At 47.3% G+C, this 117,604-nt stretch overlaps 3 protein-coding genes and 1 long non-coding RNA gene across 6 annotated transcripts in view; 2 read left to right on the forward strand and 2 right to left on the reverse strand.

The window, feature by feature from the left end:
- The window catches only part of Tmt1a (thiol methyltransferase 1A), a 29,632-nt gene extending 23,498 nt beyond the window's left edge, over positions 1-6,134 (forward strand). The window contains exon 2 of the mRNA XM_076912088.1: positions 4,824-6,134. Within this exon, the coding sequence (XP_076768203.1) occupies positions 4,824-5,060 (237 nt within the window). The 3' untranslated portion in view covers positions 5,061-6,134. The remainder of the gene's footprint in view (positions 1-4,823) is intronic.
- A 16,074-nt stretch (positions 6,135-22,208) lies between these two features.
- Higd1c (HIG1 hypoxia inducible domain family member 1C) lies at positions 22,209-50,740 on the forward strand. Its single transcript, XM_034517549.2, has 3 exons — positions 22,209-22,352; positions 28,976-29,110; positions 49,066-50,740. Exons 1-3 carry the CDS (start codon positions 22,217-22,219, stop codon positions 49,128-49,130), a joined length of 336 nt encoding a protein of 111 aa, XP_034373440.2. The 5' UTR covers positions 22,209-22,216; the 3' UTR covers positions 49,131-50,740.
- A 2,330-nt stretch (positions 50,741-53,070) lies between these two features.
- On the reverse strand, positions 53,071-90,366 carry Slc11a2 (solute carrier family 11 member 2). Of its 3 annotated transcripts, none has more exons than XM_034516520.2 (17): positions 90,279-90,366; positions 78,729-78,800; positions 76,712-76,860; positions 75,981-76,106; positions 74,359-74,478; positions 71,798-71,904; positions 71,163-71,233; positions 70,995-71,062; positions 69,199-69,354; positions 68,610-68,768; positions 67,441-67,527; positions 66,682-66,801; positions 66,395-66,544; positions 64,398-64,471; positions 62,333-62,486; positions 60,033-60,086; positions 53,071-53,588 (listed from the first exon to the last, which is right to left on the reverse strand). In XM_034516520.2, the coding sequence occupies exons 1-17, from the start codon at positions 90,328-90,330 to the stop codon at positions 53,511-53,513; spliced, it is 1,797 nt and encodes a 598-aa protein (XP_034372411.2). In that variant the 5' UTR covers positions 90,331-90,366; the 3' UTR covers positions 53,071-53,510. The 3 variants fall into 3 exon arrangements, with proteins under 3 accessions (XP_034372411.2, XP_034372412.1, XP_076768202.1); XM_034516521.2 differs by lacking the exon at positions 90,279-90,366 and adding an exon at positions 89,108-89,237; XM_076912087.1 differs by lacking the exon at positions 90,279-90,366 and adding an exon at positions 89,098-89,122.
- A 1,914-nt stretch (positions 90,367-92,280) lies between these two features.
- On the reverse strand, positions 92,281-116,793 carry LOC143434166 (uncharacterized). Its single transcript, XR_013103492.1, has 3 exons — positions 112,578-116,793; positions 108,604-108,723; positions 92,281-93,511 (listed from the first exon to the last, which is right to left on the reverse strand). It is a non-coding gene; the product is annotated as an uncharacterized LOC143434166 (long non-coding RNA).
- Between the last annotated feature and the right edge of the window lie 811 nt (positions 116,794-117,604).

A 117,604-nucleotide genomic window follows, 5' to 3' on the forward strand; every position in this document is an offset into this window, starting at 1 on the left:
ATTCAGAAGTGGCTGGAGACTCACCGCCTGCACGATGTTATTTGCATATTAATGAAATAATACAATCTTTAAAACAACTCAGTTCAGTGTAGAAAGTGGCTTACGTAGATTCCTCCTCTCCCACAACGCAGCTCTGGTATCTACAGAGGCTTGCGGCCCAGTGCCTGGGAACAATTTGTTAGTGAATTAAAAGATTGGTTTTCTTTTTCTTTTTCTTTTTTTAAAAAAGGTGCAATGCCAGGAGCCATCAAGGAGAAGCTAAAACCTAGTAGGTGATCTTCCTGAGACGGTTCCACCATGGACTGTCAAAGTTAATGATGGGTTTGCTTCTGCACGCAAAGCCCAGGAGAATTTCATTTTAGGAAAGATTCCTGCTATTAATATGCTTTTCCTGTTATTATTAAATATATATGACAGTCACTAGGTATTAGCTCACCCTTTTGAGCAGATCTCTGCAGAACAATGAAGATGTCTTGTAGTGATGTTATATAGACAAACTAATGACTTCTTAAGTCTTAATGATGACTCTATAAGAATTTCTAGCCAGGCAGTGGTGGCGCACACCTTTAGTCCCAGCACTTAGGAGGCAGAGGCAGGCAGATTTCTGAGTTTGAGGCCAGTCTGGTCTACAGAGTGAGTTCCAGGACAGCCAGGGCTACACAGAGAAACCCTGTATCAAAAAATCAAAAAAAAAAAAATTTCTAAAGTTATATTAGTAATTACTAAGCTCTTTTAGATAGGACTGCTATTAAACCCTTTCTGATGTCAAAACTGCAATGGGAATTCTGCCAGTCTCCAAGAGTCTCGAGCTAATTGCTTCTGAGATAGAAAGAGGCATCTAGGGGCAAGGGGATAAGGGATAAAATCCGAAATGTAAATATAATATCTAATAAAAATAAATAAAAAAAAAAAGAAAGAAAGAGGCATCTACAACTTAGAGAACACACTGAGGTGGTAAAACACTTAACCAAAGGTCACAAAAAGGGAACTGAGGATTTTCTATAGGTGCAAAAACAGAAGATAAAATATTGACTGGGTTTATTTATACAGAACTTCACTAATAACTTAGTCACAAAAGTTACAGTTTTGAACTACCCATAAACCTGTAGAACAGGTTTTGATAGATAATGAATGGTTAGCCAGATAATTACTCTTAATGGATATGCATGAAATCATTCTCTGTTGTAAACTTCTTATTCAATTTATGTTTGAACTTCTAGTGAAGTTTGTGAAATTGGGATGCTTAGAAAAACCATGTGAGCTGTTATCCTAGAAAAGGTACAAAAGACTAGGAAAGATCACATTGGGAGGCCTAACATTGGAGAGAGAGCACTGGGAGGAAGGCTTTGGGAGCAGAGCACTGTGACATCAGAGCAGGAGGAGAGAGCACGGTTAGGAGGCTGCAGGGTGGAGGATCTTAGAAACTATGAGGTAACATAAAAAACTAAGAGAGCAGTGTGCAGGATGCAGAGGGAAAGAGGAAAAAGAAGAAGCTGCAGAGAGCAGAAGGTGCAGGCAGGCTTCTCCTGACCATGGGACAGAACAGGTCTTTTCTTAATAACAAGGCAGCCTTAGTCTTACTATAGAGAACAAAGCTGTCTTCTTACAGACTTGGCTTTAATTCATTTAGCAATAACAGGGTAGCAGCTGTTTCTTTCTCTATGCAATAAAGATTGGAGCTCATTCTTCATCCAGAATGAGTGAGTTCTTCCTGCCCTGGCACTTGGTCTTTTGCTCCATATGCATTTGTAAGTATGGATACATGTGTCTGCAAGTATGTAATTATGAGATAAGTATGTAAGCTGGGCCCAACTGGTTCGAATGAAGATTTAGGAATGTGTGTGCATGAATCTGTATATGAATTTATGTGAGTTTAATCCATATTTGCTCCCATAAAAGCTTTTCCTTCTGCGAGTGTGATTCTCTTCTCCTGGTTCAGTAGAAGTTTATTGTTCTACATGTCCCATAGCCTAACAAGCAAGTTACAGCTTGCAGTCAGTTACAGTAGCAAAGTGACTTAAGATAGGTAATATTTTATTATTAAACAGCAACCCTAAATATCTTGTAAGACCAAGTCTTAACCCCGGCAATGCTCTTCCCCCTCCGCTGCCTCAAGAACCAACAAGAAAGAAGAGCAGGGGCTGGCCCCTGGCAGTTCAAAGTAGAGGCCAAGTGTGGTGTGTAAAGCCAGCAGTAGGGATGTGGAGGCAGGAGGATGGAGAGTTCAAGAGCAGCTGGCTACATAGTTGAGTTGGCCAAGTGGTGAGTTCCAGAACAACCTGGGTGACACCAAACTGTTTCAAAAGACAAGAAGCAACAATAACAAAGATAAAAGAGGCAGGAGGTAGACTTGTTAGATAGCTCAGACAGGCACCTGCTGTCAGTGGTGAGGGTCCTCTCTCTCTCTCTCTCTCTCTCTCTCTCTCTCTCTCTCTCTCTCTCTCTCTCTTTCCTCTCTCTCTCCCCATCTGAGAAAAGGTCTTATGTAGCCCAAGCTGGATGTCCACTCCCACTTTGCATGCCTTCTACCTCCCCAGCCCTGGTGCTAGACATGGGAAGAGGCCTCCTGTAGCTCCACAGGCCTAGAAGAGAGTGTGATGGTTGGTTGACCTTGATCCTCCTGCTGACAGCCCTAGAACTAGGATTCCAGGTGAGACTCCCCACGCCGAGCTAATTGGAGTAAGGAAAAAGGCAGTTATTCCCATGGGCAAAATAGTAACAGCTATCAGCAGACCTACAGGAAGCCAAAACATAAACTTTCTAGTAGAAGATTTTATATTTATTAAGGATATTGAAGATGTATGTATTTTTATGTGAGTGTTCATGTATGTGAGTGAACATGTGTGGGAGTTTGTGTGGAGGTCAAAGGACAACTGCAGGCATGTCACTTCTCAGGGGTGGCTCCCACCCTTGAAACAGAATCGCTTACTGGCTGGAACTCACCATGTTGGCCAGGCTGACTAGCCAAAGGGTCTCAGAGATCGACCTGTCTCTGCCTCTCCTGTACTGCAATTAGTGTGTACGTGCACACGTATGTGTTTAAAGCAGTTGATGCCAACCAGGGCTACAATAGCAGGGCCTTTTGTCAAAAACATTGTCGGAGGAGGAGCTAGGAAGGGGCATTTGCCAGCCCTTTATTGGAGATGGGCACTTTCAGAGCCATTGCTAGTGAGAGTGTAAATGTGATCCAGTTTTTCCAAAGGACAATTTGAAGACTTCTACCAAGGTGTTTTAAAAGGGACCACCCACTAGCGATGCAGGCTCGCTTTGTAACAATGCATCTATTTGGTAATAATTACAGGTACTCTCAAGACTGGTGGATGTTAATGCTTGTTACAGTGGAACACTGGGAGGAGCCTAGCTGATGTGAAGTAAAGATGGTTACAATGTGTGTTATAGACTTTTGATTTTAGAAAAAAAAAAATTACAAGTTTACATATAATAGGATAGTGGCTGGTTTTCTTTCTGTTCATTTTTTTTTTTAAAGGGATTTATGTGCCTTGCATACCTGCGTGAGCTATATGCACCATATGTGCCAGTCCCACGGAGGTCAGAGAACACTGGCTCCCTGGAACTGGAATTACGGGTGGTTGTCAACTCTCTCTCCAATACTTTTTTGTTTCTGTTTTTCTGTATAGCCCTAACCAGCCTCAAACTCACTGTGCTGATGAAAATGACTTTAATTTTATCCTCCTGCCTCTACCTCCCAAGTACTAGACTTGCAGACACACGGACATAATGATTTGGTGTGAAAAACATCTCTGTGTTTTCCAAACTTTCTTCTTTTTTAAAGGATTTATTTTATTTACATGAGTACATTGTAGCTGTCTTCAGACACACAAGAATAGGGTGCCAGATCCCATTACAGATGGTTGTGAGCCACCATGTGGTTGCTGGGAATTGAACTCAGGACCTCTGGAAGAGTAGTCTGTGCTCTTAACCCAAGCTACCTCTCCAGCCCCCAAACTTTCTAAAATAAACATGTTGCTGAAACAGTTCTGGAGCCACACACAGAGGCTTAGACTCTTTTTCCAAACATTTACACACTGTTGTGTGGGGCTCAGTTCCCTAACACGTACATTGAGGTGTCAGGCATGATGGCATAGTTCCTCTAACCCCCCACACTGAGGAGGCAGAAGCACGGGGATTTCTGTGAGGGTTTAAGGCCAGTCAGGCCAAAGCAAGTACAATTGCACAGTGACACTGGTCTCAAAAATAAAGCAAAAGTAGCAGTGGTAATAAAACTTAAAAAGCAACATTGTTTGTCTGAGACAAGGTCTATGGAACCCAGACTGGCCCTGAACTAACTACAGTAACCCAGGCTGGCCATGAGCTTCCAGCAATCCCCTGCCTCTGTTTCCTGATTGCTGGGATTACAGGTTTGTTCTGCTACAAATAACACTGCAGAAGGAATGAAGGGATGTGTTGAAAGCAGAGACACACTAAGCGCTTTCAGTTTCTGCCATCAGGAATTCTTTATGACCACAAAAATATCTATTGCTTACATTGGCAGCTCCTTTTAGAAAGTTTACGACCGGGTCCCACTGTGGCTGGGCCGGCCTGGAACTTAAGGCCATCTTCCCCAAGCCTCCCTGGTTGGAGAGTCCAGGTGTGTGCTATCATACCCAGCTAGCTCTGGATAAAATGTGTCAGGAATTGAACCGATGTTACCCAGATAATACCTTACTCCATTTTAATCTACCTGTGTCTTCTCAAAGTCAGCCTCAGGCCACTGAATTTGAAGCTTGAGGCATTTTGTAAAGTGGAATTCCCAAAGCCAGTATCTTTAAAATGTGTGTGTATGTGTGTGTGTTTCTTCTCAGGGAGGGGCCTTTTACTTCATGGAGCACGTGGCAGATGAACGGTCCACTTGGAATTACTTCTGGCAACAGGTCCTGAATCCTGTCTGGTTCCTTGTTTTTGATGGATGCAATCTAACGAGAGAGAGCTGGAAGACATTAGAGCAGGCCAGCTTCTCAAAGCTGAAGCTGCAGCACATCCAGGCACCACTGTCCTGGACTTTGGTGCAGCCCCACATCTACGGCTATGCTGTGAAATAGTGTGAGGTGGTGGGAGAGCTCTGCTCTGTTCCGCTGGTTCGAGGCTTCCGTTTTAGATGTAAAATTCTAACTGGGAGAGGGAAAAATCAAGTTGATCCACACAGGTTTCTGCTTAGCCGTTTTCTATATTGTCTCCCACCGAATCAAAACCAAATCAGAGCAGCTTTGAACTCTCCCTCCAAAGGGACCAAAGGTCTCTCATAGGCCTTTGATAAGGAAGCAGTGAAGAAACTTTACAGTTTGCAAACCAAATAAATGAATCCCAGTGGAGAGAAAACCCACAGCTGACTAACACAGGAACCCCCCCCCCCGCCTCCCCCATCCCTGTAAAAAAGAATCAGAATCCACTTGCTATGCTGGTGTCACTAGTCTGTCTGCTTTCGCTACCACCAGTGCTCAGGCCAGCGGCTCTCCATCCCTGGGCTCAGGGTTTTGCCAATGCCTGCTGCACTGTCCTGTACTCCACAGCTTTTATAAGTGCACCTGACACACCAGCGTCATCACAGAACTGCACAGAACGGTTGGGAAGTCTCTGTTTAATTTCCCTTTCTTATCTAGCACATACCTTGCTGAATATAATTACCATAGGCAGTGAAAGGCCACTACAGTTAGGGAAATGGGTACAGTATGTGGGGGACCCTAAAAGTAATTCATGAGAGTAGTTAGCAAGGACTGGGAGGGATTCTTCTGATCAAATTTCACTGGTCCTGAGTGGGTGTGGTGGCACAGCCTTAATCCCACCACTCAGGAGGTGGAGGCAGAGGCAGAGGCAGAGGCAGGTGGATCTCTTTGAGTACAGCCTGATCTACAGATGGAGTTCCAGGGACAGCCAGAGCTACACAAAGAAACCCTATATCAAAGGAAAAAAACCATCCCACTGGTCCTGAGATGAAACCATGGACATCACTGTGTTCATATAGAGAGCGAGCCTGGGTGGGCCCAGGGGTTTCAGCTGCATTTGTATGTATCGAAACAAATGTGTATTTTCTGAGATGACTCTGCAGAAGTTCTATTTTAAATATTAATCAATAAATTTATATTCATTTAATAATGAAAATAAATGGTTTCTGTGTCTTCCTGCTTGACTTCATTTGTGTCTTATGATCTCTGAGAAGGAAAGTCCCACTTAGAAAATTATGGTATTTGAGTGTAGAGGTGTGTTTTTCTACAGCCAAGTTTTATGTACAGTGTATGAGGGGTATTTCTTGATGTTGTGATCAAATCTCTGACAATCCAGGACTGAAAGGGGAAGGGTTTATTTTGGCTTACAGTTTGATAGGATACAGTCCATCTGGTCTGGGAGGGGAACTACCTTGGCAGAGTGGGAAACAGCTGGTTACATTGTATCAATCAGGAGTCTGAGTCCAGACTGAGAGTTTTATGTACAGTGTATGAGGGGTATTTCTTGATGTTGTGATCAAATCTCTGACAATCCAGGACTGAAAGGGGAAGGGTTTATTTTGGCTTACAGTTTGATAGGATACAGTCCATCTGGTCTGGGAGGGGAACTACCTTGGCAGAGTGGGAAACAGCTGGTTACATTGTATCAATCAGGAGTCTGAGTCCAGACTGAGACCGGGACAGAACTGGGACCAGACTATAAAATGTCAAGTGACTTGTTTTCTTCACCAAGGCCACTAAAGTTCCACAGCCTTGGAGAGCAGCTAGCTGTGAGCCAAGTGCTCCTCCCCCCACCCCCACTAGCCTGCAGGGAGACGTTTAGCACCCAAATGACCCACACAGTTAGTAGATCTTATCTATTTTGGAAGGATCAGGGTGGGGTGCAATTGTGTGGTTATGATCTTTCTTCTTTCTCTGCTGTTTCCCCTCACCCCCTCTTAGAAGTGCCATGCTAGGGACTGAACCCAGGGCTGCGAGCATGCTAGGCAAGATTACACCATTGAACCAGGCCCCAATCCTAGATTAAGAATTTTGTACTAGGGGTTTTGTTTTGGTACAGTGTATCTCTATGGAGCCTTGGCTGATTCCAAATTCAGAGATCCACCTGCCTCAGCCTCCTGTGTGCTGATCAGAGTCGGTGCACTACAGCCATCCAGAGTTTTGAAGTGTGAAGTTCAAGGTTCCTACTTGTGAGTGCACAGAGCAGGTTAAGGCAGCTCATTGCTCGCTCTGCCTCCTGAACACAGAGTCAGTATTGTTGAGGCTCGGATGCCTCTCTTCAGCCCTGAAAGATGAACCTCATATCCCAAAAGTCAGACCTTCCTTTTTCTGTACATTTTGCCACTAAATTATGTTGGTCAGATGACTTCGAGTCTCACAAAGGCACAGGTGTAGTTCGTGAGATGCACTCATTACATTGGAAAGTAATGGCCCAGTGCAGAGGCCTAGCCAATTCCTTCTCTGAGTGGAGGGCAAACAGCTCGCTTATGCTACAGAACACTGGGGCTAGAGAAATAAGTGCAGGTGTGCCCACGGCTGTGCCTGGTGCTTTACGTGGATCCTGAAAAAAACATTTAAAAAAAAAGATTTATGTATATGAGTACACTGTAGCTGTATTCAGGCAGCACCGGAAGAGGACATCAGATCCCATTACAGATGGTTGTGAGCCACCATGTGGGTGTTGGACCTCTGGAATTGAACTTGGGTCCTCTGGAAGAGCAGTCAGTGCTCTTAACCGCCGAGCCATCTCTCCAGCCCATGGATCCTGGAAATCAAAACTCGGCTCCTCGCTCTCTTACACTGAGCCATCTCCAACCCTGGTCTGCATCTTCTTATGTAGGCTCCTCCCATTTCACGGAAAGCCTGAATTATGCTTTTATTAATCTATGTTGTATCGTTTTAATCCTGAGCCTCACCTGGGACCTTAGGGGGATGGAGGTGGAATTTTCCAGTCCCTACAATGTTTTTGTTGGCGTTGATCTTGGGGAAGTCTTTAGTTTCCTCATCAGCAAAGGGCTCTGATAAGAACCAGTGGAATGTCAGAAGTGGTAGTGTGCACCTTTAATCCCAGCATTTGGAAGGCAGGCAGATCTCTGTGAATTTGAGACCAGCCTAATCTACACAGTGAGGTTTTCTTTCTCAAAAGAAAAACAATAAAACAAAAACAAAAAAAATGAAGTAATATGTTTAAAAATTGCTGAGGGATCTTAGCATGTAGCCCTAGGCTGTCCTGGGACTCCTGACCCTCTTGCTGCGGTCATCTGAGTGTTAGGATCATAGGACTGCCTCACCACGCACAGCGAGTGTGCACATGCACGTACACTCATGAGTGTGCTCTCTCTCTCTCTCTCTCTCTCTCTCTCTCTCTCACACACACACACACACACAAACACACACACACACCCCTACTTTTTCTTGTGGTGGTACTAGGTTGGAACCTGGCCCTAGTACATGAGGCAAGTACTCTTTTTTTTTTTTTTTTTTTTTTTTTTTGGTTTTTCGAGACAGGGTTTCTCTGTGTAGCCCTGGCTGTCCTGGAACTCACTCTGTAGACCAGGCTGGCCTTGAACTCAGAAATCCGCATGCCTCTGCCTCCCAAGTGCTGGGATTAAAGGTGTGCGCCACCACCGCCTGGCTGAGGCGAGTACTCTTGACTGAGTTATACCCTGGTTTATTTGTTTAACTGATGCCTAATATTGAGTACCTACTATGTGTTCTGCTCTTGAATAAGCTATGGAGAAGTTGTCTCTTCAGCTGTCACTGAAGAAAATGCCTAGATGGCAGAACATGTTCTCCTACCTACCCTGGGGAAGAGCAGGGGCTTCTCTGAGCTGAATTCAAAGAATGGATGCAGAGGATTTCAGCTGCATGGAGCAGTCTGGCTGCAGCTGAACGAAAGGAAGAAATCCATGTTCAAGAACTGAAGGCCAGCCAGACAAGATGGCTCAATGGGTAAAGAGGTGCTCGCTGCCAAGCCTGACAACCAGGAATCCACACAGTGGAAGGTGAGAGCCAGCTCTCGAAGCTGCCCTCTGAACGCTCTCTATGCATGCGTCATAACAGGTGCATGCCCAAACACAAATAAATAACCAAGTGAAGGCACAGGGTGTCTGGCACCACCTGTAATCCCAGCACTCAGAGGCAGTACGGCCAGCAAGGGCTACAAAGTGAAATCCTGCCTCAAAACAAAGGCAGGGGAGCAGGGCGAGGTGCCAGAGCCCGAATGAAGGGTGGGTTCTGTGTTCACAGGCACTTTCATGGGCCTCTTAAAGACTCTTAATACAGGGACTGAGAGCCCCACAAGTATTTCCATGGATTACCTCCCGCTGCCACCCCTGTAAACATTCAAACGTCTTATATTTATTCCCAGGTTCTCTGATGTTCTGTGTCCTCGGAGCTGAAAGAGAAACAAACATTGCATAATCGTTCTGTTTGTGCTCTTGGCCCCAGAACAAGCCCTCCCTCTTGATGCTGCTTTGAAAAACACAGTACTTAGCTGAAATTAAATTCCTGTTTGTCAGTTAATGCCACTGACAGTGCAGTGAGTCTTCACACTCGGATACCAACAAAAGCAAGAGAGGGCTAGTCACTTAATCCCAGCGTTTAAAACCAACCCAGGCTGCAGTAAAGAATCACAGGAATTCCCTAATGAACTGTTGAGGTGATGGTTCCACCCTAAGGCAGAGAACAGGCAGAGGTCGAGGTGACCAAGAGCAAAGGACCAAGTCTGGTTGGTCACTGAGCCTGACCAGTTTAAAAATAATAACAGTGACTAAGCAACATAGTGTTTTTCTTCTTCTAAAGGAAAGTGTTTGCGAAACTAGAGGCTTATCTTGGAATTTGTGTATAAACTACAAATATAAGTGGTCAAAAATATATCTATCACCCCTAAAAGTAAAACAAACAACAACGCCCAGCTCATTATGTGGCATGGTCCTGAAATGTTAGGACGCAGGACGCAGAGGGAGAAAGAGCTCGTTTGAGGCCAGTTCAGGTTACAGGAGACAGTTTAAAGCTAGGCTGGGACATAGGGCAAGACAACCCAAAAGCAACCCAAACTCTGAGCAGAGTCTTCTGTCAGGCTGCACCTTCCCAGTCCTTCCCGAGCCGTTCATGGCCCTCATGTCCACATTCTCCACGGACAGACCTTTCACCCACACCTCTATCAGCTAATAATACAGGTTTCCATATTAAAGTGCCTTTAGGCTATGCATGGTGGCACAGGAAGTTTTCAGGAACCAGAAGCAGGAAAATGGCAACTTAGAGGCTAGCTTAGGGTACAGATACCCTCTCTGCCTGAAAACTTAAAGTCCCTTTCTTTATGCCACACAGCGACTTTGACAATTTCAGGATTTCTCTAATTCTAACCCAAAAGGCAGACTCATCTCGGTCTAATATAAGAAAAGCTTGTTTACAAGGATTTCCAAAGCTATCCCAGCTTCCAACTTTCCAAGGCTATCCCAGCTTTCCCATGTAACCTCTCAGGAGCCCCATGCAACTGATTATCCCTTCACCCCCATTTCACTGTGAAGGGTCCCCTGGGACTCATCTCTGCTGCTCTATCTCTTTATCCTTTATTCTGCTGTCAAATTGGAAACAACCATGTACATCAGGAAGATTTCTCACACACCATCCCTGGTCCAGACACCACTGCGGCAGCTTCAGGTTTCTGTGAACTGCAGTTGCCTTGGATGACAGGAGCAGAGCCTTCTGGGCCAGTGCAGGACAACTGTCTCTGAGGTCAGGCTGTATTTTGGAGCATGGTAAGCTCCCAGAAAACCAGCTTGTCCCTGACCCCAGGCAGGAAGAGCTCCTCTCTCTCTGTGCAGAAGCAAACTGACACAGGCTCTACCAGACCAGGCCGTGACCAGGACTGCTTAATCATACACACTTTTCCCCCTGCCCCCAACTCTTCATTTATTTAATTTTTAAGTTTTATCTGATTAATTTATGTTTATGGGTGTTTTGTATGTCGCATGCATGTATGGTACCCAAGGAGGCCAGAAGATGGCGCCAGCCCCCTGGAACTGAAGTTACAGAAGGTTGTGGGACACCACAGGGGTTCAGGAATCAAACCTGGATCCTCTGCAAGAACAGGTAATGTTCATAACCACTGAGCCATCTCTCCACCCCCATTATTTTCTATTTAAATCATGTCAGCCTGCTGGGTGGTGGTGGCACACACCTTTAATCCCAGTGCTGGGGAGGTAGAGGCAGGCAGATCTCTGTGAGTTCAAGACCAGCCTGGTCTACAGAGTGAGTTCCAGGACAGCCAGGACTACACAGAGAGAAACCCTGTCTGAAAAAAAAAAAAAAAAAAAAAAAAAAACCCACCCAAAAAAAAAAAACAACCCAAAATAATGTTAATCTATTGGAAGGTGGACCTGAGATGATTGAACCCCTTTTTCTGTATGTCCAACACACCTACGTAGTAAAATCATTCTCCACCTTTACCACTATTGTCTTTAACTGGTTCAGCTTAGGGCTTGTGAACTCCTGGACCCAGGGCTTTTGCCCTAAGTCCTCCAGTAACAACTCAACTGACACAGCGTGACAAAAGTTCAGCCAACAGATAACTTGCCGAAGCAGGGGTGGGGCCCAAAGGCAGGTGCAGGATTCTAGCTACACGTGGTGCAGGACAAGAGACCAACCAGCTGCAAACCTCCACAAAAACCTACTTGTGTTATCTGCTGGAGGAAACAGGAAAGCAGCCGGGAGCCCAGCAAACTGTCAATGAAATATGATGTGGTACTGTTTGCTCTTTGTGGCTGGAGAGAGGAAATGGCAGACATAGAAAACCAGATGACCCACAACTGTGTGCATCTGCCCCTGGCCTGAGACCTATGAATCCCCACTAGGAGCCAAGGCAGGAAGGTGAAGGGCAGTGGCTGCAGCCTACTCCCTGCATCTATCTGCAGGGACCCTCAGAGAGCATGGGAGAGCATGGGAGAGCATGGGAGAGCATGGGAGAGCGTGGGAGAGCGTGGGAGAGCGTGAGAGAGCGTGGGAGAGTGTGGGAGAGCGTGGGAGAACATGGCTGCAGAGGTGGCTGCTTCTAAAAAGGATTTATGAAAAGAAGCAAGAAAAACAAAACTATCAGGTGACATGGGACAGGGGTTAGAGAAGCCAAGTGATTATGTAAAGCTTTTCTTGGGAGTTTAAAAAAGATGACCCCATTTTCACAATTGCTGTTCAGTGTTATATTGAACCTCAAGTTCAACAAACACTTGGGGGTTTGTTGTTTGTTTTGAGACAGGGTTTCTCCGTGTAGCCCTGGCTCTCCTGGAACTTATTGTGTAGATCAGGCTGGCCTCGAACTCAGAGAGCTGTCTGTCTCTGACTCCCAAGTGCTGAGATTAAAGGCGCCACCACCCGGCAGCTGCCATTCAGTTTTTATAAAGACCTGGAATCTGAGGCTGGCAAGGAAGAGTCAACTCAGCAGGCAAGTGACTTCCCAGACACCAGGCTCTGACCCAGCCAGTCCCTGATGCCTGAAAATGCTCTGAGGACTCTCTAAGGAGGTAACTCTCTTGGTAACTGGGCAACTCTCAAGGTAACAAGGCAACTCTCTAGGTAAGGAGGAAACCTTCCTCTAGGTTACTAGGAGTCACTTTACGGACCCTGTTGGTTGATGGCATGCCACCAGCACGTGCCCATTGCCAGGGTCTACCTATACCTCAGTCCCAGGAGCAGATTCATTTAATTATTTACCTCTTGTTATTTTTCAAGACAGGCTCTCACTGGCCTGAAACGCACTGTTTTTATTTTATTGTGCACGTGCAGGCCTGCACACACTGGTACATGTGGCAGCCAGAGGACAGCTCTCCAGGCTGGTTCTCTCCTGCCACCTTGTGGGGCCTGGTGTTGGAACTCAGCTCACTCAGGTTTACACACAAGCACCTCCATCAGCTGAGCCATCGCCAAGGCTCTTAACAGTTACTCTTGGCTGATCCTGCACGCACAATTACAAAGACACTCGCTCATCCATCATGAGAACGACCTTCAGCTGCTCCTCTCAGCATTTAGAGCTGTCTGTCGACTGATTCTTCAGTGCTTTCCCGGCTTTAGGAAGTAGGGGGAGGGAGGGGAACAAAATCTGAACCCAAATCCAACTGCTATCTCTTACTATTATTTTGTATCTATCTATCTATCTATCTATCTATCTATCTGTCTGTCTGTCTGTCTGTCTGTCTGTCTGTCTGTCTGTCTATCTATCTTCCTTCCTTTCCCTCTTTCTTTTCTCTTTCTTTCTTTTCTTCCTTCCTTCCTTCCTTCCTTCCTTCCTTCCTTCCTTCCTTCCTTCCTTCCTCCCTCTTTCCTTAGGACAGGGTTTATCTGTGTGGTTGTCCTGGAACTCACTCTGAAGACCAGGCTGGCCTTGAACTCAGATATCTACCTGCCTCTCTCTCTCTGCCTCCTGAGTGCTGAGATTAAAAGTGTGTGTAACCACAAGCAGCTTCACCATTTTTTTTTTTTTTGAGCCAGTGTCTCTCACTGAACTTGAAGCTCACTGGTTCAACTAAAAAGAAACAATTGCCATCTGTTCACCCACGGATGACAAGCATGCGGGGAAATGCTCATTTTAGAAGTGCTCTAAAATGGTAAAAACTGGGTCCAATCCTTAACTTTTGTGGAGAGAACACAGATAACCTTGAGAATCTAAGAAAAAAAATGTAGGTCTTCTCTTTTAAAGTAACAGGGATAACCAAGTGGCCAGAGAGAAGGCTCAGTGGTTAAGATCACTGCTCTTCCCGAGGGCCAGCGTCAGTCCCCAACTCCCACATGGCAGCTCACAACCATCTGTAACTCCTGTTCCAGGGCTATGACACCCTCTTTTGGTGTCCCGAGGCACTGGATGAGCACTGAACATGCATGCAAAACATCTATATACATCCACATCCACATCCACATCCACATCCTCATCCTAATCCACATCCTCATCCTCATCCTAATCCTCAACCACATCCTCATCCACATCCACATCCACATCCACATCCACATCCACATCCACATCCTCATCCTCATCCTCATCCTCATCCACATCCACATCCTCATCCTCATCCACATCCACATCCACATCCACATCCTCATCCACATCCACATCCACATCCACATCCACATCCACATCCTCATCCTCATCCACATCCACATCCACATCCACATCCACATCCACATCCACATCCACATCCTCATCCTCATCCACATCCACATCCACACCCACACCCTCATCCACATCCACATCCTCGTCCACATCCACATCCCCATCCCCATCCACATCCACATCCTCATCCACATCCACATCCACATCCACATCCACATCCTCATCCACATCCACATCCACATCCTCATCCACATCCACATCCACATCCACATTCCCATCCTCATCCACATCCTCATCCACATCCACATCTTCATCCACATCCACATCCTCATCCACATCCACATCCACATCCACATCCACACCACACCCACATCCTCATCCCCATCCCCATCCCCATCCCCATCCCCATCCCCATCCCCATCCCCATCCCCATCCCCATCCCCATCCCCATCCCCATCCCCATCCACATCCTCATCCACATCCACATCCACATCCACATCCTCATCCACATCCACATCCACATCCTCATCCACATCCACATCCTCATCCACATCCACATCCACATCCACATTCTCATCCACATCCACATTCCCATCTTCATCCACATCCTCATCCTCATCCTCATCCTCATCCTCATCCTCATCCACATCCTCATCCACATCCACATCCTCATCCCCATCCCCATCCCCATCCCCATCCACATCCCCATCCACATCCACACCCACACCCACACCCTCATCCACATCCTCATCCACATCCTCATCCACATCCACATCCACATCCACATCCTCATCCACATCCTCATCCACATCCACATCCTCCTCCTCCTCCACTTCCACCTCCACCTCCACCTCCACCTCCACCTCCACCTCCACCTCCACCTCCACCTCCACCTCCTCATCCACATCCTCATCCACATCCACATCCACATCCACATCCACATCCACATCCACATCCACATCCTCATCCTCATCCACATCCACATCCACATCCACATCCTCATCCACATCCTCATCCACATCCTCATCCACATCCACATCCACATTCCTATCCTCATCCTCATCCTCCTCATCGTTCCTGCAGGTAGAAAAGCTTCTTCATGGCACAGTGCTTGTCTGGTGTGTGAGAAGCCTGAGAAGCCTACAATCAACACACATTTCAGGAGAAAACACACGCCAAGCGTTTGTGTAAGCATTGTGTCAACACCTCCCAATGCCATATGTAAAACATTAAACTCCTGGGCCCATGAAGACCTCTTAGTCTTTGTCCTTTTCCACTAAACCTGTTCTCAACTTAGAAGTGACTGTCTCCACCCACCAGGCTGTCTCCACCCACCAGCCTGCTATTTCTGTCTCCACCCACCAGTCTGTCTTGGAGAACTCACCCACCCTAGCTCCTCTCTTTCCAGGCACAGCGACATGTGACTCCACTCACTGCCATGCTCACTGTCCTACCATCCTGGCCTGTTGCCATTCACTCCTGACGATTTTAACAGGGCCTTTCTTTATCCCAATCTGCTCATTTTGCAGTTTTTATCTGGCAACAGCTTCTGTCACTGTTGCTCAAGCTGAAAAATGTCATCTTAGATTTCTCCCCCTCGCTTCCCTTCCGCACCAACGTCCCTCCACTGCTTCTGGACCCATTGCTCTGCCGGAACTGACCGGCCTCCAGCTTGACCCTTTCACACCTAGCCTCTGCTACATCCTGCCTAAAATCCCTCAGTGACAACTCATGCAAAGCTTCCTTTGCATGGTGGCACATGCCTTTAATCCTAGCACTCAGGAGGCAGAGGCAGGTTGATCTCTGAGTTCAAGGCCAGCTGGTCTACAGAGCGAGTTCTAGGACAGCCAGGGCTATAGAGAGAAACCCTGTCTTGGAAAACCAAATAAATGAGAGCAGAGCTGATGCCCATGAGATGACTTGCTGCCAAGCCTGGCAACCTGATCAATGTCTGACAAAACCAGTCCCCACATGTTTTCTGACCTACACGGGAGTGCACAGTGGACCGGAAAGATGGCTCAGCAGTTCAGAGCGCTGTTGCTCCATCTTGCAGAGGGTTGATATTTGATTCCCAAAACCCACATGATCTCTAGTGCCAGGAGATCTGACACCCTCTCCTGGCCTCTGTGGGCTGCGGGCACACACATGGTACACAGACATATATGCAGCCAGACACCCATCCCTATAAAGTAAAAGAAAATTTAAACAATTAATGCAAACCTAGATGCCTCTGCCTTGAGAAGAAAGACAATCTTAGACAATCTCGCCCAGTGTCCTTCCACTCAGTCCTCTGTCTGTTGAAATATAATGTCCTGTAGTAAACTCTAACAGTCTCATAGCAAGCAAGGACCAGAACTGACTGAGTGGAGATCCCTGAAAGACTAAGAAATGCCTCAGGCTCTACCCAGAGCTCAGATAGACACCACTTCCTGGGAGTGTGACCTGTCAGGGTTGGGCAGCAGCCATGCTCAACTGTCACCTCATCCAAACCCCTGCTGTGGAGATGGTGCTCAGAGCCTCATGTCTACCAGGAGCACATGGGCCACCTGCAGAGAATGCTGACATCTTCCACAGGGGAAACTGTCAGGAGAGCAACAGAGAGGCCAAGGAGATGGCTCAGTGGCTGAAAACCCTGGCTCCCTTGCAGAAGACCTGGGTTTAGCTTCCAGCACCCACACATGGCCACACACAAGTGTCTGTAAGGCAGCTCCAGAGGATCTGATGCTCTCTTCTGACCTCTGCAGGCACCAGGCATATATATATGTGTGTGTGTGTTTTTGTGTGTGTGTATGTATGTATATATACATACATGTGTATGTGTATATATATATATATATATATATATATATGTATATGTGTATATATATATTGAGAGAGAGATAAAATACTCAAACACATAAAGAAAAATAAATCTTACAAAAAATAAAAACAACCATGCCATAAGGTAAACTTGTGTCGTATATCTGATAAATAAATTTAAATGTTTTATCTTTACAAGAATGAGAGATTTAAGAGTGGAGAAGATGAAAGTTGGGGTGCTGGGGCTGGAGAAATGGCAGTTAAGGTCCTGAGTTCAATTCTCATCAACCACATGGTGGCTCATAACTATTTGTAGTGTAATAGGATCTGATGCTTTCTTCTGGTGTGTCTGAAGACAACTAGCTACATTGTACTTGTATGTATAACATAAATAAATCTTAAAGAAAGAAAGAAAGGAAGGAAGGAAGAAAGAAAGAAAGAAAAGGAAAGAAAGTTAGTTAGTTAGTTAGTTAGTTAGTTAGTTAGTTAATTGGGGTGCTAACCCTGTGTGACTCCTTCATGCTAGGCTTCTTGCTGACAGGGCACTTAACAAATATCTTTGAATTGCATCTCTGTGGCAGTCACTCACCTTTGCCCTCTGAATAAATGATCCCAGCCCTCGTTTCCTCAGTTAAAAACTTTCCGAGTCTCCGGGCAGCGCTCAGAAACCTACACTACATCACGTGCCACAAAGACCAGACTCAAGCCTTCCTTTCTCAGAGGTACAAGAGTCACTGAGAAGGTTTGTCCTGAGGATGAGGTCTCAGGGTCCTCGTGGCTAGCCCCAGAGCCTAGCCTTTCCTAGGTCTGCCTCCCCCCACCTCCGGGGATGCCTCCTGCTATATTCAGACCCCTCAACGCACTCCTCCCTCCCGCGAAAGCAAAGATTCTGGCCCAAACCTTCACTTTTCACTCCCCCCCCAGCCCCATTTCCTCTGTTTACACTAACATTTTTGGTGCTACTGTATTTTGTTTTGCTCTGTGTGTGACCATGTGCACTCGCACACATAGGCACACATGCATATGCTTACATGCATGTGCACACACCCACAAAGTCACACATGCACATGCATAGACACATACATACACAGACATGTGTGCTCATACATGTACACAGAGTCAGGAGTGCACACATGCACACATGCACACAGACATACATACACACGCACACAGACATGCACACTCATGCACAGTACTAGGGACTAAACCAAGCACTGTCAGATCTTTAAAGATGTGAAGTTCTTATTTTTTTTTTAAATCTCGTATGTTCTGGTATTGGATCAGGATTCTCAACCAGCAGACAGTAGAGCGTTTACTAAACACACTCTCTATCCATCTAGACAGATCTGGGCAATATTTTTGTCATTGATGGAGTCGCTTCATTTATAAAGTTTTGCACACTACAAAGCTGTGAGTTTGACCAGACTGTCCGTTAACTCTGAAAGGTTGTGTCTAATTTTAGCTTTGTTTTCCAGCATTAAAACCTTGTTTATTAGGTTGTTTACCAAAAGTCTCTGCACAATGTCATTGCCCACAATTCAAGATCCTGTGAATAACTCGGCAGCTCCCAGGCCTGAGGTACACCTCAGGGGAAATAAAATCAATTAGTAGTTCAAACAAAGGAATGGTGGCTTCAGGAGGGATAATCACCATTCCAGAAACACAGAATTAACCAATCCAGGCAGTGGTTATTAGCATGTACTGAATTTAATGGGCTAAGGTATAATAAATGTCAGGACATTTATATAATGATAGACTATTTATTAAAATATGTTTAGATTTATTGATTTCATGTATGTGAGTACACTGTCACTGTCTTCAGACACACCAGAAGAGGGCATCAGGTCACATGACCGATGGTTGTGAGTACCATGTGGTTGCTGGGAATTGAACTCAGGACCTCGGGAAGAGCAGTCAGTGCTCTTAACCTCTGAGCCATCTCTCCAGGCCCCTATTAAAATATTTTTAAATTACAAATGGAAAACCATAATGATCCAGTGGAGAAGATGGCAGATTCATTTCATTGGCTTGGTCAGAGTATTAGTGTGGTGGAAGTTTCGGCCCCCACTGCCTGCCACCAGCCGTCTGAGGAGCCCCTCATGCTTTGAGACCTCCACTAAAGCAAAGCCAGGCCAATAAACTCACTCCAGAAAAGGATTTTACAATGAGCCAGTATCGAGCAGATCCCTGACAGAGACTTAAGGGAGAGGCACAGAAGGGAAGAAGGAACTACACCTGAGTGCGTGGGTGCAGGCTCCTCAAAGGAGTCCCACTTACGGATCTTACAGTAGCCACAAAATCATCTTGGTGGGCTCGAGTGTTCCTGAAGAATAGAAATGCGATTATAAAGTGCTTCCAACAGCAAAGGTGTGAGAGATCAAGGTAGTTTTAGTGTAAACAAAACTTTGAGAGCTTTGCTTATGATTCCAAGAATATATCTGGCTTCACAGCTGGGGAAGGAGCCATGTTTGAAGGTCTCACGTGCTCAGGTGTCACCCCTGCATCGCTGACATTTAACGCTCCTGACTGGAAATGCCTCTGTATAAGGAACATAGCCTCTGTGTGGACGGTCTTCATAGCAAACCATGGGGACTCTAGCTTCTTCTCAGCTGGAAGGAGACTTTGGTCCAGTGGAGGAGACCCTCCCTCTTTTCCTGTCTTTCTACCCTGCCTCAATACCAGCTGAGGACAGAAACACTTCTCTACTTCAAGGGATGACAGACACGAGCTTGAAAATGGCTAGCTGGGCGGTGGTGGCGCACGCCTTTAATCCCAGCACTTGGGAGGCAGAGGCAGGCGGATTTCTGAGTTCGAGGCCAGCCTGGTCTACAGAGTGAGTTCCAGGACAGCCAGGGCTACACAGAGAAACCCTGTCTCGAAAAACAAAAAACAGAAAGAAAGAAAGAAAGAAAGAAAGAAAGAAAGAAAGAAAGAAAGAAAGAAAGAAAGAAAGAGAGAAAGAGAGAAAGGAAGGAAGGAAGGAAGGAAGGAAGGAAGGAAGGAAGGAAAAGAAAGGAAGGAAGGAAGGAAGGAAAGGAAGAAGAAAAGAAAGGAAGGAAAGAAAATGGCCTGTTTCTGTTTCCACCCTGGAGCTTAGCAATCGTTACAGGTCAGTCCCCACCCGACCTGCAGCCAATCAGTGAACAGTGAGAACACAGTGTGAGAACACAGGTCCCCTTGGTAGTACACAACACAACACAGGTGGTCTGCCCAGAGTGCATGCTCTCAGCCTGGTGAGAAAGCACCAGGGAAAAACTACACCCCAAATCCTACAGCAGCCAGCCTAGAACCTGGGGATGATTTCATGGAACAATGTTTGCCTTGCATGCCCCTGGCCAAGGATTCAATTCCCAGCACTGTAAAAGGGAAAGCCTCCATTGGTAAAATACCAGGGTTATGAGAATCAAGAGCAATTAAGGCATTCTTTCAGAGCAAGAGGACTGAAACCATGTGACAATGGATATGGGATCCTGGCCGTACGCTAGATAAAATAAAACCCCACACCTATTCCAAAAAAAAAAAAAAAAAAAAAAGTCGGATGGGCTGGCACAAAATGCTTGAGTTCCATCCCTGGGGTCCACATATTAGAAGGGGACTTGACCACCAACTGCCCTCCAGCTTCTGTAGGGTTATATACCCCGTCCCCTAGTAAAGTGAATAAATGCAATTTTTAAAAGGGTAACATTTTTTTGTTAGACATAATCAGAAGAGCTGACAAAATATTAATTTCTACTATTACATACTAGTATCATCAATGCTATTTTTTTTATTAGCACATTATCGTTATGCAAGAGAATGGCCAAATGCACCAGAAAAGCACAGCGAGGGGAATCAGTCTGCAGTTTACCAGAGGGAGGAAGAAGAGAGGAGACGCATGCCACAGTTCTAGTTAAAAGGCACAAAACAAAAAACAAAACAAAAAACCCCCACAAACTCTACCTGGTCCTCGGCCTTCACGCTGAGATGGGTGTAGCTGGAGATGGAGGAAGGTGCGGGCAATAAAGGGACATCTCTGAAGTCTCCAGAGCGCCAGGGCCACCCGTCACAACTGGACAGATGGACAGACCTGCACAAGTTCTCTGTTTGGCTCTCAGCGCCTTCCCGGGTGCGTGCCTGGATGTGCGCCCTGCTGCGGATTGGCCAAGGGTCCTTTACAAGGAATGTTGCTGGGCCTGAGTGTCCATGCAGGCTGCAGGTGTGGGGATTCCTGCACGTGCTTCTGGGCTGAAAACAGGCGCTCAGAGCTCTTGAGAAGTCGGATGATTAGCCTTGGTCCTTGCCCGTTGTCTATTGGTTATCGGAGGACATTTTTGCTGTATATCATCATCTTTTTCCCTTAGGTGCTTTTTAATTTTGTAGGCGAGGCAAGCATTCCACTACTGAGCTACAAGCCCCAGCTGTGCTGTGTTAAGCTCCCCTTTGTTTATATTTACTTGTGTTGTTCCATGCAGCCCAGAGTCGGAATTGTACGCCTTCCTAAGGGATGAATTGGGCCTTGGCCTTGAATAGCATTTCCCCTCACCATAATCCTGTGCCCTCTTTCCCTTCAGTGTCCAGCAGGGATATCTAAGAGTCGCAATCGCACAGGCCTCAGGAGGCCCCTAAGCACTCAGACTTACATAATTGCACTCTTTCCCAAAGTCTTTAGAAAAAGTATTAGCTTCTATCTGGGCAGTGGTGGCACATACCTTTAATCCCAGCACTTGGGAGGCAGAGGCAGGTGGATTTCTGAGTTTGAGGCCAGCCTGGTCTACAGAATGAGTGCCAGGACAGACAAGGCTACATAGTAAGACCCTGTCTCAAAAACAACAACAAATAAAGCATATTATCTTCCAAAGCTAACATTTGTGACAAGGCACTGCTACTGTTAGTGGGCCTTCAGCAGGGGATGAGGAACCTCAGCCAATCCCAGATGGCCACACCCCCAGGGTTGTCTCTCAGCTTTCTTATGATCATCAATTAGCTGGAAATCACAGGGACAGTGACAGCCTTAAACACATGTAGATCAAAGACCAGGAGGAGACAGTCAGCAAGCACGGGGATCCTGTTCCAGCGTGTACAAGGTATGGTGCCTCTCACCGGGTTTGATTTTCTGTTGAAATCTCATCCATAAAATGCAGCTACTGGGGGGAATGGGATAAGGGGATAAAATCTGAAATGTAAATATAATGTAAATAAAATAAAATTTAAAAAAAATAATTTTTTTATTTGTGTTACATACTAAAAAAAAAAATGCAGCTACTGTGTGTTGAAAGGTGTGTGCGAGGGAGGGAGAGTTGCCTGTTTCAGTTGAGCCGACACAGGGCGGGCAGTGCACTGGAAAGAAGACTTACTGGTGTAGCCAGGGGTTCTTGGAATGATGGCAGCAACCACACAGATCTCCTGTTGTTGGCAGAGAACAATGTCTTCAGATGAGTGGTCAACAGCTGAGGACAAAGGCCAGTTGTCCCGACTCCTCAGGAAATCGAGAGACTCCCCCTTCGTCCCCCTGGGTAAGTATGCACCTTGATGGTTGCAGGAAAACCACGATGGAAAAGATGGAAAAGAACTCGGTGTCCCACCCACCCCATGCCCGTGTGTATTCTCTGATTCTGTGACGCTCCCCCTCCCTCACCCCCAACCCGGTTGCAGGGACTTTGTAGTTCAGGCACTGGTAGGTTTTAGCTATTTTATTCAGTTAACACATTTTGTCAGGGGCCTCCCTAGCTTTTTGATATTTACTTATTCTGCTGGTGGTGGTGGTCACTCACATTCCGCGGCAATGCATGTGGAGGTCAGAGGACAACTCTTGGGAACTGGTTCTCTTCTTCTGCTATGTGGGTTCCAGGGACCGAACCTAGATCATCAGGCTTGGCAGCAAGCACCTTTGCCTGCTGAGCCATTTCACTACCCCTAGAGTCTATCTGAAATTAGTTCACAGTCTCTCAGATAGAATTTGCTTGATGAACTCATGGGTTTCTGACTGAGAACTGGAGCCGAAGTTTATCATCCTGAGAGTCAGCTAGAACCGTCCGTCTGTCTGTGCATCACTTGTCTGGGTGTTATAAACTGCCCCTCCCTTGCTATCAGGTATGATGGAAAACTTTTACTTCTTGAGGGCTGGGATGTAGCTCAGTTGGTAGTGTTAGCCTAGCATGCGCAGAGCGGAAGGTTCAAATCTCCATATGGAATAGACTAGGCCTGGCAGATCACGTCTGCAGAGCCAGCACCGGAAGATCCAAGCCTCAAGGTCATCCATCACCATGCAGAGTAAGCCCAAGGCCAGCATGAGTCAAAAAGCAAACAGCAAACAGCAAAAGGAAAACCAAGCCCCTTGATGCTACGTGAACAGATCCCGGTGATGAGCAGATGGGCCACTGTGTCTGTTACACATTAAGTTAGTGTTCCCAGAGAACCAGTGATTAACTCAGAAAGATGAAAGTGTTCCCGATAAACTCAATTAGGGGAAGAACAGGAGGGCGCGCTGACTTTCATCCCCAAAGGGACAGAGGGAACTTCTCAGTGAGTGAGGACCGAGACTCAAGTTTTTGTTAAAAAACAAGAATAAAACTTGTATGTATTGTTGAGGTTTTGTTTACGCTTTTGTAATTTAAACAATACTTAACAGGTTGTTCTGCCACAAGACAGACTATCTCATACAGATAATTTACAAAATGCTTTTATCAATGATCTGAAATCACTTCCATCATTATAAATATGGCTTACTGGGTTGGGACTCAGAACAAGTGTGCTTGCCTGGCACACCCTCAATGCAGAGCCCTGCTAGATAAATAAAAAATAAATCTATGATACTTCTTGTTCGTTTTTTCTCTTTGAGATAGGGTCTCTCCATGTAGCCTTGGCTAACCTGGAACTCACTATGTAGACTGGTTTCAAACTCAGAGATTTCTCTTTACAACAGTTTTGTAGGTGCACGGTGTTTTGTTCAGGCCATTTAGGGTTTTTAAGTTTTTTCCTAAGACAGGGTACAATCCTGAACATTTTTGTGTTCTGTACATCCTGTGCTTTTTTTTTTTTTTTTTTTTTTTGCTTATTTTCTTGGAGTATATTCCAAAGTAGAATTGTAGAATTACTAGTTCAGTATGCATGAGAAATGTAAGATTTTAAGATGATCATATATATATATATATATATATCATATGTAAGATTTTAAGATGATCATATACATATATATATATATATATATATATACATATATATATATATGTATATGATCATCTTAAAATCTTACATATATATATATGTGTGTGTGTGTGTACATGTATATGTATATATATGAGACAGGGTTTCTCTGTGTAGCCCTGGCTGTCCTGGAACTCACTCTGTAGACCAGGCTAGCCTCGAACTCAGAAATCCGCCTGCCTCTGCCTCCCAAGTGCTGGGATTAAAGGCGTGCGCCACCACTGCCCGGCTGATTATATATTTTTTAACTTAAAAAATATATAGAAAGTTAATAAACCTTATTTGTGTGTGCGTGTATATGTGTGTGTATACCTGTGTGTGACTGTGTGTTTACATGTGACAGTAGGTGCAGGAGGAGACCAGAAGGGCTGTCAGATGCCCTGTAGCTGGAATCTTAGCTGGTCATCAGTTGCCTAACCTGGGTTACTAAAATAGAATTCTCTGGGAGAGCAGGGAGTGCTCTTAACTGCTGAGCCATCTCTCTATTCCCCTTAAATCTTTTATTATAAGTGTGTGTGTGTGTGGGGGGGGTTGAGGGGGAAGGGTGAGAGGGAAAGAGAGAGATTTGGAGGGAGCCATGTGTAGAGGGCTGAAGACAAATCTGCTGAGTCAGCTGTTTTCTTCCATTTTTTTTTGTATGGGAGCCAGGAATTGAGCTCTGGCCGCAGGCTCACACAAGGGCTCGCACAATGGAGGTCGTTACCACGAGCCTTCTCACTGGCCCTATCGTCGTTATCTTTAGGGCTTGCTCATTGCTACCTGTGCATCTTACACATTAATCATTGCACTCAGCTGCATCTACTAACAAGCCTATAAAATATACACAGAACTGTGATCGTTTGCACTGGTTCTTTCTGCAGCTTACGAACAGACCATGACGGACATAAATGTCATCTAGCCCTACAAACACCAGTCCCAACCTTGTTTCTCATCCCACGTAAAAATCAGCTGCATTCTTTAAACTGTGAACAAACACATAGAACCTGTAGTTTCAGAGGGGGGAGGATTCCATTATAGGCATTATAAAGAAAATAAACACTTAGGTATAAACTTAATGCATTTATGTTGACAATTACAAGACGCTAATGAAATGAATCAGATGCCTGAATGGACACACTTCTTATTACGTTCATTGACTAGTAATTAGTGACATATTTATATATGTATGTGTGTGTATGTGCCTGTGTGTTTATATATAGTTATTATAATATATAATTATTATATGTATATATGTATATATTATTACTATTATTATTATTATTATATATAATAAGGCATGCTTTTTTGGCTGCTGTCCTAGGTTCTTGTATCTACTCCCCTTCCAACCCCCAAACACTAGGTAGGAGAGAAATAAGGTTAAGGGGAAAGGGGGCATTGATACTGTTAGACCACTTCCTGCTGACCAGGGGCATCGGGCTCCTGTGGGCAGCGTTCATCATCATCAGGTTAGCTCCAATTTCTTCCGTTTCTGCTGTGAAGCAGCCTCTTACTCACACCTGGGATTAAAACAAAAACACATTCACATAACATAACTGGGTTTATAGAGAAACTCTCACCACAGAGGTCAGTTCTCCCCAGAGAGATCCACAGGGTTAATGTAATTCCATTACAATCCCAACAAGGATTGTGTGAATACAGTAAGCATGAGGGCCTGAATTAGACTTCCAGAACCCATAAAAAAAAAATAAAAATAAAAAGGCCAAGTTGTCGAGACACTGTCTTGGAATCCCAGCCCTGGAGAGGTGGAGCCAGGCAGGTCTGCAGGGCTCACCAGCCAGCCGGTCTGGCCTACTTGGTGAGTTCCGAGCCATGGTGAACAGTACGTGAGGGGTGAACCCTTTAAGCTATTCTCTGGCCACTATATGTGTGTGCACTATATGTGCATGCATATTTGTGTATACACACACACACACACACAAGATGTGCTCATCCTAAGATATATGGAAATTATGGAAATCATGAGTTCTCTAACAGCCAAAACAATGTTTTCTTTTCAGTACTTGAGACCAGTCTAGAGGCCTTACTCATGGTAGGCAAATGCTATCACCAAGACTTGTTTTTGCCTTTTGAAGTAGTCTCCCTGTCTGCTCAGGCTGGCTTCTAATTCCTTGATCCCCCTGCTTTAACCTCCCAAGTGCTGGAATACAGGCAAGTGCACCGTGTTCTGTTCTGGCTTTTTTTTCCCTGTTTGTTTAAGGTAAGGTGGAAGGAGGCACTATGCCCCTTAGCTACAGTAATCAAGACTCTGTGGCTGCTGATGGAAGACACGTAAATCAGTAGGATGATCAGAGAACACCAACGGGGAACAACACTGTTTAATAAAAAATTTTTACTTAAATATTTTTAGGTCTATTTTTAAATTTTACACGTATGGGTGTTTCTGTCTATCTGTCTTTCTGTGCATCATGTACATGCATGGTGCCTTTTTTTTTTTTTTTTTGGTTTTTCGAGACAGGGTTTCTCTGTGTAGCCCTGGCTGTCCTGGAACTCACTCTGTAGACCAGGCTGGCCTCGAACTCAGAAATCTGCCTGCCTCTGCCTCCCAAGTGCTGGAATTAAAGGCGTGTGCCACCACTGCCCGGCAACTTTTTTTTTTCCCCCATGAGACGCAGCAGGATTCAAACCCGAGGGTAGAGAGAGAGCGGGCAGAGGGCCCCACACCCTCTGCAGGCCAGCGCCTTACGGCTGCGCCACCGCCAGTTCGCTGCACGGTGCCCTTGGAGGTCACAAAAGGGTGTTGGAACCTCTGGAACTAAAGTTGCAGGGTTGAGCCATCACGTGGTGCTGGGAACTGAACCCAAGTCCTCTGCAAGACCATTGAGTGCTCTTAGCCCTAGAGCTACCTCTTCAGTGTCCAGTGCTTTTAAAAAAGCGTTCTATTTCTAATAACTTGTATTGAGTCTGTTCTTTGGCAGGTTCATATACGTACAAGGTACATTCTGACCACTACACTCCTTCCCATCTTTTTTCCATTCTTTACCCTCTCTCCCCACAAAGTCCTCTTCCCAAATTCATGACTGTTACTGTTAACTCCCATGGGGAGCATGCGTGGGGGTGGGGCACGCCACACAGTTCCACAGGGTTGTAAGGGCTGCTTTTCAGAGTCCAGCAGCGATCTGATGATGTAATGCATGCATCTGCTGAGCTGCCTCCATAGGAAAAGCAACAGATTTTGTCAAGGAATCAAACGTATCCTTACCTTCATGCACAGGACCAGGAAACAGAACAGACTCAAACATGTCTCATGAAGAAAAGGCAATTTCTAGGTTGAGCTGAGACTTTGTAACTCTGGGAGTGGGGCTGGAATAGTGGATCGGCTAGAAAACAGTGGAACACAGAGTCGACAGAGAGATGATCTCTGGCCTGTGACTCTCTCTTATTGTTCTGAGGGCCAGAAGCTGATGGCCTCTGGAAATTCAACTTTTTCTTGCTATTTCATGGCTAAAAGCTACTGGGGTTTTTTTTGTTTTTTTGTTTGTTTGTTTTTGTTTTGTTTGTTTGTTTGTTTGTTTGTGATTAATTCCTGCTGATAGCAGGGAATTAAGAAAAGATATTAGTTGCTTGGGCCATTTTCTCTTTGACTTGCAGGACCTTTCACTAATCAGGTAAAAGGGTCAGAGTTTGTTAACTCTTTATGAGTCAGAGAGGAAGGAAAAGAGTCAGGCACACAGAAAAAACACTTAGAACCCTTACAACAGGATAACTGATCACGTGACTTTCTTCTATAAGTTCATAGTATTTTTAAGGCAATAGTCCATGTCATAGATCAATAAAACTTAAGGCGTTACATCAGAATTATGTGTTTTCCCATTAAGACTAGTACTCAACTAAACATTATCTTTTTCTAGCTCCATAAGTTCATTATAAGTTTAAAGCAATAGTTTTTATGTCATAAGTTAGCATAGTTTTGTCAAGAGACAAATCATCTGCCTTGTGTCGTATTATTTTGAAGTCTTGTATAGACAGACTAGTCCATCATTTATTTTCTGTCCTTGCACCTACAATAAATTGCCCATTACCAAGTTCATGACCTTTAGTTACCAGACAGTGGCCTCGTTCCTATCCTAGAAGGAATGTTTTCCTTAATGGTAAATTTGTTCCAAGCCTGCTTTCATTTCCTAGTGCAATTAGCTCATGGCACATGAAGGTTTACAGAGCTCTATCTGCAGCTCTATCTACAGGGGGCTTGAAATTACTTGTGTCAATTTGGGAATTATGAAATCATCAATTCATCTACACAGCACTACTACATGAAAGTACATCTTCATACTGATTCTGCAGATCACCCAATAGGGTGAGCTGATGTCCAGGAATCATTAGGCTGTGCAATAGTGGCAGGAAAGGCACATCAGCAGCGAGAAGCAATCCTGGGATGAAGTCTCTGAGGACCCATCTCAGAGCTCACCCATCTCAGCTGTGCAGAACAGTGAGCCACCTCCAGGAAACTCACTTGCTTGGCATAGCCTTTCCTAGATGGCTTCTGATACTTCATAATGCAAATGTTCCAACATCTCAAACACCCACAACCCTCACTTCTGACCCAAGTATGTCAGATGAGGGCTACCGAACCTACATCTCGTCTGACTTCTGGGTAGTTATTTTTTACACAGCCTTTCAATCGGCCAAAGGGAATGCTTACCTCTTGTTAATTTAATTCATGTCAGTTTTAAAATATCCCATAAGCTTTGTTATAGATTTTTAACAAATGAGTTTCTTTTTTAAATATATAATTTATTTTTATTTTATGCTCACTGGTGTTTTACCTGCCTGTGTGTTTGTGTGAGGGCATCAGATCCCCTGAAACTGGAGTTACAGATAGGTGTGAGCTGCCACATGGGTGCTGGGACTTGAATCTGGGTCCTCTGGAAGAGAAGCTAGTATTTTTAACCGCTGAACCATCTCTCCAGCCCCTAAGCCTTCTTTAAATCCACAGGCATGGCAGGCTTTGTGGCTGTGCTGTCCTATGGTCTTTACAAGCTAAACTCCAGAAGAGAACACAAGGTGTCCCTTCATCTCATCCACATGCGGGTTGCTGCCCAAGGATGCGCTGTGGGGGCCGTGACTCTAGGTAAGCTGCCTGCCTCTTTTCTTAGGTCTGGCTCTCCTCCACAGGTGTGTGTGCTTGCATGTGCATGTGCGTGAGCATGTGTGTATGTGTATGCATGTGCACTGTGTGTGCGTGCACATGAGTGTTGTGCACATGTGTATGTGTTTTGTTTTACTTATTCTGTAAATTCTTTTTTGTTGTTGTTGTTTTTGTTTTTGTTTTTCAAGACAGGGTTTCTCTGTGTAGCCCTGGCTGTCTTGGAACTCACTCTGTAGACCAGGCTGGCCTCAAACTCAGAAATCCACCTGCCTCTGCCTCCCAAGTGCTGGGATTAAAGACGTGTGCCACTACTGTTCAGCCTGTAAATTCTTGGTAGAAGATAAATATTGGATTGCAATGATATGAGATAAACAGATCCCCTTGGGGGCTGGGGAGACGAGGCAGTTAAGGGCACTGGCTGCTCTTATAGAGGATTCAGCCCAGCACTTTTTTGGAAGCTCACAACCATTTGTAACCCTACTTCTGGGGATTCTGGCGCCCTCTTCTGGCTTCTTTGGGTGTCGGGCATACTTGCAGTGTGCGTGTTCATGCATTCAGGTACTCATATACAGAAAATAAAAACAAATCTTTAAGAAAGCAAGCTAAAAGAGGTGAGGCTTCTCAATTTCTAGGATTTTCTCCTGATAAAACCCAACAAGACTGCCAGACCTTAAAGGGATGGTGGTCATCTTCTGGGGCAGCAGCTCCCAACCTTTCTAAATGCTGCGACCCTTTAATACAGTTCCTTGTATTGTAGTGACCCCCCCCCCCCAACTATAAAATTCTTTTTGTTCCCACTTTGTAACTGTAGCTTTGCCTCTGTCATGAGCTGTAAATATTTGATATACAGGAAATATGATATGTGACCCCCCCACGAAAGGGTCATTCAAAGGGGTCAAAACCCACAGGTTGAGAACCTCTGCTCTAGAGGAAGGTGCTGGTATGGCTTGGTTCTACACTGCTCCACTAACAGCAGTGACCGTGTCCCCCAGCCTGTCTCATGAGCAGACATAGTTTCTCAGTACTTTACTTGGGAGGAAGCTTCTTAGAGGCCAGAGATCAAAACAGTCTTTTTACTTTCATCCCAGGTATGAGCTTTGCCCAGGGGCCAATGTACTTAGCAAGGAAAGATTAGTCTTGATTAGAAAGATTACTTAGAAAGAAAAGATCAGCGGCTTAGTTAGGGTTTCTCTTGCTGTGATCAAACACCATGACTAAAAGGTAAGCTGGGGCGGAGAGGGTTTGTTTGGCTCACACTTCCACATTGTAGCCCATCGCTGAAGAAAATCAGCGCAGGAGCTTAAACAGAACAGGAACCTGGAGGCAGGAGTTGATGCAGAAGCCCTGGAGGAGTGTGTCCTGGCTTGCTCCCCATGGCTTGCCCAAGGATGGCAGTACCCACAGTGGGCTGGGCCCTTCCCCATCTATCACTGATTAAGGGAATGCCCCACAGGCTTGCCTACCTCATCTTCTGGAGGCACCTTCTCAGCTGTGGCTGCCTCTTCTCAGATGACTTTAGCTTGTGCCAAGTTGATTAAAAAACAAAAACAAAAACAAAAAACAAAAAACTGTCCAGCACAGTCTCAAAACAAAACAAAAAAACCAAAAAACCCCCAACAAAATAAATAAACAAATAAACCCAAACTAAACCAAAGCCTCATTGGCTTGGTGTCACTCTCAGCCCACGGTCAGTCAGAGCCCAGTTCCTTCTCAGCCCACGGTCAGTCAGAGCCCAGTTCCTGAGGACTGTTTTCCCATGAGTGACTGGCTAATGCCTTTGCAGCAGCAAGGCCCCACCCACCACATTCTGTGCTTCACAGTTCACTCAGACAGGGGCTCTTTTCTGGCTCTCTTCTGGGGCTAAGCTTTGTTTCCTGCAGCAGTGAGGCCCCCCTGCCACAGCTGGAGGTGTTCCTCCTGCTGAGAGAGCAGCTGGTCGCTGGTGTCTCAGCGTTTGATAAGTTACTGCCTCACACCACAGGGCCAGTTCCTGCTTTAGTTAGTTTAGTTTAGTTTCCTGTCTTTGAGAGTCCCAAATCTGAAGTGATGATGGTTGTCCTTTCGAAGTTACTGTAGTTCCTCACCTCCAAGCCTGTCTCCTTTGTTACTAAACCATTTCTCCAGAGCTGCAAAGCCAAAGTTGTCATAGCCCCCAAACCCAGCTTCAAGGGCGACCACAGAGCTGCTTCAGCTACATAGAGCCAGCACTTCCCAGCTGTGGCCGGGTCACTGGCCTGACTTCTAAAGGGATCTCATCTGCCTTTGTCGTGGTCATCAAAAACCACAAAAGCTTAGTCCCCATCCTTACCACTGCCTGGGTCAGTCTTCAGTGTCTCCAACAAAGTTCTTTCTCATAGTTCAGCAGGCACCTGGTCTCCTGAGAACCTTCTCTGGAGCACACTTTGGCTCAGCCACTCTTTCATCCACCTCGTGTGCCCCCTGCACACAGCTGCTCCCTGCACACAGCTGCCCCCTGCACACAGCTGCTCCCTGCACACAGCTGCTCCCTGCACACAGCTGCCCCCTGTACACAGCTGCTCCCTGTACACAGCTGCTCCACAGTCACAGAAGTGACAGACCCAAAGCTTTGGGGTATTTGCTCTTTGGTTCTGCAAAGGTTCACAGTGTGGCTGCCCCTGTGGGCTTTCAGGAAGTGACAGGCAGTTTGTTCCCTCAGGAAAGTTTAATCTGGTAACATATGGGGACATTTTTTGTTTGTCCTGTTGGGAGTGGGAGGCAGGAGGCAACTCTACGAGCATCACACAGATGCTGTCAGACAGCCTGCAGCATACAGGGCATCCGAGTAAGGCCAATCACAAAGTCAAGCATTTCTTCCTTGCCTTTGCCCATCACATGCTACCAGTAACCTCCTTAAGCTCATGATTAGCGGGAGTAATCTAGCCTCAACTGGCAGCTTCCTTGAGGCTGGGAGGGCTGCCATGGAGGCCGCAGCCAGAGGACGAGGGAGATAGAGTGACTTCATCCTGCCTCTCCCAGTATAGCCACTCCCTTTATTGGGGAGGAGGAAATGCCCATGGCCAGGTAGCCCTGGCTACTTCACGAGTTCTGATAGCGCTCTCTTTAGTCTGAGAATGATGCAGTGAGCTGCCAGCCTCCCTGGAGACGGAGAGATCCTGATCTTAAGAAGGTCACTGGTAGCATCTTATGGGCAAAGGCAAGGAAGAGATGCTAGACTGTTGTGATTGGCAACTGTTCAAACACTGACAGCATCGGCTAAGCCACGGATCTCAGGCTCCGGTTGCTCAGTTCTGGTGGCCCTAGAACAGAAAGTCGAGCAGCACAGAAGGAAAAAAGGCTAGGCTTGAACTGAAAGCACACAGCAGGGAGCTCTGGCCTGGGCGCCCACTACTTTACTTGCATTAACTCACATCCCAAGACCTCCTCCCAACGTGTACATTACACACACACCCATATGTGTGTATGTGTGAGTATACACGCATATAAACACATGTATGTACATATACATAAACAAATATATTGTAATCATCTCCCTAGCTTTTCCCAAAGGAGTCCTGCAGCCATTTACCAGGAAACCAGAGAGAAGATAAGCACATTTGTGGGGAGTTTTGAAATGCCGGCGATAAGCCGACAGATTCCTGCTCTGGCATAGTTACAGTAAGTGCCGCTCAAATTACAAGCCAGTCGGGGCCAGAGTGTCTGCTTCACACACAGCCAACCCCAAACATGGTATTCTCTAGTCCTGCAATGTTTCGTTGGAATGCACGTACTCGGCGGCTTTTGGAATTCTTGTAAAATGTATTATTATTGTGTGTGACGTGTGCATGGGTGTATGCACGCACGGCATTCCTATGGAGATCAGAGGACAACTCTGTGGAGTGGTTCTCTCTGTCCACCGTTCACAGTTTCTGAAGATCATACCCAGGTCATCCAGCTTATGAACTGGGTGTTCTCTCCCACTGAGCCTCTCGACAGTACCTGTCAGAATCTCCACACGGGTCCCCTGGCCACCACGGCAGAGGGCCAAGTGGATGCCATTCTAACTGTCTGCTTCTACCAAAGTGGCAAACCACGAGTTACATTTCTAGAGGCACTGTGGAAACAAACACCTTCACTGGGCTTTGGGGACACCAGTGATATTTCCCAACACCTCCGTACAGCTTTTTTGGTAGAAGACAGCATCTTGGAGCATGTAGCTGGACTTCTGTCGAACTGAAGCTATAGCCTTCAGCTACCAAATGACTAAGGAAAAGCAAACAGGGGTCAAACATGATTCCCAAGCAGGCAAGATTGCTCAGCGGCTTGAGTTCGAGTCCTGAGACCCCTTGTTGGGAGGAGAGACCCCTGCACTTGTCCTGTGGCACACACATGAACGCACAATAAACAAACAAATGATTCCCAAGTTCTTGTCTCTCGCTCATACAGAGGATGGAGAACAAAGGTCAAGGCTGAGGGAGAGATAGCGCTCAGCAGACAAACAGCATGTAAGGAGCACCCCAATGCCAGTCACCTGACTGACAGCTCGTCACCCCAGCTCATTTTCAAGCTTCTAAATATGTGTTTACTGTATGTACTGTGTGTACTGTGTGTACTGTGTGTACTGTATTACTGTGTGTACTGTGTGTACTGTGTGTACTGTGTGTACTGTGCGTACTGTGCGTACTGTGCGTACTGTGCGTACTGTGCGTACTGTGCGTACTGTGCGTACTGTGTGTACTGTGTGTACTGTGTGTACTGTGTGTACTGTGTGTACTGTGTGTACTGTGTGTACTGTATTACTGTGTGTACTGTGTGTACTGTGTGTACTGTGTGTACTGTGTGTACTGTGTGTACTGTGTGTACTGTGTGTACTGTATTACTGTGTGTACTGTGTGTACTGTGTGTACTGTGTGTACTGTGTGTACTGTATTACTGTGTGTACTGTGCGTACTGTGTGTACTGTGTGTACTGTGTGTACTGTGTGTACTGTGTGTACTGTATTACTGTGTGTACTGTGTGTACTGTGTGTACTGTGCGTACTGTGCGTACTGTGCGTACTGTGCGTACTGTGCGTACTGTGCGTACTGTGCGTACTGTGCGTACTGTATTACTGTGCGTACTGTGTGTACTGTGTGTACTGTGTGTACTGTGTGTACTGTGTGTACTGTGTGTACTGTGTGTACTGTATTACTGTGTGTACTGTGTGTACTGTGTGTACTGTGTGTACTGTGTGTACTGTATTACTGTGTGTACTGTGTGTACTGTGTGTACTGTGTGTACTGTGTGTACTGTGTGTACTGTGTGTACTGTGTGTACTGTATTACTGTGTGTACTGTGCGTACTGTGTGTACTGTGTGTACTGTGTGTACTGTGTGTACTGTGTGTACTGTATTACTGTGTGTACTGTGTGTACTGTGCGTACTGTGCGTACTGTGCGTACTGTGCGTACTGTGCGTACTGTGCGTACTGTGCGTACTGTGCGTACTGTATTACTGTGCGTACTGTGTGTACTGTGCGTACTGTGTGTACTGTGTGTACTGTGTGTACTGTGTGTACTGTGTGTACTGTATTACTGTGTGTACTGTGTGTACTGTGTGTACTGTGTGTACTGTGTGTACTGTATTACTGTGTGTACTGTGCGTACTGTGTGTACTGTGTGTACTGTGCGTACTGTGTGTACTGTGTGTACTGTGTGTACTGTGTGTACTGTGTGTACTGTGTGTACTGTGTGTACTGTATTACTGTGTGTACTGTGTGTACTGTGTGTACTGTGTGTACTGTGTGTACTGTATTACTGTGTGTACTGTGCGTACTGTGCGTACTGTGCGTACTGTGCGTACTGTGCGTACTGTGCGTACTGTGCGTACTGTGCGTACTGTATTACTGTGCGTACTGTGTGTACTGTGCGTACTGTGTGTACTGTGTGTACTGTGTGTACTGTGTGTACTGTGTGTACTGTGTGTACTGTATTACTGTGTGTACTGTGTGTACTGTGTGTACTGTGTGTACTGTGTGTACTGTATTACTGTGTGTACTGTGCGTACTGTGTGTACTGTGTGTACTGTGTGTACTGTGTGTACTGTGTGTACTGTATTACTGTGTGTACTGTGTGTACTGTGTGTACTGTGCGTACTGTGCGTACTGTGCGTACTGTGCGTACTGTGCGTACTGTGCGTACTGTGCGTACTGTGCGTACTGTATTACTGTGCGTACTGTGTGTACTGTGTGTACTGTGTGTACTGTGTGTACTGTGTGTACTGTGTGTACTGTATTACTGTGTGTACTGTGTGTACTGTGTGTACTGTGTGTACTGTGTGTACTGTATTACTGTGTGTACTGTGCGTACTGTGTGTACTGTGTGTACTGTGCGTACTGTGTGTACTGTGTGTACTGTGTGTACTGTGTGTACTGTGTGTACTGTGTGTACTGTGTGTACTGTATTACTGTGTGTACTGTGTGTACTGTGTGTACTGTGTGTACTGTGTGTACTGTATTACTGTGTGTACTGTGCGTACTGTGCGTACTGTGCGTACTGTGCGTACTGTGCGTACTGTGCGTACTGTGCGTACTGTGCGTACTGTATTACTGTGCGTACTGTGTGTACTGTGCGTACTGTGTGTACTGTGTGTACTGTGTGTACTGTGTGTACTGTGTGTACTGTGTGTACTGTATTACTGTGTGTACTGTGTGTACTGTGTGTACTGTGTGTACTGTGTGTACTGTATTACTGTGTGTACTGTGCGTACTGTGTGTACTGTGTGTACTGTGTGTACTGTGTGTACTGTATTACTGTGTGTACTGTGTGTACTGTGTGTACTGTGTGTACTGTGTGTACTGTATTACTGTGTGTACTGTGTGTACTGTGTGTACTGTGTGTACTGTGTGCACTGTGTGTACTGTGTGTACTGTATTACTGTGTGTACTGTGTGTACTGTGTGTACTGTGTGTACTGTGTGTACTGTATTACTGTGTGTACTGTGCGTACTGTGCGTACTGTGCGTACTGTGCGTACTGTGCGTACTGTGCGTACTGTGCGTACTGTATTACTGTGTGTACTGTGTGTACTGTGTGTACTGTGTGTACTGTATTACTGTGCGTACTGTGTGTACTGTGCGTACTGTGCGTACTGTGCGTACTGTGCGTACTGTGCGTACTGTGTGTACTGTATTACTGTGTGTACTGTGTGTACTGTGTTTACTGTGTGTACTGTGTGTACTGTATTACTGTGTGTACTGTGTGTACTGTGTGTACTGTGTGTACTGTGCGTACTGTGCGTACTGTGTGTACTGTGTGTACTGTGTGTACTGTGCGTACTGTGCGTACTGTGTGTACTGTGTGTACTGTGCGTACTGTGTGTACTGTGTGTACTGTGTGTACTGTGTGTACTGTGTGTACTGTGTGTACTGTGTGTACTGTATTACTGTGTGTACTGTGTGTACTGTGTGTACTGTGCGTACTGTGCGTACTGTGCGTACTGTGCGTACTGTGCGTACTGTGCGTACTGTGCGTACTGTATTACTGTGCGTACTGTGTGTACTGTGTGTACTGTGTGTACTGTGTGTACTGTGTGTACTGTGTGTACTGTGCGTACTGTATTACTGTGTGTACTGTGCGTACTGTGTGTACTGTGTGTACTGTGTGTACTGTATTACTGTGTGTACTGTGCGTACTGTGTGTACTGTGTGTACTGTGCGTACTGTGTGTACTGTGTGTACTGTGTGTACTGTGTGTACTGTGTGTACTGTATTACTGTGTGTACTGTGCGTACTGTGCGTACTGTGCGTACTGTGCGTACTGTGCGTACTGTGCGTACTGTGCGTACTGTGCGTACTGTATTACTGTGCGTACTGTGTGTACTGTGCGTACTGTGTGTACTGTGTGTACTGTGTGTACTGTGTGTACTGTGTGTACTGTGTGTACTGTATTACTGTGTGTACTGTGTGTACTGTGTGTACTGTGTGTACTGTGTGTACTGTATTACTGTGTGTACTGTGCGTACTGTGTGTACTGTGTGTACTGTGTGTACTGTGTGTACTGTGTGTACTGTATTACTGTGTGTACTGTGTGTACTGTGTGTACTGTGCGTACTGTGCGTACTGTGCGTACTGTGCGTACTGTGCGTACTGTGCGTACTGTGCGTACTGTGCGTACTGTATTACTGTGCGTACTGTGTGTACTGTGTGTACTGTGTGTACTGTGTGTACTGTGTGTACTGTGTGTACTGTGTGTACTGTATTACTGTGTGTACTGTGTGTACTGTGTGTACTGTGTGTACTGTGTGTACTGTATTACTGTGTGTACTGTGCGTACTGTGTGTACTGTGTGTACTGTGCGTACTGTGTGTACTGTGTGTACTGTGTGTACTGTGTGTACTGTGTGTACTGTGTGTACTGTGTGTACTGTATTACTGTGTGTACTGTGTGTACTGTGTGTACTGTGTGTACTGTGTGTACTGTATTACTGTGTGTACTGTGCGTACTGTGCGTACTGTGCGTACTGTGCGTACTGTGCGTACTGTGCGTACTGTGCGTACTGTATTACTGTGCGTACTGTGTGTACTGTGCGTACTGTGTGTACTGTGTGTACTGTGTGTACTGTGTGTACTGTGTGTACTGTGTGTACTGTATTACTGTGTGTACTGTGTGTACTGTGTGTACTGTGTGTACTGTGTGTACTGTATTACTGTGTGTACTGTGCGTACTGTGTGTACTGTGTGTACTGTGTGTACTGTGTGTACTGTATTACTGTGTGTACTGTGTGTACTGTGTGTACTGTGTGTACTGTATTACTGTGTGTACTGTGTGTACTGTGTGTACTGTGTGTACTGTGTGCACTGTGTGTACTGTGTGTACTGTATTACTGTGTGTACTGTGTGTACTGTGTGTACTGTGTGTACTGTGTGTACTGTATTACTGTGTGTACTGTGCGTACTGTGCGTACTGTGCGTACTGTGCGTACTGTGCGTACTGTGCGTACTGTGCGTACTGTATTACTGTGTGTACTGTGTGTACTGTGTGTACTGTGTGTACTGTATTACTGTGCGTACTGTGTGTACTGTGCGTACTGTGCGTACTGTGCGTACTGTGCGTACTGTGCGTACTGTGCGTACTGTGCGTACTGTGCGTACTGTGCGTACTGTGTGTACTGTATTACTGTGTGTACTGTGTGTACTGTGTTTACTGTGTGTACTGTGTGTACTGTATTACTGTGTGTACTGTGTGTACTGTGTGTACTGTGTGTACTGTGCGTACTGTGCGTACTGTGTGTACTGTGTGTACTGTGTGTACTGTGCGTACTGTGTGTACTGTGTGTACTGTGTGTACTGTGCGTACTGTGTGTACTGTGTGTACTGTGTGTACTGTGTGTACTGTGTGTACTGTGTGTACTGTGTGTACTGTATTACTGTGTGTACTGTGTGTACTGTGTGTACTGTGTGCACTGTGTGTACTGTGTGTACTGTATTACTGTGTGTACTGTGTGTACTGTGTGTACTGTGTGTACTGTATTACTGTGTGTACTGTGTGTACTGTGCGTACTGTGCGTACTGTGCGTACTGTGCGTACTGTGCGTACTGTGCGTACTGTGCGTACTGTATTACTGTGTGTACTGTGTGTACTGTGTGTACTGTGTGTACTGTGCGTACTGTGCGTACTGTGCGTACTGTGTGTACTGTGTGTACTGTGTGTACTGTATTACTGTGTGTACTGTGCGTACTGTGCGTACTGTGCGTACTGTGCGTACTGTATTACTGTGTGTACTGTACTGTGTGTACTGTGTGTACTGTATTACTGTGCGTACTGTGCGTACTGTGCGTACTGTGCGTACTGTGTTTACTGTGTGTACTGTGTGTACTGTATTACTGTGTGTACTGTGTGTACTGTGTGTACTGTGTGTACTGTGCGTACTGTGCGTACTGTGTGTACTGTGTGTACTGTGTGTACTGTGCGTACTGTGTGTACTGTGTGTACTGTGTGTACTGTGCGTACTGTGTGTACTGTGTGTACTGTGTGTTCTGTGGGTACTGTGTGTTACTGTGTGTACTGTGTGTACTGTGTGTACTGTATTACTGTGTGTACTGTGTGTACTGTGTGTACTGTGTGCACTGTGTGTACTGTGTGTACTGTATTACTGTGTGTACTGTGTGTACTGTGTGTACTGTATTACTGTGTGTACTGTGCGTACTGTGCGTACTGTGCGTACTGTGCGTACTGTGCGTACTGTGCGTACTGTGCGTACTGTGCGTACTGTATTACTGTGTGTACTGTGTGTACTGTGTGTACTGTGTGTACTGTGCGTACTGTGCGTACTGTGCGTACTGTGTGTACTGTGTGTACTGTGTGTACTGTATTACTGTGCGTACTGTGCGTACTGTGCGTACTGTGCGTACTGTGTTTACTGTGTGTACTGTGTGTACTGTATTACTGTGTGTACTGTGTGTACTGTGTGTACTGTGTGTACTGTGCGTACTGTGCGTACTGTGTGTACTGTGTGTACTGTGTGTACTGTGCGTACTGTGTGTACTGTGTGTACTGTGTGTACTGTGCGTACTGTGTGTACTGTGTGTACTGTGCGTACTGTGCGTACTGTGCGTACTGTGCGTACTGTGCGTACTGTGCGTACTGTGCGTACTGTGCGTACTGTGCGTACTGTGCGTACTGTGCGTACTGTGCGTACTGTATTACTGTGCGTACTGTGTGTACTGTGTGTACTGTGTGTACTGTGTGTACTGTGTGTACTGTGTGTACTGTGCGTACTGTATTACTGTGTGTACTGTGTGTACTGTGTGTACTGTGTGTACTGTGTGTACTGTATTACTGTGTGTACTGTGCGTACTGTGTGTACTGTGTGTACTGTGCGTACTGTGTGTACTGTGTGTACTGTGTGTACTGTGTGTACTGTGTGTACTGTGTGTACTGTGTGTACTGTATTACTGTGTGTACTGTGTGTACTGTGTGTACTGTGTGTACTGTGTGTACTGTATTACTGTGTGTACTGTGCGTACTGTGCGTACTGTGCGTACTGTGCGTACTGTGCGTACTGTGCGTACTGTGCGTACTGTGCGTACTGTATTACTGTGCGTACTGTGTGTACTGTGCGTACTGTGTGTACTGTGTGTACTGTGTGTACTGTGTGTACTGTGTGTACTGTGTGTACTGTATTACTGTGTGTACTGTGTGTACTGTGTGTACTGTGTGTACTGTGTGTACTGTATTACTGTGTGTACTGTGCGTACTGTGTGTACTGTGTGTACTGTGTGTACTGTGTGTACTGTATTACTGTGTGTACTGTGTGTACTGTGTGTACTGTGTGTACTGTGTGTACTGTATTACTGTGTGTACTGTGTGTACTGTGTGTACTGTGTGTACTGTGTGCACTGTGTGTACTGTGTGTACTGTATTACTGTGTGTACTGTGTGTACTGTGTGTACTGTGTGTACTGTGTGTACTGTATTACTGTGTGTACTGTGCGTACTGTGCGTACTGTGCGTACTGTGCGTACTGTGCGTACTGTGCGTACTGTGCGTACTGTATTACTGTGTGTACTGTGTGTACTGTGTGTACTGTGTGTACTGTATTACTGTGCGTACTGTGTGTACTGTGCGTACTGTGCGTACTGTGCGTACTGTGCGTACTGTGCGTACTGTGTGTACTGTATTACTGTGTGTACTGTGTGTACTGTGTTTACTGTGTGTACTGTGTGTACTGTATTACTGTGTGTACTGTGTGTACTGTGTGTACTGTGTGTACTGTGCGTACTGTGCGTACTGTGTGTACTGTGTGTACTGTGTGTACTGTGCGTACTGTGTGTACTGTGTGTACTGTGTGTACTGTGCGTACTGTGTGTACTGTGTGTGTACTGTGTGTACTGTGTGTACTGTGTGTACTGTGTGTACTGTGTGTACTGTATTACTGTGTGTACTGTGTGTACTGTGTGTACTGTGCGTACTGTGCGTACTGTGCGTACTGTGCGTACTGTGCGTACTGTGCGTACTGTGCGTACTGTATTACTGTGCGTACTGTGTGTACTGTGTGTACTGTGTGTACTGTGTGTACTGTGTGTACTGTGTGTACTGTGTGTACTGTATTACTGTGTGTACTGTGTGTACTGTGTGTACTGTGTGTACTGTGTGTACTGTATTACTGTGTGTACTGTGCGTACTGTGTGTACTGTGTGTACTGTGCGTACTGTGTGTACTGTGTGTACTGTGTGTACTGTGTGTACTGTGTGTACTGTGCGTACTGTGCGTACTGTGCGTACTGTGCGTACTGTGCGTACTGTGCGTACTGTGCGTACTGTGCGTACTGTATTACTGTGCGTACTGTGTGTACTGTGCGTACTGTGTGTACTGTGTGTACTGTGTGTACTGTGTGTACTGTGTGTACTGTGTGTACTGTATTACTGTGTGTACTGTGTGTACTGTGTGTACTGTGTGTACTGTGTGTACTGTATTACTGTGTGTACTGTGCGTACTGTGTGTACTGTGTGTACTGTGTGTACTGTGTGTACTGTGTGTACTGTATTACTGTGTGTACTGTGTGTACTGTGTGTACTGTGCGTACTGTGCGTACTGTGCGTACTGTGCGTACTGTGCGTACTGTGCGTACTGTGCGTACTGTGCGTACTGTATTACTGTGCGTACTGTGTGTACTGTGTGTACTGTGTGTACTGTGTGTACTGTGTGTACTGTGTGTACTGTGTGTACTGTATTACTGTGTGTACTGTGTGTACTGTGTGTACTGTGTGTACTGTGTGTACTGTATTACTGTGTGTACTGTGCGTACTGTGTGTACTGTGTGTACTGTGTGTACTGTGTGTACTGTGCGTACTGTGTGTACTGTGCGTACTGTGTGTACTGTGTGTACTGTGTGTACTGTGTGTACTGTGTGTACTGTGTGTACTGTGTGTACTGTGTGTACTGTGTGTACTGTATTACTGTGTGTACTGTGCGTACTGTGCGTACTGTGCGTACTGTGCGTACTGTGCGTACTGTGCGTACTGTGCGTACTGTGCGTACTGTATTACTGTGCGTACTGTGTGTACTGTGCGTACTGTGTGTACTGTGTGTACTGTGTGTACTGTGTGTACTGTGTGTACTGTGTGTACTGTATTACTGTGTGTACTGTGTGTACTGTGTGTACTGTGTGTACTGTGTGTACTGTATTACTGTGTGTACTGTGCGTACTGTGTGTACTGTGTGTACTGTGTGTACTGTGTGTACTGTATTACTGTGTGTACTGTGTGTACTGTGTGTACTGTGTGTACTGTGTGTACTGTATTACTGTGTGTACTGTGTGTACTGTGTGTACTGTGTGTACTGTGTGCACTGTGTGTACTGTGTGTACTGTATTACTGTGTGTACTGTGTGTACTGTGTGTACTGTGTGTACTGTGTGTACTGTATTACTGTGTGTACTGTGCGTACTGTGCGTACTGTGCGTACTGTGCGTACTGTGCGTACTGTGCGTACTGTGCGTACTGTATTACTGTGTGTACTGTGTGTACTGTGTGTACTGTGTGTACTGTATTACTGTGCGTACTGTGTGTACTGTGCGTACTGTGCGTACTGTGCGTACTGTGCGTACTGTGCGTACTGTGCGTACTGTGCGTACTGTGCGTACTGTGCGTACTGTGTGTACTGTATTACTGTGTGTACTGTGTGTACTGTGTTTACTGTGTGTACTGTGTGTACTGTATTACTGTGTGTACTGTGTGTACTGTGTGTACTGTGTGTACTGTGCGTACTGTGCGTACTGTGTGTACTGTGTGTACTGTGTGTACTGTGCGTACTGTGTGTACTGTGTGTACTGTGTGTACTGTGCGTACTGTGTGTACTGTGTGTACTGTGTGTACTGTGTGTACTGTGTGTACTGTGTGTACTGTGTGTACTGTATTACTGTGTGTACTGTGTGTACTGTGTGTACTGTGTGCACTGTGTGTACTGTGTGTACTGTATTACTGTGTGTACTGTGTGTACTGTGTGTACTGTGTGTACTGTATTACTGTGTGTACTGTGTGTACTGTGCGTACTGTGCGTACTGTGCGTACTGTGCGTACTGTGCGTACTGTGCGTACTGTGCGTACTGTATTACTGTGTGTACTGTGTGTACTGTGTGTACTGTGCGTACTGTGCGTACTGTGCGTACTGTGTGTACTGTGTGTACTGTGTGTACTGTATTACTGTGTGTACTGTGCGTACTGTGCGTACTGTGCGTACTGTGCGTACTGTGTGTACTGTGTGTACTGTGTGTACTGTATTACTGTGCGTACTGTGCGTACTGTGCGTACTGTGCGTACTGTGTTTACTGTGTGTACTGTGTGTACTGTATTACTGTGTGTACTGTGTGTACTGTGTGTACTGTGTGTACTGTGCGTACTGTGCGTACTGTGTGTACTGTGTGTACTGTGTGTACTGTGCGTACTGTGTGTACTGTGTGTACTGTGTGTACTGTGCGTACTGTGTGTACTGTGTGTACTGTATTACTGTGTGTACTGTGTGTACTGTGTGTACTGTGTGTACTGTGTGTACTGTATTACTGTGTGTACTGTGTGTACTGTGTGTACTGTGTGCACTGTGTGTACTGTGTGTACTGTATTACTGTGTGTACTGTGTGTACTGTGTGTACTGTGTGTACTGTATTACTGTGTGTACTGTGTGTACTGTGCGTACTGTGCGTACTGTGCGTACTGTGCGTACTGTGCGTACTGTGCGTACTGTGCGTACTGTATTACTGTGTGTACTGTGTGTACTGTGTGTACTGTGTGTACTGTGCGTACTGTGCGTACTGTGCGTACTGTGTGTACTGTGTGTACTGTGTGTACTGTATTACTGTGCGTACTGTGCGTACTGTGCGTACTGTGCGTACTGTGTTTACTGTGTGTACTGTGTGTACTGTATTACTGTGTGTACTGTGTGTACTGTGTGTACTGTGTGTACTGTGCGTACTGTGCGTACTGTGTGTACTGTGCGTACTGTGTGTACTGTGCGTACTGTGTGTACTGTGTGTACTGTGTGTACTGTGCGTACTGTGTGTACTGTATTACTGTGTGTACTGTGTGTACTGTGTGTACTGTGTGTACTGTTGTACTGTGTGTACTGTGTGTACTGTGTGTACTGTATGTACTGTGTGTACTGTGTGTACTGTGTGTACTGTTGTACTGTGTGTACTGTGTGTACTGTGTGTACTGTATGTACTGTGTGTACTGTGTTTACTGTGTGTACTGTGTGTACTGTATGTACTGTGTGTACTGTGTGTACTGTGTGTACTGTGTTTACTGTGTGTACTGTGTGTACTGTGTGTACTGTGTGTACTGTGTGTACTATATGTACTGTGTGTACTGTATGTACTGTGTGTACTGTGTGTACTGTGTGTACTGTGTGTACGGTGTGTACTGTGTGTACTGTGTGTACTGTGTGTACTGTATGTACTGTGTGTACTGTATGTACTGTGTGTGCTGTGTGTACTGTGTGTACTGTGTGTACTGTATGTACTGTGTGTACTGTATGTACTGTGTGTACTGTGTGTGCTGTGTGTACTGTGTGTACTGTGTGTACTGTGTGTACTGTGTGTACTGTATTACTGTGTGTACTGTGTGTACTGTGTGTACTGTGTGTACTGTGCGTACTGTGTGTACTGTATTACTGTGTTTACTGTGCGTACTGTGTGTACTGTGTGTACTGTGTGTACTGTGTGTACTGTGGTGTGTACTGTGTGTACTGTGGTGTGTACTGTGTGTACTGTGCGTACTGTGCGTACTGTGCGTACTGTGTTTACTGTGTGTACTGTGTGTACTGTGTGTACTGTGTGTACTGTGTGTACTGTATGTACTGTGTGTACTGTTTGTACTGTATGTACTGTGTGTACTGTGTGTACTGTGTGTACTGTATTACTGTGTGTACTGTGTGTACTGTGCGTACTGTGCGTACTGTGCGTACTGTGCGTACTGTGTGTACTGTATGTACTGTGTGTACTGTGTGTACTGTGCGTACTGTGTGTACTGTGCGTACTGTGTGTACTGTGTGTACTGTGTGTACTATATGTACTGTGTGTACTGTGTGTACTGTGTGTACTGTGTGTACTGTGTGTACTGTGTGTACTGTGCGTACTGTGCGTACTGTGCGTACTGTGTGTACTGTGTGTACTGTGTGTACTATATGTACTGTGTGTACTATATGTACTGTGTGTACTGTATGTACTGTGTGTACTGTGTGTACTGTGTGTACTGTGTGTACTGTATGTACTGTGTGTACGGTGTGTACTGTGTGTACTGTGTGTACTGTGTGTACTGTGTGTACTGTGTGTACTGTATGTACTGTGTGTGCTGTGTGTGCTGTGTGTGCTGTGTGTGCTGTGCGTGCTGTGCGTACTGTGCGTACTGTGCGTACTGTGCGTACTGTGCGTACTGTGCGTACTGTGCGTACTGTGCTTACTGTGCGTACTGTGCGTACTGTGCGTACTGTGCGTACTGTGCGTACTGTGCGTACTGTGCGTACTGTGTTTACTGTGCGTACTGTGTGTACTGTGTTTACTGTGTGTACTGTGCGTACTGTGTTTACTGTGTGTACTGTGCGTACTGTGTTTACTGTGTTTACTGTGTGTACTGTGTGTACTGTGTGTACTGTGTGTACTGTGTTTACTGTGTGTACTGTGTGTACTGTGTTTACTGTGTGTACTGTGTGTACTGTGTTTACTGTGTGTACTGTGTGTACTGTGTTTACTGTGTTTACTGTGTTTACTGTGTGTACTGTGTGTACTGTGTGTACTGTGTTTACTGTGTGTACTGTGTGTACTGTATGCCAAGCACATGTCCTCCATGGTCCCCCTTTCTCCCTGCTTAGTCCCCTTTCTCCCTCTACACAGTTTTACTTCAACTGTGTGTGCCTGCATATGTGTGTGTGTGTGTGTGTGTGTGAGAGAGAGAGAGAGAGAGAGATTTTATATAAAATCTAAGAACCAGAAATGAGAGAAAACAATTGTTTGTCTTTCTGAGATTGCTGTAACCTGTTTAACATGACCATCTCCAGCTGCAAACAACAGAACTTCATTCTTTTGGCTGAAAAACAAACCAAACCCCACACCCCACTGTGTAAATCCACCACATCTTCCTTCCCTGTTCATCTGCTGTCATTAATGGTCTAACCTTACTAGGAGCTTGCTCAGACTCCACCAGCTGTGCTGGGATACAATCTGAGGCTGACCCCAGCACTTGGAGCTGACATCTCAGGTTCCCCAAGTTTAAGGATGTGGTTCCCCCATGCAGCTGCTCTCAGCCTCTGATGCCACCTGGATTCTCACTGTTATTTCTCCTGCAGTTACAAGATTTTTACAAGCTCTGTGCCATTCCTGGGACAAGGACCAGACCAATCCTCATGATAAAGTAACACTTCAGATCTAGTCTCTACGTTAGGTGCTGTTATCTTATTGTGTAGACTATAAATTGAGGCTTAGAGAGAAACAGGGTCACCACTCTAGACTCAAACTGTTAACCTCACATTATACTGACAGAAATCCCCATTCAAATGTCTCCATGACTAGGGATAAAACCTAGAATGTAGGAGGCCCTGGGTTCCAACCCTAACACGACACAGAACCCAGGCACCGTGACACACACCCGTGACACTAGTGCTCCCTAGGCAGAGGCAGGCCCCATCAGATGTTCATGGTCATTTTTAGCTGCAAGCAAGTTAAAGGCTGGCCTGGGCTACGTGAGACCCCAACAAACCCTTTGAGTTATAGACCTCACATCCGGTGTATAAGGAGGTCCTTAGGAATATGGGAAGAGAATACAGTTTCTTGAGAATAAAAATGCCAGCCAGATGTGGCAACTCCCACCTGCAGTTCCAGCTGTCAGAGAATGAAGAATCATGGGAGTCCAGGAGTTAGAGACCACACAGGGCAAGATAGCCAGAGCCCGTCTTAAAAGTGAACAGGTTAAAATAAAAAATAATAATCCTCTGCTAATATGTGGGCTGCTGCTGGGCGGTGGTGGCGCACGCCTTTAATCCCAGCACTTGGGAGGCAGAGGCAGTTGGATTTCTGAGTTCGAGGCCAGCCTGGTCTACAAAGTGAGTTCCAGGACAGCCAGGGCTATACAGAGAAACCCTGTCTCGAAAAACCAAAAAAAAAAAAAAAGAGAGAGAGAGAGTTAAAAATAGGGGCTGGAGAGATGGCTGAGCAAAAACAAAAAAACAAAACAAAACAAAAAAACCCAAAAAAAATGTGGGCTGCTTATACTAAATTTATAGTTTAAAAATAAATGCACATGCCTGTAATACTGGATGAGACAGGAGGCTACCAGTTTGAGGTTAGTAGGAGTCTGGGTTACCTATCAAAATCTTGTCTTGAAAAGACACAGTTGTGTTCAACATATTTGTTCATTTGCGATTCAAAAGTTTGAAAGGTGTGGGGAGTAGGTGGCTTGGAGGGGGGATGAGTTGGAGAGGCAGGGGGTGGGTTGGAGAGGCAGGGGGTGGGTTGGAGAGGCAGGGGGTGGGTTGGAGAGACAGGGGGTGGGGGGGTGGGTTGGAGAGGCAGGGGGATAGCTTGATGGTAAAGTATTTGCTATGCAAATGTGAGAACTGGGATCAGATTCCCAGAAGCTGGGTGCAGCCTGTGGTGAGATGGGAGCTGGAGAGAAATCCCAGGAGCTGGTCAGTGGGCTAGCCTGGTGTACATAGGATCTGACAACAGAGAGACCCTGTCGCAAAGAAGCAGGGGGAGAACCAACAGCAGAAGTTGTTCTACCTTCCCGCAGGCTGTGGGACAGCATGCTTGCACTCATACACAAACACACTAAAAAAAAACTAAACAAAAATCTTCTGGGGAGTCACTGTTAGTGTGTGGGGTTGTTTTCTTTTTAGCCGAACTCACTGTAACTGAAATGACATTCTCAGAGCTGGAGAGGCGGCTCGGTTGGTAGAGGGTCTGCCTCCCACGCACAAAGCTAGCACCACATAAAATGTCATTTCAGTTACAATGAGTTCGGCTAAAAAGAAAACATTCTGGCTTGAAGTCTATTCAGCGTCAACTCTTGTTATTTTAGTATTTCACTCTAAAGCTTTTCTGCAGCTTCTGCCTCAGTTTACTATTGTGTGGAGCTACAAGAATTCATGAAGCCTTTATCTTCTGTGCACCCCAGGAAGACCACAGCGGGCAGTGTTGGGGGAAGTGAACTATTTAGACAGCTAGGCACCCCATGCTGTGACAAGGGCGACAGATCAGAGGGAGACAGATCTGAGTCTTGCCTCCTCTTTCCTTTGGAGTTGTCAAGAATCCTAGGAAGTAACAGCCCCGCCCCCGCCTGCTTCCCTTTCCCAATACTGCCTCATCTCACTGGTTCTAATCCCAGAGCAGGTCCAGCAGTCATGTCTACTCCTTAGGATGCCGCACGGGCAGATGCCGCAGACATGACTGCCTAACTAAGATACCCGTGTCTGACCAAACTTGCCTAGCTTTTCCCAAGATTTGTTCCACCGGGCAGCCAAACGCAACGCTGAACTTCTGACCCTCCTGCCTCTGCTACAACTGTTGGCATGCGGCATCGACTTCTGCCAACTTGGGTTCAGCCAAGGCAGAGGCAGAGTTCAAAGCCAGCCTGGACTACGTGGTGAGTTCTAGGACATCCAGGGCTACACAGAGAAACACTTGACTCAAAACAAACAAACAAAACAAAAACATCAACTTGGGGATAGTGTTATGACAACTTAAGTTCAAAGTATTATTGCCTTTTAAATTAAAAAATTTCTTTTTTAAAAGAATTTGCGTTTTGAGTTTGGGTTTGTGTGTACACATGTACGTATACCTGTGTCAATGCTGATGTAAAATACATGTTATTTGATTCTGCAGCTACTTCGTGAGCTAAACCAAAGCTCACTGAGAGGTTCTGTTTGTCTTTCTTTAGCAGTAGTGTGCTAGTTTTGGGAAAATGTCAGTTGTTTGCATCTCATGGGCACTACTGATTGCAGGTGACTTTCTCTTCCAGGTGTTCTCTACTCTATGTATAAGGATTACATCCGACCTCGGTTCTTCAATGTCCCCAGAAAATAGAGCCAGAAGCAGGAGGCAATGAAAACCAGCTCCTCAGGGCTGAGCTTCAGAAAAAGAAATTCGCATTGTGTTCTGAAACATGGAGCATAGTTCACGCAGAAGCCTCGTAGCATCTGTATCTTATGTTGTTGAAAAGTTGCTTTCTAAAGCCACAGGCCATTAGCTGAAAGTTACCCCTGCTGTCTTTTTCTAACTTAATCTCCCCAGAGTTCAGGACCTTGTGCACACAGGCAGCAGCAGTGCCTGCACCAACAGGCTCTGACAGGTTTCTAACCAGGCTCTTAGCAAAAATTGACCACTATTCACTCAGCAAGAGGTGTAAGTGGTGCAGACCAAGTGTGTTTTCTTAGAAAAGGGATCTGGAGGAGGCAAGATGGCTCAGGAGTTGAAGGTGCTTGCTGCCAAGCCTGACCTCAGCTTGAACCTTGGAACCCAAATAGTGGACAAAGAGAATGAACTCCTGAAGTTATCCTCTGGTCCCCGGTGTGTGCACCCACACAAGCGAGCAAATGGCTGTAGAAAGGGGGTGGGATTGCCTCTTTCGGATGACTGGGGTCTGTAACACCCACACAGCTCACAACCCCCTGCACGGAGTATGCATACAGGGCACATGCATACATGCGGGCAAATACTCGTATACATCAAAATAAATCAAAATCTTTAAACAAAAGAGAAGGAAAATGGCTTTTTAAAAAATCAGGACATGATGCCAGCCTAAAACCCTGAGATTCAGAGGCAGGAGGATCACAAGTTCCAGACTAGTCTGGGAAATACTGTGAAACTTTCCTGGGGGTGGGGCAGAATTTTACTATATAGCAGTATCTGTGCTCAAAACTGCAATCTTTCTGCCTCACCCCTTCTTCATGGATGACACCTCTCACAAAGCCTACTTTGTAATGTTACTGAGTGAAGGAAAAGATGTATTTACTGCTAAAAAGCACTGCCAACTATGAACGCAGTAATGGCGGCAACCCATGCAAACTTACGGAGCTGGATGCAGGATGCTCAGGCATTCCACCTTGGCTGGGTAGAGCGGGAGAGCTACCACAGGAGGCTGCTAAATAGTGTCTTTCTACACAGACACTACTTAACATAATACCCGAATCTGTAAAATACTTCAGTGCCCTAATGCCATGTCTGAAACATGGCGTCTTCATTGGCTTCCACATCACAAGCCTGAGTGTTCTCCATCTGTCCTTCACAGCAAGGTGACACAAACCCTGTAGCAGGAACTCAGCACTAATAATTTAACTGCGTGGCCGCTGACTCTGGTGTACACCGTTGGAACATCCTTTTCTTAATTAAATGTCACAGTGTTTAATCCCAGGGGACAGTGAACAAGCACAGTCTTACCTATGTACTGAGTATGCTAATATTTGCATGCTGTAATTTGAATATGCCCTAAAAAATATTCTTACGTGTGAAGCCCAGTCCCAGTGTACAAGGTTGAGGTGGGGGAAGTCTCTGAAGAGGTGGAGTCTAGGGAGAGATGGTCAGGTCAAGGGGAGGGATTGGCCATTCTCATGGAACTATGTCTTCATGAGGGCAAGATGTTACCACGGACAGCCCCTCTAGGGAGCTAAGGTAGGCTAGTCATGGCTTTTAGGTCAGCTGGTGGGGAGGTGGGGGGGGGGGAGACAAATGGATGAATGAATGAGTGAGCAAACCACCTCCTGGCTCTTGGTCCCCTGGTGTGTGCACTTCCTCTTGACACTTCCCCACTTGGTGCCATCAACCATGGGGCAAGAGTCCTTCAGTAGAAGTGCCAGCGAGCCCTGTGTCTTTGAACTAGACTGTGAGCTAAATAAACTTCTCTTCTGATAAAGTACCCTGTTCTCAGGTATTTTATTATAAGAAACAGATTAATACTGCTCTATAATGCCACTGTATACAGAAACCCAGACTTGTTACCATAGAGTAGAAAATGATTGTTACTGGTTCATTTGTTTTATTTTGTGTCTAGGGTGTTTTGCCTGTGTGTGTGCCCACGCACGCAGAGGACACTGGATTCCCTGGGACTGGAGTTACTGCAGAGCTGCCCTGATGGTGCTGGGAGTAACCAGTCTTCCTACCCACCACAGGACCTCTAGTCCTCTGTGCTCTGAGACAAGATCTTGTCAAGTGGCCCAAACTGGCCTTGAACTCTAGATCCTCCTGGCTCAGCCTCCTGTCATCTGAGATCACCCTGCCCAAGCTAAATGTTTAATGTGTTCAGTTTGGCCGAGCGGTGGTGGCACACGCCTTTAATCCCAGCACTTGGGAGGCAGAGGCAGGTGGATTTCTGAGTTCGAGGCCAGCCTGGTCTACAGAGTGAGTTCCAGGACAGCCAGGGCTACACAGATAAAACCTGTCCTGGAAAATATCAACAAAATGTAATGTATCATCTCTCTGCTTCTACATTTAATGCTGAAAGACGAATGTGACATTTAAAGTCATGCAAAGTCTACAGGGTTTTGTAGACTCAGATCCTAGAGAGCAAGAAAGTGAATAAGAATGTGAAGGCCCCGGCCCTCGGGCTGTGTGCCTGAGGAGACACGTATGCAATGACAACAGGTAGCTCTAATTCAGTCCTAGCCCACTGTGCTGTCTACTGTACTGTGTTAGCTCACTGTACTGTCTGATAGCCCACTGTGCTGTCTACTGTGCTGTCTGCTAGCCCACTGTATTGTCTACTGTACTGTCTGTTAGCCCACTGTACTGTCTACTGTACTGTCTGTTAGCCCACTGTACTGTCTACTGTACTGTCTGTTAGCCCACTGTACTGTCTACTGTACTGTCTGTTAGCCCACTGTACTGTCTACTGTACTGTCTGATAGCCCACTGTGCTGTCTACTGTACTGTCTGATAGCCCACTGTATTGTCTACTGTACTGTCTGTTAGCCCACTGTACTGTCTACTGTACTGTCTGTTAGCCCACTGTACTGTCTACTGTACTGTCTGATAGCCCACTGTGCTGTCTACTGTACTGTCTGTTAGCCCACTGTACTGATAGCCCACTGTACTGTCTACTGTGCTGTCTGCTAGCCCACTGTGCTGTCTGCTGTACTGCCTGCTAGCCCACTGTACTGTCTACTGTACTATCAGGTAGGAATGTGGATCAAGTGCTGTAAAGACTTCCCTAAGAAGACAATTAGTGTATGAATGTGCTTACATGTGTGCCCATGTGTTTGTGTACTTGAGTGTTCGTGTTCAAGTGTGTGTGCATGTGTATGTGCGAGTGTGCATATGTGTGTACACACATATTCGAATGTGAGTGTGTGCTTGTGTATGTGTGTGGGGGTGAGGCCCATGCCCCAGGCCTTGCCTAAGGCCAGCAAGAGCTCTACGGTTAAGCAGTGCCCCTGGACACAAGCTTCTAGTTATTAAAAGTGTAAACTTGACTGTAAAAAGGCGAATTTCTGGTTGGCAATTGGGATTAAAGAAAAACAAAACCAAAAAGTTCTGCAACCTGCACACACACGTCGTGCAGCGTGTCAGTGTGTAAAAAGCACTGAGGTCTGGGCTCCCGTTTAGTGTGAGCCTCATAGCTCTCGTCATACACACCTTCAAATGCTTGCAATTCCTCAGACACTCAGCAGTATATGGGTGGCCCTTAGAAACAGGGTTAGGACGGACAGTGTGTTAGTGCGTGGAGTGAGAAGAAAGGCCAGGTGGACAGACGCCAACAGAAGAATGACGGCCACAGACACACTCGATGTGGAAACAAAGGGGGAAAGCCAGTAAAGTGCCTGCTATCCAGGAAGACCCGAGTTTGGGTCCCCAGCACTGTGTAAAATCCGAGCACAGCAGCAGATCTGTGACTCCAGTGTTGGGGCACAGGGCCAGGAAGATCCCTGAACTTACAGGCTTGGTTAGCCCAGCCAAACACTAAGCTCTGTGCTCAGAGAGAAACTGTGAAGACACCTGATGTCAACCTGTGGCGCACACACACACACACATATCATGGTAAAGCAACACTTTAAGAGTTATTTTGGGAAGTCCATCATCAGAAGGCTCATTCTCTTTCTCATTTGCGACCCAGACAGAAGAAAGACCTAATTCATCTGAACGACATTTGTAAAAATCTATCAAATTTTATAACCTTAAAATCTTACCCAAACTGGCATGTTTGGGTTCACATAAATACATATCCATACATTTTAAACCCCAGAAGTGCAGACACAAGCCTGAGGGACTGCACAGCTGTCACAGGCCCGCTGTACCTCTGAGGGGTCTCTGACCCATACACAGCTGTTAGCTTTTCCCCCTGACTCCGTGAGGAGAGCTTCACCTTGTTCAAAACATTTGAACGAGCTCACCTCTGAACTAAGGGATTTGAGAACAGACACTTGGCACAAAAGGGCTTAGAGAAAGTGTTCTTAAAGTCTCCTGGGCTGTTAGTCATCTAGACACCAATGAGTCGGCATCCACGGTGTTCAGAAGGTAGAGTTCAGGCTGAGCGGTCAGTCCGAGGCGGTACTGGGGATAAAAGCACAGGAGAGAATCAGTGTAACTTTCAAGGAGTGACATGGGGAACTAACGTATTATTTTGGTTCTTCTCAGTACTTCTGAATTTTATTTCAGAATAGAAAATGGCTTACACGTATGTGGGGTTTTTATTTAAGATCAAGGACACTTTTTTTTTAATTTTTATTTTATGTACATGAGTATTTTGCCTTCATGTATGCAGTGTACACATGCCTGCTGCCCACAGGGGTCAGGAGGAGGCACTGGATCCCCTGGAACTGGAACTATAGATGGGTGTGGTGGTCAGCCACACAGCAGCTGGGCAACCCTGAGGCAGACAGGGCACTCTAGAGAAAGGTTGCAGCCCCGAGTGTCAGAGAAAGCGTGCTGAGAACACATGGCAGGGTGTGAAAACCATCACTGCATGTGTTTGTGGCTACCTGAGATGGAGCTGAGTTAAGGATGGATGCTAAATGCATTCTGTCTCACGAGGGTGAAGCTGGGCTGGGGCTTTAGGATAATATGACCAAGTACACAAAACGATTGTGTCCTAGCACTGTGTACTGGAAATCAGATTTCAGATATCTAAACCCTGAGTCTGGTAATTCTGGTCCTATTATCCTTTGACACCTGAGAAAAGCCCTTTCCTGAGTAGTTAAGGGAAAAAGCATGCAGAGAAGCAATGAGCTGCAGGCCCCAGGGTTTGCAGGCTGAGAAGCTATGACCTGTGGGTCCAGGGTTTGCAGGCTGAGAAGCAATGACCTGTGGGTCCAGAGTTTGCAAGCTGAGAAGCAATGACCTGTGGGTCCACGGTTTGCAGGCTGAGAAGCAATGACCTGTGGGTCCACGGTTTGCAGGCTGGAACAGGAACCTGAACTGTCTTCATGCCCTATACCTTTCCGGTTCTTTAAGTAGGACTCGTGAAGTTCAGGCTGGCCTCAGAGGTATTATGTAGCTAAGGATGAGCCCGACTCATACGAGCCCCCACCTCCCAGGTCCTGGGATTATAGATATTTATAACCATACCCCACTCTCAGCAGTTTTAAAAAGGTATTTCCTGACCCCTTTCCTGTGAATCTAATGCAGATGGTTTGCAGGGATCTGTGAAAAACTTGTTTTTTGTTTAAGTTAGGGCCTCACTAAGCAAGCCTGGCTAGCCTAGAGCTTGTTATATAAGTCAAGCTGGCCTTGAGCTCAGAGACTTGCCCACCTCTGCCTCCCAAGTCCTGGGACTAAAGGTGAGCTCTGCTGTACTTAACTGTCCAGCGATACACTTGGGAACAGTGACCGGCTTTCATGTCAGTTGGGGTATTCAATGGTAATATCGCCCTTGGCACCAACAGTCCATGTGTGGAGTGCACACTATAGGTCTGCATAAAGGGACTAGAGCCATATATTGTAGTGGAAGACACTGGAGTGTGTGTAGGGGCTGAGGGCCCAGCTTTAATCCTTCTAATGTATACTTTGGGTTTTATTTTCAGAACTGAGGACCAAACCCAGGGCTAGGCAAGTGCTCTACCACTGAGCCAAATCCCAATCCTTTGTTTAGGGTCTCGTTCTGGAGTTCTGGCTGGCCTGAAACTTGCAGTGATCCCCCTGACTCACAAGTGCTAGGATTACAGTCTCCCACCACCACACAGACTGTGTTTACTTTCTGAACCTTATCTTGTGTGCAGAATGGAAATGAGCCACCAGGCACACTGTGACTGTAACTCACCGAGTCCTAAGTTTATCGTGAACACATTATACATGGCTCTGTGTCATCCCATAGGAATGCCGTGTGAAGATCACACAGACCTCACAGTGCCCTGGATCAAAATATTCCCGGGCAGTGTGCTAGGTAGACACTGACATTTCACTTGCAGGTTCGACATCCAGACTTGAGGATCTAAAAGGCCACTGCCAGCATCATGGATGACTCCTGGAAACCTGTCCCAAGTGAGCAGACACCATGGACTTCCTCATTGCTCAGTCTGTGGCATTTAGAGTATTATCACTTAGGTAACATGGAGAATTTTTTTCCCTAGTTCTGAGGCATTTGGAGATGTGGCTAAGCACAGGTTAACACACTCTTGTGGTCCACTGAGGTGGTAATATTACTGCCCTTAGCTACAGAGAGCCCTCTCTGTTGTTTAAGCCTGTTGTGAGCATCCAGAGTTACTGCCAAGTGCTGGGACAGGTCTTCCTGTGTAGCTCTGGCTGGCCTTCAGTTTGCCATCTTCCTGTCATGCTTCTCAAGAGCGGAGGTTACAAGTGTGTGTCACTGCACCTGATAAAAATGTTTTCATGTCTTGGTGCTCCTGGAGAAAGTTTGGGAGTCTCACTACAGCTTAAAGGGTATGTTGTATATTACACAAGATGGTTTGGCATCTCACTATACAGCTCAAAGGGCATGATGTATGTTACACAAGGTGGTTTGGGAGTGAACTCGAGTCTTCTGGCTTAAACTACTCAGGTTCTACTGACAACACACACTGGCAATGTCACTCAGATACACTTTCAGGCTGTTCAGTCACCTCTCGCTATAGAGGGTGAATACCTTGTTGCAAGAACTTTAAGCCAGGTGGTGACTGAGCACGCCTCTAATCCCAGTACCTGAGAGGGAGGCAAGAGGATCTTTGAGTTCGAGGCCAGCCTGGTCTACAGAGTGAGTTCCAGGACAGCCAGGGCTACACAGAGAAACCCTGTCTCAGAAAACCAAAAAAAGAAAAAAGAAAAGCCAAATGTGTGTGTGTGTGTGTGAGAGAGAGAGAGAGAGAGAATTGCATCCCTGAAGCAGGAGTTTCATAAATCGCTGTGAATTACCTGATACAGACTTTGGGAACTGAACTTGAGGTCTCTGGAAGGGCAGCGAGTGCTCTTAACTACTGAGCCATCTCTGCAGCCCCGATGTTTCAGGGCCACAACTCAATTTTTACAGCTTTGCCACTTGTACACACAGGTGAGGTAACAGCAAAGTGAAGGTAAGGTTCTGGAATTGCTCTGCACCCTAGATTAGTTCTGAGCTCAAACCCAAGCCTCCCATCTCCCTTACAAACGGCACCGGGCCTGTGTCTGCATTACAAGGGTTCAGCCAAAATGTGTATCTGGTTTTAAACTAAGTGACTTTAGTTTCTCTATTCAAAATTTTATTACTAAAATCCTTTTATTATTATTTTTTGGTTTTTCGAGACAGGGTTTCTCTGTATAGCCTTGGCTGTCCTGGAACTCACTCTGTAGACCAGGCTGGCCTCCAACTCAGAAATCTGCCTGCCTCTGCCTCCCAAGTGCTGGGATTAAAGGCATTAGCCACCACTGCCGGGCAAATCCTTTTATTATTAAAATCCTTCCTGGACAGTGAGATAGCTTAAAGAGTAGAGGAAGGTAGGACAAATTTCATCTTGCAAAATAGTAGTTATGGCCTTAACCATAACAAAAGTATTTAACTAAGTGGGTAAATTGATTTTCATTTAGACTGAAAAAAAGTAACGTGATTCGTTGTGTACATGTGTGGGGCAAGTATGCAATGCCATGGAGCACATGTGGAGGCAGAGACAGCTATCAAGGGTTGGTTCTCTTCTCCCACTGCATGGGCTCTGAGCACTGAAGCCAGGTGTGAGGCTTGGTGGTGGTGGGACATTTGAAGCTATCTGGGCCTCTCTTAGTGTCTACAGCTAATCCAGACTTTCCAGGGCACTGAATCCATATCCTTCTCTGTCCCTTCAGGAGCCAAGCACTGATGCTTGGACTTACAGTGCAGTCACTCCTGATGACAACTAGTGGGTCTGCCTTTCAGCTGTTAAGACTATATCCATTATAAAGTGTCTCCGGTGTTTAAAAAAAAAAAAAAAAAGTCAGAAAACCAAACAGGAAAGAGGGAAGTTTTGGTTTAATTACAGCAAGTTCACAAGCTGTCAAAGGTTCACTACAAGCCTCATTGTAGTCACTTGCTGCCACCCTGGCAGGTTCTCACAAGACAAGCTGCTGCTACTCCCCGGCCTATCTGCTCCAGTGCACTGAGGGTACAGCTATTTCAGGTCACATAAGAACAAGGACCGATTCAGAGAAGGTACAAAAATGGCTCACAAATATAATGCCAGAACCACAAGGGTGTGGGGGCTTGAAATGTTTACAGGTTACTGCACAGAGTACTGTTGGAAGTACCGCTTTTCAGTGACAATCAAATGATTAGGGAACATTTTTAATCTTTTGACACTGTAAATATAGTTGTAGAATCAGAAGAAACTATATCACACAATGAAACCTTCTATCATTGTAAACAAATATAACACAACAGACTTCTCGGGCAGGGATCGAAATGTGCGGTGGAGGCTAGCCTAGTCAGGCCCCTGGGCACCATCCCCAGCGGCTTGGGCTAGGCTGTAAGTATGGGGAATCTGGACACAACCTGCCCACCCCATCCCATCCCTGTACAAACTCAGACACCACTAGAACATCTATACAAGGAATTCTATACAAGGAATTCTGCTGTGTCAATCTGGCTCTCAAGCACTGCAGAGAGACAGTTTCAAAAGCTCAGCTTCCAGTCTGATCAGTTTCGGGAACAACGGTGGTAGTGACAGGTATGAGAAGGAGCCTGCAGTGCAGGGGTTCTCAACCTTCCTGATGCTGCTGACCCTTTAAATCAGCTCATGTTGTGGTGACACCCAATCATAATTTTTTTGCTGCTACTTCATAACTAATCTTGCTACTGTTATGAATTATAATGCAAATGTTTTTGGATGTAGTGTTTTGGATGGGTGGCAACCCACAGGTTGAGATGTTACTGTGAGGACCCGTTGCCTGGTTTTGTTGGATCAGCTATGGGGCTAAGGTCAATCAGGGTGAGTGAAACACAGCAATTTATCTTTTATGCCTCATAAAGAACCTATGCAGGCCGGGATGTTGACTGTGTGTGAAATGCTAGCAGTAACACCACAGCGGCACATACAACAAAGGTCATTTGTCAGCCAGCTCGACACAGGGAAGGCGTCAGAGAGGAGGACACCCTCCGAAGCTGCTCTAGTTCCTGCTGCCACCAACACAGTGACCACACACGTGTATCCTCCTCTCCAGCAGACAGGCAGGATTCGATGTGACAGAATCACGTCTCCCCCGTGACACGCCAGAAGTAGCTGAACTGAGAGCAGCAGTTCTGTGAAGACTCCAGAGCTTCGCAGTCTGGTCTCAACAGGCTCTCTCCGAGGGAAGGGCAGCGAGGATGCAGCCTAGGCCCGCCTTGCTGGGAGACTTCACACCACTGACACCTACTGACTTTGCAAGGTTTGGGCCCAGAGCTCCAGAGATTGCCTTCTGAGTTATCTTGGGCGTGAAACAGCGGTGTGTCAGAGACATGATTTGGTGAAGGGTACTTTGGGGAGTAGTGCAGTCAGCTCTGTGACTCGTTCTGAGTCCAGAGCCTCATGAGAGTCAGTTCACGAGTGCAACAGTCTTCTGCAGTCAGCACTCTCTCAGAAGAGGAAGGCAAAGATTCCAGGACTGTGCGTACTCAAGATTAAACACTATCGGGAACACTTGATATAAACAGGAAAGTTTCTAACCTCAGGGATAAAGGTGAAGCCTTCCCTGCTAAGGAAAACCTGCAGGCCAGCCATCATCTGTCCACACCCACCTCTATGTCCTACATTTTTTTCTTTCCACTAAGAAATTCCAAAGTAGAAATAAAGTCCTGAATTGAGCAGGGTAGTGGTGGTGCCTGCCTCTAATCCTAGCACCCAGGAGGCAGAGACAGAGGCAGAGGCAAGAGGAGCTTTGTTAGTTTGAAGCCAGCCTGGTCTACAGAGTGAGTTCCAGGACAGCCAGGAAGAAACTCTTGAAAAACAAACAAAATGCACCAAACAAACAAAAGCCCTGAATTCAAAGGTAGCTGTCTCTAAGTCTGTAATGCAAACAGAAGGTGACAGTCTGGCTGGGCTTCTCTTGACTAAAAACAAGCTACTGCCCTTGGGCAGCTACTTAGGAACTTAGTGTTTACAATAGCCCAAGGGAGGGTCACTTTTTCACCCTCCCTTGTAGTGCTGCCTACTGCTACAGGGTAGGACCCTCCCGCCCACCAAAACTAATCATCTAGTAAGCACGAAAGCCAGGAGTGGCAGACAGGCATGGAATTCCAGCACTCAGGAGGTTGAGCCAGGAGGATTGTTGTAAGTTTGAGGGCAGCCTAGGCTACATAGTGAGTTTTAGGCAACCTAGTATTTAATAGCAAGATGCTATTTCACAAAAACAAAAGGAAACAAAGACCTCAACACACACACATAAAACAGTGTTTCCCAACTAACAGTTGAGTCGTAAATGCAGTCTGTGCAACAGCACATACTTGTGGCTATGTTCACACAGTAAACCATAGAAACACACTGGCTCTGATGGCTCCCTGCAAAGACAGACAGACTGATCCAGTGTTTACTTAGTATTGCCACCGCTCTTGTCTTCGCTCAGCAGGGCTTTAGAGATGCTTACCGAGCGTCCACAGTCCAGGAAAGACATGCCCAATGCAATCAGACACTGCCAACCCTGGAATACAGAATACAGAACATGGCTGTCACTCTCCTGCCAGTGAGGCTTGCCCAGTGCTAGCGTCCACAGTACAGGAAGGACAGGCCCAGTGCTATGCAGATGCAAATCTGCCTCCTGCCTGCCCCAAGCACCCAGCTGTGCTCATCTCTTTCCTCTGTCCAGTCAGGCTAGGAGACCCTCGGCTCAGCTTCAGACGAGCAGTGGGACAGCTGCCCTGTGAGGCTCTTGGCTCTGAGCTAAGCAGCGGTAACCAGGACCTAGACTTGGCCCTATCTCCAAAACTGGGGCTTAACCAACCTCATTCGTCTTAGGGTCCTGACTCAACTCAGCACCTTCACACCCACGTTCAGTGAAGGAACAGTTGGCCAAACTCCTAAGAGATTTTTTTTTTTTAGAAGATTTATTTACTCTTCATACAGTGTCCTGTCATGTGTGCCCCAGATCTCATTACAGGTGGTTGTGAGCCACCATGTGGTTGCTAGGAATTGAACTCAGGACCTCTGTAAGCGCAACCAGGGATCTTAACCTTTGAGCCATCTTTCCTGGCAAGGACATGTACAGTTACTGGGATCCCAAGGTCCTATGTAAGCAGTGTATCCTGGCATGCCTGACATTTATAGGAAAGGAAGAAACACTGATCCAGGACACTATATTAAAGTATACACTGAAGGAATCTTCTCAATCAGATTCTCATATGTGGGATAGGGCATGTGTGGAGTGAAAGAGAGAACAGGACTGTACCCTCCCTCTTCAACACTGTCCACAACAGAAATGGTGGGACTTCTGCTGTTTCCTATCCCCCACCTTAGTAATTTTCAGGAACCTCTGTACCAAGCAGGTAACTGACTCTGTTCTTATTGCTGTAGTTTTCCCACTAGTGAGTTGTGGGAAAGATTGGGAAGCACACACATCTGCCGCTCTATGCACACATGTGTCTTATGCACATTTCCTGTTGTCACAGGGGCTCTTGCTGAACCTGGAACTAGGCTGGCAGGCCTCAACGATTTTCCCATTGCTGCCTCCCTTTCTCCAATGCCGGGCGGGGTCACAGGCTCACACAACCACTGCAGTGTTTTTGTGTAAGTCCTGGGATCTGAATTCCGTGCTTACACTTGCTGTGCAACCACTGAGCCACCCTGCTTCCCAATCATATCCTAACATTCTCTTTAGATATGAAATACCGGACCTCATAAAAAACCAACAGAAATAGAAAAATACTAGGTATTAAAAACTAAAATAGGAGACGGGCATGGTAGTGTACAACTTTAATCCCAGCGTTTGGGAGGCAGAAGCAGGTGTATCTCTGAGTTCAAGGCCAGCTTGTCTATAGGATGAGTTCCAAGACATCCAGGGACACACAGAGAAGCCCTGTCTCAAAAACCAAGGGGAAAAAAAAGAAAGAAAGAAAGAAAGAAAGAAAGAAAGAAGGAAGGAAAGAAAGGAAGAAAGAAAGAGAGGAAGGAAGGAAAAACAAAAGTAGACCAGGGGCAGTGTCCCAGGCCTTTAACCCCAGCACTCGGGGAGCAAAGACAGGAGGAGCTCTGTGGGTCTACAAATTGAGTTCCAGGATAGCCAGGACTAGAGAGAAACCCTGTCTTGAGAAATACCACTTCCCTACCCACTACACACAAAAAACTAAAATATATTTGATGATTTGAAATAAGAATGTCTGGTTGAGAGCAGAGTGTGGTATTGGAATGGTTCCCGTGTGGTGGTTCGAATATGCTTGGGTCAGAGAGTGGCACTATTAAGGAGGTGTGGCCTTGTCGGAGGAAGTGTGTCATTGTGGGCATGGGCTTTAATACCGCAGTTCTAGCTGTGTGGAAGTCAGTCTTCTGCTAGCAGCCTTCAGATGAAGATGTAGAACTCTTAGCTCTGCCTGTATCATGCCTGCCTGGATGCTGCCATGCTCCCACCTTGATGATAACCAACTGAACCTCTGAACCTGTAAGCCAGCCCCAATTAAATGTTGTCCTTTATATGAGTTGCCTTGGTTATGGTGTCTGTTCACAGCAGTAAACCCTCACTGGGACACCCAGCACTGGATAAGCCTTATGTGTAATCTCCAGTACCAATAACAACAAACCTAAATGAACTTTCAGGAGCCACTGACCCAACAACGCCATGTAAATGCCTCAGTAAAGCGCCAGTGCTTTGGGGACCAGTTGTTTCTCAAGGACAGTTAGTCCCGCTGGACCACCCCAGACGCCATAGGTGCCCTGCTCCCTTCACACTGGACTCACCAAGTAGAACACAAAGGTCAGATAAGCCACGCTAACCACTGCAGCCACCACGTACAGTGCCACGTGCCCTAGCTCCTGGACATAAACCACTACAAAGTACATGTTGATGGAGCAGACGATCAGGACCAAGATGCCACCTGCGATCCTCCAGCCTCTGCAAAACAAAGAGCACAGTAAGTGCCTGGCAGTCCAGCTCACACGGACAAACTGTGTCCCATGGGTTGAGGGAAACGTAGAGGACAAAATTAGCGATGAAGCAGAAGGGAAGGGGTCAGAGTAAATGGAAACTTTTAGTATCTATCTATCTATCTATCTATCTATCTATCTATCTATCTATCTATCAGTGTGGGCACACGTCTGCTACTGCATCCATGGGGACCGTCTCTGTGCGGTCAGCCCTCTCCTTCCTCCCTTGTATGAGTTCCAGAGATGAAGCTAAGGTGGCCGGGCTGGTGCCGCAGCCGTTCATCCACGGAGCCATTCCTGCGGCACGAAAACCTCGCATTTAAGACCCTAGAAATCAGTAGGTCCTAGACATGTACCAAGCCATTTCATTATACGTTGGAACACGGTCCAGGGATGGAGTCGTGAGAGGAGAGTTCTGAGAGCAGTGACAACAGTCCAAGGAAACAAGAGTCCTGTGGTCTCACTAGTGCCTGTTGCTGTTCACTCGATTAAATGTCACACTCTCCTTTACACTCCGCTACGGCAAAGCCTGCACTTGCCATCTGTGCATTTGCCATCTGTGCTGGTCCCTGTAACTGTACAGCTTGAACCCGTGAGAACTTTACACTGTAATTCTCACCCCTCGAGAGTCTGAACTGTCTGAGGCTCTGAATAAAGGTGACTTTACTCTGCCTCATTTGCAGTTCCCACTCTGCAGGTCCCACCTGCTCTAATGTGGTGACAATTAGAGACCTCAGAAACCTAACAGGTCACATGAGCATCTATACTGATTAGTATGGACTTTAACTGGCAGCTTGTCACAGCCAAGAACCACTTGGGAACACCAGGCCGGCTTGTGGCACATCTGTAGAGACTAACATGAGAATAACCAGCCCATTCTGGGAGGCTTCACTGCCTAACCAGTGCATGCTCAACACAAGATAGAGCAATCTAGCTCAGAGCAAACACACAAGCAAGGGCGAGTTCATTCCCTTTGCTCTTGACAGTAGATGTCACGTGACAAGCTGTCTGAATCTGCTTTGGCTTCTTCCTGTTGGGCCTTGGACGAGGTAACTCCATTTAACCTGTTACCTTCAGTCACGTAGGGCACAGGTAGAGGGCGTGATTAACAAGTCTCTACCTCCAGAGATTTAAATATTAATGAATTATCAAAAGGCCAGGGGCGTAGCTAATTAAGTTATTCCCTCCCCTTTCTCCCTTCCCTATAAGACTGGTCTCCCCTGGCTTTTGGGGGGGAAGCGCGTACCAGTTGCGCCCATTCACCATGCCATGAACAATAAAAGCTTTGGAAAACCGGACTCCACATGTCCATGGTCTCTCCGCCTGATTCCCAGCTTTTGGAACCTACAGCTGCGTGAATGTGGGATCCTCCGCTGGCGGCGCGCGGCGCAGGAAGCCCTGATGCCCGACCGCCCTGAGACTCTGTCGCCGTACTCCCTGCCCCCCCCCCCTTGCCGTCGAGATTTCTTCCCCACATCTCCCAGAATGCTGGGCAGTGGTTTCCCTGTGCTGTTGTTGGCAGAGCATCTGTCACAGCAGCAGAAATGAAATGACAGCACAGCCTGTGGCTGCTTCTATCACAGATGCTAGTATTAACACCATCGCAGCCCCAGATCCCTTCACGGCACACTCTGACCAGCCTGTGCCTTTCTTGGATAATTTCACACTGAATTCAAACTTCAGCAGTTCCAGCTGGAGCGCTGAGGTCTGAAGGAAGTGTATCCTCTTTTCCTATAACTTACACTTGTGGTTTTCTTTCTAAGCCAAAAAGGAAGCAGTGAGTGGTTGCTCTGAAAGCACATAGCTCTCTAGGACACATTTCCACTGCCTCCTGGGTAAAACCCTCCCACGCCCTTCTGCAGACGGCAAGTGTACTCACATTCCATTGGAAAACTCACTCATCACCGGCCGAAGGCTTGTGAATGTGAGGATGGGTATGAGAGCAAAGGGGAGCTGGAAAACAGAAAACAGGAGTCACACGGCGTGTCAGAGGATGGCGTAGGCGTGTCAGATGAGGTTACGTGGGTGTGTCAGTTTCCACCTCTAAAGCTGTGAGAAAACACGAACTCGGTGTTTCAGAAGGGGTTATCTTGCTTACACTTTTGGGTCACAGGATACCACTGAGAAGCAGGGGCAGGGCCTGAGCAGGAACGTTGGGGAATGCTGGTGATCGGCACTGGCCTGGCTCTGGGATGCTGTTCCCCCATAACATCCATCATGGAAACTTCTTCTCTTGACATTCCTGCTTCCCAGCAATACATATGGCTCAGAGTACGTGAGTACCACAGATACCAACCACATGGTTCACAGAAAGGAATCATAAGCCCGGTCTTAGCTACCGACACCATGGGTAACAGTTATTCCGATCACCTCGCCTTGGCTAAACATTTTTTTTTTTAAGATTTTTTTATGTATATGAGTACACTGTCACTGACTTCAAACATACCAGAAGAGGACACCAGATCCCATTACAGATGGTTGTGAGCCACCATGTGGTTGCTGGGAATTGAACTCAGGACCTCTGGAAGAGCAGCCAGTGCTCTTAACCGCTGACACTTCTCTCCAGCCCCCAAACATTATTTTTAATCCAGCACTAATCATGATCTTAAGTGTCTCTGTTTAAACAAAAAACACACTGGGGGCTGAGACGGCTCAGTGCTTAAGAACGCTCACTTGGCTGTTCGTGCAGAGGCCCCAGGTCCAGTTCCCAGCATCCACACAGCAGCTCACAATGTCTGTAACTCCAGTGCCAGGGGATCTGATGTCTTCTTCTGAACTCTTCTGGTTCCAGGTGCGCACGCGCACGCGCACACACACACACACCACACACAAAGGTAAAACACTGATACACATATGTAGGGGTGGTTCTGATGCAAAGGTCCTGTTCCCTCCTTAGTTCTTGATCTATCAATAAAGAAGCCACAGGCCAATTGCTGGGCTAACAAATAGGTGGAACTTCTGGGTCTCCAGAGGCAAGAGACAGATGGAAGAGAGAGAGGAAGGGAGAGTTCGTCATGCTTTGGAGAAAAGCCACGCAGCCACGTGAGATGTCAGGTGGAGTGGCCATGTCACAGTTGGGAACGCTGAGCTGAGACTGGATGTAACTGAGGAGCTGAAGTTGAGGGCAGGTGGAGAGGTGCGGAGCTAAGAGTATTGAGAAGGGCAGCCTTCTCCAGGCAGGGGATAAGTAATGCCAGCAATTATGCAAAAAGGCAAGCTGAAATTGATCAATGTGTGTGTCTGTTTTTTATCTGTGGATCCAACATTCTCTGGGTGGGGTCTGGTAGCGCGGTTCATTCCGGAGCTTGGGGGGTAGTAAAGCTACAGGCAACACACATAAATGAGAATAAATAAATGACATACTGGATGTGATTGTCTCGTCAGCTCCATAGGCTTAGCAGTGTTCTTAGAACTCACTGAATGATTTACCTTGCTGCATTAGTGAGCTACAAGGCTCACTAATTAGTAGACTTTTAATTATCACTAATTTACTTATCTGTGTGAGAGAGATGGGCAGATTGAGTGGGGAGATAGGTAGACAGACAGACATGGATGGACTGATGGATGGGCATGCCCGTGCCATGGCTGAATGCAGAGATGAGAGGACAATCCTGTGAGACAGTGTCCCTCCTTCTACTGCATCTCCGGGGACCACATCTAGGTCTTCAGGCTTGGACAACTGCATAGCTATCGCCTGATCCACTGAGCCATCTTGGTGGTCTCAACGTTGCGGTGCTCAGCATAGCTCATCATGTCCACTGATGAGGCTCCAAGCCTCTTCCTTCCCCTCGTCACCGGGTCCGGCGTGAGGCTTGGTGCCCAAGGGTAAGTCAGTGTTGGCTCCGTGCAGCGTGAGCCTCCCCAGCCCCCTCTCACCTGCAAGCTCTGCAGAACATTCAGGAAATCGTTCATCCCTGTCAGATGTTCCACGTCTTGGAAGACGGCGACGAGCAGGGTGGGAATGATGGCGATAGACCGAGTCAGGATCACTCGGGCAAAGCGCGACCATTTTAGGTTCAGGAATCCCTGAAAGGAAGCATGGACACTAGTGACCGTCCGTGACAGGAGAAAGAGAGATGCCTGGGGAAGTCAGGAACCCTTTAGAAGCACAGGGCTAGACACTCCACGCTGTGCTAATCCCTCCATTTTACCCCGGCACACACCTCCATGACAAACTGGCCAGAATAGGTTCCAGTCATGGTGGAGCTCTGACCGGCAGCCAGGATCCCCACCGCCCAGATGTAGAGAGCCGCAGGCCCGAAGTAACATCCAAGCACAACACCCTGGGAAAGGGAGGGAGAGACAGGCTTGTCAGTGACCTGCTTAGATAACACCCAGAGCAGCAGCCCTCTGCAGCACCTTCCTCTGCTCGGGAACATCAGCACACAAGTATCATGCCGGGCACTGCACAGAAGTGATGCTGATTCGGATGTGACATGGAGGCTTCCAACCTCGCTCTGCTGCTGCCCTGCATCCCTCAGCCCAGCCCTCCCTCCTCTCTATGCTCCTGGGCCTTCATCTCTAACCTCTACCTTAAACAATCAAGAGGCAGAGCCCACACTTCCCAAACAACTCTTTGATGCACCTTTCTGGTGAGTGGAGGGAGGCGTGCAGACAGTGCGGTACACTCTGTTCCTGGGGTCACAACGGATCACTAGCCCCAGCAGAGCCTAGTGACCCAACTTCACCAAGCTCCTCCTCTGCCATTCCAGCCAGCACCTGCAGAACCTTAGGAGCCCCTGCTGTGCAACCTTTCAGCCCATCAGCTACCTGCCCCTGCCCCCTGGCCCCATAGAACCCCAAATATGTTCCTGGCATATGGGCCCCCAAAATAAAAGATACTCAGGAGCTATGCTCAGATCTGAAACAAACTCAGAGGCCAGAGATTATGCTACCATCTCTGCTGCAAACAGCATGCTTACCCCTTTGTAGATATCCACGGCCAGGGTAGAGTTGTCACTGGGAAAGAGGTCAGCATGGGGGCTGCTGTTGTTTCTGCAGACATCAACCTAAAGCCCAAAGCAGTGTAAGGCAATGTGTAGCTTAGAAGAACCCGTAAGAGCTCCCTTATCTGTCTCACCAAATTTCTCTGCGAGAGACAAGCTATAGGACCTGCTCCAGGAGGGTCACGATCATGACGCAGGCACAGCCAGAGCACTGCCACCTGCAACCTCCCCCAGGCTTTAATATCTCAAAGCATCAATGTTCACTGAGAGAGTGCATGGCAGTATGCAACTACTGGGGCATTATAAATTAAAATAAGAGGAGAGAGCACACTAGGAGGCTCCCATGACAACATTCAGAGGCTGAGATACAAGAAACCCAAAGCTGAGGCCAGACTGGGCTGTACAGAGAGAACCTATATAAAAAACCAAAACTAAACTAAAAGACACGCCCAGTGTGGTGGTGCACACCTTTAATTTCAGTACTTGAGAGGCATGGGCAGGCTGATTCCTGTGAATTCTAGATCAGCCTAGTCTATTTAGTGAATTTCAAGTCTCCAGCCAGGGCTACACAGTGAGTCCCTTTTTCAAAAACCAAAACCCAAATCAAAACAAAAAAGAGAAGACAAAGTAGAGGCTTCAAATGTAAGAGGACGTCAGGAGTCAGACACAAGCAGGGGTCAAAGGTCCTGTAGAAACAGAGTGGTTATGAGTAGGTAGGAGTCTGGATGAGGCTGGGTGAAAGGCCTGCCTAGCACCATGTGTGCATGCACAGGGCCCTGGGTTCAACTCTAAACAACAACAAAACTCAAAAAAAACCCAAACTAACAAAATACACAGGCAGCAGGAATTAAGACACAGAACGCAAATGACTCGAGTCTTGTCCTGCACAGCGAGTGCTTCTGTTTTGGGGACTCCCTCTAACCTGGCCTCAGCTCAAACATCGGGAGGAGCAGAGCAGATAGGTGGGCAGAAGCTAACAGGAAGGAACAGAAATGCCAGGATGAGAGCAGGAGACAAGTGGAGTCCAAGGCCAGCTCCTCCTGGCCCCAGACTGGATGTGGGCGGTACCTAGGCTTCAGACAGACTCCCCTGGGTCATTGTTCTTGTCTGCCCCACCCCAGCATGCAGTTCACCCTGGCACTCACCACCTGCTCATTGGTTTTCTCAAAAAATGCTTCAGCAAAGACAGAAACGACAAAGACGTTGATGATAAAGGAGACAAAGAGTGCGATGCAGGACTCGATGAAGAAGTACTTGTTGGCCTCTCGTACTTCCTGCTTATTGGCCCGGTTCACCTGCCTAGACTAGAGAGAACAGCAGCAGGCAGTCACTTTCCGCCAGGAGCACAGTCTCTCTGTAACAACTCACAAGTCTGCAGTCAGCTGGATAAAGGAGGAGGCCTCAGCTCCCTGAGCCAGGAGACTCCCCAACCTCTGACAACACTGCACAACCCCCACGTAGGGGAGCCAGTGACCAGGTGACTCCCGAGCTCCCAGAGACTGTGGGAGGACCACAGACTAACCTCAGTCCTGAGGCTACTGGACGAATCACCAAGTGTCTGAACTATCTCAGCGAAGGAGGAAAGTCCTTCCCTCCTGACCTCCTGAAGAACACTCGCCCAGCATTTTGTGGACATTTTTTCTGGTCAATTTGGTGATAAACCCTGACCAGCCAGCCTTGGAAAGCCTGCTTGCTCAGAGCTCTAACAGTGCGGTACAGAGAGGCGCCGCTCACCTTGACCAAGGCAGAGTGCAGGTACATGTTGTGCGGCATGATCACGGCTCCCACGATGCCCACGGCCTGCTCCACCTGAGGGGTGCGGCAGCCTGAACAGGACGGCACGAACATGCCCCTGAGAACTTGGCTTTGGCTGGGCTTCACTGTAATATACTACACAGCAACACAGCACCCGTTAGCCTTCACTGCAGCAGGAAATGGAGAGCAGCAGCAGGCAGAACTGGCACCCTTCACTCCCCTCCCTCCTCTGTAGCAGCTACCCGGAACATGAAGAGTATGAAGTCAGCAAGGACTCGCCTAGGATTCGCAAGGCCCCGAGTCTGACCCCAGCATCATCAACGAAAAGGAATTAAGGGAGACGTGGTCTGAGCATAAACTGCCCCACAGGCTCACAGCCAGACTCAGGTCCTGTCCGGCTGTACTATTTTGAGAGGTGGTATAAACACTGGCAGTGTAACCTACCTAGATGTAGGTCAATGTCCTGCTTCCTGTCTGCACTGAGGTAAAGTCTCCCACACACATCTCCTGCCCAAGGAGCTACAGGCCAGACCAAGCCTCTGAAACCCTAGCTAAACAGACCTTTCCTCCTCCTGTTATTTTCCACAGTATTTGGTTACAATTACACAAAGATGACTAATACCAGGGCTCAGAGGATTCAGGACTGTATATTCTGAATAGCTTACATTACACTTTGAGAGGTATAGTGCAGATATGCAGAGAACACAGTGTTCTGAGGTAAGGAACTGGCTGAAGCTCTCTCTGTTGTTATCTGCATCACTGTAGCTGCTGACACAGACCCAACAACAGTCCAGCTTGAACCTGGCTCCACACACCCTTCTTCATCTGCTCATCTAGAAACCAGCTGTGCTGTCACGCGTGTGTGAGGCGTGGGTGGTCCCTGAGCACACGAGTGTGTGGGGAGTGAGTGGTCCCTGAGCACATAAGTCTGCAGGGAAGGGGGTCGTGCTCACTCCAACTTCCTCTTGGGACAGAATTTCTCTTCAAGACAACCTAGAATTTTTTTGGGACAACCTAGAAAAATTGACTCACAGACTAAACATCTTTTTAATGTTTAAGCAGGCCTGTAAGTAAAAACCAGTTTATAACAAATGGACATTTAAAAAGGTACAAATAATGGTATTAATCCCTAGGGATGGGCAAAGAACAAGCCAAGAAAATAATCAGTCACCTATAACTCACCAACAGTCTGTCTTACTCTGGAGCCCTGGCTGCCCTGGCACTCTCCAGGTAGATCAGGCAGGCCCCACACTCAGAGAGACCAGCCTGCTCCCTCTCCTTAGCAGCTAGTAAAGGTGTACACCACCCTGTCCAGCTCACCATCAGCTGTTTTAATAAAGGAAACAGCCAGGCTATGATTAATTAATTTCAGCCCTGGTAAGCTCAAACAGAACCGCTTTGAGTTAGCAGCAGTTAGTAATAACCCTGAAGCCTCCTCTCTATTCCACTCCAGAGCTGTTCTGTGTCAAGGGAGCTAACCTGGGACCAAAAATGATGGTCCTGAAAGGTCCTGAGGAGTCTAGTCATTTTTGATGCCCCCAAAAATCTCTATAGGCCTTCCTGCACATGAGTCCTTCCTGCACATGAGCCCTTCCTGCATATGAATCCCTGCCATAGACTGTATTATATCCCTTTCAGAGCAGCCCAGAAGTACCTGGCTTTTTGCTGACTCAATACAATTCAACTATTCTGCATTATTGCTTTTTATAATAAAAGACTACAAATGAGACAAAATGAAACTTTGTTTTAAACTGTTAACAGCCTGCAACACTTGCCTCATATCCAAACGTGAGGGCCATGATAGTGATGAGAAAGCCAAAAAATGCTTCCAGCTTCCGCAAGCCTGAAGAGGAAGTGCAGCAGTGAGCACGGAGGACAGGCGTCCCCACAGCCGTGTGCCCGAAGCTGGCGGCTGGGACTTACCCACCTGCTCCAGGCCTTACCATATTTGTCCAAAAAGAGAAATACAAAAGTATCTGCGATGGTGATGAGAACTCCACCCCATAAGGGAACCCTAGATCAGAGATAAGAAGAGTGATTAAAGACCCAGTGAAGATTTCTTCACATCCTGTCCAACACCAAACATCCGGGAAAGCTAGGTCCTATGGAGGAGCAATAGTGGGGGAAGCAGAAGCCCATCCACTGGAACTCTAATTGAGAGCCTGCTGTGTCAGACGTGTGGGACACACAGCTGAAAAACATGGGGTCGTATGCAGAAGGACCTCACTGTGCAGTGGGATAAGCAGACTTGCAGATAAGTAACCGTGACACAAAATGTGCACACTCCACTTAATTAGAAGTGCATACAGCCCGTCCTGGGAATGGAAGACGGATAGTACCACAGCTGGGGGATAAGGTGGCTCAGACTAGTTGAATTCTGAACACTAAACATGAGCTAGCTTTTCACTTCCACTCTGGCTTTGGAACCCAGCTTAGTACTGACAATGTTCTAGAGGGAAGCCCCACCCCAACCTCCCAGCAGACAGGAGATTGACAAGTGTTCTAGGGAGAAGCCCCGCCCCCACCTCCCAGCAGACAGGAGATTGACAAGTGTTCTAGAGGGAAGCCCCAACCCCACCTTCCTGCAGACAGGAGATTGATGGCAATGGCTGAGCCAATGACTTCCTGCATATCAGAACCAATGATTGCCAACTCCACCATCAGCCACAGGATGATCCGTGGGACCTACAAAACAAAGAGTGGTTCTGATAATTCGTTTTTGTTCAGGATTTAGACTTTGTCATAGACCCACAGTCAGCCATACATAGCCCTCACTGGAGAACTAGCAGAACTCAGCCCTCCGCGGCACATCACAGAGTAGAAAAGAACTTCCTGTGGGACACTGTGAACCAAGGGCAGGGCGCCAACCCAGCTCTTCAGTTCTCCTTAATTCTTTTCAGGAGAAGAATGGGATTTCTTTTCATTATTTTCCACTTACTCTCTTGCCTAGAGACAATCTAAAAAGTTACAGAGGAAAATAAATATACAAATGTGCTCCAAATGGGAGTCAAGAGAGAACGGGAAATAAGAAATTAAAACCTCTAACTTGCCCCTAACTACAGTTGCAAAACAAACATGGGACAGACTTTATCATTTTAAGTTTAATAAAAATATACAAGAAGAGAAAAAGATATGTGCAAAAGTATTCAAGGTAAGGGGCTTAAAAAGATGGCCCAGTGGCTAAGGGCATGTACTGCTCTGGCAGAAGACGAGACTAAATGCCAGCTCCCAGCACCCATGTCTTGCTGTTCCCAATTCCCTCAAGGGTCCAGCCTGTACCCACCACTCTGCCTCTAAAGCCGCTACAGACAGCTACACTCACATGCACACACCCAAATACATACACATACAATCTTAAAAAATAAAAACAAATCTCTTTTTAAAAGTATTCAAAGTAAACATTCAGAACAGACAGAAAACAGCAAACCAGGAAACTAAATCTGGACCAGCAGATGAGTGGAAAGGCAAACAGTTAATGTTGGTTTACTGGTGCTAGGAAGCCCGTAGATACTTAAGACACAAAGTTTCCTGTCACAAATACACATTATGTGCACAAATAAAGAGAAACTAAAGGGAATTATAAAACAGCAAAACCTTCTAAAAAAATTGGTAAAAATAATTTATATTTATCACATATGATAGATAGCACATGCCTACAACACCAGTGTTGGGGGCCGACTTTTAGCAGAAAGCGGCTATCAGCTTTGCAGCCATCTTGAGCCATATACCCTGACAGGAGACTTGGATTACAATAGCCTACAACAGCTGAGCACACTCTGATACCCAGGACTTTCCTTGGGTGTGTGAGATTAAAGGTGTGTGAGATTAAAGGTGTGTGACTTAAAGGTGTGACTTAGAGATCAGATTTAGAGACAAGACCTAAGGGCATGATTAAAGGTGTGACCAAAAGGCGTGGCTTAGAAGTGAGACATATAAAAGGAACAGAAAAATTTGGAGTAACAGATTCAGACACTAGGAGTAGGAGTAGACATTAGACACTCAGAAGAGAACAAATTGAGTACAACTAGGAACTAGGAGGAGTACAACTAGGGACTAGGAACTAGGGACTAGGAACTCAAGACTTGGGACTTGGACTAGGAAGAGAGACTGAAGAATAAACGGGATTGACTCACACTCTGTCTGGTCTACATTCTTCGAATCTGTCCTCACTCACTCTCTTGCTGAACCCCGACCCATGGGCCGGAGCAACATTTTAGGCCGCCCAAAGTGGGGCAGCTCGGGCCCCAACATTTTTGGCACCTAAACGTGGGCTAGTGCGGGCCTCAACACACCAGCACTCAGGAATTCCAGCAGGATGACCAAGAGTTCAAGAACATCCTAAGCTACAGAGAGAAACAGTCAGTCAGTCAGTCAGTCAGACTGACATACTGATGACTGATAGACCAGCCTAGGAGAATCAAGAAGAAAAATTCACGCTCACGGTCAGAAGTGAGACTAAGCATCTAGGGCACATTCAAAGGAGGCCCACTTCATATCTAAGATAAAACTAACTTGAAAATGTCCTCGGCCATGCCCGGAGTAGTTCAATCTCTGGGGATTGGTTAAGTGTTTGTGAGAAGCACTGCCTGGCCCCAGGGTCTCCCAATAGCAGTCATTCACATTTTAGGTGGTGGTAAGGCACTCAGAAGGAAGAAATAGGGCAGAGCAAACTGATAATATTCAGCAAATTCAAAGCTCCTACAACATATACTTTATTAAAAGAAAACATATTTTTCAAGAACAAGAGTGACTGGTAGAAGCTTCCTCATGCAAAATTTACTAAGGAAACGGTGTGCAGCTGTAACTCTCCCAGGAAACTGGTGTGTGCATGTAACTCTAGGAAGCAGAAACAGACATTAGGTGTTCTAGGCCATCCTTGGCTAAGTACAGGGTTCAATGCCAGCCTGGTCTACATGAGTCTGTCTCAAAATGGCAACGAAAAATCAAGTCCCATATTAGATTCTGAAGGAGAGACACGGACTGACGGCAAGAGAGATGGTAGGATCCCTTCAGTACTTCCAGTTTCAGGGACACCGACTCCAAGCCCTCCACAGCTCTGTGCAGACTGCAGCCAAGACCTGATGCCAGACACACAGACTCCTCTAAGGCAGCAGATAGTCAGGACAATGTGCTGCTCACCTTGGGATACTGACGGTGGCAAACTTCAGCAAGATGCAAGCCGGTGACCACTCCAAGTCTCGCTGCAAGGCGCTGGAGCAGCAGCCCCACGATGGTGGCCAACAGGAGCACCCAGAGCAACTGAGGAGAAAACACCCAGCACTCATTAGGCAGTTGAGAAAGACACCCAAGGCTCATTAGGCACCTGGGACATAGCTCCGTCAAGACAAAGTCAGGTCAGGAATATGGTTCCACGTTCTGTATCAGCTTCTACACATGACCCACGAGGCGGCTGCATCTCTGTGTCTCTCAGCTGGTGTCTCTCCTAAGGAAATTATGTGGATAAACAAAAGCCCACACACCATTTCACACAGGAGTCGCTGTCCATGCAGGCCTGTGCACACGGGGACAGTGATGGAGATGTGCTGGCTGACTGAGAAGGCCATGGGCTCAGTGTCTGAATACAGTTGGTGGAACTGTCTGGCAAGGAACACAAAGTGTGCTATTGTTGGGGGGATGTGCACGGGGGGGGGGGGTTTGAGGGCCATTCTAAGTGCCTTTTCCGCTTCCTGTCTGGTGATCAAGATGAGCTCTCAGCTGCTCCTGCTGCCACCATCATGAACTGTAACCCTCTGAAACTGCAAGCCCAACTAAGTTGTTCTGTTTTATACGTTGTCTTGTCACAGCGTTGTTACAGGATTAGAAAAGTAACTCAGACAGAAGGTTGGAGACACCAAGCTCCCCACTACATGACAACGCACGAGCCATGTGATTACATACTGAGAGAAAAACTGCTCATACAGAAACAACCACACAGCATCTAAGCAACCACGCCCAGAGCCCAGAGCCCAGGGGGCAGCACAGCACACAGCTAACAGCTACCTGTACACACTCAGGCGTTACAGCTACCTGTACACACTCAGGCGTTACAGCTACCTGTACACACTCAGGAGTTACAGCACACTCACCGTTGATATGTGTATATTTTTATACATATAAATGTATACATTACATTTGCCTGTTTCTCACAACCGAGAATCGCTCTGCCATGAACTGCATACCCTGTGATAGATCTTTGTACCCTTGACTAGTAAATTATAAAGTAGATTATTATCTGAGTCAGGCGTGATTGCACAAACCTTTTATTTCAGTATTTGGAAAGCAGAAGCCAGCCTGGTCTACAGAGTGAGTTCCAGGACAGCTATGTAGGGAGATCCCGCCTCAAAAAAACTAAAATAAATAAATAAGTAAAAAGACTATATTATCATCTGCATAGACTTCATTCATGGCATAGCTGACTTTTACATTTTCAGTGTGTGTAAGCTGTCAGCTCATCTGTTGTTTTCATCAGTGGTATTAATCTACAGAGAACCTGCAGTAAGTGCACATGAGTAGACACACACAGTTCACACCTGTGTTTTTCAAGGGGTTAGCTCTCCCTGAAGGTACAGCCTGAGGCTGCTCAGTGAGAGCAAGAGAAGCGATGTAAGAGCGTAATGAGTGCTCAAAAGGACAGGGAGAGCCCGGCAAGTCCATCCGAGATAGCCCACAAGGTTCGAGTCCATCCCCAGCACTGCAAAAATTGCAGTAACAATAACAACAATGAAAACTTGCTTTTCAGCTGGGATAAAACTGGAGCTCACCTTAAATCCAGCCACTGCACCAGACTGCAAATCAGATTCAATGTTTCCTGGATCCAGGTAGGCAATGCTCATAAGAAAGCCAGGCCCCGTGAATGCCCAGAGTTTACGGAAGCTAAAACAAGAGTGCTGTAAAAGAGAGAGGAAATGCAGTCTGAGTATCACCCATTCTAATGCCCTGTAAAAGAGAGAGGAAATGCAGTCTGAGTATCACCCACTCTAATGCCCTGTAAAAGAGAGAGGAAATGCAGTCTGAGTGTCACCCATTCTAATGCTCTACTATTTTTTCACGCGTGAAGAAGCAACACCAGCTGCAGAGGACCAGGGTGGACACTGCACGAGCCTGTGCTCCATGGCCGGCTCATCCACTTTTTACCAATAAGATGGCCTCTTCTCTCAGTGGCAGCCCTTTCTTTACCTGCTCTCCATAACTCGGTCCAAACTGAAGTAACAGGGCACCTTTGTGCCCACCCACTTCCCACACAGGAGCAGACCCACGTTTGAAAAAGAGTAACACAAAATCCACACTTTCATAATTTTAAAGCAACGCTCACTGAGCCACTCAGCATCCCTGTTTGAAGCCTTCCCATAATGCCTGGCTTATTCTGATGACAAACAATGCAGCTGTCAGAGACTGGCTGCCGAGGTGAGACCTGCGGCTGTCGAGCGTAAGTGGTGAGCAGAACCTTCCCTTTCCCCAGGACACAGGGTCCCCTGCACGGACTGTCACTGACCTCCTCCTCAGGAATGGGGATTTTCTCGTCAAAGTAGGTGGTGAAAGGTTCCTCAGAGTCCCCGGTGGAGTGTGGGAGGGAAGAGTTGCTGTAGGCAGGGTTGATGGCGCCAAGGCTGGCAGAGTCTCCATGGTCCCCAGAAGCACCATCTGAGTCAACATAAGAACCCACTAAGGAGCATTCTCAATGATGCTGAAATCAAAGCCTTCACCCTGACGGACATCTGACCCGCGTCTGGTAGCCGCTCCCTGTCACTGAAACGGTCTTAGACCCAGCTCGGCCCACAAGAGACCAGTTTGGTTTCAGTACAGTGTATCCTCAACAGTTTATTAATCAACATTCTAAGTAAATGTATGCATGTATACACGTATATATTTACTTAAAAGAGAGCGTCTAATATGTAGAGACCAGCCTGAAGCCCAGGATGACTATAAACGTGACCCCTCTCTTACCTCCAGGCCCCACGTGCTGGGACCACAGCCACAGGCCACCATACTAGGTTTTCTGTAGCACTGATGACTAAGCCCAGGGCGTCACGCATGCTAGGCAAGCACTCTGTAACTAAGTTACATCCCCAGCCCAATTAATTTTTTTACAGGTGGTACATGCACATGGTTGAAAACAGACGGACAAGCGGACTGTGGTATAAGCCTGCTTCCTATTCTGTCATGCAGGAGGTAGGAAAAAAGACTGAGATTGCAGGGTCAGCCTGGGCTAAACCTAGACCCTATCTCAAAGGAAAGAAAAAGAAGTTCAAAAGCCTGCAGGAGCGCTCCGGGTCCTAGGTCAGTCTAATGTAGATCTCATTAACCCTTTGAGAATGTCACGCAGTGCACTGCTCATACTCATCCTTCGCCCCCTTTATCTCCGTCAGATCCACTCTCCCTCCTCCCACTCTGTGCTCCCTGATCAGTGTCACAGTACTTCTCTTACTCCACACTTCTATGCCCACTGGGTAACTTTTAGAATCACCTCACTTTTCTCTAAGAACACTGCCATGCTTGAGAGGCTAAATCAAGAGGATCGTAAGTCTGCCATCAACCTGGGCTACAATTTAACAAGACTTTGACTTGAACAACTCACACTTAGGACTCAACACTGACACACGAGGCCACTAGTAACCTGGAATCTAGTTTTTAAGAGAAACTAAGTCAGTCAGCTAGGACATTCTCCGTCCCATCACTAGGTAGGAACCACTCTAAGAATCATTCTTGGAAATGACACAACAGAAGAGAACTGGACAACCCTGACAGAGTTGAGGCTCAAGATGGCACTTGCAAGCAGGAGGAACAGGAGTCCTGACTAAGGCCTACACACAGGGCTGAAGGGCTAGTGGTCACGGGTGCTGGCACCCTGTGACAGCGGGGATCACAGAAGCCTGATAGCAGTGCTTCCACAAGGTCCGTATTTTACAGTTAATGTTAAATGCCAGGAGGGAAGGCCCTGCAGAAAAGGGCTAATCTACCTACCCAAAGCCTACAAAGTCTACTCTGCCGCAGGCATCAGATGGCTAGGTTGAACCACAGAACAAAGCTTTCTTCTCTTTCCCATAAATCCCAATAACCAACCCAAAAAATCAGAGCTGACTCTAGGAAACTGGTCTAGTCTACATAGCTGTCACTATTCAGGAAGAAGTGGGGACTCTAGGGGGGCTCAGGTTCAGAAAGGACTCGGGGTAAAGCAGAGCATGGAGAGCTTGCCCTGTGAGCCTCAGCTTCTGCCACGTACACTGAAACACGGGCAAACACAGCCAGCATGCTAGAGGTCACTGCCAAGCCTGGGAGTGACCTTGTCCTTGCATTATTGCAAGCAGAAACCAAATCAGCTAGTCATGACTCAGCGGCAGTTAGAAATAAAGACATGAGGCAGAACTCTATGACTATAGATTCATTTTCGTTCCTACCCTGTCACCAGATAAGACTTCTGATTGGACTTCTTAGGACAGACAGCAAGAGGGCCAGCCTGTCACTGCCTAAGCCCAACCCCATGTAGATAACGGCTCAAAGCTGTAAGTTACCGTCTGGCATCTTTTCTTCAGGGTCCAACACCATGGTAGATACCGGAGGGTCTGTGCTCTTAGAATAGGATTCTGTAAGAGAAAAGAGAGGGGAGAATTAGCAAGGATAGAACTAACACTTTGTCAAGGTATGGCTGAAAGAAACAATGTATGCAGGAAAGAAACAATCCCTCTGCTCCATTAGCTAAACCTGAAAATAATCACAGCTTTCAGGATTAGAGACATTCACAGAAACAATAGAATGCAAGGCCAGAAAGACTGTGAGGCTGGGAGCTAGCAAGCCCCAACCAGCCTGAGCTATGTGCACTCGCTCAGTGCTGGGGGTTTAGACAGCACCAGGACCACACTTGGTTCTCGTGGGTGCTGGGTTCCACTCCTGTGGGTCCTTGTGCAAGCACAGCAGATATACCAGCACTCCAGCCAGCCAATCTGCTTCACTATGCACAAACAGGCTGCCAATCATCAAGACTCTGCCTCAGTATCACCCCAAATATCTAACACCTGAATAGTCTGCTGAACAGAAAGCAGCCAGGTTTGTAATAACAAACTTTGGGAGATGGCGGCAGGAGGACAGGGAGATCAAGACCATCAACTCTAAGGCCAGTGTTAGGTCAGCCTGGGATACGTGAGATCCTGTCTCAGAACAAAGCAAACACAGCAATGAATAAAAAAATGAAGGGAAGTGGTCTAGAACTCTCTGGCCTACCTAACAATTGAAACACATGGTTCAGTTTTCTGGAAGGGCATGGCAGGCACCTTTCAAGGAGGGCCACTGTCCCCCAGAGGGAGAACTACAGTCACTTCCAGTCTCACTCAACCCTCTGGAAATTGGGAGAAGACACACACCCATAGGCTAGACTGCCCAAGGGCCTCAGAGAATGTTGAGGCACCGGCAGGCCCTATCTGTGGGATTCTCTGGGCTCCATCTACGGGAAGTGGCGCTTCTCTGGCAGCCGGTGGCATATGAAGGTGCTGTATCCCACCAGCCGGACTGGGGAGCATCAGGAAGCTGACACAGTCATGCAACACACCCTCAACTTGGCTTCACCAAAAAGGCTGAACTAATTTTTTACACACATTTATTTATTTATTTATTTATTTTGCAGGGAAAAATGTGTGGGTGCAATCTAACTTGACAGAGTTGATTCTCTTCTTCTGCTATGTGGGTCCCTAGGGCAGAACTCAGCCAGGCTTCTAGGCAACCGGCTTCTTTATCTTCTTAGAAATCTCACTATCCCTTAAAAGATTGGGCTTTCCAACTCTGGACCTTCTTACTCTGTAATCTTTGTGTCCTTGGTTCCAGATACATAAGAGAGAGCAGATGTCATTACTGATCGTTCTCTCTTCTTGTCCAGTGGGCTGCTCCCATCCCAACCCTCTACCATTTTTGGTTTTTTTTTTTAATTCTTTTTTTTTCCTTTTGTTTTTTGTTTGGGTTTCTTCCCTGGCTGTCCTGGCTCACTCTGTAGGCCAGGTTAGCCTCAAACTCAGAGCCTCCTGCTTCTGGCTCACAGGCGCTGGGATTAAAGGCGGGCACCACCACCCCCGGCTGGACATTCTTCAGGAACCAACGTGCTGACTCTTACTGAATTCTATCACCCAGACTCCAAAGGTTTCACCTGTCTTCTGGGGTATAAAACACACCATCGTCTGTTAACTTAGAAACACATCTTTCCCTCAGCTGTCATCAAGGCCAAGCATTTTACTGCAGCAGACAACTGACCCTGCCAGCCACCAGACCCCATGGCACTCATCAGTCCAGGCTCTTCCTTCCACATACGGTGCAGCCACACCTCTGACCACTCGCGGGTTCAGATCACAGCACAGCTGGGAGGAGCTCTGCGGCTTTCTAGTTAAGTAAGGCTAGACACCCAGTAATCCAGCACACCAGAAATAGGAACTACAAATCAGATTGGGTCCTGAGTGTGATTCTCACAAAACAAAGGGACTTGGGCCCGAGGAACCAGCAAACATTAACCTGAGCTTTGGGCCACGTGACATAAGTCCTTCCGAGAATTGTCACCAAGACTGATCAAATCAGATTTCTTCCATAATGAGGACTGACATATTGTTTAAGAATATTCAGTGTATGCAATACATTTGAAAGAGACTTTTTTTTTTGAAAAACTTTCAAAACAGATTTTTAAAAGTTATACTTAAAAAAGGAAAATGGGCCATCAAGAGGGCTTAGTGGGCAAAGGTGCTTGCTGCCAAGCTTGACGACCAGAGTTCAATCCCAGAATCTACATAGTCAAAAGAAAGAACCTACTCCCCACTCTTACAAACTTGTACTATCTTCTGATCTCCCCACGTTCAATGTGCCAAACACACACACACAAACACACACCCTTAAAAAAATAGAAATCAAACAACTGAGGTTATTGTGTATAGTTGCCTAACACAGGTATACAGGTAATTAAATTGTAAATATTTTAGGATATATTTATGTTTTGGGGGCTTTTTTGAGACAGGGCTTTACACTGTTGCCCAAGTTGCCCTGAACCCGAGGAAAATCACACCTCAGTCTCCTGGCGCATCGAGTTAAAATTCTGCAGTTACTAGTAGCATTCTAAGTGACAGTCCTACCCCAAGTACACAGAAAGCCAGCAGAACACAAGGCACATTTCTTAAGTCTTAAGTGCATACTGCTCCAAAAAGAACAGACTCTATCGTACAGTTGTTCACTTGTGGCAGCTTTTAGTAAACAAGCCACAAGCTCCCTGGCCTACAGCTCCTGAGGGATCCATTACACAGAAGACAGGATGGAAAGGGACACTGGGTGGTCCTTCTGCCCAGTGGCTTTGCCCTCCAGGACACTCCCCCACCTTGCTTCAGTCACCCTTCCCACTGCATCAAGGGAAGATGCAGCCTTAGGACACAGGACAGAATCAACCAGCAAAGCTTAATTACCACAGAGGCCACGAGGCAGGCTGACCTCGGTGAGCTCTAACAGTCTGGTCTACATATCAAGTCACAGGCCAACCAAGGCTCACAGTGAGACCCTGCCTAAAAATAAATATAAGTTGTAAGGCAGTTTTACAAGTAAAAATGATGATCAGATTACATTTTTATTTAAAAATTCAAATTTGCATATCCTTTGATACAGCACAGAAAACAATGCTAACAAGAGGGATGTGCACCTAAGTACCGTGCAGCTCACACCAAAGGCTGCGGGCGGACGCCTGGACCAGAGGAGGAGCTGTGGAAACAAGCTGTGCACACAGGGCAGAAAACCACACGGCCATGGTAAGCAAAGCAGATGTATACATACTGGCCATCAAGCATGCCAACGTATCAAGCCAGGTGAAAATGCCAACTCATTAAACAATGTGCTATTATTTGTAGAGGGAAAAGAAATAGACCAAAATTGACAACGATGCCTCGATGCCTGTGCATACAAAAGGCAACGGCTGGCTGACAGCCGACCAGGTGGCTCAGCTGGTAAAGAAAGGTGCTGGCCACCAAGGCCAAAGACCTCCCCAAACTCCATCCTCAGGACAGTGCAAGACAGAACTATGTCTCTGTCTGTCTATCTCTCTTTCACTTTCTCACACACACACACACACACACACACACACACACACACACACAAATGTTTAGGAAAAAAATGTAGGAGTCCATTGAGTCCAATGCCTTTAACCCCAGCATTCTGGGGGCAGAGGAGGCAGATCTTTTCTAGACAACAGCCAGGGCCACACAGAGAAACCTTGTCTCAGAGAGAAAGGGAGGAGGGAGGGAGAGCACAAGAACTTATGGAAAGAATATGCAGCTGGAAGCCAGGTTTGGAGGTTCACTCCTGTAATTCCACTACCTGGAGGCTGGAGAGGGCAAACGGGAGACAAGGAGGCACAGGGAGCAGAGACGGTGGGATGGAAGCTAGGGCTGGGCTCACTCGCTCTTTCCGGCAATAAGAGTGTTCCACCGGGCCCTTGTGGTGGTGGTGATGATGATGATGATGTGGTACTGAGGCTCAAACCCAGGGCTCCAAGACACACTATGCCAGGCCCCAATAATTTTCTCAAAACCCAAATCGCCTATAGACTGTCACAGCTTTTCAGAAAGCCTCTCACCAGGGACATTCTGCCAAACTGTCTGAGGGAGGCTTCCAGGGGGACAATGAGCTCTGCAGCTGTCTGTCTGTCTGTCTGTCTGGCAGGCAGTGACAGCCTAAAGCTTAATTTCCTCCTCCTGTGTGTTAGTGTCCACATAGTGGTTCAGATTGTGAAAGGGCAATTTTCTACTCAAATACAGAGAACAGATGCCCACACCCCCCCCTCCAGAGAGCCATTCCTGACCCTGACTTTGGGGTAGGCAGCTGTTCACTCAGGAGCCCTCAGTGGCCACTGCCCAGCACTAACGAGTCTGTCACAGGGGTCATGAGAAGAGCGCCTCCCTGTATTCTCCTAGCAACTCTTCTGCAACTTCCTCGAGAAAACTCAATTATCTTAAAAAATCACATTTGGTCAGGTGTGGTGGTGCAGGGCTATAACCCCAGCACTCAAGAGGCAGAGGCAGGAGGACTGCCAAAAGTCTGAGGCCAAGCTGGTCTACCCAGCAAGTTACAGCCCAGCCAGAGCTACAAAGTAATATCCTAGCTTAAAGAAACAGAATAAAGAGCCGGGCAGTGGTGGCGCATGCCTTCAATCCCAACACTTGGGAGGCAGAGGCAGGCGGATTTCTTGAGTTCAAGGCCAGCCTGGTCTACAGAGTGAGTTCCAGGACAGCCAGGGATACACAGAGAAACCCTGTCTCGAAAACCAACCCCCCCCCCAAAAAAAAAAAAAAAAAACAAGCAAACAGGTTAAAGGATGAAATACTGAATACATGTTCAATGTAACTTAATCTATTTTCTTATGTTGAAAGGCTTAAGTTAAAATAATGATCTCTTATATTTGTTTACAGCCACATCCTTAATTTGAAGGCATGGAGAACAAAGTTTTGTCATTCCTGCCTGAGGGTGAGGTTGTTTGTACACCATCTCTAGTCTTCCCACCACCCAGATCTTTTTTTTCCTTCTGCCTTTCATTTCAATAAAATCAAAGAGCAGGAACTAGAATTTACATACGAGCAACCAAAGCCACTGTCTGCAATCCCTTGACACCAAGATTCTGTAACTCTTAACTCTGAATGCTTCGGTAAATGGCAAAGCCACTTCTTTTTCTGGATTCTTTCCTCGGACACAGTCAGTTCCAGAAACACAGTGATCACAAACTATACAAAACAAAGTAATAAAACCTTTTTATACATTTACTTATGTGTGTGTGGCTGTAGTGTGCATGTGTGTACCTGTGCAGGTCAGAGGACAACTTAAGAGTGGGTTCTGTCCTTCTACCTTGGGGGCTTTGGAGATCAGATTCAGCCTGGCATCTCTCTAGCTCAAGTACTTAGAAGACAATAACGACCTGTAACACTAGCATGTAGGAGGCTGAGGCACCTGAGTCACAAGTTCAAGACCAGCCTGCAGCTGCTTAGTAAGATCCTGTCTCTAAAGGGTGAAGTAGGGACTAACAGGAAAAGATTTTCAAATCTTACCTGATTCTCTTTTTCCTAAGTCAGCTGAAGTCGCAGCCGATCCCATGACACCGCCACCTGCTTCTCTAACACCCACTTCCCATGAGGTGAATTTCATAAACTGAACTCTTTCTTTCCACTTGAATGGCTGGGAACCAAACTGCTGTTGTTTTAATATTTTCAAATAGAGCCAATCAAGACTGCTAGTGTCTCTTACTCCCTGCCCTCTCCAGAGCCTTGACCTTGTAAGGCACATGCATGTGAGGCATTGGGCAATATACTTTCCTCCTTGCTTTAAGGACAGAGTACTTTTCTGTTAAAATCCTAGACTAATGTAGCAATCATTCTCAGAGACTTCCCATCAAGGATTTCTGACAATCTCCAGGTATCTATTTCTACCTACAGGGAGTGAGGGGAAAGAAACACATCCCTGAGGGCATTAAGTTTGGAATTATTATTTAAATTAAAGGGGGCACGGTGGCCCATACCTGAATTAGAGACCAGTCTGGTCTACCAACGGTATATAGAGACCCAACACACACATTCACACGCACACACTGGTAAACCTGAGCTTCCTTGCAAGCTAATGCCAGTCCGGTGGACATGAGACTCTTGTCACAACAAAGAAACAAGTCGTGACAATGTTTTATCCTACTTTCTCTTATGAAAATGAATTTGAGGGCTGGGAAATAACTCAGCCACACAGTGCTTACCTAGTGAGTACACGCCCGTAGGTTTGATCACAATGACTCTAATACACACATGTGCATACACACATATACACACATGTGTATATATACACACATACATATACACATGCATACACACACACAGAAAGAACGGACATGAAACAAACAGATGAGGGAAAGAAAAAGGCAGGCTATGGTTTTCATCTCAGATCATGGTTTCTGTCTACTCCAAGACGGAAGAAAGCAAAGCAAAGCCCCTAGTGCTGGTTTAGGGCAAGCCTCAGGGCTTGCTGATGAAGCTCAGTGGTAGCGCACGTCCACACGTCCCAGGTTGGTCCTCAGCGTCCAATCAACCTGTGGCGGCATAGGTCTGTTTACCCCAGCACTTGATATGTGACTCCAAAATCAACCTTGGCTACGTGAGACCCTGCTTTAAAAAATGACCTTAAAACTATAAAGGAGCCTACCTGCCTGGGTTACTGTAAGGCCTTTATTCCACACAGCACGCCGAGCTCCTAAAGCACAAACAGTGCTCCTATTATACAATGCCGGTATATCTGAATCAGGCACTGACACTGACATTTCGCTAACCTCCCCTCCTCCCTGAGAACTGCAATGTCAACTCAACGCCCAGTGTGCTGATTCCAACCTCAGTTTGACTTTTCAGTTCTGAGACTAAAAGAAAAGCTAATGGGGTGGGGATGGGGCAGCCTTTAATCTTAGCACTAGTGGGAGGCGAAGGCAGGCTCTGTGAGTTGTAGGCCCAGTGTGGCCTACATGGTGAGCTATAGCCAGGACTACATACAAAGAAAGACTCTGCCTCAAACAAACATTAAAGCAGCAAGAAAAGGAAGAGCCATCACTGTGACTGACTGGTGGAACTCCGGCCTTCAGGAGCTAAGAGTTCCCAGCCAGTGTGGGAGAAGCTGCAGGCCAGTCTGAGCTGGCCAGCCCAATCCTGTCTGCAAACACACAGCCAGACCCAGAAGAAGGGAGGGAAGAGCAGGAGGGAGGGGAGGGGAGAAAGATCTGGGGAGAGGAATACAGATGATAACGAAACTGCCTGCTCGGGTGTCAGAGAAGATAAGAACTGGCTGTCGAGCACTATCTGTCAGACAAAAGTAGTATTTATCAACCAAGTCTTTGGTAATAAGGACCTGAGCTGGAGAGATGGCTTAGGGGCATTCACTGTTCTTCCAGAAGACCAAGCAGGTACATCAGATAGCTTACAACTGCCTGTAACTCCAACTCCTGGAGATCTGACGCCTCTAGACTTGATGGGCATCTGCACATGTGTCATGTACCCCAGAGGCACACACATATACGCAAATAATTAAAAACAATAAAACTCTTACGAGAACAGAAAGGGCGGGTGTGTGGGCAGGCCTGGTCCCACTATTGAGAGCTACTCCTTTTCTCTGCTCTGCCAGGGTCTACCTTCCTGACCACTCACGGTTTACTCTGACCTCCCAACTCTGACTGAGCTAAGCTTCCTACAAACTTCCTTCTAACCACAGCTTGACAACACGGTTTCCTTGGGGGTGGGGGCAGTCTGGTCACCTGGCCTGACACCTCCATCCTGTGAACAACTTCAAAGGCCCTCTCTACCAGAAGGAAAAGAAACCTACCAAAGCATGTTACTTCCTTTCCCACCCAAAGATGCTTTGCTCATCTTTTGACATTTACAGTGTTTTTCTCCAGAAAATCTGAAGGATGTTTTTCATTAGATCATATCCAACCCATTTGTCCTAACAGGTATTACCTTCAAAACTGACCTTCTTTTCTTAAAAGAAAACTTATGTGTCAAGTCATGCAAACATAGAGTAAAAGATTCCCAGCCACAGATGTTTCCTTCTGCTCTTTGGAACCTAATAAAATTTTAATAATTAACTTGTAGCCTTTCCATGACATATGAATTTTAATATATTACAGCCTAAAGAAGTATTAAACTGCTGTAATACAAAGAGAATCGCCGGGCAGTGGTGATGCACCTTTAATCCCAGCACTTGGGAGGCAGAGGCAGGCGGATTTCTGAGTTCGAGGCCAGCCTGGTCTATAGAGTGAGTTCCAGGACAGCTAGGGCTACAGAGAAACCCTCTCTCGAAAAAAAAAAAAAAAAAAAAAAAAACAAAAAAAAAAAAACAAAAACAAAACAAAAAAAAAAAAAAAAGAGAATCGAGTAGACTTAGGCAGCCTGCACTGTCACACACCGGCACTGCTACACACCGGCAGGGGGCTGGATGCCGTTGATGAACTTTCCCACAAACAGTTTCATTCAATCAGTTCCTAACAATGTTGCCGAGGGAATAAGCAACAGCTGCTTCTTGGGAATGCCAGCCATCTCCAACCATTGGAAAGGAATTAAGACTGGGAGGCTCACACACAGGTGCTTGCTGGAGCAGAAATGAAGCCACCTGACAAACAGCCCCCACCCCCAAGCTCTTGGCTTCAAAGTCAAACAGGAAAAGATACTACTTGGTGGAAACAATTCTCTATAGTTGTTCACCGAGTCACAACTGGACCATCACTGCTCACAAGCTCTGCTAAGTGAAGCAGCTTCTGCTTTCCTGAGAGTAGAATCTCCCAGATGCACATCCAGCTTCCCTGTTCCTCACAAGTGCTGGCACCATGTCCAGGAATTCCCCTGCTGAGTCCCACAGTCCTTCCCGGAACAGGAGAGACCACGTGTGCTGCAGTCTCGGCCTTTTAGGTTGTGCCCAAAATAAAGTTTTAGCTCAAGCAAGACTGAGTGAAATAGCTAGTAAAAAAAACACCAGTGAAAGCTCATGTCACACTTACCAACAGAGCTGCCGCAGGAAACAGTCTAAAATGTTACTTAACAGCCTCATTTAATAAACACTCAGCAGAAGCCACGCTGGAGTGGTAAATGTCTGTGATCTCAGCAGAGGCAGAAGGATCGCTGTAAGTTAGAGGCCAACTTGGTCTACACTCCAAGTTCAAGGCCAGTTAAAGATATGCAGCCACATCTAGTCTCAAAAGGCAAAGAGTAAGAAGGAACTGTCAGCACCGGGCCTCTCCTCACCTGTAATTAGCTGCACTTGCAGACTAATAGTATGGCTCCAAACCCCTGGCCTGGGGGGGCCTTTGGCAACAACCCGGGGGATTCAGGGCAAAGATTACCAAGAAGGTTAAAGTCTTTATGGAAACAACAGGCACGAGCAAGCAGTAATAAAAAAAAAAAAAAAAAAAAAAAAAAAAAAAAAAAAAAAAAAAAAAAAAAAAAAGCCGGGTGGCAGCGACTGCCCTAAGCACTTTCCCTGTATTAACTAACTTAACACCAACAGCCCTGTCAGACCCTGCAGCACCCTCACTTTAAGTGTGTGGAACGCAGGAAAGCTTAAGGAGCCCGAACAGAAAGTTAACACAGCCTAGAAGTGATGAGACTCGGTCAGGCTGGAGATGCCACGGTGGACAAGGTGGACAGCTTCCCGTGGTTACCCCACGGGTCACGTGGAAGCTCCCAGATGCCCACCAGCCCTCGCCGGCTCTCCTTCCATATGTTTGCTTTTGCTGCCTTAAACCACACTGTTGAAAAACAAGAAATAACGGAGTGTCTCCAGTGTATACAGAGGAAACTCAACTTCTGTCCTGAGGACGCCCTTCCAAATATGATGTATCAAAGAAGTGGGCTGGAGAACCGAAATGGACAAAGAATCCGGAGGTGGAATATCAAATAAGTCAGATTTCAAACGACCCGGCCTGGGATGCTGCAGAGAAGGGGCGCATCCATCGCGTGCAAGGTGTCCCTGAACGATGCCTGGAAGGCGCAGGGACCCGGGCTGCACGCACAGTCCGGCGACCGAGCAACACTCAACCTCAAGGCCTGAGGCCTTCGGGCAAACCCCGCAGCACCGGCGGCCGCTGGGCTGACGCTGCGCTGCGGGAGACCCCGGGGCTCCCGGAGGGGACTGCGGTCGCGCCCCTCGGACGGCCGGCTACGGAAGGGTGGTCCGGTGCCCCGGGTCGTCGTGAAGGGCCTTGGCCCGTGACCGTCGGCGCCTGTGCTGAGCCGGGAGCCCTCCGGGTCTCCTCGGGCTACGGAGCTTCCTTCCCGGGCTCGCCGCCGCCCCCTCCCCGCAGGCCGCCGGCCGAGCTCCCTCGCACGCCCGCGCACAAAGGGACGCCGTAACCCCTGACCCCGCCAGCACCTCGGCTTACCGGCTCCACCACCTCCTGACACGCTGCGCCGGCGACTCCATATCCCAGGAGCCAGCGCCGACCCAGTTAACCTCCTGCCCTCCCGTGATTGGCCGGGCGTGCGGGAGACCCGCTTCCCTGATTGGCTGGACTCCTGCAGCTGCGGGATTGCGTGGCCTGGGCCGGGGAGCGGAGGCCCCACCCACCCGCCCTGGCTGGGCGGGGCTTATGGGGGCGGGCCTGCCCGGGGGTGTGGCTCCGCCAGGAGCGCCGCGGTCTTCGCATTTCAAACCTACCGCGTTCTCAAATTGACAACTCCCGTCCCCGGAATGCTCGGGACGTATACATTTTCTTGTCATAGTTCCCGCCACTTCCTTTTAGGTAACTACATGCCTGTTTCCTCCTAAGAGATGACGACTCTGAGATACAGCTACACCCGATAATAAGGCACCATGGCAGTCCCTTTTCTTCTGGCTTCTTGGGCCATATCACGGTGCCCACAAACGAGCCAAGAACACCCCACGTCTGGGAGGAACCGAGAATCTTCGACCAGTACAGCCAGTTTGGCCGCACCCGTCGTCCTACTACTAGCCTCGCAGTGCGTTGTTGTCCATCCCACCTGGCTCTCTCTCTTCTCCACACATTTTATCCTGTCCCGCTCCATCCCTCACCCTTCACAGTCTTGTGGACTGACAATTCTCACAACTTGCCACGGAGTTTTTAAGAGCCACCAAAAAGGTTTTCTCAATTTCCCCTATAACAGTAGAGGTGACGGCCCTGTTTTCTTCATATAGAAACTGCCGGGATTAATGTTCATTATTTGGTAAGAACGGAGATATAGGAAGAAAGGGTAAACCCCAAAAGTGGAAACAACAACAACAACAACAAAAAAAAAAAAAGACAGCAAAAGCAAACTCAGGACAAACAAAAAAGCCAAACACCCACACCCTGGCAGGGGCTGCTGCTCTCCATACAGAACGGTCTCCTGAAAGAAGAGAAACTGTACATATTAATCCTGGATGTCTTTCCAGCTCGACTGTGGCGTCGGAGAAAGGCTTCTCAAATACTTTCCAGCCCAGAACCTTTCTTCTGGGACCCTCGGCTGCATCTAGAAAAGAAAGGGGCGAGAGTTGTTTGTGTCAGCATCCAGGTGTGCTCGGCTGGCCAGCGTCCCTGGGCTGTGGACACTTACTTAGCTCACAGTTCGGAGCAGCTACTGCTGCCCTTGGCTGCTTCTTCCCCATGGTGCAGAACTGGTTTGACTTTTCCCAGAGCAACGCAGCCTCTATATATGCAGACAAGTACCGCCTCCCCTTGGCAAACCGCACCCTTCAAAGCATAATCAAATTTCATCTTTGACCGGCCATGAGAAGAAGGAATTGTATTTCTGCCACTCCTAGTTATTAATAAAAATTAATTGAGTTAAAAGTTTTCCTCTGAGATTTCATTTATGTGCCATTCAGCAGGGCAGAACCTGGAGACAGGCAATGGGTGCTGGTGGGTGGTGGAAACTCAGTAAAGGCTTTTGTTGGAGGCCACTCCCCTGGGAGTGAAGCAGGTTCAGGGACTCACTCCACTGAGGGTGATCAGAGGACTCTGTCCCTCTGTGACAGGGGGTGAAACCAATTAACCCGAAGCCTGACTGTCCACATCCATTTTCCACTCAGTACGTGCCACACTGAAGTGATTATAAGACTTCAAAGTGGAGGTGAAACTTCTACCTGGTCTATCCCTCCAGATCTGAAGGAGCCGAGGGCGTCAGCTAGTCAATCAGTGATCTCCAGGCAGGCAGCAAAGTGAGGCAGAACTTAGTACCCGATGGAAAAGAAAAAGTCACCAGGCAGCAAAACAGAGATCCAGGATTTCTCAGTGTAACAGGAAGAAAGCTTAGAGAGTGGGGGGAATTTGCCTCTTGGGAATAACTGAGGTACCTGAGAATGAGCGGAAAGAAGAGCAGCTGATGAGGTTGCCAACACAGGCGCACATTTAAGCATCCTGTCGTTCTGGGAACCGTGGGTTTTCCAAGCAGCAGCAGAGGAGAGAAGCATCCTGGAGGAGTGCTGGCTCAACCCCCAAAAGTCCCAGGTTAAAATGTGATCTGCTTCCAACTCTGGTAGCTATCAGACACTTGCCTAAGGCAAAGTTGCCTTTGCAGATTAAGCTGAGGACAACTTGTCCTCAGAAAATAGAAGTGCCCATAAAACCATCCATGAAATCAAATCTGGCAGAGGAAAGATTTGAGTTTATGAATTCTGAAAGAGAAGCAGGGATGAGGACATAACTGAGTGATAGAGCGTGGGGCTCTGGGCTCCACCATTCACTCACACACACATTACACCAAATACACACATACACACCACACACACACATACACCATACACATACACACACATCACACACACCAAATACACATACATACCATACATACAAAACACACACCACACACACACATACACTACACACATACACTACATACACACACACTACACACACACCACACACACCATACAATACACCACACATACACACACATCACACACACCAAATACACATACATACCATACATACAAAACACACACACACTACACACACACCAAATACACATACATACCATACATACAAAACACACACCACATACATACATACACTACACACATACACTACATACACACACACACCACACACACCATACAATACACCACACATACACACATATCACACACACCAAATACACATACATACCATACATACGAAACACACACACTACACACATACACTACACACATACCACATACACCATACAATACACCACACAAACATATACCACACACACACATACACACACATAAACACACATCACACACACATACACAAACACATAAACACACATCACACACACATACACAAACACATACCACACACATACCACACACACACCACACACACATACACTATACACACATACCACACACACTACACACATACACTATACACACACATACACATATACCACACATACATATATACCACACACCCCAAATCTATACATATACACACATACACCACACATATTACACACATACCAAATATACATACCACACACACAAACACCACCCACAACAAATACATACACATACACCACATGCATGTACCACATCCCCACACACAAACTGAAATAAAAATCATGCAATGCATGGTGGTAAACCCCTTTAATCCCAGCACTCAGGAGGCAGAGGTAGGTAGGTCTCTGAGTTCAAGGCCAGCCTGGTCTACAGAGCAAGTTCCAGGACAGCCAGGGCTACACAGAGAAACCCTGTCTTCAAAAAACAAAACAACAAAACCAAACCAAAAAAAAAAAAAAAAAATCACAAAATTACAAGTGGATCTTACAGTCTTCAGGTGTGGATCTTACACACAGTATTGAGGTGTGAATTTTACACACAGTCTTCAGGTGTGAATTTTACACACGGTCTTCAGGTGTGGCTCTTACACACAGTGTTGAGGTATGAATTTTACACACGGTCTTCAGGTGTGAATTTTACACACGGTCTTCAGGTGTGGCTCTTACACACAGTGTTGAGGTATGAATTTTACACACGGTCTTCAGGTGTGAATTTTACACACGGTCTTCAGGTGTGGCTCTTACACACAGTGTTGAGGTATGAATTTTACACACGGTCTTCAGGTGTGGATCTTGTACACAGTGTTGAGGTGTGAATTTTACACACAGTCTTCAGGTGTGGATCTTGTACACAGTGTTGAGGTGTGAATTTTACACACGGTCTTCAGGTGTGGCTCTTGTACACAGTGTTGAGGTGTGAATTTTACACACGGTCTTCAGGTGTCTCTCCAGCACACTCAGTCCATCTTGTTGCTGTTTCTGGATTCTCATTTATAGTCACCCCAACATAACTGAATTCTTTTCTATAGACACTATCTTTCACACTTCACAAGCATCCATTCATCTTTATAGAGTCAGTCATGAGAGAGAAACTATTACCTTCCATTTGAAGATTAATCAGTAATTTACAAGGGTTAGGTAATTTGCCTAAAGACACACAGGTAGGGGCTGGAGAAATGACTTGGCTACAAAGAGCCCTGGATGTTCTTCCAAGGACTGCTGTTCAATTCCCGACACCCACATGGCAGCTCACAACCATCTGTAACTCCAGTTCCAGGGGACCTGATGCCCTCACACAGACAAACATGCAGGCAAAATATCAATACACATAAAAATAGCTCTAAAGAAGAGGTAGCTACATAGGAGTTAGCCAGCAAAGCTAGACGCAAACACAATGCCATCAGTCGTGGCAGTGCACACAGTACACTGAACACTAGCCTCTTCCATTCAGGTCTAGCTCAGACACATCACAAAGCAGTCCATACAGCAGCAATGGCAGCACCTTCCTGTGCAGATGTCAATACCTACGGATAGCAGATAGCATTGGTTAATGTGGGTCTCCAGCACATAATGTGGGTTTCTCTGTGTAACCCTGGCTATCCTGGCGCTTGCTCTGTACACCTGGCCTTGAACTCAGAGATCTGCCTGCCTCTGCCTCCTGAATGCTAGAGAACAGGTGCACTGCACTATGCCCAGCAATTAATAAAGGTTTTTAAAAAAAGATTTTGTTTTTTAATCATGTGTATAATGTATAAACATCCATGAATACATGAATGTCTGTGTGTTTGCAAGCACTGTGAGTACGGGGCCCGCAGAAGACTCCTGACACCGGGGGCTGGGGTATAGAAAGTTGTGAGCTGCTCACCTCACTCACGGGGGACTACACCTGGGTCCTCTGGAAGAGAAGTGTGTGTTCTTCACCCCTGAGCCATCCTGAGCCCAGTGTGGATCTTATAACACCCACCTCTGATATAAGACTTCTTCCTAGGATTTCCATCCACCCACTGAAGTATTTTTTTCATGCTTTTTTTTCTCTGCAACTTCCTAAAGTTCGCTATGACTACTGTTGATCATCTTTTCCTTGACAAGAAAGGCATTTGCCAGGAAAGCCCAGCGACCTGGCTTGGAGCAGAGGAAGCCATATGAAGGTGGAAGGAAAAGAATGGATTCCTGAGTTGCCTCTGATCTCCGCTCAAGCACATCATACACCCACCTGATACAATAATGATACAGAAGTTTTAAAAAGCAACTCTGATTGTCCTGTCTTCTTTGAAAAGGACCCCAGGGCCTTAAACCCATGGGAATTGGCAAAGCTCCCTCTGGTGCCTGTGGGAATGCCGCTGCCTGTGTTCCGGAGAGCTCGGTCTGACCTTCCTGCTGGAGGCTACGCCCTAGACTGCTCCCTTGCAGAGACCTCCCACCTTGTAAGCTAACCTTTCCTGCTTTGCTCTCCTAACAAGCACGCTGAGGCTCTGAACTGCTGCACAGCTGGTGGTCTCTATCAGACCTCCCAAGGTCCTCTCGATTCAGCTTTTCTGTACCTGTGTCAGTGTCCTTCGGTTCCCTGAGGCCCCATCAGGTTTCCAGAACCAAGCCTTGCAGGACTTGCAAGCACTTCTCACTCTGCTTAAAAAATTAACTCGCCAGCCAGGCAGTGGTGGCGCAAGCCTTTAACCCCAGCACTCGGGAGGCAGAAGCAGGTGGATTTCTGAGTTCGAGGCCAGCCTGGTCTACAGAGTGAGTTCCAGGACAGCCAGGATTACACAGAGAAACCCTGTCTTGAAAAAACAAAAAACAAAAACCTCTAACCCGCTGTGTATCCATCTACTGAGAACCTACCATGTTCCCAGCACAAGTTGGATGCTGCACATATGAGTAACAATGGAAGCACAAGCCATCACTGATTAAATCACTGGTTTTCTGCCTTTTCCCCCAATAAACTGAGCTTCCGATAGAAAAGATTGAGCCACATAAGGTGGTACCACCTTTGATCTCCACCTTGGGAGGCAGGGGCAGAGGCAGTGAGTACCAGGCTAGCCAGGGCTACATAGTAAGACCCTGGGCGTGGGGCTGGGGCTGTCCTGTCTTTGGGCAGCTGTAGCTGGCAAAGATCAGGTATACGGGGGTGTCCTATGAATGTTTTACAGATGGATGGATGGATGCATGAATGGGGTGTTTTAGAACATGTGGAACATGTTATAACTCTTAAGCAATAAGGAATGACACCGTATTTCTATTTATGTACCTATAGCTCAAACCCCTTTGAGAAGGACAATGATTCAGGAAAGACTTGAAACAAGGTCCTTTGTAGCCCAGACTGGCCCTGAACGTGCCATGTAGTCCAAGTTGGCCTTGTGATCTTCCTTCAGGACCGGGTCCGCACTCGTTTTATAGACGCCCACTTTATAGGCCCGGCTGGCCTCCAACTCACTGAGATCCACCCACTCGCCTTTGCTTTCTGAGTGCTGGGATTAAAGTTGCGTGCCACCCCACACACACAGCCCCACACACAGCCCCACACACAGCCCCACACACAGCCCCACACACAGCCCCACACACAGCCTCACACACAGCCCCACACACAGCCACACACACACACAGCCCCACACACAGCCCCACACACAGCCCCACACACAGCCCCACACACAGCCCCACACACAGCCCCACACACACACAGCCCCACACACAGCCCCACACACACACAGCCCCACACACACACAACCCCACACACAGCCCCACACACAGCCCCACACACACACAGCCCCACACACAGCCCCACACACAGCCCCACACACAGCCCCACACACAGCCCCACACACAGCCCCACACACAGCCCCACACACAGCCCCCACACACACAGCCCCACACACAGCCCCACACACAGCCCCACACACAGCCCCACACACACACAGCCCCACACACACACAGCCCCACACACAGCCCCACACACAGCCCCACACACACACAGCCCCACACACAGCCCCACACACAGCCCCACACACAGCCCCACACACACACAGCCCCACACACACACAGCCCCACACACAGCCCCACACACAGCCCCACACACAGCCCCACACACAGCCCCACACACAGCCCCACACACAGCCCCACACACACACAGCCCCACACACAGCCCCACACACACACAGCCCCACACACAGCCCCACACACAACACAGCCCCACACACACACAGCCCCACACACACACAGCCCCACACACACACAGCCCCACACACAGCCCCACACACAGCCCCAACACACACACACACACCACACACAGCCCCACACCACACACACACACAGCCCCACACACACACAGCCCCACACACAGCCCCACACACACACAGCCCCACACACAGCCCCACACACAGCCCCACACACAGCCCCACACACACACAGCCCCACACACACACAGCCCCACACACAGCCCCACACACAGCCCCACACACAGCCCCACACACAGCCCCACACACAGCCCCACACACAGCCCCACACACACACAGCCCCACACACAGCCCCACACACACACAGCCCCACACACAGCCCCACACACACACAGCCCCACACACACACAGCCCCACACACACACAGCCCCACACACACACAGCCCCACACACAGCCCCACACAGAGGCCCCACACACAGCCCCACACACAGCCCCACACACACACAGCCACACACACAGCCCCACACACACACAGCCCCACACACAGCCCCACACACACACAGCCCCACACACAGCCCCACACACACACAGCCCCACACACAGCCCCCACACACAAACCCCACACACACACAGCCCCACACACAGCCCCACACACACACAGCCCCCACACACAGCCCCACACACAGCCCCACACACAGCCCCACACACAGCCCCACACACAGCCCCACACACACACAGCCCACACACAGCCCACACACACACAGCCCCACACACCACAGCCCACACACACACAGCCCCACACACACACAGCCCCACACACAGCCCCACACACACACAGCCCCACACACACAGCCCCACACACACACATACCACACACAGCCCCACACACAGCCCCACACACACACAGCCCCACACACACACAGCCCCACACACAGCCCCCACACACACACAGCCCACACACACACAGCCCCACACAGCCCCACACACACACAGCCCCACACACACACAGCCCCACACACACACAGCCCCACACACAGCCCCACACACAGCCCCACACACACACAGCCCCACACACACACAGCCCCACACACAGCCCCACACACAGCCCCACACCACAGCCCCACACACAGCCCCACACACAGCCCCACACACAGCCCCACACACACACAGCCCCACACACAGCCCCACACACACACAGCCCCACACACAGCCCCACACACACACAGCCCCACACACAGCCCCACACACACACAGCCCCACACACACAGCCCCACACACAGCCCCACACACACAGCCACACACACACAGCCCCACACACACAGCCCCCACACACACCCACACACACCCCCACACACAGCCCCCACACACAGCCCCACACACAGCCCCACACACACACAGCCCCACACACAGCCCCACACACACACAGCCCCACACACAGCCCCACACACAGCCCCACCACACACACCCACACACACCCCCACACACACACAGCCCCACACACAGCCCCACACACAGCCCCACACACAGCCCCACACACACACAGCCCCACACACAGCCCCACACACACAGCCCCACCACACAGCCCCACACACACACAGCCCCCACACACAGCCCCACACACAGCCACACACACAGCCCCACACACACACAGCCCCACACACACAGCCCCCACACAGCCCCACACACAGCCCCACACACACACAGCCCCACACAGCCCCACACAGCCCCACACACACACAGCCCCACACACACAGCCCCACACACACAGCCCCACACACAGCCCCACACACACACAGCCCCACACACACAGCCCCACACACACACAGCCCCACACACACAGCCCCACACACACACAGCCCCACACACAGCCCCACACACAAGCCCCACACACAGCCCCACACACACACAGCCCACACACACACAGCCCCCACACACAGCCCCACACACAGCCCCACACACAGCCCCACACACACACAGCCCCACACACAGCCCCACACACAGCCCCACCCACACACAGCCCCCCACACCCACAGCCCCACACACACACACCCCCACACACACACAGCCCCACACACACACAGCCCCACACACACACAGCCCCACACACACACAGCCCACACACACAGCCCCACACACACACAGCCCACACACACACAGCCCCACACACAGCCCCACACACACACAGCCCCACACACAGCCCCACACACACAAGCCCCACACACACAGCCCCACACACACACAGCCCCACACACACACAGCCCCACACACACAGCCCCACACACAGCCCCACACACACACAGCCCACACACACACAGCCCCACACACACACAGCCCCACACACAGCCCCACACACACACAGCCCCACACACACACAGCCCACACACACACAGCCCCACACACAGCCCCACACACACACAGCCCCACACACACACAGCCCCACACACACAGCCCCACACACACACAGCCCCACACACACACAGCCCCACACACACAGCCCCACACACACACAGCCCCACACACACACAGCCCCACACACACACAGCCCCACACACAGCCCCACACACACACAGCCCCACACACAGCCCCACACACAGCCCCACACACACACAGCCCCACACACACACAGCCCCACACACACACAGCCCCACACACACACAGCCCCACACACAGCCCCACACACACACAGCCCCACACACACACAGCCCCACACACACACAGCCCCACACACAGCCCCACACACAGCCCCACACACACACAGCCCCACACACACACAGCCCCACACACACACAGCCCCACACACAGCCCCACACACACACAGCCCCACACACACACAGCCCCACACACACACAGCCCCACACACACACAGCCCCACACACACACAGCCCCACACACACAGCCCCACACACACACAGCCCCACACACACAGCCCCACACACACACAGCCCCACACACACACAGCCCCACACACACACAGCCCCACACACACAGCCCCACACACACACAGCCCCACACACACACAGCCCCACACACACACAGCCCCACACACAGCCCCAATGAAGGATTTACTGCTCCAACCATTGGTAGTTGAGGTGCTGCTGGCAGCGGCCTTGGGTGTCTGGTTCTTCCCCATTCCTCACAGCCTACATCCAGTGGGAGTTGGTCCTACATCACAGCTCAGCTGCTCCTGCCCAGTCTGGCTTCCTTCCATTCCCTCAGTGTCAATCCCAAGTCTGTGTCCTAACAAACTTCCCTTGGGTACAGCCTCCTCTGCTACTTCTTCCAGTAACTCAAGGTCAGTGTTATCTGGAGAAGTGACCTCACTCACTCTATGGCTTCACTCCTCAACTTTTCTCCTCCACCCATTTTCTCTACTGAGATTATCAAGGCCAACTACAGCAGAACCTGCATTCTGCCATGTGTACAGCCCCACATCCCTTGCCTCTGGCTTTGCCTCTGGCTGTACCCACTGCCTATCTACCCACTTCCCTATCCCTCCTCCTCTCCTCACAAGTAGGCATGCCTTAGACTCATTCTTTTTTTTTTTTAAGAATTATTTGTTTTATGTATATGAGTACACTGTAGGTGTCTTCAGACACACCAGAAGAGGGCATCAGATTCCATTACAGATGGCTTTGAGCCACCATATGGTTGCTGGGAATTGAACTCAGGACATCTGGAAGAACAGTCAATGCTCTTAACCGCTGAGCCGTCTCTCCAGCCCTCTAGACTCAATCCTTAATCTTCTCACTTCCATGGTTTCTATTCTGGCACTACAGACCTTCCAGGCAAAGGATAACACTGTAGAAAGAACACGTCTTAAGATTCTGAATTTCACCCCCAGTTGGGAAAATAATGTGGGCAAGTCAGTGTTTCTTATCTGTTTCTTTGTTTTCTTTGAGATAGGTTCTCTTGTAGCCTAGGCTTGTCTTGAACTCCCTACATAGTCAAGGCTGGCCTTGAACTCCTGATCTGCCAGCCTTTCCCTCCCTAGTGCTAGGCAAATTTGTACCACCGTGGTTAGTTTGTTGTATTTCTCCATCAGTACTGAGTGGATACCTCGTGGGGAGGATGTTTTTCAGTTTTCCTGATGTTCCAGTGTTGTCTATACTGGAACATTGTTGCTGTCCAGGCAACACCCTTGTTCTTGGGGTCTCATGTTAAACTCTCCTACTGAAGGGCCTCCCATGACCCCAACACCTGCAGGAAGCTGTGGTCTTGACTGTGTCCTGCGTGCCCCACAGCTCTGGCCACGGATTGCTTCTGCAGATATCCGTGTTCCTCTCTGCACCTCAGGCCTTTATTCGTGAAAAGCTAAGGTCCCCGTTCCGAACCAGAGCTCCACTTCACATCTGCCTAGTGACTCCAGAATGTCACTCTGCAGCTGCTCTCTAGGAGATGCAATGGCCTATGGCCATCATGCCCTCTCCAGAGCTCCAGCTGCAGTCAACACTGGCAGGTCCCAGATGGTCCTCTGCACACAAACTGGCAGGTGCTTGGCATTTCCCCAGGTCTCCTGTCTCCTCAAGCCTGTTTGTTCTCACAGATCTCATCCTCCCTCGTAAAATAACGCCAGCAGTGATACTGTCTTCACTGGGCCGGTTTTCTCTTCTGCGTGTACTGCTATCTCCTTGCTTGACCTTCACGGCTTGCTTTAGGGTTTCTATTTGCTGAAATAAAAACACTGTGACCAAAAGCAGCTTGGGGAGGAAAGAGGGGAGGAACTGGAGGCTTGCTCCTCATGGCTTGCTCAGTGGCCCTTTACTGGCAACCATTAATCACATAAATGCCCTACAGACTTGCCTACAGGCAATCTGATGGACGCCTTCTCTCAACTAAGATCCCTCTTCCCAGATAACTCTAGCTTGTGTCAAGTTGACAAAGAACTAACCAGGACACTGCTCCTAATGACTGCAGTGTCTCTGATCAGCTTATCTCCCTTACAGTTTAGAAAAGTTTAGTAGCTTCTAAATAGCTCAAGAAGAAGGAGGGGCTGTGAGCTCACTGTGAATGCTGGTTACCTGAAAATGTGGGGGTGTTATTTTACACTGCTTTGGGGGACAGGGTCTCGCTGTTTAGCTCAGGCTGCCTTCAAGTTTGTAATCCTCCTGCATCAGACTCCTAGATGTTGGAGTTACTGGCACGTGCCACCACACCATCTCCAGATTTCCCACACACTCCGAGTGCCCACCATGCAAATGCTTCACTCAAGTTGAGCTCCATTATTTTCTGTTTTCTAAACACGTCTGGGTCTCCTCAGGCCGTGCTTCTGCTGTTGGCGTTGACCCTCCACACCCCATTATATTGTGAAGATTGTTATTGTACAAAACTTGGGAGGCAGAAGCAGGTGGGTCTCTGTGAGTTCAAAGGCAGCCTAATCTATATAGTGAGTTCCAGGACAGCCAGAGCTATGTAGAGAGACCCTGTCTCCAAACAAACAAACAAAAACCCACAAACCAAAAAACCCCAAAAGATTGTTATTGTACAAGTGACTCGTTACCCCTCAAAATACACTTAGCATAGCAATTGTACTCAGTAGTTATGACATGAAATTTTAGGTTAGATTTGACATTGTACATAAGTGAACTGCAACTTTTTTTTTCCAACCTATGTACACAATTATTTTATCTTACTAATTTTTTTACCTTTTAAAAACTATGTATCTTGTGTGTGAGTGTAGGAGCCTGTGCATAGGTCACAGGACAACTCCTGGGAGCAACTGCTGGGGCAGTGCTGGGGTGCAGTGCTGGGGCAGTGCTGGGGCAGTGCTGGGGCAGTGCTGGGGCAGTGCTGGGGGCAGTGCTGGGGCAGTGCTGGGGCAGTGCTGGGGGCAGTGCTGGGGCAGTGCTGGGGGCAGTGTTGGGGGCAGTGCTGGGGTGCAGTGCTGGGGCAGTGCTGGGGCAGTGCTGGGGCAGTGCTGGGGCAGTGCTGGGGCAGTGCTGGGGGCAGTGTTGGGGGCAGTGCTGGGGTGCAGTGCTGGGGCAGTGCTGGGGTGCAGTACTGGCTGTTCTGAGTACTGGGGACAGTATTGGGGTGCAGGGCTGGGATGCAGTGCTGGCTGTTCTGAGTGCTGGGGACAGTGTTAGGGTACAGTGCTGGGGCAGTGCTGGGGCAGTGCTGGGGGCAGTGCTGGGGACAGTGCTGGAGTACAGTGTTGGGGACAGTACTGGGGCAGTGCTGGGGTGCAGTGCTGGCTGTCCTGAGTGCTGGAGACAGTGTTGGAGGCAGTGCTGGGGTGCGGTGCAATGCTGATTTTTGAAGCATAGCCTCACTGTTTAGCCCAGGCTGGCCTTGAACTCTAGATCCTCCTGCCTCAGCCTTTGTATCCTGGGCATATGGACTCACATCAGCCTCAGGCCTGACTCAGACTCAACAGAAACACATAGGGTTCTTGTGTTGTCATTTATTAGCTGTGTGCTATTGAACATGCTTGATTTCTATAAGCTTTTAGTTTAATTAATGAAAAATATGTGTGCTGGGTATGATTCCTTACACTTGTAATCCAAAGGGAGGCTGAGGCAGAAGAATTCTACTGTTGGGTTAGCCTGAGCTCCATAATGAGTTCCAGGTCATCTTCTTTCAGGAGAGAGAGAGAGAGAGAGAGAGAGAGAGAGAGAGAGAGAGAGAGAGAGAGAGAAAGACTGCAGTCCCAGCACTTAGAAGGTAGGTAGAAGCAGGAATATTCAGAGTTCAAACTCATCCTCATCTAAATGCTGACTTTGAACCACTGGCTATAGGAGAACCTGTCCCAAAACAAACAAGCAAGACTCCTAAAACATTTACCTCATCACTCATAACCTTGTTAAAGCCAAGTTCTGTGTGCATAAGATTATTTGGGGAATATTTAGAAATATTTTTGTGGGGTGCGGATGGGAGGGATCAGGTTTTCTCTGTGTAGCCCTGGCTTGCATGTCCTGGAACTCCCTAGATTAGGCCCACCTTTAATTCACAGAAATCCACCTGCAGATACCAAGTAAATGGGACAAATCTGTCTGTCTGTTTGTTTTTTGTATTTCAAGGCAGGGTTCTGGCTGCCCTGGAACTTGCTTTGTAGACCAGGCTGCCCTGGAACTCGGAGATCTGCCTCCTGAGTGCTGGGACTAAACATGTTTGAGTTTGGGTTTTAAAGGCAGGGTCTCCCTGTGGAGCCCAGGCTAGCTTTTCCAGCCTGGACCTCTTCACTGTTTATTTCTGACTTGATTGTCCACAACAGAAATCCAGTTCATACTGGTTGTGCTGGAAAGGACCTGAGTCATGCACGGGATTGGGAAACAAAGATGGAGTGAGTTTCGGGCAGGGCTTCTCTGGGAGCACAGACACCATCCCTAGGCCACTCTCCACTGCCGACTCAGCTTTCACTTCTGCTTCAGAACCAGGGTGGTTTTATTCTTAGGCGGGCTTCTGGGGTGTAGAAAACAGGCCACCCCACTGTCAGCTCTAGGCTGGCTCTTTCTCTCAGGATAGTCGAGAAAGAGTATGTCATTCCTACAGCTCCAGCCCCAGTCTGGAGCTCACTTGCTCACAAGTGAGCCTCCCTTGGCTCACAAGTCAAATCCAAAACCAAAACCAAAACCAATTACTAGGGGTGCCTGGGACACAAAGTGACCCCTAAACATAGAGGAGCCACCCAGACTGAACAGAGACCTGTGGAGTCTTCTCAGAGAGACGAGCAGAGATTCGGAATGTCAAGGTGTCTAGTGCTGAAAAGGGTTATTTTAGCAAGATGTCATAGTCATAGCCTTCAATCCCTACACTTGGGAAGTGGAGGCAGGTGGATGCCTATGAGTTTGAGGCCAGCCTGGGCTACATGGGGAGCTTTAGACCAGCCAGTGTACACATTGGAGCTTCAAAAAGAAATTGGGGCCAGTAAGATGTCCAGCAGGTAAAGGTGCCCATCACCAGACCTGAGAGCCTAGGTTAGCCCCTCAGGACCAGCGAAATGTTCAGCAGGTAAAGGTGCCATTGCCAGACCTGATAGCCTAGGTTGGACCCTTGGTACCCACATGCTAGGAAAGAACTGACTCTAATAAGTTGTCCTCTGACCTCCATAATCACTATGGCATGTAACATTTGTGAGTACACACACACACACACACACACACGTAAAATAATTTAAAGGGGAAGTGTATTAGTTTGGGTTTTCTAGATAATAGAACTTAAAGAATGAATCTCTCTAGATGTATAGAAGAAGATCTATTAGAATTACTCACTGGCTGCAGTCCAGCTACCAGCAATGGTTGGATGTGAATGGAAAGCCCAAGAATCCAGGAGTTGGGCTGGTGAGATGGCTCAGTGGTTAAGAGCACTGACTGCTCTTCCAGAGGTCATGAGTTCAATTCCCAGCAACCACATGGTGGCTCACAACCATCCATAATGAGATCTGATGCCCTCATATGGGTGTCTGAAGACAGCTACAGTGTACTTACACAAAATAAATAAATAAAAAAAAAAAAGAATCCAGGAGTTGCTCTGTCCACGGGACAGGATGTCCCAGCTGGTCTTCAGTTAACACTGGAATCCCAAAGAAGTAGGCTCTAATGCCAGTGAAGGAATGGACTTACAGCGAGGAGAGAGAAAGAGGCAGGAAGTGTGGTCCAGATCTCCCTACCTGTCTCAAGACCCAGACATGTGTGGATTAGATCTTCCTACTTCAAACTAAGAAAAATCCCTTGCTGCTCTGCCCTCCATTTGGGGATTTTAAATAATTCCAGGTATAGTCAAGTTGACAACCAACAACAGCCATCATGGAGGCAGGAAAAGCTGTAGACAGAGACAAGGGTATTTTAGAAAGGACATAGGGAAGACCTCAATAACTTGTGTGAGTACACATACGCTCATGTGTGTGTGGACGTGGGATGGTGCACGTGTGTGCATGTGGAAGCCAAAGTCCGGTGTCTTTCTCCATCACTCTCCACAATGTGTGTATGCATGTATGTATACATATATATGGATATAAATGCAGTATATATGCATGTATTATACATATGTGTATTTAAAAAAATTTTTTTTCTATTTAGAGATATTTTTGTGGGGTGTGGATGGGAAGGGTCAGGTTTTCTCTGTATAGCCCTGGCTTGAATGTCCTGAAACTCTCTAGATTAGGCTCACCTTTAACTCACAGAAATCCACCTGCCTCTGCCTCCCCAATGCTGGAATTAAAGGTATGCATGACCACACCCAGCTTCACTATATTGTTTTGTGAGACAGCATCTCTGGCTGAACTTGGAGCTTGCAGGCTCGGCTAGACTGACTGGCCAGCAGGCTGTCTTCATTCCACAGCACTGGCTTACAGGAATGAGTCACCACACCCAGCTCTTACAGAGGACTGGGGCTCAAGCTCAGGTTCTCATGCTTTTGAGGCAAGCATCTCTCTGCCTCAGTCAGTGGTTTGGAAGCACAAGTCTGGCAGAAGTACAAGAGTAACCAATATGAGCACCTATCTGAGAGAGAAGCTGCAGATGCAGGGAACAGCAAGCGAGAAACGTGAGGACAAGCCGAGCATCAGTGCACACACCTTTAGTCCCAGCACACGGGAGGCGGAGGCAGGCGGATTTCTGAGTTCGAGGCTAGCCTGGTCCACAAGTGAATTTCAGGACAGCCAGGGCTACACAGAGAAACCCTGTGTCTTAGTTAGAGTTTCTATTGCTGTGGCAAAACACCATGACCAAAAATCAGGTTGGGGAACCAGGCATGATGGCACACGACTTTAATCCCAGTAATCAGGAGGCAGAGGTAGGCCAGCCTGGTCTACAAAGAGAGTTCCAGGACAGCTAGGGCTACATAGAGAACCCCCTCCCCTCCAAAAAAAGAAGCAAGTTGGAGGCGGGAGCTGATACAGAGGCTGTGGAGGGGTGCTGCTTACTGGTTTCCTCAGCCTGTTTTTTTCTAGAACACAGGACCACCTGCCCAAGGATAGCACCACCCACCATGAGCTGGGCCTTCCCACATTGAACGCTAATTGAGAAAATGCCTTACAGATCTTATGGAGGCATTTCCTCAACTGAGGCTCCTTCCTCTTTGACATTAGTTTGTGTCAAGTTGACACAAAAGCAGCCAGTAAACCCAGTCTCAAAAAAAAACAAAAAACAAACAAAAAGAAAGAAAAGGAAGGAAGGGAGGAAGGGAGGGAGGGAGGAAAGAAAGAAGGAAGGCAGGCAGACTCTAGGACAGGGTGGGCAGCTTCTGGAATCAAATGTGTACAGACATCGGTTAGCGTATATATTGGCATTTGGTGGGAATATGTTCACAACTATTTTCCTACTCTGAAGCAACAAACATCACCCGTGCCGGGCAGCTCACAGCCATCTGTAACTCCTGCGTCCTTGTGGCATACAGACACGCACATAACTAAAAGGGAAAAAATTACAGTGATTGACGCTGAAGACTGTTTCCTGTGCTTTGGTCATTTAGAGTCAAACCTCATTCTGTCTCCTGCTGGTGTTTGCTCCAAACTGTGGCACTCTTCTTGAATTGTGGAATCAGAAACAAGGCCAAACACTACCCACTGAGCAGTGATGGGGACTTCCACTTCTTGCCTGATGGACATAGCTGGTAACCCTGCAGGTCCATGTCTCAGCTCTTGGGGTCTGGAGATTCTTAGAGTAAAGAATGGGGGGAGGTTGATGGGCTAACGGCTGAAGGAATATTGTTGTTTTTGTTTTTTCTGGGAATTCAGCAGCCACCATTTCACAACTTTTATGGTTCTTTCAGCCTTAACCACAGGGAGGGTGTGCAGTTTGATGAAGTTGGGTTGGCTGTGGTCACTCCAGCAGACACCTGCAAGCAGCCTCCTGGGATATTGTTTTTGAGACAGTCTTACAATGTGGCTGAGTACAGCCTTGAACTATCAACCTTCTTTTGCCTCTGCCACCCAAGCACCAGGAGTACAGGCATGAGGCACCATTACCAGATGAAGCAATATTTTTCCCACAGGCAGTATCAAACCGTAAATCCCTTGAGCTATTTTTAGGCTTAGACTGTTGCTTAATGTGTGAGGCCTTGCATTTAATCTTCAGCACAGGGGGAAAAAAATACCTGAGTCCTTTCTAACCCTGATTCACCTCAGCCAGGTTTGGGAATCTTATATGTAAAGGTTCCTGTGTGGGCAGTGCTTTGAGACAAGGGCTTTTTGTCTCCTACAGGAACTAAATCCCCAAGAGCAGCTCCGTGTAACCTGACTTGACTGAGGATGGGGCCAACACGGGCTCACTCAGGAGAACATCCCTCAAAGAGGTTCCCGAACTCTGACCCTTTGTTCTGATTGCCGTGGACGTGCCAGGTGGCACGAAGTGGCTCCCAAGGGTGGTTCCTGCTGCTGCTACTGGGTAAAGGTCCCCTTATTTAATGCCAAGGACTACACAAAGTAAAAATCCCTCTGATCGCAAGCCTTAGCAAAGGTTATATTGCCTGGGAGAGGAAAAGCTTAGGGTGACACACGTGTGAGAAGACAAGAGACATGGCCTCACTGACTGAATGGTTACAGTCCCTATAACTAACCTGAACCAGCATGGCTCTTCCCCGGTGACACACCCTTCCTTCATGTACACTGACTTCTGAAAGGTTTGAGTCATTAGTTTGTAATCAATATACTTTATTTGTGTGGTGTGTGCATACACCATGGCACATGGTGTATTTAGAAGACAACTCTGACCAGCAGCCTTGTGGCAACCATGTTTACCTGCTGAGCTGTCTGTCTTAGTTAGGGTTACTATCACTGTGATGAAACACCGTGACCAAAAGCAACCTGGGGAGGAGAGGGTTAATTTGGCTTACAGGTTCTGAATCCATCCACTGAGAGAAGACAATGAGCTCAATCCAGCCAGGAAACTGGAGGCAGGAACTGTTGTGGAGGCTGTGGAGGGTGCTGCTTAGTGGCTTGCTCCTCATGGCTTGCTCAGCCTGCTTTCTTTTGAACTCAGAACTACCATTGGGCAGTGGCAGCAGCACACACCTTTGGTCCAAACACTTGGTAGGCAGAGGCAGGCAGATTTCTGAGTTTGAGAATAGTCTGGTCTACAGAATGAGTTTCAGGATAGCCTGGGCTACAGAATGAGTTTCAGAATAGCCTGGGCTACAGAGAACACCTGTCTCAAAAGAAAGAAAAGAAAGAAAGAAAGAGAGAGAGAGAGAGAGAGAGAGAGAGACAGAGACAGAGACAGAGACAGAGACAGAGAGACAGAGAGACAGAGAGAAGGGCCTGCCTACAGTTTTATGAAGGCATTTTCTTAAGTGAATTCCCCCCTCTCAGATGACTAGCTTCTAACAAGCTGACATAGACTGGCAAACACACCCTGTCATTGGCCTGGTTAGTTCTTCAGCATCTTCATTGGTTCTAGACTACTCTACCTTCCTAACTGTCACGGGATCTATCCTAGGATTACCAGTTAATTTTCAGAGTGTAAATACTGAGGCCCTGTCAATGAACAGTGTGTACTAAAATAATGACGTCTACCTTAATTGCCTACTCCAGGCAGGTTCTGTCAGCAAAAACCTCAGGGATGGGCTGGAGATTCAGCTTGATGGTCCAGTGTTAACTCAGCAAGTGAAAAGGTCTCAGGTTCAGTCCTCAGCTCTAGAAGAAGAAGAAACAGACAAAACCATAAGGATTATGACCACAAGGAGTTTCAAGCATGGCTTACCGGTTCGAGGCAGTTACAGTTCTGCCAGAGAACCTGGGTTCAGTTCCTATCACCTGTGCCGGGCAGCTCACAGCCATCTGTAACTCCTGTGTCCTTGTGGCATACAGACACGCACATAACTAAAAGGGAAAAATTACAGTGATTGACGCTGAAGACTGTTTCCTGTGCTTTGGTCATTTAGAGTCAAACCTCATTCTGTCTCCTGCTGGTGTTTGCTCATACTGTGCCATTCTTCTTGAATTGTGGAATCAGAAACAAGGCCAAACACTACCCACTGAGCAGTGATGGGGACTTCCACTTCTTGCCTGATGGACATAGCTGGTAACCCTGCAGGTCCATGTCTCAGCTCTTGGGGTCTGGGGATTCTTAGAGTAAAGAATGGGGGGAGGTTGATGGGCTAACGACTAAAGGAATATTGTTGTTTTTGTTTTTTCTGGGAATTCAGCAGCCACCATTTCACAACTTTTATGGTTCTTTCAGCCTTAACCACAGGGAGGGTGTGCAGTTTGATGAAGCTCTGGGTTTGTGGTCACTCCAGCAGACACCTGCAAGCAGCCTCCTGGGATATTGTTTTCTTCCCGATAGCCTCTGTAGGTCCTTGGAATTAAGGGCAGAATGTCGCCTTGGGCCTCATGTCTTTGCAGATTGCTCCCAGTGACTCCCTTACCTCATTCTGGATGATTTGTCCACCTCATCTTTTCCACCTGCTTCTTTCCAGGCCCTTCAGAAGGCTACACGCCTGGGGCCTCATTCACAAGACTATTCTCTTCCTCCAGAAAGATCCAGGGAGAAGCCAAGATGCTCAGAATAAGGTTGGTAAAGATTCACACAGTGAAGCTCAGAAGGAGCAGAGCACCCAACAGGAACCGGCAACAATAAACTCTAGGCACATGAATGCAATCCCAGAATATGGGGGTGGGGGCGTTTCAAGACAGGGCTTCTCTGTATAGCTCTGGCTGTCCTAGAACTCACTGTGTAAACCAAGCTAGCCTCGAGCTCAGAGATCTATCTGCCTCTTCTTCCTGAGTATGCTACCACCCAACCAGAAGGGGTTTGAGGGTCCCGATCCTGGTTTCTTCTGTGTGTGTATCTGTGTGAGGGTGTTGGATCCATTGGAACATGAGTTACAAGACAGTTGTGAGCTGCCATGTGGGTGCTAGGAATTGAACCCAGGTCCTTTGAAATAGCAACCGATGCTCTTAACTGCTGAGCTATCTCTCCAGTCTTGGTCTACCTTTTTTACTGTCATGGAAAAGGAGGAAGTTCAGATGTTCAAGGCCAGCCTCAGCTATATATCAAGTTAGAGGTCATCCTGGGCTACCTGAGACCCCTTTTCAACAAAACAGAACATTTTAAAAGAAAGGTAAGGAATTAAGTTTAAGTCTTTCCCTTACAAATGTCTGAGAGCCAGGCAGTAGTGGCATATATCTTTAGTCACAGCACTTGGGAGGCAGAGGCAGGTGGATGGATCTCTGAGTTCAAGGCCAGCCTGGTCTACAGAGTGAGTTCCAGGTTAGCCAGGACAGAGAAACCCTGTCTTGAACAGACAAACAAACAAACAAGAATGTCTGAGAGATTAATAAAACACTTTCATTCACTGGACATGGTAATACGTGTCTTTAATCTCAGCACTTGGGAGGCAGAGGCAGGAGGATTGTTGTGAGTTGGACACCAGTCTGGTTTACACAACAAGTAGTAAAGCCAGGACTATATAAGTTGGACTCTCTTTTAAAACACAAAAATAAGGGCTGGAGAGATGGCTCAGTGATCAAGAGAACGTCCTGCTCTTCCAAAATGGGGCGCTCCAATCCCAGCACATGTCAGGCAGTTCACAACTGCCTCTAACTCTCATTTCAGAGGTTCCAATGTCCCCTTTCAGCATCCGTCGTCATGCATATCACATTACACACGGCAAACATACATGCACACTATAAATATTTAAACAAACAACAACAAAATACTGAGATTTTACTCCATTGCCTTCAGAATCGCCTTGGCCGTAGTTGGCTCAGTCAGTGAATTGCTTAAGGACCTACGTGTGGACCCTGAGCACCCACATACAAGTTGGGTCACATCTGTCCCCAGTGTCGGGGGAGCTGAGACAGGCAGCTCCCTAGAGCTAGCTAGCCTGCTAGCTTAGCTGAATCAGGGAACTCCAGGTTCATCGAGAGACCCTGTCTCAAAAGACAGAGTGGAGAAGCCAGGTGTGGTGGCTCGGCATACACCTTTAGTCCCAGCAGAAGCAGGTGGGTCTCTTTGAATCTGAGGCCGGCTGGTCTACAAATTAAGTTCCTAGACAGCAAGGACTACACAGAAAAACCCTGTCTCAAAAGCAAAATGAAACAAAACATAAAGTGGAGAGAAACTGAGGAAGAGACCCGACGTTGACCTCTGGCCCCCACAGGCACACAACACACATTTGGCCAGAAGACCAGCTTGCCTTGCACTAGCCTGTGAAACTCAATGAGCTCACAGCAAACTACAAGTTACTAACTCTGACAGGAAATGAGGTTCACTGTTCCCCCAGGTTCCATCCCCCCAGGATGAATCTCCAGTTTAAACTGGGCAGAGCTGCCAACTGAGCCCCTTTCTCCTGGAAGTCCCCACCCCTGCCAGACAGCTGCTTAGCTTTCCTTCCTGTAAGCCACACTGTATTCTGTCAGTTCTCGGTGCCAGAGCTTGTCCGACACTGCCAGACTTCTCTACTGAGGCTCTGAGGTTTCTGAGGGAAATAGAAAGAGGGTATTTTCTATTTCCCTCAGAAATAGAACATGTACTATCCTAGGTTGTCCTCAAAGTTACAATGTAGCCAAGGACAACTTTGAATTTCCGATCCTCTGCCGTACAGTCTCCTCCTCCAGTGTTGGGGTTACAGGTGTGTACCAACACACCCAGTTTATAGGAGTGTAGGCTGAACCCAGGGCTTCCAACAATAGTCTAACACTACCAACTGAACTCCACTCCCAGCCCTGCAAAAGATATTTTTAGAGAACACAAACATCAACTGCCACACTCCCCTTTTATTTCAAGTTTGATCAGTAGATAAATATTTTATTAAAAAAAACTAATACACAAGCCAGGCAGTGGTGGTGCACGCCTTTAATTCCAGCACTTGGGAGGCAGAGGCATGTGGATTTCTGAGTTCGAGGCCAGCCTGGTCTACAGAGTGAGTTACAGGACAGCCAGGGCGACACAGAGAAACCCTGTCTTGAAAACAAAACAAAACAAAACAAAACAAAACCAATACACAAATTAATTAATACCTACCCAGTCAAATCCAAAAAAAACAAAAAAAAACCCATAAAGTTATCACTAGTACTTCAGGTTATTTTAAAGCTAAAATTTCTGGCTATTCAGATGTCAGTTTAAGGAATTTAAATCACACTGTTTTGTTTACATTAATGACAGCAGGTCACCACATGCTGATTTTCTCTTCTGTGTGCAGAGCAGAGTAGGTCAGAGTTCACAGAGTGATGGGCACAGGGTTGTGAGCCACAAGTTCTGTGTCATGAGCCAAGTGCAACAAGAAGCCTTCCCCCAAACGACAGTGCATCGCCTCTGTACCAGACACTGCTGGGCCACAGAGAGAGGAGAAACTCACTCCCACCATCCAATAATTACATCATTCAGGCAGCAGAACTAAGCAGAGAAGACACTATGAAGCCACAGGTACTGTACCAGACACAGCCCGGACCTGCAGTTACAAGGTTTGAGCCACCATGTGGATGCTGGGAACTGAATCCAGGTCCTCTATAAAGACAGACAGTGCTGTTAACTACTGACTCACCTCTCAGGTCCCAGGATGCGTCCAAAGCAACAGGCATGAAGGAGGGGTACTTATCCAGGGCTGGGGGTGGGGGAGGGAGGCTTCCAGAAGGATGTGAGCCAAGGCTATCCAGGTGTTAACTCTGGAGGGAGGGTCACAAAGCCAAAGACAGAGGCACAGGATGTGGCAGCAGGTCTCTGTGGCAGAGAAACAGTCAGGGTTGCAGGAGAAACATCACCAGGATGGGTGTTTAGAAAGACTGTGAGCTTCTTGCTTATGTATCTGTATGGGGCCTGAGGTTGGCAGGCAAATAGAAGGGAAGATGGAGATCACATGGGAGATCAATGGGGCCGGATCTCAACGTGGCTTCTCTCCAAGAGGATTACATAGTATATTGATTACTCGTGATAACGATGCTATACAGGCTTCATTTCTATCTATCATCTTGCATGATCTAATTATTCAGGGCCTTGAGAGACGGGTCAGTAGTTAAGAGCACTGTCTGCCTTTGCAGAAGACCTGGCTTCAGTTCCCAGCACCCATCTGGTGGTTCACAAACCCTGGAACTGCAGCTCCAGGGGCTCTGACGCCCTCTTCTGGCTTCCACAGGTACTGGGCATACACATGGTGCACAGACATGCAGACAAAACACCCAAATGCATAAAATAAAACAATTCACTTTAGATATTGCTGAGAGAATATCAGTAGCGTTTGCTGTTGACTTTACTGTTTTGGGGATTGAACCTAGGACTCAGATGCTCCCCAAGTGCTCTGAATTGCACAACCTCTCCCACTTTTAATTTCTTTATTTTATGACAGGATCTCATCAAGGGCAAGCTGTCCTGATTACTGTTAGCACCAATAGCCCAGCACATCAGTCACTTTTAAAAACGAGTAAATGTTTTGTTTGTTCTGATACAGGATCTCATTCAGCTCGTGCTAGCCTTGAATTCACTAAATAGCCAAGGATAGCCTTGAACTCCTGAGACCCTTGCTTCAGTTCTCCAAGTGCTGGGAGGATAAGTGTGGAACAGCTATTGTGTGTGTGTGTGAGTGTATGTGTGTGTGTGTGTGTGTGTGCACATGATGTAGGAGGGCATGAGTCACAGTGTGTGTGAGCATGTGTGTATGAGTGTATGTGTCTGTGAGTGTGTGTGTTAGCCTGTGAGTATATATGAGTGTGTGTTAGCCTGTGTGGTATGTGTGTGAGTGTGCATGTGTGTGTATGTGAGTGTCTGTGAGTGTGTATATGAGTATGTGTGTGTGATGTAGTAGAGCATGAGTCACAGTGTGTGTATGTGTATGTATGAGTGTGCATGAGTCTGTGTGTGAGCATATGTGAGCATGTGTGTGAGTATATAAGAGTGTATGTGAGCATGTGTGTGTATGTGTGTGTGAGCATGTATGTATATGTGTGTATATGAGTGTGTGTTAGGCTGTGAGTGTGTATAAGTGTGTGAGAGAGCGTGTGTGTCTGTGTGTGACATAGAAGGGCATGAGTCACAGCATTCGTGTGGCAGAGGACCTCTGTCTATACCCTCCATCTGAGCCTTTTTTGTTTCTTTTTGTTTTAGGGTCAAGGTCTGTCTATGTATCCCCTGGCTACCCTGGAACTCACTAGGTAGACCAGGCTGGCCTCAAACTCACAGAGACCCACCTGACTTAGCCTCCCAAGCATTGAGATGAAAGAAGCATATTCTATGAGTTTGAGCCTGGTCTATGTTGTGAGTTCCAGGACAGCCAGGGATATGTAGTTACACCCTACTTTTAAAAGTATGTTAAGCCAGGCAGTGGTGGTGCACGCCTTTAATCCCAGCACTTGGGAGGCAGAGGTAGGAGGATTTCTGAGTTCGAGGCCAGCCTGGTCTATAGAGTGAGTTCCAGGACAGCCAGGGTTACACAGAGAAACCCTGTCTTGAAAAAAAAAAAATAAGTCTAAGCCTTTAATCCCTACAGTACAGGCAGAGACAGGTATATCTTTGTGAGTTTGAGGCCAGCCTGATCTACACAGAGAGTTCCAGGACAGCCAGGGTTATGCAGAGAGATCTTGGGTCAAGGAGAAGAAGGAGGAGGAGGCAGGAGGAGGAGGAGAGAAAAAAGACAGCCTACACACAACACACATGCATCAACTCACACACCCCCCAAAGAAAGCCCAAGCAAAGCTTTGTGGGGATGGAAGGAGCTTGCCTTCTAAGCATAAGTATCAGGGTTTCGTCCCTAGACCCCACATTACGATGCGGGCACAATGGCACATACTTACAGTCCCAGTACCGGGAGGCAGAGAGGGGTCACTGGCCAGTCAGTCCAAGCTACTTTGTGAGCTCCAGAACTGTGAAAGGTCCCATCTCTGAAAACAAGGTACTTTTGTGTTACTGTGATAAAACATGTGACCAAGACAACTTAGAGAAAAGTTCCAGAGAGTTCCAGAGAGTTCGAGTCCATCACATGGGAAGGCATGGCAGTGAGCAGCAGGCTGGAGGTAGGGGCAGGGAGTGAGGTACTCACATTCCCAACTGCAATCCCAAAGACGGAGCAAATGTGAAAGAGACAAGGCTGTTCAGTTCCAAACCTGCTCCTCAGCAGAGCTGTGCCAACTGGGACCAGGTATTCAAACCACCACAGATGGCTTTTGAAGAGTGACACCAGGGGTGGTTCTCTGGCTTTCACACACATATGAACACACACATACATGCGTGCACATACGTGCATGCACACACACTAAACACATACAAAAATAAAATCTCAATAAAATAACGCTATGAATTTGCATAGGCTCGGTGGGTGTCCTCTCAACCTTAGTGCATGTGATGCAGGCATTCGATTGTACTTGTTTGTTCATTTTGGTTTTCTTGAGATAGGGTTTCACTGTGTATCTCTTGCTGTTCTCAAACTCTCTAGTAGACCAGGCTGGCCTCAAACTCGCAGGGATTTTAAACCTGTGGGTAGTGACCTCTTTGGGGGCCCAACAACCCTTTCACAGGGGTCGCCTAAGACCACGGGAAAACACAGATACTTACATTATGATTCATAATAGTAGCAAAATTTCTGTTATGAAGTAGCAACAAAAATAATTTTATGGTTGGGGCCACCACAGCGTGAGGAAGTGTATTAAAGGGTCACAGCTTTAGGGAGGTCGAGAACTAGGGGGTTTGCACAGACTCAGAAGATGCACTTGGTTTTTATTCTAACATGTAATGACTGTGTCTTTTCCCTATCGGCTAGGATAAGACATCACAGTCTTATTTATTAGTCTAGACTTAAAAGAACTGGTGCATAGGAACGGAAGGCGGGGAAGGGATTGCAGATCTAGGTCATCAAGTTCCCGGAATGCAGCAGGGTCTGTTGTGTAAACAAAGCTTTTACCAAGTAATAGGGATTAAAATATGTACACAAAAGTCTTATGAGGTAAGAAAGAAGGTTTGAGTTCTTTGCCCTAAACACAAGTTTTATAATATTTGATATAAAAGACCCATATTTAATATCTCTAACACTACCAACCATGCAAACTGCTGAACAGAAAATGAACAAAGGTTGTATTGCACTGCTGTTCCTGTAATAATGAGACCACGTCCCGACATCAGATGACAATTACAGTGATCCAATTAGTAATCTTTATACGTTTCTTACAGGTCAGATATAACAGTGCATGCCCTCAATCCCAGCACTTGGGAGGCAGAGGTAGCCAGATTTCTGAGTTCAAGACCAGCCAGGTCTATATAGAACACTCCAGAACAGCCAGGGCTATGTAGAGAGACCTTGTCTCAAAAAAGTGTATTACTTTGTCATAGAACATGGAGATGTAGTTTGCCCTGATGGTTCTCAGTCTCCCTTTTCTTTCTTTTGGAATGGTAATGAATATATTCTGTGTCACTGTATGTTGAAAGTATGTGATCTATGTTTTAAATTTGATTTTACAGGGGGCTACAGTTAAGAGTCTCAGGGGCCTTGGGTCTCAGAAGAGACTTTGGACTTTTAAGCAACCTTGAGACTGAAAAGCTATGGGAAGCTTTTGAAATTAGATTAAATGCATTTTGCATCATGAGATGGCTACAAGTCTGTGGTGGCTAGGGAGTGGACTGTGGTGGTCTGAATGAGAATGGCCCTCATAGGCATGCTTAGCCCCCAGTTGAACTCTTGGAAGGACTGGGGGTCTGGCCTTGTTGGAGTCAGTGGACCCTAGTTTCCCAGGTATCCTGTGATGGCTCTGCTGGGACTCCCCAAGATCTTCATTACCATTTCTTACCTTTTAAATGAACCCTTTCTGCACCCCAGCAGCAGCAGCAGCCTTTGCTTCAGAGGCCAGCATAAGAATTATGATGAGGAGAGCGAGTTCCAGGACAGCCAGGACTATACAGGAAACCCTGTCTCAAAAAAAAAAAAAAAAAAGAGAATTATGATGATGAGAGCTAGGTATGTATTCTGAATACACTCCAGGATGGGGAACAACCTGTATGAGTGAGATGAGGCGGAGCTGAGTGTTTAGAAGCTGGCTCCCCATTTCTGCCTTCCTTATTGACTTCAACACGGTTAAGTAAGAAGAGGCCCCCGGTTCCCTATTGCTCAGTTTCCAGACTTGCTTCCAAAGACTTGGCGTTTGTATTTACATTTCTCAGGTAAATTGAGATTCCTGTTCTTAATCTGTTCTTCAGACCAACAGACCACAAAGACCTGCAGAGAACCAGGTAGACTTGACTTGGAAAAAAACCCGAGGTTTTCTGAAACTGGCTGGCCACAGTGACTTTAAAAACTTGAAACAATGTGTTTATGCTAAAAGCTAGTCACAAAAAAAAGCTGCTCTGTTAAGCTTTGTTTGGTCCAAAGGTCATGAGAGACCTGTATAAGAGTTTCCCTGCAGCAGCTGCGGTTGCTTTTTCACTCCCAGGGAGAGCAAGTGGCTGTCAATTAAAAAAAAAATTCTTGCCTTTTGTAGATTGTGATGTCTGAGTGTCTGAATCACAGCTTCAACACGACAACATACAGAGAAACAGATCCTCTGCAAACATACTGCCTTGATGAATTCTTTTCAAAAAGATTTGCTTTCCTTTTTT

The sequence above is a fragment of the Arvicanthis niloticus genome, chromosome 13 (assembly GCF_011762505.2).
Source record: "Arvicanthis niloticus isolate mArvNil1 chromosome 13, mArvNil1.pat.X, whole genome shotgun sequence".
In the NCBI taxonomy this organism is placed as follows: Eukaryota; Metazoa; Chordata; class Mammalia; order Rodentia; family Muridae; genus Arvicanthis; species Arvicanthis niloticus.

Excerpts from the sequence above, each read along its gene's own strand:
- Higd1c (XM_034517549.2), top strand. The coding sequence starts at position 22,217 with ATGATGGCAGCAACCACACAGATCTCCTGTTGTTGGCAGAGAACAATG. Across the intron at positions 22,353-28,975 it reads CTCCCCCTTCGTCCCCCTGG|GCATGGCAGGCTTTGTGGCT; the intron begins GTAAGTATGCAC and ends TTAAATCCACAG. Across the intron at positions 29,111-49,065 it reads TGTGGGGGCCGTGACTCTAG|GTGTTCTCTACTCTATGTAT; the intron begins GTAAGCTGCCTG and ends TTTCTCTTCCAG.
- Slc11a2 (XM_034516520.2), bottom strand. The coding sequence starts at position 90,330 with ATGGGGAAGAAGCAGCCAAGGGCAGCAGTAGCTGCTCCGAACTGTGAG. Across the intron at positions 76,861-78,728 it reads TGAAGAAAAGATGCCAGACG|ATGGTGCTTCTGGGGACCAT; the intron begins GTAACTTACAGC and ends ATGTTGACTCAG. Across the intron at positions 53,589-60,032 it reads TCCTGGACTGTGGACGCTCG|TACCGCCTCGGACTGACCGC; the intron begins GTAAGCATCTCT and ends TTTTATCCCCAG.